This window comes from Meles meles, chromosome X (genome assembly GCF_922984935.1).
Source record: "Meles meles chromosome X, mMelMel3.1 paternal haplotype, whole genome shotgun sequence".
Classification (NCBI taxonomy): domain Eukaryota; kingdom Metazoa; phylum Chordata; class Mammalia; order Carnivora; family Mustelidae; genus Meles; species Meles meles.
Genome location: NC_060087.1, coordinates 65,530,942 through 65,669,828, shown reverse-complemented (window position 1 = coordinate 65,669,828; position 138,887 = coordinate 65,530,942). Strand labels below are relative to the sequence as shown.

General features: G+C 36.8%; 1 protein-coding gene and 1 pseudogene across 1 annotated transcript; both read left to right on the top strand.

Annotated features, from left to right (window-relative positions):
* The first annotated feature begins 26,448 nt into the window (after positions 1-26,448).
* On the top strand, positions 26,449-27,244 carry LOC123934671 (annotated as a pseudogene).
* A 38,841-nt stretch (positions 27,245-66,085) lies between these two features.
* Positions 66,086-124,476, top strand: LOC123934670 (fibronectin type III domain containing protein 3C1-like). The gene is made up of 26 exons (XM_045994782.1): positions 66,086-66,166; positions 67,254-67,376; positions 69,774-69,849; positions 71,246-71,322; positions 72,764-73,253; positions 73,839-74,786; positions 75,512-75,564; positions 75,899-76,041; positions 84,416-84,475; positions 84,825-84,963; positions 85,666-85,719; positions 85,834-85,955; positions 86,040-86,214; positions 87,335-87,421; positions 87,625-87,763; positions 88,551-88,619; positions 89,203-89,321; positions 89,441-89,546; positions 90,516-90,607; positions 90,824-90,937; positions 92,979-93,128; positions 116,512-116,786; positions 117,219-117,431; positions 117,859-118,025; positions 123,307-123,428; positions 124,138-124,476. Exons 1-26 carry the CDS (start codon positions 66,086-66,088, stop codon positions 124,474-124,476), a joined length of 4,533 nt encoding a protein of 1,510 aa, XP_045850738.1.
* Positions 124,477-138,887: the final 14,411 nt, after the last annotated feature.

Sequence of the window (138,887 nt, the reverse complement as noted above, 5' to 3'; positions counted from 1 at the left end):
CAAAGTGGACTTATCACTTTATGGAATTATCAATTCCTTGAGGTTGAAACTATGCCTTTAAATCATGGTACTTAATTAATGACCTTTTATTCTGTTTTAAGTGCTTTATCTATATCATCTCATTTAATGTTTATAATTGCCCTGTGATATATATACTATTCTTACTCCTATTTTTCTTATTTAAAAACTGAGACACAAAGAAATTAAGTAACTTGCCCTTTGTCAGACAGCTAGTAAGGATCAGAACTAGGGTTCAAGTCTAGGCAGTCTGACTCCAGAACTCAGTTTCTTAATTTGCTGTGCTATCCTGCTGGACCATTTTCTACCTTCAAAATAAGGAATAAAAGTGAAGGTTTTTTCAATGATTTATTTATTTTACAAAACAGGTTTAAATAACTATATGCTTGATTTTTTAAATACATGAACACAAGTACCATGAACTAAAGCCTATGATTTTATTTGGAAAAACATCTTAAGAATATTGTATACTATCCTAGAATATTGAATTTGAAGGACTTTAATGTTTATAGTTTCTAATGTCTATATTACCATGCCACAGTCTTTACACACATTCCTTTGGTTTCTAATAGTCCTTTGAAAATACACCAGCTATTCAAGCTCATTTTCATTATAGATTTAGTGTTTTTATTTTGTTCAGCCAATAGAGTTTCAGCATTCAAAAAATAATATCAAATATTAAGGCAATGCTTTGTATTTTATTCTCCAGAATAAACATAAATGGTTTTGCATACTCATATCAGACCATAAACTTGGTTCTCTTGGTTGTCAAAATCTCCTGACTTTCACTTTAATAATATGATTTTTCATTTTTAATTGACTTTTAAATGGTCTTTTGAGATAATTAAATATATACCTTAAAATCTAACTTTACTATCCCTTTAGTAACTACAACAGCAAAAAATCTAGAAGCTTTGAAGGTGATATTGGACTTCAGAGCAATGTAAATTTGTGGGCCTTTTTCAGTAAGCACCACTGCACCAGAAGTAGGAAAAGAAGCACACTTATTTTATTCTTCATGTGCACAACCTGGGTTAGAATGGCTTTGTCTGATACTAAAGGAGCAAAATTGGGAGAGCTTGAGAAGATAGCAGAGTAAGAGGATCCTAAGTTCACATGCTCCCATGAATACAAGTAAATAACAGCCATATCATTGCAATTTACCCAGAAAGCGACCCCAAACTGACAGAACAGATTCTCCACACCTAACTGTAGAGAAAAGGTCACATCAAAAATGGTAATAGAGGCAAAAACCCATTTGGTAACCAAACTTCTGGTGAGACTAACTACAAATGGGAGGTGTACCATAATCTCAAAGAAGGGAGAGGAACATCCCCAAAGCGGGACCCCAGACATGAAGAACCTGTAATGGGAAGACAAGTCCACATAATATTTGGCTTTGTAAACAAGTGGGACTTAACTTCATGAGTTGTTACAATCAGTGGGGCTTGACTTCAGATACTTTAAAAATCACCAGGCAGAGCTCTGGGAAAGCCGGAAGGAAGAAAATGAGTCTCTGCCCTTAAAGAAACAACATAATAAACAACTCTGGCAAGATGGAACATAGAAGCAGCTGGTTGTTGGTTGAAAACACCTGGGTATATGAAAAAGAGATTTATTTACTAAACTGAGAACTTTCACTGGGGGTGAGGACAAGGATCTTTAAGAGATTTATCGAAGAACAAAAAAGCTGGCAGGCACCATTTCTGTAACCCACCCTCCAACCATGATACCCAGATACCTGCACGAACCAGCATAAACAGTTCCCACATAGCTTACTAAAACCAAGATCATCCTACCTATGGTCTCCTACAGACTCGCCCCATCCAACCCAACCCACTTGGCAGGAGTTCCTCCAAAGTAGCTATCGCCAGTTCTCATCCAATAAGCCCCAGAAGTAACTAGCACCACTCCAAAGTGATACTTGTCCTGGAAAAAGAGGAAGATAACATCCCACACCTGTTCAACTACACACCCAGTAGTGGAATAGTGGTCTGAGAAGACATCTGAACTGATTGTTGGCCCTGCCACCAAAAAAAACAAAAAAAACAAAAACAAAAACAAAAAAAAAACAAAAAAAAAAAAACCCAGAAGGAAGCATAAGGAGAGAACACTGTAGTTCAAGGTCACTAAAATCTCAGCAGATCTACTGAGGCAAACATCTGGTCTGACAGCAGGACCTGCCCACCAAGAAAATCCTCTCAGGAGACAACACAGCAATAGCACCCTACAGTTCAATGCAACCTAAGCCTCAGCAAATGGCTGAGGGAAGACTTCTGGTCTGATGCAAATATAAGACCATGGTGCCCCAGACTGGGCCCTTAAAAGCACAGGGGACAAACCATGCTTGCAACAGCACAAAGAGCCATTGCAGCTGAGTGGACTGAAGGCAAACACAACGTAAACAAAGAGTAGTGCACACGCAACACACATAGAAAACAACACTGAGGCACCTGGTTCTGGTGAACAGGGAACATGAAACTACAGGGCACTATAGGACCTCTTCTTCCCAAGGCCAATAGTTTCAAGATCTGAAGACATAGCTGATTTTCCAACCATAGAAACAAACAGAAAGTAGACAAAATGAGGAGATAGAAGACTATGTCCCAAATGAGAGAAAAGGAAAAAAACACAGCCAAAAAGCTAAATGAAACAAGAATAAACAATATACCTGATAGAGAATTCAAAATAATGGTTATAAAGATACTAACTGGACTTGAGAAAAGAGTAGAGGATCTCAGCAAGACATTCAACAGAGATAGAAAATATTAAAAAAGAAACAATCAGAGATGAAGAATAACAGAAATTAACAATATATTAGAGAGAATATATAATGGACTAGAAAATGCACAAGAATGTATCAGTGAGAAGGAAGACAGAATAATGGAAAGCAATAAAACAAAGCAAAAAATAGCAAAAAATAATAATAATAATTAAAATAGGTTAAGGTAAGTCAGCAAAATAAATCATAATAACATTTGCATTATAGACATACCAGAAAAGGAAGAGAGAAAAGGGGGCAGAAAATTTATTTGAAGAAATGATAGCTGAAAACTTCCTTAATCTGAGAAGGAAAACAGACATCCAGATGCAGGAGGCTCAGAGAGCCCCCAACAAAATCAATCTAAAGAGGACCACACGAAGATATATAGTCATTAAAATGGCAAAAAGTAGTGATAAAGAGAGAATTTTAAAAGCAGCAAGAAAAAACAGTTACATACAAAGGAAATCCCATAAGGCTATTAGCTAACTTTTTCAGCAGAAAATTTGCAGGCCAGAAGGGAGTGTCATGATATATTCAAAGCACTGAAAGGAAAAAACCTGCAACCAAGAACACTCTTTCCAACAAAGCTATCATTCAGAATAGAAGAAGAGATAGTTTCCCAGATAAACAAAAATTAAAGGAGTTTATCACCACTAAACTAGTCTTACAAAAAACTTTAAAGATAATTCTTTACATGGAAGATAAAGACCATAATCAAGAGGAAGAAAATTTAAAAAGTAAAAAATTTCACAGGTACATACCAATATAATAAAAATAGTAGATTAATCAATTATAAAACCAGAATAGACATCAAAGCACAAAAGCAGCAAAATAATTATCTGTAAAAATAACTCAAGGGCTTTACAATATAAAAGGATGTAAAGTACATCACTGGGGGGCAGTAAAAACATTTAGTGCTTTTAGAATGGGTTGAAACTTAATTGACCATCAAAATAAAATAAACTACTATATGTATAAGATGTTACATATCAACCTCATGGTCACCACAAATCAAAACTTGTAATAGAAATGCAAAAAAAAAGAGAAAGAAATGTGAAAGAAATCATATCACTAAAGAAAGCCATTAAACCACAAGGGAAGAGAACAAGACATGAGTGGAACAGAGCACTACAAACCAATCATAAAACAAGTAACAAAATGGCAATAAGTACATACCTCTCAATAATTACTTTGAATGTAAATGCCTTAAATGTTCCAATCAAAAGTCATAGGGTGACTGAATAGATAAAAGAAAACATAGGCAATAATCACTTTGACATCAGTCATAGAAACATTTTTTTTCTAGATATGTCTCCTCTGTCAGGGGAATCAAATTCAAGATTAAACTATTGGAACTCTACCAAAATAAAAAGCTTTTCAACAACAAAGAAAACCATTAACAAGGCAAAAACACAATCTGCTGAATAGAAGATGACACATATAAATGATGGATCCAATAACAGGTTACTATCAAAAATATAAAAAGAACCTAAAGAACTCAACACCAAAAAAAAAAAAAAAAAAAGAATCCAATTTTAAAATGGGCAGAAGAATTTGTAATGTCATGGTTGAAGCTAGAGTGTATTATGCTAAGCAAAACAAGCAAGTCAGAAAAAAGACAACATGATTTCATTCTTATGTGGAACTTAAGAAATAAAACTGAGGAACCTAGGGGAAGGGAGGAAAAAAGAGAAGGAGGCAAACCTTAAGAGACTTAACTCTAGAGAACAAACTGAGGGTTGATGGAGAGGAGGTGAGTGGGGGATGAGCTGAGTAGATGATGGGTATTAAGAAAGGAATTTTTGATGAGCACCAGATATTATGTGCACTAAACACTACTTCCAAAACCAATATTATACTACATGTTAACTAACTAGAATTTAAATTAAAACTTTAAACAAAAAAAGAAGGTCCTTCCACTACTTGTCTGAATTATACTTATGAAGAATCTTAGAGAATAAAGAGAATATTTATAAATAAATATAAATAATAAATAAATTTAAATAAATTAATGTTTTTTAATGGGGAAAACTTAAAAAGAATTTTTCTTTTTTAAGGATTTATTTATTCATTTTAGAGAGTGAGTGTGTGCACATGAATTGGGGGAAGGCAGAGGGAAAGAATTTCAAGCAGACTCTCGCTGAGCATGGTGCCCATGCAGTACTCAATACCACAACCCCAAGATCATGAACTGAGCTGAAATCAAGCTCAACCAACTGAGCCACCCACATGCCCCTAAAAAGACATTTTTCTCAAGAGGACTTACAGGTGGCCAACACACATTAAAAGATGCTCAGCATCACTAGCCATCAGAGAAATGCAAATCAAAACCACAATGGGATATCACCTCACACCTTTCAAAGTGGATAAAATCAAAACCATAAGAAATAACAAATGTTGGTGAGGATGTGGAGAAAAGGAAACCCTCATGGACTATTGGTGGCAATGTAAACTGGTGTAGTTCCTATGGAAAATAGTATGGAGGTTCCTCAAAAAATTAAAAATAGAATAACCATATGATCCAGTAATTCCACTACTGGGAATTTACCCAAAGAAGAAAAAAACACTCAAAAAGATGAATGCATACCTATGTTTATTGCAAAAGTATTTATAATAGCCATGATACAGAAGAAATCCAAGTGTCCACCCATAAATGAATGGATGAATAATATTGTACAATATAGTGATTCAACAATTATATGCATTACACAGTGCTCATCAAGAAAAGTGTCCTCTTAAGCTCCATCACTTCATTCATTGCCCCACACAACTCCTCTCTGGTAACCACCTGTTTGCTCTCTACAGTAAAGGGTCTGTTTCTTGACTTGACTTTTTTTTCCTTTGCTCATTTGTTTTGCTTTCATTCTTTATTGTAGATGACTGATATTCCATTAAAAATACACATGATATCTTCTTTATCCATTCATCTATTGATAGATATGGGCTGCTTCCACAATTTTGCTATTGTAAACAATGCTGCAATAAATATAGGGGAACATGTATACTTTCAAATTCATGTTTTGTATTCTTTGGATAAATACCCAGTAGTGCAATTACTGGATCATATGGTAATTCTACTTTTAAATTTTTCAGGAACCTTCATACCATTTTGCATAGTAGCTATACCAGTTTGCATTCCCACCAATAGTACACAAGTGTTCCTTTTTCTCTACATCCTCACCAATAGTTGTTGTTTCTTGTGTTTTTGATTTTAACAATTCTGATATGTGTGAGATGATATATCATTGTAGTTTTGATTTAAATTTCCCTGGTGATAAGTGATGTTGAGCATCTTTTCATGTGTCTATTCACCATCTACATGCTTTCTTTGGAGAAATGTCTGTTCATATCTTCTGCCCATTTTTAAATTTGATTATGTGTGTTGAGTTGTATATGTTCTTTATATGCTTTGGATACTAACTCCTTATTGGATATGTCATTTGAAAATAATTTCTCCAATTCAGTAGATTGTTTTTTAGTTTAATTGTTTATTTTGCTCTCTCAAAACTTTATTTTGATGCATCCCGGATAGCTTATTTTTGCTTTTGTTTCCCTTGCCTCCAGGAAACATATCTAAAAACTTATTGCTACAACCAATGTCAGGGAAATTACTTCCTGTGCTCTCTACTAGAATTCTTATGGTTTCAGATCTTACATTTTATACAATGAAATATTAATCAACCATAACAAAGAATGAAATCTTGTCATTTGCAACAACTTAGATGGATTTAGATGGTATGATGCTAAGTGAAATAAGTCAGTCAAAGAAAGACAAATACCATATGATGTCACTCATTTGTGGAATTTAAGAAACAAAGCAAACAGAAGAGACAAAAAAGACTTAAATATAGAAAACTATTCGTGGTTGGCAGAAAGGAGTTGGATGGAAAGAGGAGTGAAATCAAGGGATGAGACTAAGAGTGCACTTATTGTAATGAGCACAAGTAATATGTAGAATTCTTGAGTCATCACATAGTACAACAAAACTAATATAACATTGTGTGTTGATTATACATGAATGAAAAATTAAAATTTAAAAAATTAATTATTTTAATTTTAAAAATTGCACAATGTTTCTGAGATGCCAAATTCAAGATATTTTCTTCATTGACCTAGAACTCTGCTACCCCAAATAAATTAGAAGACAAATTCTAATTCCTCATTCATCTGTTTATTTCTACTCTTTTCTCTGAACTGTATAAATTCCTTCATATAATCTGTTCCATGAAAACTCTACCACATCACAAGTACATACTTCTACTCTAAATTGCAAAAGCACAATTAACTTTTATCAAAAAGATTTACTAAAACACTTCCTCAATTGACATTTAAATTTGTATCCCCAAGTACCTGATCTTTATTGCTTCTTATGAAGCTAGTTTCTTGACCTAAGAAATGTTTTACATGTCGCTATCACTATATTTTAAATATAACACAACTAAATTATCCAATAGAAAACTGTCCTTTTGGCAAAGAAAGTTATATTATTAACTATCTAAAGCAGAAAAATACCAGTGTCATTGCATTATAGGTAGACAAAAATAACCATTTTAATTCTTCCTGAATACTCACAATACTTTTATTTTGGTGTGCTGGATTTTTTTTTTCTGGTCCTACCTTGAAAGATTAATGGTCTCTTATAATCACAGACAACATTAAAATTAAAGATTAGTGGGAACAGATAAGATGGCAGAGGAATAGGAGGAGGCTGAGCTTGTTTCACCCCCTGGAAGACAGCTAGATAATTATCAGATTATTCTGAACATCCAAGAAGTCAATCAGAGATTTGAGATAACAAAAACTGCAAGTCTATAAGTAGAAAAGCAACCACCTTATGGAAGATAGGAGGTGCACTTGGGGGAGACACAGCTGTGGATGTGGTGGTTGGGAGGGATCCTGTTTATGGAGGCTACTGCAAAGTATTAGAAGCGGTGGAGTGCAAAATCTGAACTTTTCAGTTCACTGATGTGGGGGATGTGCTTGGCATAATGGTGTTCAGGTGGCAAAAAGGGACAGAATCCCAGTAGTAAAACTATGGTCTGAGGATCCCTGAGTCACAGAAGAACAGGTGGTGCCAAAGTGCTGCACTATTCCCAACATAGGAGCTGGGAATCCAGCAGAGAGCAGTTGGTCTTGGTGCTGGCTTTCCATTATGAACTGCAAACTGACTGGTAGTCATGAGACCACTTTCCTGGAATGGGCCTGCAAACAAGGCAAGATTCTCCTGGAAAGGAACAGTGCTGGACCCCACCACAGGCATCCCTGAGATTTACAGTTTTGAAACTAGGTCACATGTCTGAGGTTAAAAGGCTCAGACATGGGCAGGGTTCAGATGGAAACCAGGGACAAAATACAGTGATTGGTTTCTTTTCTGTGAGGCCTCACTGAAGAGTAGGGGGTGTGAACATTCACCTTCCAGGCTAGTGAGCTCAGCACAACCATTTTCATCCCATCCATCAGTGCTGAAAGCCCTCAGGGTACAAAACAGCGCCACCTAGTGAAGGCCAAGTTGCATACACCAAGCCCCATTCACCTGCTCACTGGAGAAGAATTTTCCACTGAAGCAAGTCAGCCTGAAAATCAGCTCAGCAGGCTTCTCCCCCAGAAGACCAGCACAAACAACTAGCTCACACCAAGTTTTTTGATCATAGGGTGCTGCAAAGCTTCAGCTCTAGGGGAAATAGGCTCAAGCTTCCTTTTTAGTTTTGTGTTTATTTATTTTATTATTATTCATTTATTTTCTTATATCTTCTAATTCTTTTTTAAATTTTTCACTATTAATGTTAACATTTATATATAAATTTTCATATTTTTCTCTACATACATTTTATTATATTTCATTTTATTCTTTTTTTTATTTTGGAATCTATACTCTTTTAACAAGTACACAAAAATACACTCAATCGAATTTTTTTTTGTTTTGTGTTCTTGTTTTCCTTGGTTTTTTGTTTGTTTGTTTGTTTTTCTTCATTTTCTTTGCTTTTTGCTTTGTTTTTTGCTTGTTTGTTTTTTGGTGGGCGTTTTTTCTTCTTTCTTCTTTCCTTTTCTGGACAAAACGATGGAGGAATTCACCCTTGAGAAACAGCACAAGACAGAACTCATGAGCAAGGATTCAATCAATACAGATATACATAAGATGTCTGAACTAGAATTTAAAACAAAGATTGTAAGGATGCTATCTGGCTTCAAAAAAAGCATAAAAGACACTAGAAAATCCCTTACTGCAGCGATAAAAGAGCTAAAACCTAGAAGGGTCAAAATTAAAAATGCTATCTTGACATGTAGTCCCAAGTTGAGGCCATAAAAATGAGGATGCATGAAGCAGAGGAGTGAATCAGTGATGTAGAATTTAAAATTATGTACAATAATAAATCTGAAAAGAAGAGGGAAAGAAAGGTAATGGACCATGAAGGTAGACTTAGGGAACACAGAACCTTATTAAAATGTAATAACATCTTGGAGTGCCTGGGTGGCTCAGTGGGTTAGGTCTCTGCCTTCAGCTCAGGTCATGATCTCAGGGTCCTGGGATCGAACCCTGCATCAGGCTCTCTGCTCAGCAGGGAGCCTGCTTCTCCCTCTCTCTCTACCTGCCTCTCTGCCTACTTGTGATTTCTCTCTCTGTCAAATAAATAAATAAAATCTTTTTTAAAATGTAATAACATCTTATCCATAGGCATCCCAGAAGATGAAGAGAGAGGTATAGGGGCAAAAGATTTATTTGACAATTCATAGCTGAAATTTTCCTGAATTTGGGGAAGGACACAGACATCAAAATCCAAGAAGCACAGAAAAGTTCCATTAAATTCAACAAAAGTGGACCATCACCAAGTCATATCATAGTCAAACTCACAACAACACAGCCAAGGAATTAATCCTGAAAACAGCAAGAGGGGAAAGGTCCTTAAACTACAAGGAAGGATGGATTAGATCGAGAGACATGGCAGGTCAGAGACGATGGAAGGAAATAGTCAATGTGCTGAATGGGAAAAATACGCAGCCAAGAATTCTTTATCCAACAAGGGTATCATTCAGAATAGAAGGAGACAGTTTCTCAGGCAAACTAAAACTAAAGGAGTTCATGACCACTAAACTGGACCTGCAAGAAATTTTAAAGGGACACTTTGAAGGCAGAGAAAAAGACCAAAGCAACAAAGACTAGAAAGGATGAGAGAAGGTCACCAGAAACACCAACTTCACAGGTAATAAAATGACACTAAGTTCGTGTCTTTCAATAATCATTTTGAACTTAAATGAACTATGCTCCAATCAAAATACATAGGGTTTTATGCATAGAATGCATAAAAAAACCAAGATCCATCTTTATGCTGCTTACAAGAGACTCATTTTAGACCTAAAGATGCCTTCAGATTGAAAGTGAGGTGATGGAGAATTATCTATCATGCTAAAGGACATCAAAAGAAAGCCAGGGTAGTCATACTTATATCACACAACCTAGATTTAAAACAAAGATTGTGACAAGAGATGATGAAGGACACTATATCATAATTAAGGGGTCTATCAAGATCTAACAATTATAAATATTTAAAGAAGAGTTAATACCTACTCTTCTCAAACTGTTCCAAAAAAAAAAAGAAAATAGAAATGGAAGGAAGACACTGAAACTCATTCATGAAGCCAGCATTACCTTGATTCCAAAACTAGGCAAGTACTCTACTAAAAAAGAGAATTATTGGCCAATATCCCTGCTGAACGTGGAGGCATAAATTCTCAATAAAATATTAGCAAATCAAATTCAACAGTACATTAAAAGAACTATTCACCACAATCAAGCGGGATTTTCCTAGGCTGCAGGGGTGGTCCAGTATTTGGAAATCAATCATTGTGATACACCGTATTAATGAAAGAAAGGATGAGAAACATATGATCCTCTCAATAGATGCAGAAAAAGAATTTGACAAAATATAGCATCATTTCCTGATAAAAACACTCAACAAAGTAGGCCGGAGAGGTTGGATGGAAATGCTATAATGTACTAATGTACAACGAAGGGATAGATGGAACATTCCAGCTAATATCCTCATCAATGGGTAAAAACCTCATGGTCAAGAACAAGATAAAGATGTCCATTCTCACCATTACTATTTAACATAGTACTGGAAGTCTTAGTCTCAGCAATCAGAAAAGAAAAATAAATAAAAGGCATCCAAATTGGCAAGGAAGAAGTCAAAATATTCATTATTTGCAGATGGCCTGATACACTATATGGAAAACCCAAAAAAACTCCACCAAAAAATTGTTAGAACTCATGTATGAATTCAGCAAAGTCACGGGATATAAAATCAATGTGCAGAAATCAGTTGCATTTCTATACACCAATAATGAAACAGCAAAAAAAAAAAGAAATCAAGGGATTAATACCATTTACAATTGCATAAAAATCTTTAGGATACCTAGAAGTAAATCTAACTAATGAAGTAAAAGATTTGTACTCTGCAAACTGTAGAACACACAGGAAAGAAATTGAAGAAGATACCAAAAAATGAAAAGTATTCCATGCTCACAGATTGGAGGAACAAACGTTATTATAATGTCTATACTACCCAAAGCAGTCTACACATTTAATGCAATCCCCATCAAACACCACCAGCAATTTTCACATAGATAGATCAAACAATCCTAAAATTTGTATGGAAACACAAAACACCCCAAATAGCCAAAGTAATTCTAGAAAAGCAAAACAAAACTGGAGGCATCACAATTCTAGATTTCAAGCTATATTATAAAACTGTAGTCATCAAGACAGTATGGTACTTGTATAAATACAGACACATGGATCAATATAACAGAATAGAGAACCCAGAAATGGACCCATAACTCCATGGTCAACTAAACTTTGGCAAAGCAGAAAAGAATATCCAATGGAAAAAAACAGTCTCTTTAGCAAATGGTGCTGGGAAAACTGGACAGCAACATACAGAAGAATAAAATTGGGCCACTTTCTTACACCATATGCAAAAACAAATTCAAAATTGATGAAAGACCTAATGTGAAAAAGGAAACCAATAAAATCTTAGAAAAGAACACAGGCAGCAACCTCTTTGACCTTGGCCATAGCAACTTCTTACTAGACATGTTGCTGGAGTGAAGAGAAATAAAGGCAAACATGAACAATTGGGACTTCATCAAGACAAAAATCTGTGCAGTGAGGGAAACAATCAACAAAGCTAAAAGGTACCTATGAAATCTATAAATAACTAATTAAACTCTCCCACTCAAAAAAATAATCCAGTTAAGAAATGGGCAGAAGACAAGAATAGACAATTTTCCAAAGAAGACATCTTTCCAAAGAAGACAGATGGCTAATAGACACATGCAAAAATGCTCAACATCACTCATCATCAGGGAAATACAAATCAAAACCACAATTAGATACCACCTTGTATCTGCCAGTATGGCTAAAATTAACCACACAGGAAACAACAGGTGTTGGTGAGGAGGCAGAGAAAGGAGAACCCTTTTACACTGTTAGTGGGAATGCAAACTGGTGCAAACACTCTGGAAAATAGAATGGGTTTCCTGAAAAAGTTTAAAAAAAACTAAGGTACGACAGATTAATTGCACTACTAGGTATTTACCCAAATGATACAAAAGTACATATTCAAAGGGGTACATGCACCCCAATGTTTATAGCAACATTATCAACAACAGCCAAACTATGGAAAGAGCATAAAGTGTCCATCAACCGATGAATGGATAAAGAAAATGTGCATATATACAATGGAATATTGCTTAACCATCAAAGAGGATAAAATCTTGCCATTTGCAATGATGTGGTTGGAGCTAGAGCGTATAATGCTAAGTGAAATGTCAGTCAGAGGAAGACAAATACCATATGATTCCACTCATGTGGGGATTTTATGAAACAAATCAGATGTATATAGAGGAAGGGGAAAAAAGAGATGGAAGCAAACTATAAGAGACTCTTATGATAGAGAACAAACTAAGGGTTAATGGATGAAAGTGGTGGAGGAATGGGTTAAATTGGTGATGGGTATTAAGGAGAACACTTCTTAGGGTGAGCACTGGGTGTTATAATTAAGTGAAGAATCACTGAATTCTATTCATGAAACCAATATTACACTATATGTTAACTAACTAGAATGTAACTAAAAATTTGGAAAATAAATAAATAAAAGTGAATTGATGTAAACAGGCATCAGACTCTCCAGGATTGTTTTAAGGGATTTTACTGTGGATAATTATTAAGTAACCAAAGCCAAAAAGGTGTAACACTCTGAATAACCTGAAAAGGGAAAAAAAGAACTTTGGTTTTCAGACTATTTCCTTGTAATGCTATTGCACCTAGATATTGGATTGCTGAGTTTTAGAATTTAAGATGGCAAAATTCAAAGGTTATTTGAGTAATTTTCTATACTGGTCAATACCTTAATTGAGTTAGGCAACTTGTAAATAAGGCTAATTTAATTATCAAATTTGTTATAAATAATAATTAATAATTTCTCAAATGAGTAATTAACATCAAGATTTTCTCATGTACCCTTTAATTTTCTTTTTTTTAAAGATTTTACTTTGTTTATTTGACAGAGAGAGATCACAAGCAGGCAGAGAGGCAGGCAGAGGGAGAGGAGGACGTAGGCTCCCTGCTAAGCAGAGAGCCCGATGCCGGGCTCGATCCCAAGACCCTGAGATCATGACCTGAGTAGAAGGCAGAGGCTCAACCCACTGAGCCACCCAGGTACCCCGCCCTTTAATTTTCAAAGTAAGCTATAATAGAGATAAAATTATTATTTTCTAGGTAAAGGAAATTAGACTTTTATTATCAACTTTGCAAAGCCAATACCGCCAGTAAATGGCAAAGCCAGAATCAAATTTGAACCCATGTCCCTATTACTAAAACCAATGCCTCTGCTCTCTTCTATGGGCATTTGCCTTCAGAAGGCTGCTGCTACCCAAAAGCTTAATAATGCCAAGGTGATAATCTTGACAAATAATGAAAGATAAGGTGAGAAAGCTAGATAGAATAAAAACTAGAATAAAATAGACTTACTAGGCACTTTTATCAGGAGCTACTTGGCATTCTTAAAAGTTATTCCACAACTAAAATAGGAGCTAGAAATAAACAACGTAGAAGTAAGTGAGTCTTGAGTGAAGCAGGTAAGAAGTCCCGAGTCAACTTCCTCACTGGGAATCCACGAAAATCAATTAAAGGAAGTGGATGTGATACCAGCAACTAATTTAAAACGTTATTTTTTATGCCTCTTTGAGATGATATTTCAGTAAAGTTTGTCTCAAATACATTTTATGTGCTAAGTGAAGATTGTATTCCAAGATATTCTATTCAAAGTCTCTAAGAAGATGTAACATAAAATTCATTCATCCAACAGAGGCTTATTGATCACAGCTGTGTGTGTGATACTCTGTGCTTCGTGCTACTGGATATGCAAACATGAAAAAAATATAGTCCTTGCCCTCTAGAAGGGAATGTAGAAAAAATATACAAAATGAAGAATGATAGCATGTAAAAAGTTGTTTATGATATTTACACCAAAGCAGAATATAACTGATGCTATGAGAGAGTAAGAAAAATTCAATACTGTGGTAATGATCCTGACATTTTATTTTTGCTATCCTAAGTATTTTTTCTATTATGCTCAGTTAGCCAACAAATAATACATCATTAATTTCTAATGTAGTGTTCAACGATTCATTAGTTCCATACAGCACCCATATCCTACATATTTTAAAGTATTTTTTGCAATCTAGTTCAACACCAGTAGAAATAATATGTAAAAGAGGAAGTCCAAAAAAACCTTCAGGTTTAAACCTGAACATAAGTGGTAAAAGTTTGACTTAGAGTGACATCACTGAATATAGCAGAGTAGGGAACTCCAGTGCTCTGTCCCCTCCAAAAATAAATACATAAACTGGAAAAAAAAACTCCAAGAATCACACTGAGAACAACCAGGGGGAATTTTAGTGATGAAAGAAGCTACTATTCTGCAGGGAAGCACTGTGGCACTCAAATTTTTTTCTTACCATCCCTACTCCCAAGTCTGGCAGTGGTCTGAAGACAGCACCTTACATTCTAACATTCTAATTATATTTTATATATAGAATATAGAATTACATTATAACATTCTAATTATATTTTTAAATTATAGTTGTGTGAACTATCTGTTGGCTTCTTAATGACTGTTGGAAATTCTTGGTTCTGTTTCCACTGACTTGGAGCTTATCAGAACTTGGATGGCTTCCTAGCCAGCTTTTGTCAAAAAAATTTTAAAGCAAAATTGTTGGACACAACAACCTGGACCAAGAAAAAACAGCTGGGACTAACAATAACAGATCAGAAAGCCTGGCAATGAAGACGTTGGAAAACGCGAATTGTGGAGGAAAGGGCTTTTTACAGATTTGGTGCATACTGGTATACTGGGTATCAAGAATTTCACATGCAGGAGCACCTGGGTGGCTCAGTAGGTTGAGCATCTGCCTTCAACTGAGGTCCTGATCCCAGAGTCCTGCGATCAAGTCCCACATCAGGTTCTCTGGTTAGCTGGGAGTCTGCTTCTCCCTCTGCCCCTCACCCGACTTGTGCACTCTCTCTCTCTCTCAAATAAAAAAATTAAAAATGTTTTTAAAAAAAAATGTCACATCCAAAATCAAAGTGAAAAGAAAACTCATGGGATAGGAAAAAAAATATTTGCAGACTACGTATCTTATAAGGGGTTAATATCCAAAACATAGAAAGAACACATACAACTGAATAGCAACAAAACAAAACACCCAATTTAAATATAGGCAAAGGACCTTAATACACATTTCTCCAAAGAAGATATATGAAGGCAAATAGGAAGATAAAAAGATGCTCAACATCACTAGTCATTAGGACAATGCAAATCAAAACCATAATGAGACATGACCTCATGCCCGTTAGAATACCCATCACCAAAAACACAAGAGATAAACGTGGATGTGGAGAAAAAGAAACACTTGTACACTTTTGGTATGACTATAAATTGGTATAGCCACTATGAAAAACAGTATGGATCATCTTCAAAAATTTAGAAATAGAACTACCATATGATCCAGCAATTCAACTTCTGTGAATATATTCAAAAGTAATAAAAACACTAACTCAAAAAAGATATCTGTACCCCATGTTCATAGCAGCATTGTTTATAATAACCAAGACATGGAAACATCTAAGTATCCATCAGTGGATGAATGGAAAGGCATTATGCTTAGAGAAATAAGTCAGACAGAGAAAGACAAGTACTATATTATCTTACTTACATGTGGAATCTAAAAGAGAAGCTTATAGGAAAAGAAATCAGACTTGTGTTATCAGAGACAGAAAACAAGAATCAGAGGAAGGTAATTTAAAGGTACAAAATTCCAGTTATAAAATAAATACTAGTACAACCAGATGACTATAGATAACACCATTGTATGCTATATGGTTAACCCTTGAACAATGTGGGGGTTAGGAGTGCCACCCTCTTGCAGTGAAAAATCTGCATATAATATTTGACTCCCCAAAATTTTAACTCTTAACAGCCTATTGTTGACTGGAAGCCTTACCAATAACATAAATAATAGATTCACACATAATTTGTATATGTCTTACATACTGTATTCTTACATTAAAGTAAACTAGAGAAAATAAGATATTATTTAAGAAAACCATAAGAAAAAGAAAACACATGTATAGAATTCTACTGTAGTTATCAAAATAAAAATCCACAGGCAAGTGGACCTATGCTGTTCAAACTTATGTTGTTCAAGGGTCAGCTGTATAGGAAAGTTGTTAAGAGAGTAAGTCCTAAAAGTTCTCATCACAAGGAAGACATTTTTCTTTTTTTTTATTCTTTCTTTTCTTTTTATTGTATCTATATGAAAAAATGGATGTTAACTAAAACTACTGTGGTAATAATTTCATAATATATGTAAATCACACCATCATGTTGTATGCCTTAAAATTATTCAGTGAAGTATGTCATTATTTCTCACTAAAGGTGATGTGGAAGAGAATGTGACCTTCATACCTAGGGTTGAATACCTGTTCAGAAAAGACCTAAGAGTCTAAGCTTTCAACTATGGCTCGCCTTTAGACTTGTTGCAAACAGGAAATAAATGCTAAAGCAGAGTTGTAAATATCCTAGCTAAGAATTGAAAGAGTATTCTAATACAGAACCAATCTTCAAAGAATAGCAAGGGTTTTTTATTTCTTTTTCTCTTTTTTTTTTGGCTCCAGACATTTAAAAAAAACTTTAAAAAAAATTTGACCACTGGGGCACCTGGGTGACTCAGTCTGTTAAGTGGCTGACTCTTCATTTCAGCTTAGGTCATGATCTCAAGGTCTTGAGATCAAGCCCTGCTTTAGGCTCTGCACTCAGCAGGGAGTCTGCTTGAGGATTTACTATCTCCCTCTCCCTCTGTTTGTCCCCCCACTCACTCTCTCTCACACTCTCTCTAAAATAAATAAATAAATAAATATTTTTTAAAAAAATAGTTGTCCACTAAGATAATAGAATATTAATTTCAGTGCCTAAACACAACAAAGAATACAGACTTTAAACAAAGAGCTTACAAAAAAAAACACTACATAAACAACACACAACAAGCAGCAACAATAAACCCCACTGAGGGAGGAGAATCTGACTTCTATAATATGATTTCCAGAGTTGCCACATCATAATACTCAAGGTGCCCAGGTTTTACTAATGACAACAAAATAATATATGGAACACAGAGAAACAAGAAAGTATGAACTAGTCATTAAAAAATGAATAAAAATTATCTTTAAGGAAGCCCAGGCATCGACCTCACATGAAAAAGTTTTTAAATCAACTGTCTTCAATATGTTCAAAGAACAAAATGAAGCAAGGAAAATGATGTCTCACCAAATAGAAAATATCAATGAAAAGGTTATAAAAAGGATCTAAATAGAAATTCTGGAACTAAGAAGTAACTAAAATTAAAAAATTGCCAGAAGGGTTCAACAGCAGATTTAAGCAGGCTGAAGAAAGAACCAGAGAACTTAATGATAGGTCAATTGAGACTATCCAATATGAGGGACCAAAAGAGAAAAGAAAACAAAATAAAACAAAACAAAACAAAAACAACTAGAACCTGTGGGATGCCATAAAATATATCAATATACACATAATAGAAGTCCCAGAAGGTGAAGAGAGAGAAAAGGGATTTTTTTAAAAACCTAAAAAAATAATGGCCAAACATCCCAAATCTGATGAAATACAGTAATAAACACATACAAGAAGCTCAACAAACTTCAAGTAGGACAAATGCAAAGAGATCTATATCTAGACACATTATAGTCAAATTGTCAATAGAAAAAGACAAAGAAAGAATCATAAAAGAAATGGGAAAAGAAATTCAATTTGTACAAGGGATGCTCAATAAGATTATGAGCAAATTTCCCTATGGGAACTGTGGGAGCTAGAAGGTAGTGACAAGACATGTATAATGTGCTGAAAGAAAAAAACTGTCAACAGAGAAATTTCTACCTAGCAAATCCATCCTTTAGAAATGATGGAGAGGGGTGCCTGGGTGGCTCGGTGAGTTAAGCCTCTGCTTTCGGCTCAGGTCATGATCTCAGGGTCCTGGGATCGAGCCCCACATCGGGCTCTCTGCTCAGCAGGGAGTCTGCTTCCCCCTCTCTCTCTGCCTGCCTCTCTGCCTACTTGTGATCTCTCTCTCTGTCAGGTGAATAAATAGAATCTTTAAAAAATAATAATAATAAAAAAAATTTTTAAAAAGAAAAGAAATGATGGAGAGATGAGACATTTCCAGAAGTACCAGGTATAACTGTCCCTCAGGACAATGTATTACTTAAAATATAACCCATGGGAAATTTTACTAGTTACCAAGCACATCTAGATATAGCCTTAAGAAAAACACATATTGGGGCACCTGAGTGGCTCAGTGGGTTAAAGCCTCTGCCTTCGGCTCAGGTCATGATCCCAGGGTCCTGGGATCGAGCCCCACATCGGGCTCTCTGCTCTGCGGGCGCCTGCTTCCTCCTCTCTCTCTCTCTGCCTACTTGTGATCTCTGTCTGTCAAATAAATAAAATCTTAAAAAAAAAAGAAAGAAAAACACATATTGGCAACAGGCCTCTGGGGAAGAGGATGATATACGGCCTTAAAGACAAGCAGCTGGGGATGCCTGGCTAGCTCAGGGTGCAACGCTGCCTGCTTCATTTTTCCATTATCTCCCCCACCCCAGAGCACCTGTGGCTAATTAGATAAGTCCTTTGAAAGTGCTTGCTCAACTATAAACTTTATACTGCTTGACCAGACATATTTTGCCTTCCTCCTTGTTTATCTACAAGGCATATGATTAATGTTTGGCCTTCTTCAGCTCTTCTGTTGATTACTGTCTGTGTCTAATAAAAGCGGGACTGAGGAGCTGTTAGGGGCAACAGTCTTTTCTACTGTTGTCCCCTGCTCCCTTTCTCTTGCAGCTGACTTGTTTGTGCCTCATTCTTCTCCCCTGTGCTATTAGGAAGTGGCAACCAGGCCCTGTGAAACAGGAAACAGCACACAATAAGGAACTACAGAGCCTCTAATTCATAAGGCCATTACAGTCAAGAACAGGAGACATAATTGACTTTCCTAACAAACAGAAACAGGCACGGGAACTTAGACAAAATGAGAAAACAGAGAACTTTTTTCCAAATGAAAAAACGGCAAGTCAATGGCTAGAGATCTAAGCAAAACAGACACAGGTAACATGCTTCATGGAGTATTCAAAATAATGGTCATAAGGATATTCACTAGACTTGAGAAAAGAGTGGAAGACATGAGTGAGACATTTAACACATGGATAAGGAATAACATAGCAGAGACAAAGGACTCAATAAATGAAATGAGAAACACGCTTGATGGAATGAAGAGCAGGTTAGAAGGAGCACACGAATAAAATAGTGACCTAGAAGACAGAGTAATGGAAGCAATCAAGTTGAACAAAAAAAGAAAGAAAAAAATTACATGTAATGAGAATAGATGTAAGGAATTCAGTGACTCCATCAAATGAAATAAAATTTGTGTTATAGGACTCAGAGAAGAACAAGTGAGAGAAAAGGGGACAGAAAATTTATCTGAAGAAATAATAGCTCAAAGCTTCCCTAATCTGGGCAAGGAAACATACATCCAGATCCAGGAAGTACAGAGAACTCCCATCAAAATCAACAAAAACAAATTCACACCAAGACAATTGTAATTGTAATTAGATTGTCAAAATAGAGTTAAAAGCAGGAAGACAAAAGAATACAGTGAGTTACAAAAGAAAACCCATAAGGATAAGGGGAGATTTCTCAGCAGAAAGTTTCCAAGCCAGAAAGGAGTAACATGATATATTCAAAGCGCTGAATGGGGAAAAAATTGCCACTAAAAATACTCTATCCAGTAAGGCTACATTCAGAATAAAAGGAAAGATAAAACTTCCCAGGCTAAAAAAAACTAAAGGAGTTCATGACTACTAAACAACCCCTGCAAGAAATATTAAAAGGGACTCTTTGAGTGGAAAGGAGAGACCAAAAGTGACAGTATAAAAGTAGAAAACACAAAAACAGTAAAAATGAGTATTTCTATTAAAAAAATCACCTAAGGAACTCACAAAATAAAAAGATGTACTATATAATAACATATGCCTAAAATTTGGGGAGGAGAGGACTAAAGAATGGTTCCAGCTTAAACCATCAATTTAACATAAAAAGCTATATGCAGAAGAGATTATATACAAACCTAATGGTAACCATATACCAAAAGCCACTAATAAATATGCAAAGAATAAAGAGAAAAATCCAAATATATCACTAAAGAAAGTCAAAAGAGAGAGAGAAAGACAAGAAATGATCAGAGAAAATCTTCAGAAACAACCACAAAATAATAATAAAATAACAATAAATACATATCTATCAATAATTACTCTGACTGTAAATGGACTAAACACTCCAATGAAAAGACAAAGGGTGACAAACTGATTTTTAAAAAAAGACTCACCTATACATTGCCTAAAAGAGAGTCATTTTAGACATACAGTCACCTGCAGTCATACAGAAAGTGAGGGGATGGCAAAATATATATGATATCCATATAGATGGATGTCAAAAGGCTGGAGTAGCAATAATTATATCATACAAAATAGAATTTAAAACAAAGACTGTAACAAGAGACAAAAAGGACAATATATAATAACAATAGGGAATCTAACAAGAAGGTATAATAATTGAAAGTATTTATGCACCCAATGTAAGAATACCTGAATACATAAAATAGTTAAAAACAAATATAAAGGAACTAATCGATAATATTAAAACGTTAATAGAAACTTTAACACCCTGCTTACATCAATTGACAGATCATCTAAACAAAAAATAAATAAGGAAATAATGGCTTGAATGATATACTGGTACAGATGGATTTAACAAATACATTAAAAACAATCTATCCTAAAACAGAAGAATACACATTCATTTCAAAAGCAGATGGAACATTCTCCAGGATGCATCACAAAGTAGGTCACAAAATAATTCTCAACAAACTCAAGAAAATCAAAGGCATACCATACACTTTTTCAGACCATAATGCTATGAAACTAAAAGTCAATTACAGGGGAAAAAATCTAGAAAGATCAAAAATACATGGAGATTAAATAACATGCTACCACACAATGAATGGGTCAACAGGATAAAAGAAGGCATTTTAAAGACTTTTCAAAAAGATTTTATTTATTTATTAGACGCATAGAGAGATCACAAGTAGGCAGAGAAGCAGACAGAGAGCAAGGGGGAAGCAGGCTCCCTGCTGAACAGAGAGCTCAATGCAGGACTAGATCCCAGGAGTCTGAGATCATGACCTGAGCCGAAGGCAGAGGCTTAACCCACTGAGCCACCCAGGCACCCTAAAAGAAGATATTTTAAAAGTACATGGACACAAATGAAAATGAAAATAAAACCGTCCAAATCTACTAGGATAAAACAAAAGCTGATCTATGGAAGTAGTCCATAATAATACACGCCTAATTCCCAAAGCAAGAAAAATCTAAAATAAGCAAACTAACATTTCACCAAAAGGAGCTAGAAAAAGAACAACAAACAAAATACATAACCAGCAAAATGAAGGAAATAATAAGGATTATATCAGAAATAACTGATCAGAAATCAACTGATAAGCTGATTCTTTGGGGAAAAAAGTGAATAAAATCACTGAACCTTTAATCAGAATTATCAAGAAAAAAAAAGAAAAGACTCAAATAAATAAAATGGAAAATGTGAGGAGAAATAACCAACACTGCAGAAATACAAACAATTATAAGAGAATATTATGCAAAACTGCAGGTCAACAAATTGGACAACCAGGATAAAATGGACAAATTCTGAAATACATATAAACTACCAAAACTGAAACAGGAAAATTTAGAAAACTTGAATGGACCAATAACCAGGAAAGAAATTGAATCAATAAATAAAAATTTCCCAAAAAATAAAATTCTAGGGCCAGATGACATCACAGATGAATTCCAGCAAAGGTTTAAAGAGCAGTTATCTATTCTTATTAAACTATTCCAAAAATAGACAAGGAAGGAAAACTTTGAAATTCACTATTTTAGGCCAGCATTACCTTAATACCAAAACCAGACAAAGTCTCCACTATAAAAGAGAACTAGACGTCAATATCCCTGAGGAACATGGATGCAAAAATTCCCAATAAAATACTAGGAAAACAGAATCCAACTTCACATTATAAAAGCATTTACCACAACCAAGTGGGATTTATACCTGGGTTGCCACTGTGGCCCAATATTCACAAATCAACCAAAATGATACATCACAACAATAAGAGAAAGGATAAAAAACATATGATCATTTCAATAGATGGACAGAAAAGATCTGACAAAGTATATCTATTCATGATAAAAAACTTTTAACAATGTATCTTGAGAAGGAACATATCTCAGCATAATAAAGGCCAAATATAAAAACCCACAACTAATATCACCCACAAAGGAGAAAACTGAGAGCTTTTCCTCTATGATCAGGAACAAGATTGGGACATCCACATTCACCACTGTTATTTAACATAGTACTGAAAGATTGAAAGTGAGTGGATGGAGAACAATTTATCATGCAAATGGACATCAAAAGAAAGCTGGAGTAGCAATCATTATATCAGATAAACTGGATTTTAAAACAAAGACTGTAGTAAGATATGAAGAAGGCCACTATATCATAGTAAAAGTGTCTATCCAACAAGAAGATCCAATAATTGTACATATTTATGCCCCAACCTAAGAACTGCCAATTATATAAACCACTTAATTACAAAATTAAAGATTCCTTGATATTAATACAATAATAGTAGGCAACTTTAACATCCTACTCACAACAATGGACAGATCATCTAAGCAGATCAACAAGGAGACAATGGCATGGAATGACACACTGGTCCAGATGGACATAACAGATATATTCAAGCGTTTCATCTTAAAGCAGCAGAATACACATTCCTTTCCAGTGCACATGGAACATTCTCCAGAAGAGATCACATACTGGGTCACAAATCAACCCTCAACTGATATAAAAACTTTGATATTCCATGCATATTTTCAGACCAAAATGCCTTAAAACTTGAAGTCAACTAAAGAAAAAAAAATGGAAGGGCCAAAAATACGTGGAGGTTAAAGAACATCATATTAAAGAAAGAATGGATCAACCAGAAAATTAAAGAACTTAAAAAATATGTGGAAGCAAATGAAAATGACAACAGGAAAGTTCATAACCTTTGAGATGCAGCAAAGATGGTCCTAGGAGGGAATTATATAGAAATATAAGCCTTTCTCGAGAAACAAGAAAGGTCTCAAATACATAATCTAACATTACACCTAAAGGAGCTGGAAAAGGAACAGCAAATAAAGCCTAAATCCAGCAAGAGAAGAGAAATAATAAATATTAGAACAGAAATCAACGGGAGAAATAAATAAAAACAGTAGAACAGATCAATGAAACTAGGAATTGGTTTTTTTTGAAAGAATTAATAAGACTGATAAACCCCTACCCAGACTGACCCAAAAGAAAAGAGAAAGGACCCAAAAAAATAAAATCATGAGTGCTGTGAAGTGTGTAAACCTGGCGATTCACAGACCTGTACCCCTGGGGATAAAAATACATTATATGTTTATTAAAAAAAAAATTTGGAAGGGGAGGCGAACCATAAGAGACTATGGACTCTGAAAAACAACCTGAGGGTTCTTTTTTTTTTAAGATTTTATTTATTTATCTGACAGAGAGAGCTCAAAGTAGACAGAGAGGCAGGCAGAGAGAGAGGGAAGCAGGCTCCCTGCTGAGCAGAGAGCCTGATGTGGGACTCGATCTCAAGACCCTGGAATCATGACCTGAGCCGAAGGCAGCGGCTTAACCCACTGAGCCACCCAGGCACCCCAGTCAGTTGTATTTCTATATACTAACAATGTAACTGAGGAAAGAGAAATCAAGGAATCAATTCCATTTACAGTTGTACCAAAAACCATGATACCTAGGAATGAATCTAACCAAAGAAGCAAAGGCTCTGTACTCAGAAAACTATAGAATACTCATGAAAGAAATTGGAGAAGACACAAAGAAATGGAAAAACATTCTATGCTCTGGATTGGAAGAAAAAATATTGTAAAAATGTCTATGCTACCCAAAGTAATCTACACATTCATGCAATCCCTATCAAAATACCATCAGCATTTTTTACAGAGCTGGAATAAACACCTAATTTTTTTTAAGATTGTATTCATTTATTTGTCAGAGAGAGAGACAGCACATGAGCACACAAGCAGGCAGAGTGGCAGGCAGAGGTGGAGAGAGAAGCAGGCTGCCTGAGGAGCAAGGAGCCTGATATGGGACTCGATCCCAGGACTCTGGGATCATGACCTGAGCCAAAGATGGCAGCTTAACCAACTGAGCCACCCAGGCATCCCAAACACCCTAAAATTTGTATGGAACCAGAAAAGACCCCAAATAACAAAGTAATGTTGAAAAAAACCCAAAGCTAGTGGCATCACAATTCCAAATTTCAACCTCTATTACAAAGCTGTAATTATCCAGACAGTATGGAACTGGCTCCAAAACAGACACAAAATTCAATGGCGCAGAAATGAATCCTCAACTCTCTTGTCAAGCAATCTCTGAAAAAGCTGAAAAGAATATTGAATGGAAAAAAGACTGTCTCTTTAACAAATGATCTTGGGAAAATTGGACAGCCACATGCAGAAGAATGAAACTGAACCTCTTTCTTCCACTAGACACAAAAATAAACTCAAAATGGATGAAAGACAGACATCCATCAATATTATAGAGGGGAATGCAGGCAGCAACCTCTTAGACCTTGGCCACAGCAACTTCTTGCTAGACACGTCTCCAAAGGCAAAAGAAACAAAAGCAAAAATGAACTTTTGGGACTTCATCAAGGTAAAAAGTTTTCACACAGCAAAGGAAATAGTCACCAAAACTGAAAGGCAACCTAAAGAATGGGAGAAGATATTTGCAAATCTCTTAACAAATAAGGGGCTAATGCCAAAAATCTATAAAGAACTTATCAAACTCAATACACACACACATACACACAAACAAAATCCAGTCAAGAAATGGGCAGAAGACATGAACAGACATTTCTCCAAAGAAGACATAAAAATGGCCAACATGGACATGAAAAAAAGATTAACATCATTCGAGAAAAAAAAAAAACAAATCAAAACCACAATGAGATTTGACCTAACACCCATCGGAATGGCTAAAATTAACAAATCGGGAAGAAAGAGATGTTAGCAAGGAGGTAGAGAAAGGAGAATCCCCTCACATTGTTGATGGGAATACAAACTGGAGCATCCATTCTATAAAACAATATGGAGGTTTCTCAAAAAGTTAAAAATAGAGCTACCCTATGACCCAGTCATTGCACTTCTCAGTATTTATCCAAAGGATACAGTGATTCAAAGGATCACATGCACCCCAATGTTTATAGCAACAATGTCCACAATAGCCAAACTATGGATACAACCCAGATATCCATGGACAGATGAATGGATAAGGAAGATAAGGTGTATACATTTATACAATGAAATATTACTCAGCCACCAAAAAGAATGAAATATTGTCATTTGCAATAAGCTAGATGTAAATAGAGAGTATTATGCTAGGTGAAATAAGTCAGTCAGAGAAAGACAAATACCATATGATTTCACTCATATGTGGAATTTAAGAAACAAAACAGATGAGGAAAGGAAAACTAAAATATGAAGAAAAAAAAACAGAGATGGAGGCAAACCGTAAGAGATTGAGGGTTGCTGGAGGGGACGTGGATGGGGGAATGGGGTAGCTGAATGATGAGTATTGAGGAAAGCATTTGACGTAATGAGCACTGGGTTTTATATGCAACTAATTAATCACTAAATTCTACCTCTGAAACTAATAATATGGCATGTGTTCATTAAATTGAGTTTAAATTTTAAAAAGTTTAAAAAAAGTGACAGTATCAACATAAGTGGTAATATATCTATAAAGGTGCAGTTTTGTATACTATTTAACCTAAACTGAAATTAATTCAAACTTTTTGTAAAGTTGAGTTATAAGTTAGTAGTTAAAAGTTAACTTTCATAAAGTTAAGCCTAGCACAGCATGTTCCATGGTCCCAAGAAGCATCTGAACCATGTAGCAGCTCCAAAGCATGTATAGGATAAACTGACCACTGTATTCATCCCTCATCCATCTACTGGTCCCCATAAGCTGAGAGAATGTCTCTCTCTCTCTCTCATGATTTCTCCTAAGGAACAGATTTAAGTGTACCCTAACAAGATCAAGTAAAGATCTGTCTGCAGTATTTTATCAAGAGATTAATGGCAGGGTCAAACCTAATATAACCCACACTGGGGGTTTTATGAATGTTGTCAGCACTGACAAGACTAGGGAGAATTCCCGCCTCATATATGACATCAAGGGTCACTTTGCAGTTCATAATATTACACCTCATGAGACAAAGTGTAAGTTGTACAAAGTGAGAAAGATCTTTCTGGGGACAAAAGGAATCCCTCATCTGGTGACAAATGATGTTCATACCATCTGCTATCCCGATCCCCTCATCAAGGTTAATGACACTGTTCAGATTGATTTGAAGAATGTAAAGATTACTGACTTGATCAATTTTGACACTGGCAATCTCTCTAGAGACACTTACTGGGAAGAATTGATGTGATCACCAACAAAGACACAATCTGGTTCTTCTGATGTAGTTCATATGAAAGATGCCAATGGCAACAGCTTAGCCACCTGGCTCTTAAACATTTTTGTTACTGGCAAAGGAAATAAATCATGGATTTTTCATCTCCATGGAAAGGATATCTACCTCATCATTGCTCAGAAGAGAGCAAAAAAATTTATAGCCAACCAAAGCAATGGTAAAATGGTCTCTGGGTGATATGATTGGAAGTCTTTATATTTAAAGATAATGCAGCTAACTGAACATAAGTAGGAAGAAGAAGAAGAAGAAGAAGAAGAAGAAGAAGAAGAAGAAGAAGAAGAAGAAGAAGAAGATGATGATGATGATGATGATGATGATGGAGGAGGAGGAGGATAATGCAGCAAACAACACAAAAATAAAGTTAAGATGTTAGTTGTAACCCTTAGGATAACCATGAAGAAAAGAGTTTAAGATATACAAAAAAGAAAGAAAGAAAGAAGAAAGAAGTAATAAAAATGTTACACAAGAAAAAAATCATAAAACAAGGTTATAATGAAAAATTGAAAAACATAAAATGTATGGCATATAGAAAACAAATAACAAATGGCAGATGCAAATCCTTACTTATCAGTAATTACTTTAAATTTAATGGATTAAAGACTCCAATTAAAAGTCAGAGATTGGTAGAATGTATGTTAAAAAATGGTTCAACTATATAATGTCTATAAGAGTTTCACCTTAGATCCAAAGATACAAAGAGTTTGAAAAAGAAAGGATGGAAAATATATATCCATGCAAATAGCACAAAGAGATCTGGTTCAAGATATCAGACAAAATGTTGATATCTGGGATCTATAAAGAACTTCTCAAACTCAACACACACAAAACAGATAATCATGTCAAAAAATGGGCAGAAGACATGAACAGACACTTCTCCAATGAAGACATACAAATGGCTATCAGACACATGAAAAAACGTTCATCATCACTAGCCATCAGGGAGATTCAAATTAAAACCACACTGAGATATCACCTTACACCAGTTAGAAGGGCCAAAATTAGCAAGACAGGAAACAATGTGTGTTGGAGAGGATGTGGAGAAAGGGGAACCCTCTTACACTGTTGGTGGGAATGCAAGTTGGTGCAGCCACTTTGGAGGACAGTGTGGAGATTCCTCAAGAAATTAAAAATAGAGCTTCCCTAGGACCCTGTAATTGCACTACTGGGTATTTACCCCAAAGACACAGATGTAGTGAAAAGAAGGGCCATCTGTACCCCAATGTTTATAGCAGCAATGGCAACGGTAGCCAAACTGTGGAAAGAACCAAGATGCCCTTCAATGGATGAATGGATAAGATGTGGTCCATATACACTATGGATTATTATGCCTCCATCAGAAAGGATGAATACCCAACTTTTGTAGCAACAAAGAAGGGACTGAAAGAGATTATGCTGAGTGAAATAAGTCAGAGAGAGTCAAGTATCATATAGTTTCACTTATTTGTGGAGCATAACAAATAACATGGAGGACATGGGGAGATGGAGAGGAGAAGGGAGTTGAGGGAAATTGGAAGGGGAGATGAACCATGAGAGACTATGGACTCTGAAAAACAACCTGAGGATTTCAAAGGGGCCGGGGGTGGGAGGTTGGGGGAGGTGGGAGGTTAGGGAGGGCACATATTGCATGGAGCACTGGGTGTGGTGCAAAAACAATGAATTCTGTTATGCTGAAAAGAAATTTTAAAAAAAGAGAGAAAAAATTTAAAAGAAAAGAGGTTGTATATCAATCATGTTCAATTAGTATATCCTGGAAAAGCAAGGATGATTCAATATACATAAGTTAGTGTAATACCCTACATTGATAGAATTATGGAAAAACACCACATGATCATTTAAACTGATGCAGGAAAAAAAATCTGACAAAATACAACACACATTAATGATAAAGACACACAATAAAATAGGATTAGAAGGGAACTTCTTCAACATGATAAAAGGCATTTATGAAAAACAAATATCTAATACTTTCTCAATGCTGAAAGACTGAAAGCTTTCCCCTTAAGACCAGAAACAAGACAAGTATGTCCACTTTTGCCATTCTATTCAATGTTGTATTGGAAATTCTAGCCAAGGCAATTAGGCAATAAAAAATAAAAGATGACCAAATTGGAAAGAAAGAGTAAAATTATCTCTGTTCACAGATGACATGATCTTATATATAAAAATCCTTTAAAATCCATGAAAGAAAGTATTCAACTAATAATAAATGAATTCGGCAAATTTGCAGGATACAATAACAGCATGCAAAAATCAGTATATTTTTATACACTAGCAATGAATAATTCAAGGAAATTAAGACAACTCCGTTTACAAAAGCATCAAAAAGAATTAAAAATTTAAGAATAAATTTAAGCAGTAATTTGCAAGACATATATACACTGAAAACTAAAAAAAAAAAATTGCTGAAAGAATTTTTCAAAGACCTAAATTAATGGGAAGATGCCCCATGTTGATTGCCTAGGAAGCTTAATATTGTAAAGAAAACAGTAATTCACAAATTGAACTACAGAATCAATGCAATTTCTGTCAAAATTCCAATAGCCAATTTACATAAGTGGAAAAGTTAACCCTAAAATTCATGTGGAAATATAAGGGGACCTCAAATACTCAAAACAATCTTGAAAAAAAATGAAGTTGGAGAGTCCCATTTCTCAATTTCAAAACACACTATAAAACTACAGTAGTCAAAACATTAAATAATGACATAAGGATAGATATAGGAACAAATGTGACAGAATTGAGAGCTCAGAAATAAACCAATAGATCTATAGCCCATTGATACTAATAAGGTTCAAAGAGCATATAATGAGGAAAGAAGACTCTACTCAGTAAATGGTGCTGGCTTAACTTTATATCCATAAACAGAAAAAATAAGTGGACCCTTACCTCACACTATATACAAAAATTAAATCAAAAAAGGATCAAAGATCTAAATGTAAGTTAAAACTAATAAAACTTTTAGAAGAAAACATAGGGGTAAATCTTCATGACATTTGTTTTAGCACTGGAATCATAGCTGGGACACCAAAAGCACAAGAAACAAAAGAAAAACTTGGACTTCATTAAAATAAAAATTATATCCACCAAAGGACACAAACAAGAAATTGATAAGAAATAACAAGTAGAATAAAATATTTCCAAATAATATAAGATGGGATTAATATTCAAAATATATAAAGAACTCTTACAACTCCACCACAAAAACACAAACAACCAATTTAAAAATGGGCAAAGGATTTGAATACACATTTCTCAAAAACTCTGCAAATGACAAAAAAAGTACATGTAAAAATGTCCAATTTTTATTAGACATACAACTCAAAACCACAGTGAGGCAAAACATACACCCACAAAGATAGCTACAATAAAAAAAATTAAATACATTTTGGGAAGGATAAGGAGAAATTAAGACCCTTGTACATTTCTAGTGGAAAGGTAAAATAGTGAAGCAATGTGAAAAACTTTTGTGGTTCCTCAAAAAGGTAAACATAGAATGATGATGTGACCCAGGTATTCCACCCCTCAGTATATACCCAAAAAAATTCAAAACAGATATTCAAGCAATAACTTGCATATAAATGTCCATAGAAGCACTATTATTCTACATTGTAAACTACAAAACATTGCTAAAAAGGTTTTTAAACATCCCATGCCCATGGATTGGAAGACAATCTTAAGGTGTCAAAACTATGCAAAGCAATGGGTAGATTTAATGCAACCCTTATGTAAATGCCAATGGTGTTTTGTGCAGAAATAAAAAAAAAATGCCCTAACATTAATATAGAATCTCAAAGACCCAAATAGCCAAACAATTTTGAAAAATAATAAAGTTGGAGTTTTCACATTTCTTAATTTCAAATCATATTATAAAGCTACAACAGTCAAAACGAAGTGGTAATATTGTAAACATCAAAATACAGAGCAGTGGAATAGAATAAAGCCCAGAAATGATCACATATATGGTCAAATGATTTTCAACAAGAGCACAAAAACCATTCAATGGGGAAAAGATGGTCTTCTCAACAAATGTTGCTAAGAAAACTGGATATCCACATGCAGAAGAATGAAGATGAAACCTTAAGTTACACCATATTTTAAAAATTAACTCAAAATAAATCAAAAACCTAAGTGTAAGAGTCAGAAGTAAAATATTTTCAGGAAGGAAAACTTCTTGACATTGAATTTGGCAATGCCTTCTAGGATATAATACTAAAAACACAGGCAATAAAAGTTGGAAAAAAGAAAAAAGACAGATTGGACAACATCAAAATTAACAAGGTCAACAGAATCAACATACAAAATGAAACAAAGTATTTTCAAATTTTACATCTGTATATCGGTTAATATCTGGAATATATAAGGAACTCCAGAGTTGTGAGAAAGATGGCAGCAGAGTAGGAAGGTCTTAGACCCACCTTGTCTCATGAACACAACATATAACATTCATTTTCTAGAAGTCCCAGAAGAGGAGACAGAATATTTATTTGAGAAAATAATAGCTAAAAAATTTCCAAATCTGAGGAAGGAACCACATCCAGATCCAGGAAGCACATAGAATTCCCACCAAAATCAACAAAAGCAAGCCAACACCAAGACACATTAGAATTAAATTTGAAAATATCATGATAAAGAAAAAGACATAAAAGCAGCAAGAAAAAAAGTCCTTAACTTAGATGTGAAAACCCATAAATACTAGCTGGAAGCATCACAACAGAAACTTGGCAAGCCAGAACATAATGGCATGATATATTCAATGGGCTGAATGGGAAAAATCTGCAGCCAAGAATCTTGTAACTAGCAAGGCTATCATTCAGAATAGGAGGAAAGATAAAAAAAGAGTTTCCCTGAAAAAAAAAATTAAGGAATCTGTGACCATGAAGCCAGCCTTGCAAGAAAAATTAAAGGAGACACTTTGAGTGGAAAGAAAGGAGAGACCAAAAGTGACAAAGACAAGCATCAGAGAAAATCTATAGAAACAATGAAAAACAAGTAATAAAATGGAAATAGATACATATCTATCAATACATATCATGTAAATGGACTAAATGTTCCAATCAAGAGACATAGGGTTTAAGAATGCATGAAATAAAAAGGTCCATCTATATAATACCTAAGGAGACTCATTGTAGACCAAATGATACCTGCAGATAGAAAACAAGGGAGTAAAATATTTATCATGCAAATTGTTGTCAAAAGAAAGCCAGAGTAACAATACTTATCTTTGACAAACTAGATATTAAATCAAAGACTGAAAAACAAAGTACGGCACAATAAAATCATAAAGGGGAAAATCCAACAAGAAGATCTAGCAATTATAAATATTTATGCACTCAACATGGAAGCACCCAAATATATAAAATAAATAACAAATATAAAGTAAATAATTTTTAATAACACAATAATAGTAGGTGACATCAGCTTTTATACATCAATGGAAGTTCATCTAGATAGAAAATCAACAAGGAAACAATGGCTTTCAATGACACACTGGACCAGGTTCTCTTAACAGATATAATCAGACCATTCAATCTTAAAACAACAGAATACACATTCTTTTCAAGTGTACATGGAATATTCTACAGTATACAACACACATAAGGTTGCAAAATAGGCCTCAACAAATACAAAAAGACTGAAGTAATACCACACACCTTTTCTGATCCCAAAAATATAAAACTAGAAGTTAACCACAAGAAAAAAATTTAGGCATCTGCCTTTGGCTCAGGTCATGATCCCAGGGTCCTGGGTTCAAGCCAGCGTCTCCCTGTCCCTCTGCCTGCCACTCCCCCTGCTTGTGCTCTCTTTCTCCCTCTATCTCTCTCTCATATAAATAAATAAAATCTTTTAAAAAAAAAAGAAAAAATCTGGTAAGACCACAAATACAAGGAGGTTAAGCAACATGCTGCTAAACAAAGAAAGGGACAACCAGGAAATCAAAGAAAAAACTTTAAAAATACAAGGAAAAAATGCAAATGAAAAAGATGGTCAAAAACCCTTGGTTTGCAGCAAAAGTGGTCATAAGAGGGAAATATATAGCAATAGAGGCTACCTCAAGAAGTAAGAAAACTCTCAAATACACAACTTAACTCTATACCTCAAGGAGCTTGATAAAGAACAAACACCAAAGCCTAAAAGCACCAGAAAAGTCTTCCTAGGGGAAGTGTGATTGAGAGCCAGAGCAAAACCAGGTCCCTCCTCCAAAAGACCAGCACAAAACACCCTACACGCACCAGGTCTATTGACCATAGAGAGCTTCAAAGCATCAACTTTAGTGGAAATAGACCAGGCACAGGCACTCCAAACACAGAAAAGACAGAAACCTAAAAAAATGACAAGAGAGAGGAATTCACCCCAAAAGAAAGAACAAGAAGAGGTCATGGCCAGGGAGTTAATTAAAAATAGATATAAATAAAGCAAGAAGCAGAGGAGTAGGAGATCTAAATATCATCAGGTCCCAGGAGTTCAGCTAGATAGTTATCAAACAATTCTGAACAGCTACAAACTCGAGAAAAGAGAGAAGAGAAAAGCAGCAATTCTAGGAACAGAAAATTGAGCACTTTCTGGAAGGTAGGATGTGCAGAGAAGTGAATCTGAGGCAACATTCAGGAAGATAGACTATTGGGGGGAGTGTCCAGCTCCCAGCAAGCAGCAGAGCAACAGAGCACAAAACTGGGACTTTTAGAAGTCTGCTCAACTGAGGGACACACTCCAGAGACTAAGCAGGGGGTAAAGCCCTAATAGGGACAGTGTGGTCTCAGAATCTGCAGGGTCACAAAAAGACCAGGGGTGTCTGAGTGTAGCAGAGCTCCCAGGTATTGGTGTGGGGAAGCTGGTTGCAGAGACAAAGACAAGAAGTGTGCTCTCAGCTCACGGTTACCCTAAACTGGGATCTGAGGCATAGTCGGGCCACTGCTCTATGGGCAGTGACCCAACAAAAAGCAGATCCAGGGAGACTCACCTTCCTCCTCTGGGAGGAGCTGAACAAGTGCATGCTGAAGGAATCTGCTGGGTTTGGAGACTCCAAACAGGGCCCTGCACCAGAGATAGAAATGTTCAGTCACAGGCTGGGTGAGCTCAGAGCACAGCCAGAGACCAAGGAGACCAGAGGGATTGACTGCTTTTCTCTGAGGGCACACTGAGGAGTGGGCCCCCATGCTCTCAGCTCCTAAGGGGCCAGAGATTGTGATGCCGCCATCTTCATTCTCCTCCTCCAAAGTTGTATGGAAAGCATTGAGGAAACAAAAGCTCCCAAGACCAAAACTGAGCAGATTACTTAGCCTGGCCCCTGTCAAGGGCAATGCAATTCCACCTCGGGCAAAGACATTTGAGAATCACTGCAGCAGGCCCTCCGCCAGAAGATCAGCAAGAACATCCAGCCAAGACAAAGTTCACTAATCAATGAGAAATGCGGAACTCCAGAGCTAGGGGAAAGCAACGAATTGAATTCATGGCTTTTTCCCCATGATCCTTTAGTCTTTCAAACTTAAATTTTTTAATTTTATTTTTTCTTATTCTAATTTTTAAAATTTTCCAATTTTCACGTTTTTTACCTATTTTTTCTTTTTAATGCCATTTTTAAAATATTTTTTAATTTTCATTGTTATAGTCATATTTTATCCCTTCCTTGTATTTAAACTTGTTTTTGTACACATATAGGGTTTTTTCTTTAAAATTTTGAGATACAATTTCTTCTAATGGATCAAAATATACCCTAAATCTAGCACATAGTTTTGTTCTAGTTTCTAACTTGATCACATTTTCTCCTCTCTTTTTTTCTTTTCTTTGTTAAACCAACTTATCAATTCCTTTTTAAATTTTTTTTAATTTTCATCTTTATAGTCATATTCTATCCCTTCATTGTATTTACCCTTCTTTTTGTGTATATGTATGTTTCTCTTTCTTTAAAATTTTGGAAGGTATTTTCTTCTAATAGACCAAAATACACCCAAAATCAAGTGTGTGGCTCTGTTCTATTCCGAGTCTAATATATATATATATTTTTCTTTTTATCTTCCCTTTCTTATTCCCCCCAGTTTTGGGTCTCTTCTGATTTGGCTAGTGTATATTTTTCTGGGGTCATTGCTACCCTTTTAGTATTTTGTTCTCTCACTCATCTATTATTACCTGGATAAAATGACAAGAAAGAAAAACTCACCACACCAAAAAAAAAAAAAAAAAAAAAAAAAGAGGCAGTACCAACTGCTGGGGACCTAATCAATATGGACATTGGTAATATGTCAGATCTAGAGTTCAGAATGACTATTCTCAAGGTGCTACCTGGGATAGAAAAAAGCATGGAAGATATTAGAGAATCCCTTTCTGGAGAAATAAAATATCTTTCTGGAAAAATAAAAGAACTAAAATCTAATCCAGTTGAAATCAAAAAAGGTATTAATGAGGTGCAATAAAAAATAGAGGCTCTTACTGCTAGGATAAATGAGGCAGAGAGAATTAGTGATATAGAAGACCAAATGATGGAGAATAAAGAACCTGAGCAAAAGGGAGGCAAACAACTACTGGACCATGAGGGGATAAATTGAGAGATAAGTGATACCATAAGATGAAACAATATTAGAATAATTGGGATTCCAGAGGAAGAAGACAGAGAGACAGGTGCAGAAGGTATATTGGAGCAAATTATGGCAGAGAATTTCTCTAATTTGGCAAAGGGAACAAGCACCAAAATACAGTAGGCACAGAGAACCCCCCTCAAAATCAATAAAAATAGGTCCACACCCCATCATCTAGTACTATAACTTACAAGTCTCAGTGATAAGAAGAAAGTCCTAAAAGCAACTCTGGACAAGAGGTCTGTAACATACAATGGTAGAAATATTAGATTGGTATCAACCTATCCAGAGAGACCTGGCAGGCCAGAAAGGACTGGCATGATATATTGAGAGCATTAAATGAGAAAAATATGCAGCCCAGAATACTATATCCAGCTAGGCTGTCATTGAAAATAGAAGGCGAGATAAAAAGCTTTCAGCACAAGCAAAAACTATAAGAGTTTGCAAACACCAAACCAGCCCTACAGGAAATATCAAAAGAGGTCCTCTAAGCAAAGAGAGAGCCTAAAGGTAACAGACCAGAAAGGAACAGAGACAATATACAGTAACAGTCACCTTAGTGGCAATACAATGTCATTAAATTCATATCGTTCAATAGTTATCCTGAATATAAAGGGGCTAAATGCCTCGATCAAAAGACAGAGTATCAGATTGGATTAAAAAAAAACAAGAACCATCGATACACTATCTGCAAGAGACTCGTTTTTTTTTAACTTTTTTGACATCTTAATTGTTTTTTAATTTTTTCAGTTTTCCAAGATTCATTGTTTATGTACACCCACTGCTCCATGAAATACATGCCCTCCTTAATACCCACCACCAGGATCATCCATCCTTTCACTCCCTTCCCTTCCAAAACCTCAGTTTGTTTCACAGAGAAATCTGTTTGCTCTTTTTCATGGTGACACACCGTAGATTGTATACACCATGAAGGTCGGGGACCATTTTTCTAGGACAAAAAGCACTAGTCAGAGCACAGTGAACCTCTAATCCAAAGGGGAGAGAGGATAAGAGTAGTTCTAGCTCCTTTAAGATTTGGAGTTTTGAATCCCAGCCACCCAAAGACAAAATGAAGGAGAACTGGGCACTGGGTGTGCTGATGGCCCTCACGTCACTGTGAGGGGTTCCTGAAGACCAGGGGATGTGAGATCCCCTGTATTGTCTGGGGACAAGAGTGGGTGTCACCATTTCACTCCCACTGCCTGCATGGGCAAATATCAGAGAGCAACACAGCAGCCTCTAACATCTGCCTCCCTGTGCTTGGCAGCTACTTTTTTTAATAGGGCAGGATTGACTCTGATACAGTACATTGGACCTCTGATCCAGAAGAGCAAAAGAGGTAGCACACAGCATGTGCCAAGACTGCTGATCATAGAGTGCTTTAAGGCACAGATCTGGTGGAAATAGAACCAGTTTGTATTTTTTTTCTTATTCTTTTTTTTATTTTTACTTCATAATCAGGATTATAGTTATTTGTTAGTTTTTTCATTTCCATTTCCTTCTTTTGTCTTTTTTTTAGATTTTATTTATTTGTTTGACAGAGAGAGAGAGAGCCCTAGCAGAGGGAGCAGCAGACAAAGGCAGAGGGAGAAGCAGCTCCCTGTTGAGCAGGTATCCCAATGTGGGACTTGGTCCCATGACCCTGGAATCATGACCTGATCCAAAGGCAGACACTCAAGTGACTGAGCCACTCAGGCATCCCGCTTTTCTTTTTCTTTATACTTTCTCTTTCTTTTTCTTTGGAATTGGGCTTATAGTTTTCTTTTTTATTGTTTGTTTTTTCATTCCATTCCCTTTTCTATTTTTTTTTTTTTGGAGTGGGGGGGGAGAAGGCTTTTCTTCTTCTTTTATTTGTTTTTCTTTCTTTACTTTTTCCCCCAGGCTTACTTCCACAAACAAATTAATGCACACGTAGCTAAAGATCCAAACATTCCCCACTAAAAGCAAGGTTGAACTCTGCAGAGGACTGACCATGGAAAGGACCAGCCAAAGCACAACAGCAAAGTTCACACAGCATAGACCAGAAAGACTTCTTGATGTGCCAAACCCTGAACAATGTGTAACCACTTTTTTAAAAAAAAATCACTATGAGGTGCAGGAAATGAAAAAAGCTTTTATAACACATGAAAGACAGAAACTTAGCCAAAATCACAAGATGGATAAATTCTCCTCAAAGTAAAGACCAGGAAGATATCATAGCCAGCAACTTGATAAAAACAGATACAAGCAGTATATCTGTAGAAGAATTTAGAACAAAAGTCATAAAACTACTAGGTGGGCTTGAAAAATCTTAGAAGGCAGCTGAGGAACCTGTGCTGCAGAGATAAAAGACCTGAAAACTAGCCAGGCTGAAATTGTTAAAAATGCTATAGCTGAGATACAAAACAAACTGAAAATAATCATGATGAGGATTGAAGAAGTGGAGGAGAGAGTAGGTGATATAGAAGATAAAATTATGGAAAATAATGAAGCTGAAAAGAAGAGGGAAAGAAAACTGTTAGAACTCAGCGGGACACTTAAGGACCTCAGTGATTCCATAAAGTAAAATAATACCATATCATAGGATTACCAGGAAAAAAGTGGGAAAAGAGGGAAGGTTTATTTGAACAAATTATAGTTGGGAAGGTCCCCAATCTAGGGACAGATATAGGCATTCAAATTCTAGAGGCTCAGAGAATTTCACTGAAAATCAACAAAAACAGGCAACACCATGACATATCATAGTGAAACTTCCAAAATATAAAGGTAGAGAATTCAAAAAACAGCTAGGGAAAGAATGCCCTTAAACTACAAAGGCAGACACATACGTCTAACAGCAAACCTGTCCAAAAAGACTTGATAAGCCAGAAAGTTGTGGCATCATATATGCAATGTGCTAAATGGGGAAAACGTGCAGCCAAGAATATTTTATCCAGCAGGGCTGTCATTCAGAAAAGAGGGAGAGATAAATAGTTTCTAAGACATAGAAAAACTAAAGGAGTTTGTGAACACTAAACCAGCTCTTCAAAAATATTAAAGGGGACCCTTTGAATGGGAAAGAGAGACCACAAGCACTAACTTCATATCTTTCAATAATTACTCTGAATGTAAATAGAGCAAATGTTCCAATAAAAAGACATAGGGTATCAGAGTGGATTAAAAAAAAAAGACCCATCAATATGCTGCTTACAAGAGACTCATTTTAGACACACAGTCACCTTCGGATTTAAAGTGAGGGTGTGAAGAACAATTTATCATGCAAATGGACACCAAAAGAAAGCTGGAATAGCCATGCTTATATCAGACAAACTAGATTTTTAACCCAAATACTACAAGAGATGAAGAAAGTCACAATATCATAATAAAATAATCTGACCAACAAGAAGATCTAACAACTATAAAAATTTATGCCCCTAACATAGGAGCAGCCAATTACATAAATTGATTAATAATAAACTTAAAGATACTCATTGATTAATAATATAGTAATAGTAGGAGACTTTAACATCCCTCTCACTGCAATGGACAGATACTCAAAGCAGAAGATGAACAAGGAAACAAAGCCTTTCAGTGACACTGGACCAGATGAACTTCACAGTTATCATCAGAGCATTTCATCCCAAAGCAATAGAATACAGACTCTTTGTGAGTGCACATGGAACATTCTCCAGAATAGATCACATGCTGGGTCACAAATCACCCCTTGACTGGTACAAAAATACTGAGATCATACCTTGCGTATTTTCAAATCACAATGCTATGAAACTTGAAGTCCACTAGAAGAAAAAATTTGGAAGGACCACAAACACATGGAGGTTAAAGAACATTCTACTAAAGAATGAATAGGTCAACCAGAAAATTAAAGAACTTAAAAAATACATGGAAACAAATGAAAATGAAACATGACAGTCCAAAATCTTTGGGATGAAGCAAAAGCAGTCCTAAGGGGGAAGTGTATTGCAATACAGGCCTTTCTCAAGAGGCAAAAAAAGTCTCAAACACACAACCAACTTTACATCTAAAGGAGCTGGAAAAATAACAGCAAATAAATCCTAAATCCAGCAGCAGGAGGGAAATAATCAAGATTAGAGCAGAAATCAAAGATGTAGAATCAGTAGGAAGACAAGATGGTGGAGAACTAGGAGGAGCTGCCTTTTCAATCTATACCCTAGAGTGAACTGATTACCTACCCAAGAACTCCAATCACCCATGGAATCAGCCTGAGATTAGAATTATACACATCTGGATCTCTACGGGGGCAGAAGACACCAGTGGGCAGGTAAAGCAGAGTGGGAAGGTCGGACTGGTATCAGAAGATAAACAAAAGAGGGAAGGAGCCACCAGAAGTGACCCATTGGAAAGTAATAACCCAATATGAGAGTACCCTGCAACAGGGAACCAGCATTAACTTGGAGTTGGGTTGAAAGCACTCAAAAAGAGCAAAGGAACGTGGGGGCAGAATTGTAGGAATCAGGGTGGTTAGGGACAGGGGCTTAAGTCCCCGGACCGAGGACAGCCACCTCTGGCACTGAGCCAGAGAGAGTGCGGTGAAGAAACAAGGTCTTGGTCCCTGAGCCGCAAGCGAGCACGCTTGAGGGCGCGTGAGGTGCGGCTCCAGTGAGGGGCTGGGAGCCTCACCAGCTGGCAGAAACACAGCCTTTTTGCAGTCCCCATGCATGTGCTGCGCCATGCTATCAGAGCCCGAGTTGAGCCCCACACCCTCCCAAGAGGTGTGCACAGGTGCCAGCCAGAAGCTCTTTGTCCCAGAAAGGCTGAGTACTCCCTGCCTGCCCAGCAGGAAAATCTCAGTGTGCTAACATGCTTGGAACCTCTCTGGAAGTCTGGAGCTGCCCAGAGAGCCACCGCTGTTGTGGTTTTGGATACAAACAGGAGTTCCTGTGTCCCCAGGGACCGCGACTGGGAACATGCTCTGCCAGCAGCCAGGGATGAACTTTTGTACTCTGCATCACCCAGAGGGGAACAGACTGAGGCTTCTCTCTGAGAGAGAGGTCTGGGTGTAGTTTGCTTTCCTCTAAACCTCCAAAATCCATCAAGAGCCGCCAAGGGGAGAGAAAACAAATGAACAAACAAACATAAAAACCTCTAGAGAACAAAAACCTGAAAAATCAGTTTCCTCAGAGCCCACCCCCTTGAGGGGGGCAGGAGGACTTAACTCAGGAAACACTGACTGAAAACCCACGAGGCAGTCCCCTCCCCCAGAAAACCAACCAGAAAAAAAAAAAAAAAGACGACAAGAGAACAACCACCACTACTTCATAGATACAACTTTTATTTTTAATTTGTTCCCACTATATATTCTGGTTCATTTTTTTATTTTTTATATAGGTAATTTTTACCCTATTTACCATCACAGTGAGATGTCCAGTACATCAAATTCCATAATAACCTTTTAACATGAACTTTTTGATACATATACCCATTTTTTTTGCTTTTCTATTTTTTTAATTTTTTTTAAATTTTATTTTAGTTTTCGAAGTAGCAGGCTGAGACGACATCAGGTAGCAGGAGATCAGCTAGATAGCTTATCTAAACATTGCGAACACCTACAAATCCAATGGGAAATCGAAGAAAAGGGCAACAATTCTAGAAACAGAAAATAGACCACTTTCTGAAAGAAAGGACCTGCAGAGAAGTGAGTCCGAACCTACGGGAAGATAGACTGCGGGGGGAGGGGCCAGCTCCCCGCAAGCGGTGGAGCATAGGAGCACTAAATCAGGACTTTTAAAAGTCTGCTCCACTGAGGGACATCACTCCAGAGGCTAAACCGGGGTGAAGCCCATGCAGGGTCAGCGTAACCCCAGGTCCCACGGGATCACAGAAGGACCAGGGGTGTCTGAGTGTTGCAGAGTTCTCAAGTATTAGAGCAGGGAAGCTGGCTACACTGACAAAGCTGAGGAGTGAGCTCTCAGCTCGGGGGTTACCTTGAACTGGTCGCAGACTGGGTGAGCTCAGAGCGCGGACAGAGGCCATGGAGAAGGAAGCGACCTAGTGCTTTTCTCCAGGTGGAGGCGACTGGGTGCTTTTTGCCAGACGTGGGCGACCCGTGCTTTTCTCCAGGCCCAAGCAACCGGGCGCCTTTCTCCAAACCTGACCAGAGGCCAGGGAAATGTGAGCAATTGGGTGATTGTCTCTGAGTGCGCACTGAGAAGTGGGACCCCGAGCTCTCGGCTCCTCTGGGCCAGAGATCGGGAGGCCACCATTGGCATTCCCGTCCTCCAGAACTCTACAAAAGCGTTCAGGGAACAAAAGCTCCCTAAAGCGAACCCGAGTGGATTACATGGCCTGGCTCCTGATAATGGTGGGGCAATTCCGCCTGGGGCAAAGACACGTGAGAATCACTATAACAGGCCCCTCTCCCAGAAGATCAACAAGAAACCCAACCAAGACCAGCTTCACTTACCAAGGAGAACAGCGGAATTCCAGAGGAAAAGAAAGCAAAGCAAGGAATTCATGGCTTTCTCCCCACGATTCTTTAGTCTTGCAGTTAATATTTTTTTTCCTTTTTTTCTTCTACTAATTTTTTTAAAACTTTTACCGTTTCCTCTTTTAACTTTTTTCTTTTTTAGCTAGTTTATCTTAACAATACCTTACAAAAATAATAATAATAATAATCTTTTTTTGAACTTTCATTATTATAGTCATATTTTATCCTCCATTGTATCTAACTATATTTTTTGTATATACATATATTTTCTTTTTAAAATATTTTCCCCTTATTTGTTTTCTTTTCTTATTTTTTTTCTTTCTTTATTTTTTTTTTCTTGTTTATCCCCTTTCTCCCTCCCACAATTTGGGGTCTCTTCTGATTTGGTTAAAGCACATTTCCCTGGGGTCCTTGCCACCCTTTTAACACTTTATTTGCTCCTTTATATATTCTTATCTGGACAAAATGACAAGGCAGAAAAACTCACCACAAAAAGAAGAACAAGAAGCAGTACTGAAGGCCAGGGACCTAATCAATATGGGCATTGGTAATATGACAGATCTAGAGTTCAGAATGACAATTCTCAAGGTTCTAGCTGGGCTCGAAAAAGGCATGGAAGATATTAGAGAAACACTCTCCGGAGAGATAAGAGCCCTTTCTGGAGAAATAAAGGAACTAAAATCTAACCAAATTGAAATAAAAAAAGCTATTAATGAGGTGCAATAAAAAATGGAAGCTCTGACTGCTCAGATAAATGAGGCAGAAAGAATTAGTGACATAGAAGACCAAACAACAGAGAATAAAGAAGCTGAGCAAAAGAGAGACAAACAAATACTGGACCACGAGGAGAGAATTCGAGAGATAAGTGACACCATAAGACGACACAACATTAGAATAATTGGGATTCCAGAAGAAAAAGAAAGAGAGAGAGGAGCAGAAGGTATATTGGAGAGAATTATTGGAGAGAATTACCCTAATATGGCAAAGGGAACACACATCAAAACCCAAGAGATGCAAAGAACGCCCCTCAAAATCAATAAAAATAGGTCCACACCCCATAACCTGATAGTAAAATTTACAAGTCTTAGCAACAAAGAGAAAATCCTGAAAGCAGCCTGGGAAAAGAAGTCTGTAACATACAAGGGTAAAAACATTAGATTGGCAGCAGACTTATCCACAGAGACCTGGCAGGACAGAAAGAACTGGCATGATATATTCAGAGCACTAAACGAGAAAAACATGCAGCCAAGAATACTATATACAGCAAGGCTATCATTGAAAATAGAAGGGGAGATAAAAATCTTCCAGGACAAACAAAAATTGAAAGAATTTGTAAGCACCAAACCAGCTCTACAGGAAATATTGAAGGGGTCCTCTAAGCAAAGAGGGAATCTAAAAGTAATATATCAGAAAGGAACAGAGACAATATACAGTAACAGTCACTTTACAGGCAATACAATGGCACTAAATTCATATGTCTCAATAGTTACCCTGAATGTTAATGGGCTAAATGCCCCAATCAAAAGACACAGGGTATCAGATTGGATAAAAAAACAAAACCCACTAATATGCTGCCTACAAGAAACTCATTTCAGACCCGAAGAAAAGCCCAGATTTAAAGTGAGGGGGTGGAAAACAAAGTACCATGCGAATGGACATCAGAAGAAAGCTGGGGTGGCAATCCTTATATCAGATCAATTAGATTTTGAGCCAAAGACTATAATAAGAGATGAGGAAGGACACTATATCATACTCAAAGGGTCTATCCAACAAGAAGACCTAACAAATTTAAATATCTATGCCCCTAACATGGGTGCAGCCAACTATATAAACCAATTAATAACAAAATCAAAGAAACACATTGACAATAATACAATAATAGTAGGGGACTTTAACACTCCCCACACTGAAATGGACAGATGATACAAGCAAAAGATCAACAGTGAAATAAAGGCCTTGAATGACACACTGGACCAGATGGACATCACAGATATATTCAGAACATTCCATCCCAAGGCAACAGAATACACATTCGTCTCTAGTGCACATGGAACATTCTCCAGACTAGACCACATCTTAGGTCATAAATCGGGTCTCAACCTATATCAAAAGATTGATATCATTCCCTGCATATATCAGACGACAGAGCTCTGCAGCTAGAACTCAATCACAAGAGGAACTTTGGAAAGAACCAAAATACATGGAGACAAAACAGCATCCTTCTACAGAATGAATGGGTCACCCATGAAATTAAAGAAGAATTGAAAAAATTCATGGAAACAAATGATAATGAAAACATAATGGTTCAAAATTTGTGGGACACAACAAAGGCAGTCCTGAGAGGCAAATATATAGCGGTACAAGCCTTTCTCAAGAAACAGGAAAGGTCTCAAGTACACAACCTAACCCTACACCTAAAGGAGTTGGAGAAAGAACAACAAAGAAAGCCTAAACGCAGCAGGAGAAGAGAAATCATAAAGATCAGAGCAGAAATCAATCAAATAGAAACTAAAAAAAAACAATAGAAAAAAATCAATGAAACTAGGAGCTGGTTCTTTGAAAGAATTAATAAGATTGATAAACCCTTGGCCAGACTTATCAAAAAGAAAAGAGAATGGACCCAAATAAATAAAATCATGAATGAAAGAGGAGAGATCACAACCAACACAAAAGAAATACAAACAATTATAAGAACATACTATGAGCAACTCTATGCCAACAAATTTGGCAATCTGGAAGAAATGGATGCATTCCTAGAGACATATAAACTACCACAACTGAACCAGGAAGAAATAGAAAACCTGAACAGGCCCATAACCAGTAAGGAGATTGAAACAGTCATCAAAAATCTCCAAACAAACAAAAGCCCAGGGCCAGATGTCTTCCCAGGGGAATTCTACCAAACATTTAAAGAATTAGTTCCTATTCTCCTGAAACTGTTCCAAAAAATAGAAATGGAAGGAAAACTTCCAAACTCATTTTATGAGGCCAGCATCACCTTGATCCCCAAACCAGACAAGGATCCCACCAAAAAAGAGAATTACAGGCCAATATCCTTGATGAACACAGATGCGAAAATTCTCAGCAAAATATTAGCCAATAGGATCCAAAAGTACATTAAAAGGATAATTCACCATGACCAAGTGGGATTTACTCCAGGGCTGCAAGGTTGGATTAACATCCACAAATCAATCAATGTGATACAATACATTAATAAAAGAAAGAACAAGAACCATATGATACTCTCAATAGATGCTGAAAAAGCATTTGACAAAGTGCAGCATCCCTTCTTGATTAAAAATCGTCAAAGTGTAGGGATAGAGGGCACATATCTTAATATTATCAAAGCAATTTATGAAAAACCCACTGCAAATATCATTCTCAATGGAGAAAAACTGAAAGCTTTTCCGCTAAGGTCAGGAACATGGCAGGGATGTCCATTATCACCACTGCTATTCAACATAGTACTGGAAGTCCTAGCCTCAGCAATCAGACAACAAAAAGAAATTAAAGGCATCCAAATAGGCAAAGAAGAAGTCAAACTATCACTCTTTGCAGATGATATGATACTATATGTGGAAAACCCAAATGTCCCCACTCCAACCCTTCTAGAACTTGTACAGGAATTCAGTAAAGTGTCAGGATATAAAGTTAATGCACAGAAATCAGTTGCATTTCTTTACACCAACAACAAGACAGAAGAAAGAGAAATTAAGGAGTCAATCCTATTTACAATTGCACCCAAAATCATAAGATACCTAGGAATAAACCTAACCAAAGAGGCAAAGAATCTATACTCAAAAAACTATAAAGTACTCATGAAAGAAATTGAGGAAGACACAAAGAAATGGAAAAGTGTTCTATGCTCATGGATTGGAAGAACAAATATTGTGAAAATGTCTATATTACCTAAAGCAATCTACACATTTAATGGAATCCCTACAAAAATCCCATCCATTTTTTCAAAGAAATAGAACAAATAATCTTCAAATTTATATGGAACCAGAGAAGACCTCGAATAGCCAAAGGAGTATTGAAAAAGAAAGCCAAAGTTAGTGGCATCACAATTCCAGACTTCAAGCTCTATTACAAAGCTGTCATCAACAAGACAGTATGGTACTGGCACAAAAACAGACACATAAATGAATGGAAGAGAATAGAGAGCCCAGAAATAAACACTCAACTCCATGGTCAACTAATCTTCAACAAAGCAGGAAAGAATGTCCAATGGTGCTGGGAAAATTGGACAGCCATATGCAGAAAAATGAAACTGGACCACTTCCTTATACCACACATGAAAATAGACTCAAAATGGATGAAGGACCTCAGTGTGGGAAAGGAATTCATCAAAATCCTTGAGGAGAACACAGCAGCAACCTCTTTGACCTTAGCTGCAGCAACTTCTATCTAGGAACATCGCCAAAAGCAAGGGAAGCAAGGTCAAAAATGAACTATTGGGGTTTCATCAAGATTAAAAGCTTTTGCACAGCAAAGGAAACAGTTAACAAACCCAAAAGACAACTGACAGATTGGAAGAAGATATTTGCAAATGACATATCAGATAAAGGGCTAGTGTCCAAAATCTATAAAGAGCTTAACAAACTCAACACCCAAAGAACAAACAATCCAATCAAGAAATGGACAGAGGACATGAACAGACATTTCTGCAAAGAAGACATCCAGATGGCCAACAGACACATGAAAAAGTGCTCCACATCTCTCAGCATCAGGGAAATACAAATCAAAACCACAATGAGATACCACCTCACACCAGTCAGAATGGCTAAAATTAACAAGTCAGGAAATGACAGATGCTGGCGAGGATAACGGAGCTACCCTATGACCCAGCGATTGCACTGCTGGGTATATATCCTAAACACACAAAAGGTGCTCCAAAGGGGCACGTGCACCCAAATGTTTATGGCGTCAATGTCCACAATAGCCAAACTATGGAAAGAACCTAGATGTCCAACAACAGATGAATGGATTAAGAAGATGTGGTATATATATACAACAGAATACTATGCAGCCATCAAAAGAAATGAAATCTTGCCATTTGCGATGACGTGGATGGAACTAGAGGGTATTATGCTTAGCGAAGTGAGTCAGTCAGAGAAAGACCACTATCATATGATCTCCCTGATATGAGGAAGTGGAGATGAAACATGGGGGGTTTGGGGGGGTAGGAAAAGAAAAAATGAAAGAAGATGGGATTGGGAGGGAGACAAACCTTAAAAGATTCAATCTCAAAAAACAGACTGAGGGTTTCTGGGGGGAGTGGGGACGGGATAGGGTGGTGGGGATATGGACATTGGGGAGGGTATGTGCAATGATGAGTACTGTGAAATGTGTAAACCTGGCGAGTCACAGACCTGTACCCCTGGGGATAAAAACACAATATATGTTTATTTAAAAATTTAAAACTTTAAATTAAAAAAATTTATTTTAGTTTAGTTCATTCTTTTTCTTATTTTTATTTTTTAATATTTATATAGAGTTTAGCTTCAAGGTAAACTCCCCTTTCCCCAATCAATGCTACCCCCATAGGTAAACCAATTTTTAATCCCCCGTTATTTTGGGAGAGTTGAGTCCTTTAACAAAGATATCAAGATACATTCAGGAAGAATCAAGCTAACCTTCCTCACCCACACTGAGAATTTATAACCACTCTCCCCTCTTTTTCTTCCGCCAGTGTTTCTGTGTATTTGTGTTTGTCCTGGTAGTATATAAATCTTATACTTGGGGTTCTTTTTGACAAGTCCTTTGTTTGTTTATTTGTTTTGCATTTATATATTTCTCCCTTGTCATATAATTTTATCAGTCTTTTTGTTTGTCTGTTTTTGTTTGTATACATCATAAATCGAACCTTGGGGCCCATTTGGGCTGAGCCTTCACTTTTATCTTTCTTTTTTTTGCTCTCTCTCTCTCTCTTTTTTCTCTCATTCTTTTTTTCTTTCTTTTGAGTGGGGACTCTTGATTGCTCAGAAGCATTCCAGGGTGCACCTTGACTGCACCACAATCGATACATCCAGCTACATCCATTCAGCCATCTCTCACCAAAATGACTAGGAGGAGGAATGTCCAACAGAAGAAAAATTCAGACGATAGGCCTTCTGCAACATAGCTAAAGGGAATTCAGGCTAACAATTATCCAGGCAACAGCTCTGTTGGAGAAAGCCATGGATGACCAAACAGAATTGATTAGGGTAGAACTGAAAGCCACCAGGTATGATGTTCACAATGTTCGGGCAGAACTGAAAGTCACCAGGGATGATGTTCAAAAGGCTCTCAGTGAGTTCCAATCTAACCTAAATTCCTGAAAAGCTAGGGTAACTGACACAGAAAATAGAATGAGTGATCTGAAGGACAAATATAGAGAGAAACGATCAGGAGGAAGCCTGGAACAAACAGCTTAGAAGCCATGAAAACATAATTAGGGAAATAAATGATGCCATGAAACATTCCAACATCAGAATTATTGGAATCCCTGAAGGGGAGGAGAAAGAAAGAAGTCTAAAAGACATAGTGGAACAAGTTCTCAATGAAAATTTTCCCAATCTCATGAATGTTACCAGCTTTCCTGTACTAGAGGTAGAACATTCTCCCCCCAAGATTATAGAATCTAAGAAAACGTCCAGGCACCTGATACTATAATTGTAGACACAATCTCTTGAAAGCCACTAGGACAAAGAGGCTCCTTATGTACAGAGGAAAGCCCATCAGAATAACGTCAGACCTGCCCACAGAGACTTGGCAAGCCTGAAAGGGCTGGCAAGATATATTCAGGGCACTAAATGACAAGAACATGCAGCCAAGAATACTTTATCCAGCAAGACTGACATTCAAAATGGATGGAGAGATAAAGAGTTTCAAGACTGTCAAGGCTTAAAAGAGTATGCGACCACCAAGCTGACACTGCAGGAAATATTAAGGGGGGTTCTATAAAAGGGGAAAAATCCTAAGAATATCATTGAACAGAAATATAGAGACAATCTACAGAAAGAAAGACTTCACAGGTCACACGATGTCAATAAAAACGTATCTCTCAATAATCAATCTCAATGGGAAGGGCCTAAATGCACCCAGAAAATGACACAGGGTTGCAGTTTGGATAAAATGACAGGACACATCCATATGTTGTCTCCAAGAGACCCATTCCAAGCATAAGGATACACCCAGACTGAAAGAGAAGGGATGGAGAAGCATCTCTCATGACAATGGGCCTCAAAAGAAGGCCAGGGAAGCAATTCTCATATCAGATAAATTAGATTTTAAACTAAAGACTGTTGTCAGAGATACAGAATGACACTACATAATTCTTAAAGGGACTATCCACCAAATGATCTAATAATTGTAAATATCTATGCCCCCAATATGGGAGCAGCCAATTACATAGGAAAACTATTAATCAAGATAAAGAGTCATATTGAATGAATACATTATTAGTAGGAGATCTTAACACATCTCTCTCAGTAATAGATCATCGAAGCAGAAAATCAATAAAGAAACAAGAGCATTGAATGACAGATTTGACAAGCTGGACCTCATCGATATATACAGAACATTCCACCCTAAAACAACAGAATACTCATTCTTCTCAAGTGCACATGGAACCGTCTCCAGAATAAACCACATTCTCGGTCACAAAGCAGGACTCAACTGATACGAAAAGAATGAGATAATTCCCTGCATTTTCTCAGATAACAATGCTTTGAAACTGGAACTCAATCACAAGGAAAACCTCGGAAGGAACTCAAACACCTGGAAGCTAAAGATCACCTTGCATAAGAATGCTTGCATCAACCAGGAGATCAAAGAAGAACTTAAACAATTCATGGAAACCAACGAGAATGAACACACTTCGGTCCAAACTTTTGGGATACAGCAAAGGTGGTCCTAAGGGGGAAATACATAGCCATCCAAGCTTCCCTCGAAAAAATTGAAAAATCCAGAATACACCAGCTGTCTCTACACCTTAAAGAGCTGGAGAATCAACATCAAATCAAACCAACGCCACACATAAGAAGGGGAATCATCAAGATTAGAGCAGAGATCAATGAGATAGAAACTAGAGATACAGTAGAACGTATCAATGAAACTAGAAGCTGGTATTTTGAGAGAATCAATAAGATCGATAAACCATTGGCCACACTAATCCAAAAGAAAAGAGAGAAAGCTCAAATTAATAAAATTATGAATGAAAAGGGAGAGATCACAACTAACACCAAGGAAGTAGAAATAATCGTCAGAAGTTATTATCATCAGTTATATGCCAATAAGTTAAGCAACCTAGATGAAATGGATGCATTCCTGGAAATCTATAAACTCCCAAAATTGAACCAGGAAGAAATGGACAACCTGAATAGACCGATATCTAGTAACAAGATTGAAGCAGTGATCCAAACATCCCAAAAAAATAAGAGTCCAGGACCTGATGGATTCCCTGGGGAATTCTACCAAACTTTCAAAGAAGAAATAACACCAATTCTCCTGAAGCTGTTTCAAAAAATTGAAGCAGAAGGAAAACTTCCAGACTCTTTTTATGAAGCCAACATTATCCTGATCCCCAAACCTGGCAAAGACTACACCAAAACAGAGAATTTCAGACCAATATCACTGATGAATATGGATGCTAAGATTCTCAACAAGATCCTAGCAAACAGGATCCAGCAGCACATTAAAAAATTATCCACCATGACCAGGTGGGATTCATCCCTGGATCACAAGAATGGTTCAACATTTGCAAATCAATCAATGTGATAGAGTAAATCAGTAAGAGAAGAGAGAAGAACCACATGGTTCTCTCAATGGATGCAGAAAAAGGATTTGACAAAATCCAGCATCCGTTCCTGATGAAAACACTTCAAAGTATAGGGATAGAGGGAACATTCATGAACTTCCTAGTATCTATCTATGAAAGACCCACAGCAAATATCATCCTCAATGGAAAAAAAACTTTCAGCCTTCCCGCTGTGATCAGGAACACAACAACGATGCCCACTCTCACCACTCTTGTTCAACATAATATTAGAAGTCCTAGAAACAGCAATCAGACAACAAAGAGAAATAAAAGGTATCCAAATTGGCAATGAAGAAGTCAAACTCTCTCTCTTTGCAGATGACATGATTCTTTTTATGGAAAACCCCGAAGACTCCACCCCCAAACTACTAGAACTCATACAGCAATTCAGTAACGTGGCAGGTTACAAAGTCAATGTACAGAAATCAGTGGCTTTCTTATACACCAACAATGAAAATACAGAAAGGGAAATTAGAGAATCAATCCCATTTACTATAGCACAAAGAATCATAAGATACCTGGGAATATACCTAACCAAAGAGGTAAAGGACCTGTATTTGAGGAACTACAGAAAACTCATGAATGAAATTGAAGAAGACACAAAAAGATGGAAGACCATTCCATGCTCTTGGATTGGAAGAATAAACATTGTTAAAATGTCTATACTGCCTAGAGCAATCTATACTTTTAATGCCATTCTGATCAAAATTCCACTGGTATTTTTCAAAGAGCTGGAGCAAATAATCCTAAAATTTGTATGGAATCAGAAGAGACCTCGAATTCCTAAGGAAATGTTGAAAAACAAAAACAAAACTGGCGGCATTACGTTACCTGATTTCAAGCTATACTACAAAGTTGTGATCACCAAGACACCGTGGTACTGGCATAAAAACAGACACATAGACCAGTGGAACAGAGTAGAGAGCCCAGATATGGACCCTCAACATTATGGCCAAATAATCTTCGACAAAACAGGAAAAAATATACAATGGAAAAAAGACAGTCTCTTCAATAAATGGTGCTGGGAAAACTGGACAGCTATATGTAGAAGAATGAAATTCGACCATTCTCTTATTGCGTACACAAAGATAAACTCAAAATGGATAGAAGACCTCAATGTGAGGCAGGAATCCATCAGAATCCTAGAGGAGAACATAGGCAGAAACCTCTTCAATATCCGCCACAGCAACTTATATCAAGATATGTCTCCAAAGGCAAAGGAAACAAAACGAAAATGAACTTTGGGGAGTTCATCTAGATCAAAAGCTTCTGCTCAGCAAAGGAAACAGTCAACAGAACAAAGGGCAACCCACGGAATGGGAGAAGATATTTGCAAATGACAGTACAGACAAAAAGCTGATATCCAGGATCTATAAAGAACTTCTCAAACTCAACACACACAAAACTGGTAATCATATCTAAAAATGGGCAGAAGATATGAACAGACACTTCTCCAATGAAGACATACAAAAATGGCTATCAGACACATGAAAAAATGTTCATCATCACTAGCCATCAGGGAGATTCAAATTAAAACCACATTGAGATACCACCTTACAGTAGTTAGAAGGGCCAAAATTAGAAAAGACAGGAAACAACGTGTGTTGGAGAGGATGTGGAGAAAGGGGAACCCGCTTACACTGTTGGTGGGAATGCAAGTTGGTGCAGCCACTTTGGAGAACAGTGTGGAGATTCCTCAAGGAATTAAAAATAGAGCTTCCCTATGACTCTGCAATTGCACGACTGGGTATTTACCCCAAAGATACAGATGTAGTGAAAAGAAGGGCCATCTGTACCCCAATATTTATAGCAGAAATGGCCACGGTCACCAAACTGTGGAAAGAACCAAGATGCCCTTCAACGGATGAATGGATAAGGAAGATGTGGTCCATATACATGATGGAGTATTATGCCTCCATCAGAAAGGATGAATACCCAACTTTTGTAACAACATGGATGGGACTGGAAGAGATTATTCTGAGTGAAATAAGTCAAGCAGAGAGAGTCAAGTATCATATGGTTTCACTTATTTGTGGAGTATAACAAATAACATGGAGGACATAGGGAGATGGGAAGGAGATGGGAGTTGAGGGAAATTGGAAGAGGAGGTGAACAATGAGAGACTATGGACTCTGAAAAGCATCTGAGGGTTTTGAAGGGGCGGGTGGTGGGAGGTTGTGGGAGCCAGGTTGTAGCTATTAAGGAGGGTACGTATTGCATGGAGCACTGGATATGGTGCAAAAACAATGAATTCTCTTATGCTGAAAAGAAATTTTTAAAAAGTTGTAAAAATACCTCAATTCTATTTAAAAATAAAATTTTTATTTCTTAAAAAGAAATATATTTATTTATTTGAGAGAAAGAGTGTGTGTGAACACACAGGAGAGAGGGATAAGCAGACTTCCCGCTCAGCAGGGAGCCTGACGTGGGGCTCAATCCCTGGATCCCAGGATCATGATCTGAGGCAAAGGCAGATATGTAACCAACTGAGCCACTCAGGCATACCTAGTAAGATGTTCTTTAACCTCCATGTATTCGTGTTCTTTCCAAAATTTTTCTTGTGGTTGACTTCAAGTTTCATAACATTGTGATCTTAAAAATGTTCATGGTTTTGGGATGCCTGGGTGGCTCAGTCAGTTAAGCATCTGCATTCATCTCAAGTCATGATACCAGGGTCCTGGAATCGAGAACCGCATGGGGCTCCTTGCTCAACGGGGAGCCTGTATCTCCCTCTGCCTGCCATTCCCCCTGTTTGTGCACTCTCTCTTTCTCTCTGACAAATAAAGTCCTTAAAAATTGTGAATCAGGGGCGCCTGGGTGGCTTAGTGGGTTAAAGCCTCTGCCTTCAGCTCAGGTCATGATCCCAGAGTCCTGGGATCAATCCCCACATCGGGCTCTCTGCTCCGCAGGGAGCCTGCTTCCTCCTCTCTCTCTGTCTGCCTCTCTGCCTGGTTGTGATTTCTCTCTGTCAAATAAATAAAATATTTGAAAAAAAATTGTGAATCATATTAACTTAATCTTTTTGTACTTGAGTATTGATTTGTGACCCAGTATGTGATCTATTCTGGAGAATGTGCCATGTGCACTTGAAAAGAATGTGTATTCTGGTGCTTTAGGATGAAAAGGTCAGGGGCGCCTGGGTGGCTCAGTGGATTGAGCCGCTGCCTTCGGCTCGGGTCATGATCTCAGGGTCCTGGGATCGAGCCCCGCATCGGGCTCTCTGCTCCGCGGGGAGCCTGCTTCCTCCTCTCTCTCTGCCTGCCTCTCTGCCTACTTGTGACCTCTCTTTCTGTCAAATAAATAAATAAAATCTTTAAAAAAAATATATATATCTGTGAATTCCATCTAATCCAATGTGCCATTCAAAACCATTTTTTCCTTGTTGACTTTTTGCTTAGATAATGTGTCCATTCCTGTAAGAAGGGTGTTAAAGTCCCCTATTTTTAATGTATTGGTGATAATATGTTTATGTTTGTTATGAATTGATTTAAGTATTTGGTTGTTCCCAAGTTGGGGGCATAAATATTTACAATTGGATTTTATTGATGGATAGACCCCTAGGTTATGATATAGTGTCTTTCTTCATCTCTTGTTACAATCCTTGGTTTAAAATCTAGTTTGTGTGATTTAAGTATGGCTACTCTTTCTCTTTTGAAAAAGATTCATTCATTTTAGAGAGAAAGAGCACATGAGCAGGTTGGGGGCAGAGGGAGAGAGAGACAAAGAGGGGACCCTGAGTGGGGACCCTGACTCAGGCTCCTAAGATCATGACCTGAGCCAAAATCACGAGTCAGACACTTAACCAACTGAGCCACCCAGGCACCCCACTCTGGCTTTCTTTTAATGTCTATTAACATGATTGGTGGTCCTCCAGACTCTGACTTTTTATCTTCAGGTGTCTTTAGGTCTAAAATGAGCCTCTTGTAGGCATATAGATGGATCTCATTTTTTTTATCCATTTTGATACCCTATGTCTTTTGATAGGAACATTTAGTCCATTTACATTTAGAGTAATTATTGATATGAATTTGGTACCACTGTGTTAACTCTAGAAGTAGTGTTTCTGCTGATGTTTTCTGTTCCTTTCTAGTCTTTGTTGCTTTTAGTCTTTCCCAAAGAGTGGCCTTTAATATTTGTTGAAAGGCTGGTTTAGTGGTCACAAACTCCTTTAGTTTTTGTCTTGGAAACTCTTTCTCTCTCCTATTTTGAATGACAGCCTTGCTGGATAAAGTATTCGTGGCTGTATATCCCATTCAGCACATCGAATATATCCTGCTGCTTTTCTCTGGCCTGCCAAGTTCTGCAGACAGATCTGCTGCAAACCTGGTCTTTCTTCCCCTGTAGGTTAAGGACAATTTTCCCTTCCTGCTTTCAGGATTCTTTACTCATCTGCGTATTTTGTGAATTTGACTATGCTATGTCTTGTGGTGTGCTGGCTTTTATTGAATTTGATGGGAGTCCTCTATGCCTCCTGGATTTCAGTTGTCTATTTCCTTCCCCAGATTAGGGAAGTTTTCAGTTATAATTTCCTAAAATAAATCTTCTGCCCCCTTTTTCCTCTCTTCTTCTGGGACCCCTGTGATATGAACATCATGCTTTAAGGAGTCACTGAGTTCTCTCTACCTATAATTGTAAAATATTTTTCTTTCCCTCTTCTTTTCAGCTTCACTATTTTCCATAATTTTATCTTCTAAGTCATTGATTCATTCCTCTGCTTCATCCATTTTTATTATCATTGTATCCAGTCAGTTTTGCCCCTCAGTTATAGTATTTTTTTTTATTTTGGACTGACTAAATTTTAGGTTTGTTGTTGTTTTTCTTGCTGTTTTAAGGGATTCCCTAGTGTCTTCTATGCTTCTCTCAAGCCCAGCTAGTGTCCTCATGATTGTTGTTTTGAATTCTCCTTCTGGTATCTTACTTATAGCTGTTTTGATTAAATCCCTGGCCATGACTTCTATCAGTTCTTTCTTTTGGGGTGAATTTCTTGTCATTTTCTCTATGTCACTGTCCTTTTTGTATGATTTTGAGGAAAGCCTGTTGTTTTTCTCCTCCTGAGTATAATGGCTATAATAAGAAAACTTCTTATACTGTCCTGGGCCTAATGCATCAGGAGGTGTTTCAGAGTGTGCACTCTGCTTTTGTGTTTTGGCTGCTCCTTCCCTTCAGGTCAGTCCTGCTGGCCTCATAAAATGAGTTTGGAAGTTTTCCTTCCATTTATATTTTTTGGAACAGTTTCAGGAGAACAGGAATTATTTCTTCTTTAAATGCTTGGTAGAATTTTCCTGCGAAGGCAATTTGGGGCCAGCATCACCTTGATCCCAGAACCAGACAAAGACCCCATCAAAAAAGAGAATTACAGACCAATATCTTTGATGAACACAGATGCAAAAATTCTCACCAAAATAATAGCCAATAGGATTCCACAGTACATTAAAAGGATTATTCACCATGACCAAGTGGGATTTATTCCACGGCTGCAAGGTTGGTTCAACATCCGCCAATCAATCACTGTGATACAATACATTAATAAAAGAAAGGACAAGACAGACACATAGACCAGTGGAACAGAGTGGAGAGCCCAGATATGGACCCTCAACTCTATGGTCAAATAATCTTTGACAAAACAGGAAAAAATATACAAAGGAAAAGACAGTCTCTTCAATAAATGGTGCTGAGAAAACTGCACAGCTATATGTAGAAGAATGAAACTCGGCCATTCTCTTACACCGTGCACAAAGATGAACTCGAAATGGATAAAAGACCTCAACGTGAGACAGGAATCCATCAGAATCCTAGAGGAGAACATAGGCAGTAACCTCTTCGATATCAGCCACAGCAACTTCTTTCAAGATATGTCTCCAAAGGCCAAGGAAACAAAAGCGAAAATGAACTTTTGGGCCTTCATCAAGATCAAAAGCTTCTGCACAGCAAAGGAAACAGTCAACAAAGCAAAAAGGCAACCCACGGAATGGGAGAAGATATTTGCAAATGACAGTACAGACAAAAGGTTGATATCCAGGATCTATAAAGAACTCCTCAAACTCAATTCACACAAAACAGATAATCATATCAAAAAATGGGCAGAAGATATGAACAGACACTTTTCCAATGAAGACATACAAATGGCTATCAGACACATGAAAAAAAATGTTCATTATCACTAGCCATCAGGGAGATTCAAATTAAAACCACATTGAGATACCACCTTACACCAGTTAGAATGGCCAAAATTAGCAGGGCAGGAAACAACGTGTGTTGAAGAGGTTGTGGAGAAAGGGGAACCCTCTTACACTGTTGGTGGGAATGCAAGTTGGTGCAGCCACTTTGGAGGACAGTGTGGAGATTCCTCGAGAAATTAAAAATAGAGCTTCTGTAGGACCCTGCAATTGCACTGCTGGGTATTTACCCCAAAGATACAGATGTAGTGAAATGAAGGGCCATCTGTATCCCAATGTTTATAGCAGCAATGACCATGGTCGCCAAACTGTGGAAAGAAACAAGATGCCCTTCAACGGACGAATGGATAAGGAAGATGTAGTCCATATACACGATGGAGTATTATGCCTCCATCAGAAAGGATGAATACCCAACTTTTGTAGCAACATGGACGGGACTGGAAGAGGTTATGCTGAGTGAAATAAGTCAAGCAGAGAGAGTCAAGTATCATATGGTTTCACTTATTTGTGGAGCATAACAAATAACATGGAGGATATGGGGAGATGGAGAGGAGAAGGGAGTTGTGGGACATTGGAAGGGGAGATGAACCATGAGAGAGTATGGACTCTGAAAAACAACCTGAGGGTTTTGAAGGGGCAGGGGTTAGGAGGTTGGGGAACCAGGTGGAGGGTAATAGAGAGGGCACGTATTGCATGGAGCACTGGGTGTGGTGCAAAAACAATGAGTACTGTTATGCTGAAAATAAACAAATAAATTTTTTTTTAAAAAAAGAAGAAAGGACAAGAACCATATGATACTCTCAATAGATGCTGAAAAAGCATTTGACAAAGTACAGCATCCTTTCTTGATCAAAACTCTTCACAGTGTAGGGATAGAGAGTACATACCTCAATATCATCAAAGCCATCTATGAAAAACCCACAGCAAATATCATTTTCAATGGCGAAAAACAGCTTTTCCACTAAGGTCAGGAACATGGCAGGGATGTCCACTATCACCACTGCTATTCAACATAGTACTAGAAGTCCTAGCCTCAGCAATCGGACAACAAAAGAAATTAAAGGCATTTAAATCGGCAAAGAAGTCAAACTCTCACTCTTTGCAGGTGATATGATACTTTACGTGGAAAACCCAAAAGACTCCACTCCAAAACTGTTAGAACTTGTACAGGAATTCAGTAAAGTGTCAGGATATAAAATCAATGCACAGAAATCTGTTCCATTTCTATACACCAACAGCAAGACAGAAGAAAGAGAAAATGAGGAGTCAGTCCCATTTACAATTGCACCCAAAACCATAAGATACCTAGGAATAAATCTAACCAAAAGAGGGAAAAAATCTCTACTCATAAAACCATAGAATATCTATAAATGAAATTGAGAAAGACACAAAGAAATGGGGAAAATTTCTATGCTCGTGGATGGTAAGAAAAATATTGTGAAAATGTCTATGCTACCTAGAGCAATCTACACATTCAATGCAATTCCTATTAAAATACCGTCAACTTTTCTCAAAGAAATAGAACAAATAATCCTAAAATTTATATGGAACCAGAAAAGTCTCCAAGTAGCCGGAGAAATGTTGAGAGAAAAAAAAAAAAAAAGACAATCACTGGCAGCATCACAATTCAAGTCTTCAAGCTCTGTTACAAAGGTGTAATCATCCAGACAGTATGGTACTGGCACAAAAACAGACATATAGGTCAATGGAACAGAATAGAGATCCTAGAAATGGACCCAAAATTCTATGGTCAACTAATGTTTGACAAAGCAGGAAACAATGTCCAATGGGAAAAAGATAGTCTCTTCAACAAATGGTGCTGGGAAAACTGGACAGTCACATGCAGAAAAATGAAACTGGACCATTTCCTTACACCACACACAAAAATAGACTAAAGATGAGTGAAAGACCTCAATGTAAGACAAGTATCCATCAAAATCCTTGAGGAGAACACAGGCAGCAACCTCTTTCACCTCAGCTACAGCAACTTCTTCCTAGAAAAGTGGCCAACAGCAAGGGAAGCAATGGCAAAGATGAACTATCGGGACTTCATCAGGATGAAAGCTTTTGCACAGCAAAGGAAATAGGCAACAAAACCAAAAGACAACCAACAGAGGGGGAGAAGATATTTGCAAGTGACATATGAGATAAAGAGCTAATATCCAAAGTCTATAAAGAACTTAACAAACTCAACACCCAAAGAAGAAATAATCCAGGGCGCCTGGGTGGCTCGGTGGGTTAAAGCCTCTGCCTTCGGCTCAGGTCATGATCCCAGGGTCCTGGGATCGAGCCCCACATCAGGCTCTCTGCTCCGTGGAGAGCTTGCTTCCTCCTCTCTCTGTCTGCCTCTCTGCCTAGTTGTGATCTCTCTCTGTCAAATAAATAAATAAAATCTTTTAAAAAAAAAAAAAGAAAGAAAGAATCCAATCAAGAAATGGGCAAAAGATGTCCTGAGGTTAGGACTTCCAGTAATACATTGAAAAACACTGATAAGTGTGGACATCTCTGTCAGTTTCCTGACCTTAGGGGAAAAGCTCTATGTTTTTCCCCTTTGAAGGTGATATTCTCTGTGGGTTTTTCATTATATGGCTTTTATGATATCAAGATATATTTCCTCTAGCCCTACAGGGCAGAGAGTCCTTATCGAGAAAGGATGCTATATTTCTCAATTTTTTTTCTGCATCTATTGAGAGGATAATACAGATCTTGTCCTTTCTTCTATTAATGTGGTGTATCACATTGATTTGCAGGTGTTGAACCAGGTTTGTAGCCCAGAAGTTAATCCCCCTTGGTCATGGTGAATAATCCATTTAACGTACTGTTGGGTCCAATTAGCTAGTATTTTGGCGACAATTTTTGCATCCAAGTTCACCAGGGATATTGGTCAGTCATTCTCCTTTTTTGTGGAGCTTTGTCTGCTTTTGGGATCAATGTAATGTTGACCTCATAGAATGATTTGGAAGCTTTCCTTCCATTTCTATTTTTTGGAACATTTTCAGAAGAATAGGTATTAATTCTTCTTTATTTGATGATGATGATGATGATGTTGATGATGTTATGTTAGTCACCATACAGTAAATACAGTACATCTTTAGTTTTTGATGTAGTGTTCCAAGATTCATTGTTTGCATATAACACCCAGTAGTCCATGTAATTCATGCCCTCCTTAATACCCATCACTGGGCCAACCCATTCCGCCCACCCCCTTACCTTCTAAAACCCTCATTTTGTTTTGCAGAATCCACAGTCTCTCATGGTTCATCTTCCCCTCCAATTTCCTCCCTTCATTTTTTCCTAGATGTTTAGTAGGATTCCCCTGGGAGGCCATCTGGCCCTGGACTCTTTTTGGGGGGGGGGAGATTTTTGATTACTGATTCAATTTCCTTCCTGGTTATGGGTCTGTTAAGGTTATCTATTTCTTCCTGGTTCAATTTTGGTAGTTTGTACATCTTTAGGAATGCATCCATTTCTTCCAGATTGTCTAATTTGCTCATAATATGTCCTTATAATTGTTTGTATTTCTTTGGTGGTATTTGTGAGCTCTCCTCTTTCATTTCTTATTTTATTAATTTGCGTCCTTTCATTTTTCTTTTTGATAAGTCTGGCTAGGAGTTTATCAGTATCATTAATTCTTTCAAAGAACCAACTCCTAGTTTCATTGATCTGTTTTACTGCTCTTTTGGTTTCTATTTTATTGATTTCTGTTCTAATCTTTATTCATTCTCTTCTCCTGCTGGATTTAGGCTTCATTTGCTCTTTCTTACCCCCTCCTTAGGTTGTGTATTTGAGACCTTTCTTGTTTCTTGAGAAAGGGTTATATTGTTACATACTTCTCTCTTAGCTTCATCCTAAAGGTTTTGAACAGTTGTGTTTTCACTTTCATTTGTCTCCCTGATTTTTTGTTATTCTTCTTTAGTTTCCTGGTTGATCCATTCATTCTTTAATAGGATGCTCTTTAGCCTTCATGAATTTAAGTTCTTTCCAACTTTCTTCTTGTGATTAACTTCCAGTTTCAAAATATTGTGCTCTGAAAATATGCAAGGAATGATCCCAACGTTTTGGTACTGGCTGAGACCAGATTTCTGACCCAGTATGTGATCTATTTTGAAGAATGTTCCATATGCACTCAAGAAGAACTTGTATTCTGTTGTTTCAGGATGCAATGCTTTGAATGTATCTGTGAAGTCCATCTGGTGCAGTATGTCATTGAAAGCCTTTGTTTTTTGTTGATCTTCTGCTTTTATGATATGTCCATTGCAGTGAAGGGGTGTTAAAGTCCCCTACTATTACTCTTATTATCAATACTTTTCTTTAATTTTGATATTAATTGGTTTATATGATTGGCTGCTCCCATGTTCGGGGCATAAATATTTACAATTGTTAGATCTTCTTGTTGGATAAACCCTTTAATTATGATATAGTGACCTTCCTCATTTCATATTATACTCTTCGGTTTAAAATCTAATTTGCCTGATATAATGATTGCCACCCCAGCTTTCTTTTGATGTGCTTTAGCATGATAAATGATAAATTTGCATCCCCTCACTTTAAACCTGGAGGTGGTTTTTGGTCTAAAATGAATCTCTTGCAGAGAGAGTATCAATGGGTCCTGCCTTTTAATGCGTTCTGATACCCTATATCTTTTGATTGGGACATTTAGCCCAATTACATTCAGAGTAACACCTGAAATATAAGAATTTAGTGCCATTATATTACCTGTAATGTCACTATTACTGTATATTTTCTCTGTTCCTTTCTGGTCTATGTTACTTTTGGGTTATCTCCCTGCTTAAAGGATCCCTTTTTGTGTCTCTTGTAGTGCTCATTTGGTGAACACAAATTCTTTAAGTTTCTGTTTGCCCTGGAAGTTTTCTATCAGTCCTTCTATTTTGAATGATATCTTAGCTGGATAAAGTATTCTTGGTGAATATTCTCCTCATTTATCACCCTGAATATATCAAGCTATGTAGGTTATAGTAACCTACATCATGTAGGTTACAGTTCTGTTATCCTGAGCTGCTTTCAGGATTTTCTCTTTGTCTCTAAGATTTCCAAATTTCACTCTTACATGTCAGATGTTGACCTGTTTATATTGAGTTGGGGGGGGTGTCCCTGTGTCTCGTGTATTTTGATGCCTCTTTCCTTCCCCAAATTAGGGAAGTTCTTTGCTATAATTTGCTCCAATATACCTTCTGCTCTTCTCTCTCTTTCTTCTTTTTCTGGGATTCCAATTATTCTAATATTGTTTCACTTTATGGTATCAATTATCTCTCAAATTTTCCTCTCCGATGCAGTAGTTATCTCTCTTTTTCTAGACTTCTTTATTATCCATCATTTGGGCTTCTGCATCTCTAATTTTCAATTCTGCCTCATTTATCCTAGCAGTTAGAGGCTCCATTTTTTATTGCACCTTATTAATAACATTTTTTACTTCGACTTGGTTAGATTTTATTTCTTCAGAAAGTGATTCTCTAGTGTCTTCCATGCTTTTTTCAAGGCCAGTTAGTATCTTTATAATCATTATTCTGAACTCTAGCTCTGACACCTTATTAATCTCCATCTTGATTAGGTCACTGGCAGACTGTACTGTCTCTTCTTCATTTTGTTTTGTTTTGTTTTTGACGTGAGTTTTTCCATTTCATCATTTTGTCCAGAGATGAATAGATGAGCGAGAAAACAAAATGTTAAAAGGGTAACAACAAGCCCAGAGAAATACACACTAAACCAATCAGAAGAGATCGAAACCAGGGGGAAATGGGGGGAAAAAGAATATGATCAGGCTGGTGAATAGAACAGAGCCACACACTAGAATGTGGGTATATTTTGGTCTGCTAGAAGAAACTGCATCCAAAATTTTAAAGAAAGAAAAATATATATTTACAAAAATAAGGTTAAAAACAATGAAGGGATAGAATAGGACTTTATAAATTAAAATTTTAAAAGAATTTTTAAAGGGCGCCTGGGTGGCTCAGCAGGTTAAGCCTCTGCCTTCAGCTCAGGTCGTGATCCCAGGGTCCTGGGATCAAGCCCCACATCGGGCTCTCTGCTCAGCAGGAGCCTGCTTCCTCCTCTCTCTCTGCCTGCCTCTCTGCCTACTTGTGATCTCTGTCTGTCAAATAAAAAAGGAATTGATAAGAAGCTGGTTGAAAATAGAACGAAGAGAGAAAAATTTTAAAGGAGAGAGAGAAGGTGACCAGGGGGGGTGCATAGAACAGAGCCACACACTAGATTTTGGATGTATTTTGTTCTGTTAGGAGAAACTGCATCCCAAAATTTTAAAGAAAGAAAAACTCATACACATACATACACACACACACACACACACATAAGGGTAAATATGAAGGGATGGAATATGAGTGTAAAGATAAAAATTTAAAAATGTTTTTAAAAAGAAATTGATAAGATAAGATATTGGTTGAAAAAGGACAGAAGAAAAATTCAAAAAAATAGAAAAAGGAAAAAATAAAGAAAATTTTTAAAAGTAACTGAAAAACTGAAGAATCATGGGGGAAAAGCCATGATTTCTATGTGCTGTATTCCCCTAGCTCTGGAGTTTTGCAGTTTTCATTAATCAGTAAACTTGGTCTTGGCTGCATGTTCTTGCTGATCATCTGGGGGAAGGGCCTGTTGCCATGATTCTCAAATGTTTTTGCCCCAGGTGGAATTACACCACCCTTGCCAGCGTCCAGGCTAAGTAATCTGCTCAGGTTTCCTCTCAGTAGCTTTTGCTCCCTGAAAGCTTTCTGTATAGCTTTTGAGCATGAGAATGAAAATTGTGGCCACCCAAGCTCTGGCCCCAGAGGAGCCAAGAACTCAGGGCCCCACTCCTCAGTGAGTCCTCAGAGAAATGCAGTGAATCACTCCTGTCTCCCTGGTCTTTGTCCACACTCCATGCTCAGCCAGCCATGTCTCTGGCACATGGCCCCATTTGGAGACTCCAAACCCATCAGATTCCTGCAGTACACTCCTGTGCTGCTGCTCCTGGGGGAGGAAGGGGACTCTCCCCAGTTCTGCCACTTGTTGGACTGTGGATCACAGTTTATGGTAACTCTGAGCTGAGAGCCCACTCCTCAGCTTCATCTTTGCCACCAGCTTCCCGCTCCAATACCTAGGAGCTCTGCTGTACTCAGACACCCCTGGTCTTTCTGTGACCCTGAGGGTCTTGAGACCACACTGTCCCAGCAAGGGTTCCACACCCTGCTTGGCCACTGGAGCAATGTCCCCTAGCAGAGGAGACTTCTCAAAGTTCCGATTTTGTGCTCCTCTGCTCTATGATTTGCTAGTAGTCGGCTGACGGAGGTTCCCTTCCCCCACCTCCCCATAGTCTATCTTCCCATATATCACCTCAGATTCACTTAATCCACAAGTCCTACCTTGCAGAAAGTGGTCAGTCACTTTTCTGTTCATAGAGTTGCTACTATTCTTTTCTTTGATCTTCCATTGAGTTTGTAAGTGTTCAAAATGGTTTGATAATTACCTGGCTGAATTCCTGGGACCAGTCGAAATTAGTTCTCCTACTCCTCTGCCATCTTGGACCACCATCCCAATGGTAAACTCTAATATGACATATCATGTGCACCAATGATTGGAAGTTCTGATGAAAATTAAGAGGTTAAGAGTTGGGAGGGGATTTACACACACATGTCAAGAGTTTGTTGCCATAATCTCTATTTGTAAAATGTCATTGTGGATTGCTTTAAATCTTGATAAATGCAGTATTTGAAAGAGCTGAAGAACAATTACTTTAGCTGTAAGTGGAGGAAATTCTGTGGTAAAACAAGAGAGATTTAAATTAGTCTAAATTTCTTTTCACTGTTGAGTAGATATTTAAAAAGAACATTAAGTATGTACCTATTTCCTCTATTGTTAACCTAAGAGAACATATACATTTTCGTGCTACATGGGCTCCATGTGTGTTTATAATTCCCAAGTTTTCTTTTTTAAAAAATTTGAGGAGCAATGGGTTGCTTAGTCGTTAAGTGTGTGCCTTTGGCTCAGGTCATGATCCCAGGGTCCTGGGATTGAGACCCACAAGGGGCTCCCTGCTCAATGGGAAGTCTGCTTCTCACTCTCCCTCTCCCAGTCCTCCTGCTTGTGTTCCCTCTCTCACTGTCTCTCTCTCTCTCTCTGTGTCAAACAAATAAATAAAATCTTTTTTAAAAAATTTTAGTCTCTCATTTATGAAAAGTTGTATTTGCAGTAAAAAGCCTCTTAAGACTACATAAAAACCTTGGTAAGGAAATTATGTAAGTAGTGACTAGAATTATGACATAGTGAACATTCTTTTACATCAGTGTTACCAAGGAGTTGTGAAGCACAACAGTACACTTCATTTGGAGGACTTGACTAGCTCCGAAACGTCCTCTCTTGATTATCCTCTTTCTCCACCTTCAAAAGAATCATATTTTTCCTGATTTTTTCCAAGTGTTTATGGAATCAAAGATCTGGGCTAACCTACCATATTTTATCACTTGGTGCCATCTACATATGAGGTATTTGAACCTGGAAAGTATTTTAAGTATAAAGGTTTGGGTTTGAAGCTTTGTGTTATGTTTAAGATATTTAGGTTTAGTATCTGAGTTAAGGTAATTTCTATGTTCTTATCTTTTTAAAGGAATCTAGTTAATTCTTACAGCCTTCTAATCAATATGAAGTCTTATTTGGCAGTTTAAATCATAGATTGGAATTTAATTGGACTTGATCTAAATGAATCAAATTGACCAATGACTTGTTTAACTAAACAATTCTTCACACTGTGAAATGAAGCTATCTTCACTTGTTTTCATGAGTGAAGAGTACTATTCCAATCTTTTGACACCAATTTTCATGTATTTTTATTTATGAAGACCAATGATTATTTTGAAATGTTGCCATAAAACAATTTCAGTTAAGTAACATTTTTGGAGAGAAAAAGTATTTAAAATGGCTTTTCTAGGGAGTAGATCATCGGATTTTGTCATTTAAAATCACTACTTTGACTTCATTTGTTTAATTTATGATTACACTCTTTAGAAACACCACTTACTGTGAAAGCCAATCTTTTTAGACATGGATGAACATGGAGTTGCACCTACTCTTACTGAAATACCTCCCATGGCATCAGTTATCAATGGCAAACCCTTGCGTCAGGTAAGGATACTTTTGGTTTTTCTTTTATCATTATAACTGATAAAATCCTTCTTAAATCCAGTATTGGCTTTTATTTAGAAAAAGCGTATCATTTTTATGATTGGTCACTTAGTTTATTAAGTTTTCAGTCTTTACACAAGCATTGATTTATCTTCCTTGTAGGCTTTTAAAAATCCCACTAGAGACATTTAACATTAGCTTAGGTCACATATAACCTCCTTTTGTGTTACTTTAGCTGTTTTTCCAGACTTCCTTGACCGGATTAAATGTCCTGGTGTTGAAAGTTTATACTATCCACAGATGGTATCTTCTTCTTTTTTTTTTTTTAAAGATTTTATTTATTTATTTGACAGAGAGAGATCACAAGTAGGCAGAGAGGCAGGCAGAGAGAGAGGAGGAAGCAGGCTCCCTGCGGAGCAGAGAGCCCGATGCGGGGCTCGATCCCAGGACTCTGAGATCATGACCTGAGCCGAAGGCAGCGGCTTAATCCACTGAGCCACCCAGGCGCCCCCAGATGGTATCTTCTGATTAATAATCTAAAAATATGACTCTAAAGCAGATTAAACTTCTTTCATAGTCCTTATCTTTGAGTTCAATTTTCTAATATTTAAACATATTATTTTGAGCAGCAATGACCTCTACCTACAGGATTGGTCTCAAGAAAGAACATGGTATAGATTTAGCATTTATTCATTTGAAGAAATCTACTCAAGAAAAGGTTTTTTTTTAAAGGATTCATTTACTTAAAGAGAGAACGCAAGGGAAGGGCAGAGTGAGAGAGACTGAAGCAAATTCCCCACTGTGCACAGAGCCTGATGTGGGGCTCAACCCTAGGATCTTGAGATCATGACCTGAGCTGAAATCATCCATTTAATTGACACTGGGCTACCCAGGCATCCCTGTTCAGGAAAGGTCTTACCTACATATACAGGATGAAAAGATCACTTAACTTTTTTCTTTGGAGTTCAAAAGAAAAAAAAGTAAATATTGTACTTCTGGATTAGAATTTGGTTTGACATCACAATATCAAAAGGAACTGAGATAAAAATGACCTGCCTGAAATTAAATGCCCTTTCTTTTTTACTAGATGGAGAATTATCATCTGGACAGCACTGCTGGAACACAATATACTACTAATTATTCACAAACAGTGACTCATCCCAAAAGATATACCAGATGGACTTCTTGTCCTCAATACTGGATACAACAAGTACATCTGAATTTTACCATCAGACAAGTTTTGTTTTCTGTTTTTCTTTTTTTGCATTTTTTTTTCCTGGAGAGCAGGAATTGGTCTTTCCATGTCAATGAAGCTATTTTCTATGACTTTATTATATTAAATTTTACTTGGTTTGGGGAGGACCCATTACTTAGGGATATTGAATTTCTCCTAAGTGCCCATTGATCCAAATGTACTCTTCTTCTTGAGCATTTCAGATCCCAGTAATTAGTGAGTTTGAATATTTTTCAAAACAAGAATAATGAACCTCCATACTGTTTTCCAGAGTGGATGCACCAGTTTGCATGCCCAACAACAAGAGAGTATGAAGGTTCCCCTCTCTCCAGATCCTCACCAACACATATTATTTCTTGTGTTAATTTTAGTCATTCTGATAGGTGTGAGGTACTATCTTGTTGTAGTTTTGATTTGCATTTCCCTGATGGTCAGTGATGTTGAACATCTTTTCATTTGTCTTTGGCCATCTGGCCATCTGGATGTCTTCTTTGGAAAAATGTCTCTTCATATCCTTTTTTTTTTTTTTTTTTTTTGCAGTTCAGTTCTTTTTTATTTTTTTCATGTTACATTAGTCACCATACAGTACTTCATTGGTTTTTCATGTAGTGTTACATGATTCATTATTTATGTATGTTCTTTTTTAACTGGATTACCTTTTGGGATGCTGAGTTTTATAAGTTCTTTACAGATTTTGGATACAAGCTCTTTTTCTGATAAGTCATTTGCAAATATCCGATTCCATAGGCTGCTTTTTAGTTTTGTTGATTGTTTCCTTCACTGTGCAGATTTTTATCCTGAATGAAATTCCAACAGTCTGTTTTCACTTTTTGTTTCCCTTGCCTCAGGAGACCTATCTAGTAAGATATTGCTACAGCCAATGTCCAAGAGGTTGCTGCCTTTGTTCTCTTCTATGATTTTAATGGTTTCCTGTCTCACACTTAGGTCTTTCATCCATTTTGAGTTTATTTTTGTGCATGGTACAAGAAAGTGGTCCAGTTTCATTTTTCATGTGTCTGTTTTTATGCCAGTTCTATACTATCTTGATGAGCTTAGCTTTAAAGTATAACTTGAAGTCTGGAATTGTGATGCCTCCAGCTTTGCTTTTCTTTTTCAAGATTGCTTTGGTTATTTGGGGTCTTTTGTCGTTCCATACAAAGTTCAGGATTGTTTGTTCTAGCTCTTTGAAAAGATGTTGGCGGTGTTTTGATAGGGATTGCATTAAAGGTGTAGACTGCTTTTGATAATATAGACATTTTAACAATATTTGGTCTAATCCATGAGCATGGAATGGTTGTCCATTTCTTTGTGTCAATTTCAATTTCTTTCATAAGTGTTTTACAGTTTTCAGATCATAGGTTGTTTACTCTTTGGTTAGGTTTATTCCTAGATATCTTATGGTTTTTGTGCAATTGTAAATGGAACTGATTCCTTAATTTCTCTTTCTGTTGCTTCATTATTGGTGTATAGAAATGCAACTGACTTCCAGGCATTGATTTTTATCTTGCAACTTTGCTGAATTCCTGCACCAGTTATAGCAATTTTAGGGTGGGGTCTTTTGGGTTTTCTATATAGAGTATCATGTCATCTGCAAATAGTGAAAGTTTTATTTTTCCTTGCCAGGTTGAATGTCTTTTATTCCTTTTGTTGTCCGATTGCTGTGACTAGGTTTTATGAGACTATGTGAAATAGAAGTGAGAGTGGACATCCCTGCCTTGTTCCTCAAAAAGTTAAAAATAGAACCACCTTATGATCCACAATTGCACTACTAGGTATTTACCGAATGGATACAAAAATACAAATTTGAAGGGGTACATGCACCCCCATGTTTATAGCTGCATTATCTATAATAGCCAGATTATGGAAACAGTACAAATGTGCATTGACTCATGAATGGATAAAGAAGATGTGGTGTATATATATAAAATGGAATATTATTTGGGCATAAAAAAGAATGAATTCTTGACATTTGCAATGACACAGATGGAGCTAGAGAGCATAATGCTAAGGTGAAATGTCAGAGGAAGACAAATACCATATGATTCCACTCAATATGGGGGATTTAAGAAACAAAACAAATGAATGAAGGAAAAAAGAGGAAGCAAGAAGTGGGCCCTTCACAAACTGTTGGTTGCCAGCATGTAGGGATTAGGGGGATGGGTTAAATATATGATGAGGATTAAGGAATGTACTTGTTTTGATGAGCATTGGGTGCTGTATGTAAGTGTTAAATCACTAAATTATACATCTGGTACTAATATTACATTGTATGTTAACTAACTGGAATTCAAATAAAAGTTTTAAAAAATAACAATGATTTTTCTTAGATTAATTAATAGAAAAGTATGTCACCAAAGAATGGTTTATTTCTAGATTATATTGGTTCAAGTTAACCCTGGGGAGACCCTCACCATCAAGTCTGATGACGGGAACATTCAGAATATCCAAGGTCAGTAGAAATATAATTAGATGTGTGTTTCTTGAAAGCAAATAGGGTAAATTTAAATATTAGTATGAAATGACTTTACTAGTAATCTATTCCATTAGTGTCCCTTCCCAACTGAGCCAGATGGAATCCTCTTAAATTTATATGGTCCTCATAGAAGCATAGTATCAATATAATAACTAGGGCTCGTGTTGCTAGTCTTACTAGAGATCCTCATGTAAGTTACTTTTTTAAATTGAAGATTAATTCAGTAATTTCACTTGAAAAAGTTCACATCTGGCATACACTGACAGTGACTGATAGTTTTAGTTCTTTTCTTATAGGAGAGGACTACTGAGGCCTTCAGAGAGCTCATTCACTCAAACAGTCAAGTACTTTTTTAGTGCCTATCATGTTCTAGCACTGTACTAGGTATTCAAGATAGAACACTATACAGGACGGGGATAAATTATTTATATATACATTTTAGTTTGCTGTATATATGTATACAACACATAGCAAATGTATAGCATATAGAATTGATTCCATAGTAATATAAAATTAGCATTTATTCATACAAGATTTAATATTATTTCAAATTGTGATGATTGTTTTTGTTCTTATGACAGTTATTTTATATCCTGAAGTGCTTTAGAGCTATGTCTCAAAAATTTTTCAAAACATTATCATTTTTTTTAAAAATTATCATTTAGCAATGGATTCCATATGGCTGCTATATAAAGTTTATTGCAAGCTCATATTATTTTACCCATTATTAAAAGTAAATACCATTCTAGGACTTGAGAGCCACATGGATTTTTAAAACTAAGCAATAATTATAATTCAGATAAACAAAAGAATGATGACTCATAAAAGTTTCCATTCTGTCTTGGATTTTTAGTTCCCATGCAATTGTATGTTTAAGACAGTAAGGCTATCTAGTGTAAATGTAGGGTATCATGCGTAGCATTGGGTCCTTCTCTATATTATTCTGTTTCCTAAAAGCTATTTCACTTTACTATTATCAATGAAAAGCTTAAAATTAAAGTTTTCTTATGTAACATCACTAAAAAAATCTATTTTATGGTTCAGAGTAAAACTTCTATTACTCAGTATATACATAAGTAAAAGAACACTTTACTGGAAAGCTGATACTTCCTTTTTATTAGTGTTTAAATTTGCCAATGTTTTTATAATATAAACTTTGCCCAGTCCCCATTATGTGCTTTATTTTCCATCAGTTGTGATGAATTTCCATTGATTCATCTACATTCATACCTAGTTTCCCTTGCAAGTAAGCGACACACACTTTGAAAATGGTTGGCTGTTGTCCAAGCTTGGAGCTGGTTTTCACTGTGAAAAGTTAAATGGACTTTGTTTAAAGTTATTAAGGAATTTATTAGTAATAATTCTCTTTTAGGACCCGCTGATGTACCTCTGATGTCACCAAGTGGTACCCTGCCACCAATATATCTTCCTCCTGGTTACATGTCTCAGGTATATGAGTATGGTTTTATTTAGTATTTAGCTCTAAGGCATCATTTAGCAGTTTTTATGTCACTATATGATAGAACTTCTGAAATACTATTTAGTTGTTCATTTTATTATCATCATTGCTAAAAAGAAAATTGCAGTTAAACTTAACCAAATCTCCCTTAGACTGTCTTGTAAATAATTCCTTATTCATCTAATGAATTTACATCTCATCATATTCATTAATCCTCTATTGTTTTTTGTTTCTGAGTACTGTAACCAGTCTTAATTACCTATTACAATTGTTACAGTAATGGCTTTTGATAGTGTGTAAGCTTTAGTCCCTAAAATTACATATTTTCTGTTCAGTAATATTTCATTCTCAGTTGCTGGACAACAAAGGGCACTTTTTTTTATAAATTCTCTAATATTTATCAAGCACTAAAGTGGACAGGGAAGTATGTGTCCTATAGACATTAACAAGAGATTTCGTGGCCTTTAAATTTTATAATTGGGGGGGCACCTGGGTGGCTCAGTGGGTTAAGCCTCTGCCTTCGGCTCAGGTCATGATCCCAGGGTCTTGGGATCGAGCCCCGCATCGGGCTCTCTGCTCAGCAGGGAGCCTGCTTTCCTTCCTCTCTCTCTGCCTTCCTCTCTGCCTGCTTGTGATCTCTGTCAAATAAATAAATAAAATCTTTAAAAAAATTTTATAATTGGGAATATCTCTTTTCCTATTGCACAGCTGTGGAAATCAATAACATGATAAATAAAATTCAAATGCATATACCTTTTCACCTAGTAATTCCACTTTGAAGAATTTATCCTACAGATGTGTTTTTCACAAATTTGGAATAATAAATGTACAAAATTATTCATTACAATATTGTTTGTGATCATGGAAGGCTGCAAACAATGCACACACTTGTCAATGGAGGACTGTGTACAATGGAGGATATACAAATAATGGAGTACTATGCAGCTATGAAAAACAGTGGGGTAGTTCAATGTACTGATGTAATAAGATCTTTAAGATACATTGCTAAGTGTAAAAGGCAAGGTACAGATAGTAATAATGCAAATAATGTTTCTTTTTATGTAATACAGAGGGAAAATAAGAATCTGTATTCTTGCTTGTATAGACAAATTCTGGAAAGATTCATAAGAAACTAAGAACAATAGTAGATATGATTTAGGAGGGAAATTTTACATTTTTTAATACTTTATGGTTTTAAACAATGTCAATATATTATCTATTGTTAAAAAATTACCTTTTTTGAAAGCCATACATATGGAGATGAGGAAGAATTATCTTGTCTTCTGCTTGACATAGTTTCAATTGGTTATTACTTTTTGATCCCTTAGATTTTCTAAATTAAGAGCACAGGATATAATTCTAAAACTTAGTTTTAAAATGACAACTTTTATTAATTCTAATATGTTTATATGGTTCTGTCTTCCAACTTAGGTAGTGGAAGAAAATGGCATTCGCAAAATCATCATTGTGCCTCAGACAATTGACTATCATACAACCATGCCTGCTCCTATACCACAAGTATCACACTTCATTGGACCATCCTCTCCTATGTATCCACAAGGTCCTCAAGTTATGCATCCCCCAGCTCAAGGGGAATTTCCACCGCCTTATATCCAAGATCCTTTGCCACAGCAGTTGCCACCACCACCACAGCTGCCACCACAACCGCTGCCACCACCACCACAGCTGCCACCACAACCGCTGCCACCACCACCAATGCAACCACAACCGCTGCCACCACCACCAATGCTACAACCACAGCTCCCACCAGCACCGGTGCTACCACCACAGCTGCCACAACCACCGATGCCACCACAACTGCTGCCACCACCACCGCTGCCACCACCACCAATGCTACCACCACAGCTGCCACCACCACTGATGCTACCACCAGCAACATTTATATACCAAGAGCAGCACGGTAGTATATAATTTTCTTAAACAGGAAATATTTTGAGTTTGTTAAGATTAAGAGCTTTGGGAAATTATTAAAATGAAAAAAGTAGAAAGTAGTAACATTTCCATGAATTATTTCATTTCATGCATGTATATTAGGATTAATAAAAATGAGTACTGGTTTGTGTTTAAACATAATTTTATATATTTTTGTACTTTGATATGACATTGACTTGTGATATTTATTTTTACTGGTTGGATCTATAAAATCATATTGGAAAATTATAAAAGAGTGTTTTGATTATTAATGCCACACAGTGGGAATATAAATGACACTGAAGGGTCAACAATATAATCATCTTAGGACATTAAAATTTGGAAGTGGAGTTATTCCCTAGGAAAACAATATCTGCTCATGTTTTTCTTTCTGTACATATCAATACATTACAAAAATACAGACCTAATATCTGTTTTAAAGCAAAACAGGAAAAATTTTAAAAATAAAACATTGCTTATCAGTGCTTTTTTTTTGGTTTGAAGAAAATATTAAAAAGACCTTGAAGTATGTAATTATTATAATTATTAAGCAGTACTCCATTGTCTCTTTTAGAAATTTATTCCCATGGAAGAGCAAATTATAACCAGTTTGATGAAAGGGCTGTTAACATGGGAGAACATATGAAGAAAAAAATGAGAGAAGGCCAACTTGGAGGACACAAGACTAGCTATATAGTTAAAAACACCTCTTTGCCTGTGAACAAAACCAATGATTTTTCCAGTATTCCTCCTACTCCAAACACTTACACTGTGGACTATGCTCCAAATACCTACACTGTTGAAAATACTTTGAGCACCTACACTGTGGAGAATGCTCAACACACCTACACTGTTGACAGTGCATCAGGTACCTACACTGTAGACAACACTACAAACACTTACACTGTGGACAATGTTCCATGCACCTACACTGTGGAAAATACTTCGAGCACCAACACTGTTGAAAATACTTTGAGCACTTATACCGTGGACAATGCTCCATGTACCTACACTGTGACCAGTGCTCAGAACATTTACATTGATGACAATACTCCCAGTACTTACACTGTTGACAATTCTCCAAGCACTCATATTGCTGGCAATACTCCCAGCAATTCTTCCACTGACCATATCCTTAGTACTTCCACCACAGACAATACTCTTCCTTCCACCACTGATAGTGTTTCAGGCCCTTCCAGCACTAATTATGTCCCCAATACTTCCATTTCTGACAGTACTCCCAGACCATCACCTATTGACAGCACTCCGAGTTCTTCCATTTCTGACCATGCTCCCATCTCTGAAAGTGCTCTCAGCACTTCTACTATTGATGGTGCTCTCAATGCTGCCAGCAATTCCAACACTGCCAGTGTTCATTTTGAGACTAGTCATGGAAAGAAATGGAGTGCTAAAGAAAAGACTAGTCATGGAAAGAAATGGAGTGCTAAAGAAAGTGGAGACATCAAGCAGAAACCAGGTGGAAAACAAAGCAAGATCGCATCATCAAATGCTGCAGGAAAAGGTAAGGTCAGGAGTTTGGCTGTTGCCAATGAATAAACATCCTAATGTTTGGGAATCTCAGTGTATCTTAAATATTTAAGTACCATTTTGTTTCCATTTCTTCTTACCTCTTTATACCCCTGAATCTAAACTCCTAATGAAACCACAGTTGGGATGCCTTTTTAAATCATGGAGAAATGACCATCCTCATACAAAATGTGTCATGTATCTTTTTTTTAAATTTTTTTAAAAGGTTTTATTTATTTATTTGACAGACAGAGATCACAAGTAGGCAGAGAGGCAGGCAGAGACAGAAGGAAGCAGGCTCCCTGCTGAGCAGAGAGCCTGATGTGGGCCTCAATCCCAGGACCCTGGGATCATGACCTGAGCCGAAGGCAGAGGCTTTAACCCACTGAGCCACCCAGGTGCCCAAAATGTGTCATGTATCTTATGTATACACCACATAATTCTTTTCTAGTTGTCTGCCACTGAAACATTGCAAGTTACTCTACAGTCCTAATGAATTCACATTATTTCATTTAAAGTGTGGACTCTGTCTTTTGTTAGAGTTTGTTTAATAACATACACTTTAGACTGCTCTCTTCTTTTAAAATTTTAATGTAAATTGCTACTAGGTGTTTAGTAGCTCTCCTGATGATGACGTATTTGCAGTGGGATAATAGACATCTAACTCCTTTCTTTTGTCTTTACCAATGTAATATTTTATTTTGGGGTGTTTCCTTTTAGAATGCATAACAGAACATGGGAAGTCATGCTGTTTCACCATTGAGAAACCTGTAGTAAGTAACTAAAGCAAATATTTAAGTATTCCTTTTAATTTACTTTTTCATTTTAAAATATGCAAGTTCACTGATATTTTTCTCTAGTAAAGTTTTAATTTGAAGCCTTTCTTGGTTAAAATTTCATAATCTCCATTAGTTATTCAATACATAAAAGATTCAGAATGGTATTATTAAAGATAATATTAATAGCATTGTTTAATCACAGTATTTAAGCACCTAATATGAGGAGAACAATATATTTAGCATCAAAAAGTCTGAGGGAAATATTATATCATAAATTACAGATTATATTTTTTAAATACCCTACTCAAATTTTTATTATTTATTTTAGGTTTCTGATATTCAAACAAGATCTGCTACTATTTCATGGAAACTACATTGTTCTGAGAAATGTGATCACACCAAATCTCCTGTGACATTTGAACTGGCAATATCTAATAGTGGTAAAAATGGAAAATATAAAAATGTATATGTGTAAGTCTCTTTTTAATCTTTCTCATTTCTCATAATTCAATTCAAATATGCTATCTAAATGTATAGACCTCAGCTTATACCTAAGTTGATTCTAAAGATTTTTTCCGCAATTTTTTCTAAGCTTTGAATGCAATTTTATACTAAAATAGTTTTATGAATGGTGGGTGGTTGCCAGGTCAGTCCATGAAATTCATTGAATCATAAGTGTGTTAGTGCTGAGAAGGATCTTAAATATCAACTGGTCCATTCTCTTCAGTCTACAGCTTTCCTATTTGACAAGTTTAGACTCAGGGAAGAAACTGTTCCCTCTAATTCTGCCTTCTCTTTTTTCACTTTGGTCATTTTAGGGGAAAAAATTTTTCCACTTTATGGTAGGCTACACAAGTGAGGTATTTATATTGCAATTGGATTTAAGACAGACTTTCCTGGAAATTTCATTATAGAAGCTAGTTATAAGGTGGAGCTATGATAGCAGCAGGATGAGCTTAGGTATGTGTTCAGAAGATACAACCAGGAAAAAAAAAGAGAGAGAGAGATACAATCAGGACTAGGAAAGATACAGTGGATGATACGCAAGAGCATACCCAACCACTCTGAACAAACAGCTTTTCGACTGAATGAGGACATGTAATCTAAGAACAAACAGAGGCACAGGATAAAGGAAATCCCAAGTGAGTAAGAACAAACTCCTTTGCCCACCAAACAATTATGCAAGAAATAAGTCAGAAGCCTGGAGCTGTCTCTACAGCATTTTTATAATGATAATGCACTTTAAATCTCATTTACTAGAATTTCTCATCTTTACTCAGAGACTCAAAGTGAAATTTTAAATGTAATTAGTTATTATGTAAAGTTTTATTTCCCTTATAATTAGCAGCTAGAAATTTCAAATTTAAGAATTATAATACACAGTCTTCTATATTGGGTAGAGGGATGGGAAAATGTAAAATGTAAGAAAAGCTACTTATAAAATTAAGTTTTTTTTTCCCATTTTATTTATTTTTTTAGCGTAACAGTATTCATTGTTTTTGCACAACACCCAGTGCTCCATGCAAAACGTGCCCTCCCCATTACCCACCACCTGTTCCACCAACCTCCCACCCCTGACCCTTCAAAACCCTCAGGTTGTTTTCCAGAGTTCATAGTCTCTTATGGTTCGCCTCCCCTTCCAAATTTTTTTTTTAATAAACATATAATGTATTTTTATCCCCAGGGCTACAGGTCTGTGAATCGCCAGGTTTACACACTTCACAGCACTCACGATAGCACATACCCTCCCCAATGTCCATAGCCCCCTCCCCCTCTCCCAATCCCACCTCCCCCCAGCAACCCCCAGTTTGTTTTGTGAGATTAAGAGTCATTTATGGTTTGTCTCCCTCCCAATCCCATCTTGTTTCTTTTATTCTTCTCCTATCCCCCTAACCCCCCATGTTGCTTCTCCATGTCCTCATATCAGGGAGATCATATGATAGTTGTCTTTCACTGATTGACTTATTTCACTAAGCATGATACGCTCTAGGTCCATCCACGTCATCGCAAATGGCAAGATTTCATTTCTTTTGATGGCTGCATAGTATTCCATTGTGTATATATACCACTTCTTCTTTATCCATTCATCTGTTGATGGACATCTAGGTTCTTTCCATAGTTTGGCTATTGTAGACATTGCTGCTATAAACATTCGGGTACACGTGCCCCTTCGGATCACTATGTTTGTATCTTTAGGGTAAATACCCAGTAGTGCAATTGCTGGGTCATAGGGTAGTTCTATTTTCAACATTTTGAGGAACCTCCATGCTGTTTTCCAGAGTGGTTGCACCAGCTTGCATTCCCACCAACAGTGGAGGAGGGTTCCCCTTTCTCCACATCCTCGCCAGCATCTGTCATTTCCTGACTTGTTAATTTTAGCCATTCTGACTGGTGTGAGGTGATATCTCATTGTGGTTTTGATTTGTATTTCCCTGATGCCGAGTGACGTAGAGCACTTTTTCATGAGTCTGTTGGCCATCTGGATGTCTTCTTTGCAGAAATGTCTGTTCATGTCCTCTGCCCATTTCTTGATTGGATTGTTTGTTCTTTGGGTGTTGAGTTTGCTAAGTTCCTTATAGATTTTGGATACTAGCCCTTTATCTGATGTGTCGTTTGCAAATATCTTCTCCCATTCTGTCAGTTGTCTTTTGGTTTTGTTAACTGTTTCCTTTGCTGTGCAAAAGCTTTTGATCTTGATGAAATCCCAATAGTTCATTTTTGCCCTTGCTTCCCTTGCTTTGCCGTTGTTCCTAGGAAGATGTTGCTACGGCTGAGGTCGAAGAGGTTGCTGCCTGCATTCTCCTCAAGGATTTTGATGGATTCCTTTCTCACATTGAGGTCCTTCATCCATTTGGAATCTATTTTCGTGTGTGGTGTAAGGAAGTGGTCCAATTTCATTTTTCTGCATGTGGCTGTCCCGATTTTCCCAGCACCATTTATTGAAGAGGCTGTCTTTTTTCCATTGGACATTCTTTCCTGCTTTGTCGAAGATTAGTTGACCATAGAGTTGAGGGTCGATTTCTGGGCTCTCTATTCTGTTCCACTGATCTATGTGTCTGTTTTTGTGCCAGTACCATGCTGTCTTGATGATGACAGCTTTGTAATAGAGCTTGAAGTCCGGAATTGTGATGCCACCAACTTTGCCTTTCTTTTTCAATATTCCTTTGGCTATTCGAGGCCTTTTCTGGTTCCATATAAATTTGAGGATTATTTGTTCCATTTCTTTGAAAAAAATGGACGGTATTTTGATAGGGATTGCATTAAATGTGTAGATTGCTTTAGGTAGCATGGACATTTTCACAATATTTATTCTTCCAATCCAGGAGCATGGAACATTTTTCCATTTCTTTGTGTCTTCCTCAATTTCTTTCATGAGTACTTTATAATTTTCTGTGTATAGATTCTTAGCCTCTTTGGTTAGGTTTATTCCTAGGTATCTTATAGTTTTGGGTACAATTGTAAATGGGATTGACTCCTTAATTTCTCTTTCTTCAGTCTTGTTGTTGGTGTACAGAAATGCAACTGATTTCTGTGCATTGATTTTATATCCTGACACTTTACTGAATTCCTGTACAATTTCTAGCAGTTTTGGAGTGGAGTCTTTTGGGTTTTCCACATATAGTATCATATCATCTGCGAAGAGTGATAGTTTGACTTCTTCTTTACGAATTTGGATGCCTTTAATTTCTTTTTGTTGTCTGATTGCTGAGGCTAGGACTTCTAGTACTATGTTGAATAGCAGTGGTGATAATGGACATCCCTGCCGTGTTCCTGACCTTAGCAGAAAAGCTTTCAGTTTTTCTCCATTGAGAATGATATTTGCGGTGGGTTTTTCAGAGATGGCTTTGATAATATTGAGGTATGTGCCCTCTATCCCTACACTTTGAAGACTTTTGATCAGGAAGGGATGCTGTATTTTGTCAAATGCTTTTTCAGCATCTATTGAGAGTATCATATGGTTCTTGTTCTTTCTTTTATTAATGTGTTGTATCACATTGATTGATTTGCGGATGTTGAACCAACCCTGCAGCCCTGGAATAAATCCCACTTGATCGTGGTGAATAATCCTTTTAATGTACTGTTGAATCCTATTGGCTAGAATTTTGGCGAGAATTTTTGCATCTGTGTTCATCAAGGATATTGGTCTGTAGTTCTCTTTTTTGGTGGGATCCTTGTCTGGTTTGGGGATCAAGGTGATGCTGGCCTCCTAAAATGAGTTTGGAAGTTTTCCTTCTGTTTCTATTTTTTGGAACAGTTTCAGGAGAATAGGAATTAGTTCTTCTTTAAATGTTTGGTAGAATTCCCCTGGGAAGCCGTCTGGCCCTGGGCTTTTGTTTGTTTGGAGATTTTTGATGACTGTTTCAATCTCCTTACTGGTTATGGGCCTGTTCAGGTTTTCTATTTCTTCCTGGTTCAGTTGTGGTAGTTTATATGTCTCTAGGAATGCATCCATTTCTTCCAGATTGTCCAACTTGTTGGCGTAGAGTTGTTCATAGTATGTTCTTATAATTGTCTGTATTTCTTTGGTGTTAGTTGTGATCTCTCCTCTTTCATTCATGATTTTATTTATTTGGGTCCTTTCTCTTTTCTTTTTGATGAGTCTGGCCAGGGGTTTATCAATCTTATTGATTCGTTCAAAGAACCAGCTCCTAGTTTCATTGATTTTTTCTATTGTTTTTTTTGGTTTCTATTTCATTGATTTCTGCTCTGATCTTTATGATTTCTCTTCTCCTGCTGGGTTTAGGGTTTCTTTCTTGTTCTTTCTCCAGCTCCTTTACGTGTAGGGTTAGGTTGTGTACTTGAGACCTTTCTTGTTTCTTGAGAAAGGCTTCTACCTCTATATATTTTCCTCTCAGGACTGCCTTTGCTGTGTCCCACAGATTTTGAACTGTTGTGTTTTCATTATCATTTGTTTCCATGATTTTTTTCAATTCTTCTTTAATTTCCTGGTTGACCCATTCATTCTTTAGAAGGATGCTGTTTAGTCTCCATGTATTTGGGTTCTTTCCAGCTTTCCTCTTGTGATTGAGTTCTAGCTTCAGAGCATTGTGGTCTGAAAATATGCAGGGAATGATCCTAATCTTTTGATACCGGTTGAGACCTGATTTGTGACCCAGGATGTGATCTATTCTGGAGAAGGTTCCATGTGCACTAGAGAAGAATGTGTATTCTGTTGCTTTGGGATGAAATGTTCTGAATAGATCTGTGATGTCCATCTCGTCCAGTGTGTCATTTAAGGCCTTTATTTCCTTGTTGATCTTTTGCTTGGATGATCTGTCCATTTCAGTGAGGGGAGTGTTAAAGTCTCCTACTATTATTGTATTATTATTGATGTGTTTCTTAGATTTTGTTATTAATTGGTTGATATAGTTGGCTGCTCCCACGTTAGGGGCATAGATATTTAAAATTGTTAGATCTTCTTGTTGGACAGACCCTTTGAGTAGGATATAGTGTCCTTCCTCATCTCTTATTATAGTCTTTGGCTTAAAATCTAATTGATCTGATATAAGGATTGCCACTCCAGCTTTCTTCTGATGCCCATTAGCATGGTAAATTGTTTTCCACCCCCTCACTTTAAATCTGGAGGTGTCTTCACGTCTAAAATGGGTTTCTTGCAGGCAACATACTGACGGGTTTTGTTTTTTTATCCATTCTGATACCCTGTGTCTTTTGATTGGAGCATTTAGCCCATTAACATTCAGGGTAACTATTGAGAGATATGAATTTAGTGCCATTATTAGCCTGTAAGGTGACTGTTACTGTATATTGTCTCTGTACCTTTCTGATCTACTACTTTTAGGCTCTCTCTTTGCTTAGAGGACCCCTTTCAATATTTCCTGTAGAGCTGGTTTGGTGTTTGCAAATTCTTTCAGTTTTTGTTTGTCCTGGAAGCTTTTGATCTCTCCTTCTATTTTCAATGATAGCCTAGCTGGATAGAGTATTCTTGGCTGCATGTTTTTCTCGTTTAGTGCTCTGAATATATCATGCCAGATCTTTCTGGCCTGCCAGGTCTTGTGGATAAGTCTGCTGCCAATCTAATATTTTTACCATTGTATGTTACAGACTTCTTTTCTCGGGCTGCTTTCAGGATTTTCTCTTTGTCACTAAGACTTGTCAATTTTACTATTAGGTGACGGGGTGTGGACCTATTCTTGTTGACTTTGAGGGGGGTTCTCTGCATCTCCTGGATTTTGATGCTTGTTCCCTTTGCCATATTAGGGAAATTCTCTCCAATGATTCTCTCCAATAGACCTTCTGCTCCCCTCTCTCTTTCTTCTTCTTCTGGAATCCCAATTATTCTAATGTTGTTTCGTCTTATGGTGTCACTTATCTCTCAAATTCTCCCCTCATGGTCCAGTAGCTGTTTGTCCCTCTTTTGTTCGGCTTCTTTATTCTCTGTCATTTGGTCTTCTATATCACTAATTCTTTCTTCTGCCTCATTTATCCTAGCAGTGAGAGCCTCCATTTTTGATTGCACCTCATTAATAGCTTTTTTGATTTCAACTTGGTTAGATTTTAGTTCTTTAATTTCTCCAGAAAGGGCTTTAATATCTGCAGAGAGGGTTTCTCTAATATCTTCCATGCCTTTTTCGAGCCCGGCTAGAATGTTCAGAATCGTCATTCTGAACTCTTGATCTGACATATTACCCATGTCTGTGTTGATTAGGTCCCTAGCCTTCGGTAGTGTCTCTTGTTCTTTTGTTTGTGGTGATTTTTTCCGCCTTTTCATTTTGTCCAGATAAGAGGATATGAAGGAGCAAATAAACTACTAAAAGGGTGGCAAAGACCCCAGAAAAATGCGCTGTAACCAAGTCAGAAGAGACCCCTAATTGTGGGGGGGAGAAAGGGGATAAAAACAGGGTCTGAAAAAAAAAAAGAAAAAAATTTAAAAAATTAAACAAAGAAAAAATATAAAAAAGAAAGAAAAAAATATGTATATTTAGATAAACTAGTCAAAAAACTTTAAAAAAGAAAAGGGTGAAAGTTTTAAAAAATTTAGCAGAAGAAGAAAAAAAAAGAAAAAATTGAAAAAAGAGAAAAAAAAATTGAAGTAGCCGCAAGACTAAAGAATCATGGGGAGAAAGCCATGAGTTCCGTGCTTTGCTTTCTCCTCCTCTGGAATTGCGCAGCTGTCTTAGGAAATGAACCTACTTTCCTTGATAGATGAACTTCGTCCTGGCTGGATATTTTGTTGATCTTCTGGGGGAGGGGCCTGTTGTAGTGACTCTCAAGTGTCTTTGCCCGAGGCGGGATTGCACCGCCCTTACCGGCGGCCGGACTAAGTAATCGGCTCGGGTTCGCTTTTGGGAGTTTCTGTTTCCTGAATGCTTTCCGTAGAGTTCCAGAGGACGGGAATGAAAATGGCGGCCTCCTAGTCTCCGGCCTGGAGGAGCCGAGAGCCTGGGGCCCCACTCCTCAGTGCGCCCCCAGAGGACAGCACCCAATCACTCCCGTATCCCCAGCCTCTAGCCGCGCTCCGAGCTCACGCAGCCCGCGACCAGTTCAAGGTAACCCCGAGCTGAGAGTTCAGTCCTCAGCTCTGTCTCTGCAGCCGGCTTCTCCGTTCTAATACCTGCGAGCTCTCCGACTCTCTGACACCCCCGATCCTTCTGTGACCCTGCGGGACCTGGGGCCACGCTGACCCCGCGTGGGCTTCACCCTGGTTTAGCCTCTGGAGCAATGTCCCTCAGTGGAACAGGCTTTTAAAAGTCCTGATTTTGTGCTCCGTTCCTCCGCCGCTTCCCGGGAGCCGGCCCCTCCCCGCGCGGTCTATCTTCCCGTCGTTTTAGATTCACTTCTCCGCCGGTCCTACCTTTCAGAAAGTGGTTGATTTTCTGTTTCTAGAGTTGCTGTTCTTCTTCTCTTCGCTCTCCCGTTGGATTTGTAGGTGTTTGCAATGTTTAGATAAGCTATCGAGCTGATCTCCTGCTACCTGATGTAGTCTCAGGCTGCTACTTCTCCGCCATCTTGACTCCTCCCCCTAAAATTAAGTTTTGCATGAGGTTTCATGGTGGTCTTTTTCTGGTGTTATGTATTTCACAAATATCTTTGTTTTTTATTAAAATACTATAATCACCCTATCACCTTGAGTGGTCTTTGCTTAGAAGTATCAGCCTTTGCTTAAAAATAGTAACTTTTAAATTTTTTGGAGGCTATTTCTGGGGTAGAGCCTGCAAGAACTCTTTTGAGTTGGTAGAGTACACCTCGGCACCTGTGACGGTTTCAGAAAGACATAGATGTGGAAGCCCAGCCACTTGATCCAATGTAGCAAATAGGTGCTCTCCCCAGAACGATTTCCTTTTGTAATTGAATGAACAAATTGCATGATGCACAGTGTCTTTGAGCCTTTTCATATCAACACTAATAAGCTAATTAAAGACAAATCTGTATTATTACAGTGTGAAGAAGTTGCAGTGGGGAAAATTATAAAATTTCACTTCATAAAGCCATAGTAATTTCACATTCAAATGAAGAATGTGGGGTATTTTTTTATAATATTTTAAAAAATTTATTGATTTATTTGAGAGAGAGAATGAGCAGGGGGAAGGGCAGAGAGAGAGGGAGAAGCAGACTCCCCATGGAGCAGGGAACCTGATGCGGGCTTGATCCCAGGAGCCCAGGATCATGACCTGAGCCAAAGGCAGTCACTTAACCAACTGACCCACTCAGGTGCCCCCAAGAATTTGAAGTATTAGTATCACCTTTTGACATTCATGTAAAATGGGCTAAAATTATCTAAATTTCAAGGAAAATTGTGCTTCTTTGTCACTTGAATATGTAAGATTAGGACTGTTAGCTATTAAATACTTGTAATTTCATTTATAAAGAAATATTATGTTCACAGTGGTGATGGAGTTATATTTACTCTGCTTGATCTACAACCATCCATGGCCTATTTCATAAGGTAAGAACTCCATCCTATACAACCCCTACCCACCCTGCAGCCAGGCAGACTCCCCAGTCTGTATCAGTTTACTACTTATGATTTCTACAGTTAGCATTGCTACTTGCCAACAGAATGGCTTATCCTTTATGCTTCAAAACAGCCCAAATCCATCATTAGTTCACTTTCTTTCACTTAGTAGTGGTGAGAGGGCGATTTGGGAGCCATTACATGTAACAATCCAACTTGGCTCTATTAGAAAATTTTTTATAATTAGCTCCTAAGATGTATCGGGGAATTCAAGTATCTAATTTAGTACATGTAAGGATAAATATTTGAAAGTTTACAACAACTGTTATTACATTTTTAGAATTACAACCATAAGAAGCTCAGCACATAGAACTAAGTCTGAAGTGGTTAGCTTCACAACTCCAGGTTGTGAACCAGACCCTCCACTTGCACCCAGACTAATTAACCGATCCAAGAGCAGCCTGAATTTACAGTGGAAAGTAAGTATTTTACTGCCAAAGTCCCCTCAACATGTCTTAATTTAAAAGTGTGCTTCTGCTTTCTCCTAAATTTTAAATATGAAATTATGCATGCCTCATATGATCTATTTCCCTAGCACTTTTCCTTTTTCCATAATCATCTTTATCTTCTATTTATATCAAGCATCAAGTAAACTGAGAAATGTCAATCATAATTTCAATTAGTAAAAGTTGAAGTGACAATTTCTATAACCTAAATTTATTTATAATTGTAGTTCCCAACAAATCTACCTCTTAATTAAGTATTAACTTTATTACATAAAACTTGGAAAACAAAACAAGACATAGAATTTGGGCATGTCTTATAGACTGTAAAAAATGCATTTTAACTTTAAAATCTGGGTTGCTTTAAAAACAAAATGGGGGCGCCTGAGTGGCTCAGTGGGTTAAAGCCTCTGCCTTCGGCTCAGGTCATGATTCCAGGGTCCTGGGATCGAGCCCCGCATCTGGCTCTCTGCTCAGCAGGGAGCCTGCTTCCTCCTCTCTCTCTGCCTGCCTCTCTGCCTACTTGTGATTTCTGTCTGTCAAATTAAAAAAAAAATCTTAAAAAAAATGTAAGCAGATTAATTTTACAATTTTTCAATCACTTTAATTATATAGTATGTATGTACATATACTGTATAAAAACAGAACATCATAATTTTATCTTTCTGACATATTTAGGGTTCCAATGATAACGGTTCCAAAATAAACAGCTTCCTTTTGGAATGGGATGAGGTAAACCATGTTATTTCTTAAAGGCACTTGTTTATAAATGGTTATTAATATTATGATGAATTTTTATATTTGTAGCATTTTATAATATTCTAACATTTTTCATCTATTACTAAGGGCAAAAGTGAAGGCTTCAAAAGTTGCTATATGGGTACCATGAAACAGCACAAGATCCTTAAATTGAATGCTTCTACAAAATATTCATTCAGACTAGCTGCCAAAAATAACTTTGGATTGAGGTACATTGAATTATTGCAATATTCAAAAGTCTATACTTTAATAAGAACCTGAAAATAACTTTTCCATATTAATTTATTTTTCAGTGATTTCAGTGAAATAGCAGTCTTCCATACATCAGGAACTATGCCTCCAACACCTCCACCTCCTAAGCTAAAAGAAGCAGGAATCTGTAATTTGTCACTAGAATGGTGTGCACCACCTAACCCAAACCCAAATGACAGTCTTACTTATGTACTAGAAATGGAAGAAGCAGGATCTGTAAGTTTTCTTTTCATATGCTTTAATCTTCAGTTTCAGTTTTAGGCACATTTTACATGTATCTCACACTAAAAATTTTTAGATTTAATTTCTTTTTTTAAGTTTTTATTTAAATTCCAATTAGTTGGGATACCTGGGTGGCTCAGTTGGTTAAGCATCTGCCTCCTGCTCAGGTCATGATTCCAGGGTCCTGGGATGAAGTCCAGCATCTGGCTCCTGAGCCCACTTCTCCCTCTGCCTGCCACTCTCCCTGCTTGTGCTCTCTCTCTCTTTAACAAATAAATAAAATCCTTTAAATAAATAAAATATTTAATTTCGGTTAGCTAACAGTGTGATATTAGTTTCAGGTGTACAATTTAGTGACTCAACACTTAATCCTTAATTGCCATCACCTATTTCAGCCATCCCCACACCCACCTCCCTTCTGGGAACCATCATTTTGTTCTCTACAGTTAAGAATCTATTTCTCAGACTTCCTCCTTTTCCCCTTATGATTAAGCTAATTTCTACTCAATCAAACTGCATGATCCCCGTCTCTGTGTTCTAGATGGGACCAATGCTGTGCCAAGGTTAGGTAAGCCAGTACAGGAAGTTCTGAAGGTACTTAAATACTAGAAGATTATCTAAAAACAGCAGCAGCCATAACAACACAATAGATACATGGTGAAGTGTGTTAGTTCTTCAACTTTGGGCCTATCCCAGATGACCTTGCCTGGTCACACAGATTCTCTGCACACTGCTAACAGGACAAACCCTTTCCTCATCTCCCTGGATTCCTGATGTGGGTGGGCAAACTGTCTATACTAAAACAAGTCTATACTAAATAGGCTACCCAACTTAAAAGGCAGCTGTACATTTTATGTTATGTATATTTTACCACATTTTATATAAAGCAACTAACATTTAGGAATATTTCTGTATAATTAATATGTTAAGTGCCTTCATCTACATTATCTCATTACATCCTTTAAAAAAAGGAGCCCTCTAAAGTAGAAAGTATCTCCATTTTTTTAAATAGAGAGACTAAGGGACTAGCTCAGGACCACCCAGATGGAAAGTAAGCTGAAGTTGGAACTTGAATCTAAGCCTAATTCCTAAATTCATTGTCTTTCATTTCCAGGGGTTGGGTTTTAAACCTGAATATAATGGAGAAGACCTCTCATGCACTATAAGAAATCTTCAGAGAAGTACTACATACAAGTTTAGGGTATGTGGCTATAATTTATAAATTTGTATCATATTTTTAATATTAAATTATATTCTTCCTGGAGATGAAAAATTATTTTTACATTTAGTTCTCAGAAATCTTCAGATAACTTGCTTTATAATATTATTTGCAAACTATGCATGTTTTCAAATCACATATTTATTCCCAGTGGTCAACCAAGATATTCTCTTTTACTCAAACAGATCTTTGCCTACAATCTGGAAGGAAGGAGTAACCCCAGTGGAGAAGTAAAATATACTACCTATCCAGATAAGCCTGGATCCCCTAAAACACCATATATAAAGGGAAAAATCTATGCAAACAGAGTAAAAATTGGATGGGGTAATGTTTTTGTATTTAAAATGTACTTTTCTGTCTTAATATTAACTGTTGAGAAGAAATCTTCCTCTAATTGCCCTCAGCTTTATAAAATATTCTCTTAAATTACTTGCATTTGAAATATTTCACCATATAAATGAGTTCAGTTGTAAATGGCATTTTTTATAGTTCTCTATTGAGTTCTCTGTTGCTATCTCACTAATTCACACATGAACAAATCACTAAATTTTATATGAGTCCTCAAAAATTATGGTTATTCCAAGTAAGATTATATCTAATATAGAGGTCACAATTTAAAAGACACATCAATGGTAAATGCCAACTTGACAAGAAATTATGTTTTTATAAATCATTTTGCCTCTAAACTTGCAAAATCTACTTCAAGGGATGCCTGGGTGGCTCAGCTGGTTAAGCGGTTGCCTTCAGCTTAGGTCATGATCCTAGCATCCTGGGATAGAGTCCCACATCAGGCTCCTTGCTCGGCAGGGAGCCTGCTTTGCCCTCTGCCTCTGCCTGCCACTCTGCCTGCCTGTGCTCGCTCTCTCTCTCTCTCTCTCTGACTAATAAATAAATAAAATCTTAAAAAAATCTACTTCAAGGTACAAATACTTAACATTTTAGTCTCTTCCAAGAACTTTAAAATCTTACTTGTTTCATGTCTAATATTAATCTCCTATTAAGTTTCATGTTTGTATTTTTCTCCTTAAAAAATTTAATTTATAAGATAACATTTCAGTGAAAGACTTTTAAGTTTATTTAAGAAAAATTTTAATTTTATTTCTCTTTTCAGAACCACCCAAAGATAATGGTGGGACATACATTTCAAGTTACAGTTTAGAAGTTAGTGAAAATTCAGATGGTAAGACATCATGATTTTTTTTCAAAGTTAAATTATAAGGTTTTCAAAAAGTTTTAATTTAAATTCCAGTTAGTTGACATGTAGTGTAACATTAGTTTCAGGTGTACAATATAGTGATTCAACACTTCCATACAACACCTGGTTCTCATCACAACTGTGCATCATGATTTTTTAAAGTTTTTATTTTGAAATAGTTTTAGGCTTATCCAGAGTTGTCAAAAATAGTGTAGAGAATTCCTGTATATAACCTTCACTCAGTTTCTCCTAAAATTAATATCTTACATTACCATAGTACAATTATCAAAACAGGAAATTGGCATTGGTACAATACTATAAACTAATTAAGGACTTACTTGGATTTCTCCATTTTTTAGTAGCATTTTATGTTTATTTACTGATCTTTTATTTTTTATGGCTAGTTCTATAAGGAATACAATTATTTAACTATTGTAAATAGGTAACTGGGCCACAGTTAATTTCCAAAATGCCTATTTCTTAGAATATACATGAGAAAATAATGGGACCCATAAAATTTATAAGCTACCTGTAGATAAATTAGGTAAATTTGCCTTTATCCCTTCAGAGAATTCCTGGAACATAATCTACAATGGAACCACAAAGGAATTTCTGTATGATCACCTGCAACCTGGTACTACATATAAACTGAGAGTCTTTTGTACTTCACCTATAGGTCAAAGCCAGGTGAGGAAACAGAGAGGGAAGTGCTTAAATTGAAGATTGAAATGACCTATATTAGTAAATGTTTTAAAAAACTGAATTTGAATTTAATATAATCATAAGGTATTTTGTATTTCTCTTAGCCTTCAGATATATTGACTATTCAAACACCTGCATTTTCTCCTGCATCTTGCCATCCTCCACGCTTGAATGGTGAAGCGAAGACCAAAGAAACCAACACCAAATGTGGTGAGGCTTCTTGTATGATTTGAAGGACTTCACCTAAATTTCTTGTTTTGTAACCTCTGATTTTAATTAACTAATGTTATTAAGGGAGAGCAAGTGCATTTTTACTATAAAATCAAATAATATTTAGAAAACTCTTATTTGGTAATTGAAATCACAATAATTTTTGAAGTATAATTAACATTCAGTGTTATACTAGTTTCAGGTGAAAAACATATTGATTCAATAATTCTATGCATTAGTCATGCTCATCACAATAGGTATAATCACCATCTATCACCACACAATGTTATTACAATATTACTGATTATAGTCCAATGCTGTACTTTTCATCTCCATGACTTATTTATTTTATACCTAAAAGTTTGTACCTCTTAATTCCCTTTATCTATTCTGCCCATCCCTCCACCCACATCTCCCCTAGCAGCCACCAATTTGTTCTCTGTATTTAAAAGTCTAGTTTGGTTGGCTTTTTTTTTTTTTGGTATTTTGTTTGTTTGGTGTGTTTTTTAGATTCCTCGCGTAAGTGAAATCGTACAGTATTTCTGATTCACAACACTTAGTAAATACCCTCTAGGTCCATCCATATTGTCATAAATGTTTTAAATTTTGAAACAAATTTAAAAGTTAATTGACAGGGGCACCTAGGTGGCTCAGTTGGTTGGACAGCTGCCTTTGGCTCAGGTCATGGTCCTGGGGTCCTGGGATGGAGCCCCGTGTTGGGCTCCCTGCTCAGTGGAGAGCCTGCTTCTCTCCCTCTGCTGCTCTACCTGCTTGTATCTCTCACTCTCTCTGTCAAATAAATAAATAAAATATTTTTTAAAAGTTAATTGACACAAATTAATATGAGTTTTCTGTTACTTTATTAAGTGTTTTGACATTGTGTCTTCTGAAATTATTTTGTATTATTTTAAAAGACCACCCTTAAAATTATTTGCAAATTTTTAAAGTTTATTCTGTACATTTTTGTAGATAATCATCCTAATGAAAGTTCTGAAGCACCTGCATATGTCAAAAAGGCAGAAGATAACCAAGATGACAAACAAGGACACCCTAGTTCCAAAGTGAGATGCATAGTGAGTAAATTAATTTCTGAAGAATCCAGTTTCTGGTTAAAAGTAGTTAATAGTGTTGGGAAAGTTATATTGTTCAGATGATCCATTCATGGTTCATTTCACTTTGGATGAATATATGCTTCTACTTCCTGTCAGGGTGGGGAGTGACCATACCTGCACAGTAGTTTTGTGTTTTCTTATTTATTTGTTTATGTTTATTTGTAGTTGGGATCTCACCCACTGAAGTGTGAAACTGCACCAGTCCCAAGCCCTCCTTCTCAATGTGGTATACCTGTGCTAACCTGCAAGGGTCCATCTTGTGTTGTTATTAGTTGGGGGGTATGTTATCAATTTATTTTTATTAATTTTGTTGATATAAGAGCACAGTAATTGGTTTAGTATTGTTTTTTGAAAGTTTACAACTCCCTAAGGAGTCAGAGTTTAGATTAGGGTTCCATAAATCTTGGACCATGGTTCTAGAACACACATAACACCTGATACTAGTACTATTGGAAAGGGTAAGGCGAGGGACACCTGGGTGGCTCAGTCAGTTAAGTGTCTGCCTTTGGCTCAGGTCATGATCCCAGGGTCCTGGGTTTGCATCCTACATCAAGCTCCTCACTCAGTGGGGAGCCTGCTTCTCCCGCTACCTCTCTCTCTCTGACAAATAAATAAATAAAATATTTAAAGAAAAAAAAGAAAGAAAGGCTAAGACTAGGGGTACCTGAATGGCTCAGTCGATTGAGGGTCTGACTCAGTTTTGGCTCAAGTCATGATCTCAGGTCTTGAGATCAAGTCCTACATCAGTCTCCATCCTCAGCATAGAATCTTGAGATTCCCCATCCACCCCCACCCCTGCTTTTACCTGCTCTCTAAAATAAATAAGTAAATAAAATCTTAAAAAAGAAAAACGAGGGGCGCCTGGGTGGCTCAGTGGTTTAAGCCTCTGCCTTCGGCTCAGGTCATGATCTCAGGGTCCTGGGATCGAGCCCCGCATCGGGCTCTCGGTTCAGTGAGGAGCCTGTTTCTCCCTCCCTCTCTGCCTGCCTCTCTGACTACTTGTGACTTCTCTCTCTCTGTCAAATAAATAAAATATTAAAAAAAAAAAAAGACTATGGACTCTGAAAAACAACCTGAGGGTTTTGAAGGGTCAGGGGTGGGAGGTTGGGGCAACCTGAGGGTTTTGAAGGGTCAGGGGTGGGAGGTTGGGGGAATAGGTGGTGGGTAATGGGGAGGGCACGTTTTGCATGGAGCACTGGGTGTTGTGCAAAAAGAATGAATACTGTTACGCTGAAAAAATAAATAAAATGGGGAAAAAAAAGAAAAAAAAAAAAGAAAAACGAGGGGCACCTGGGTGGCTCAGTTGTTAAGCATCTGCCTTCGGCTCAGGTCATGATCTCAGGGTCCAGGGATCAAGCCCCACATCGGGCTCCCTGCTCGGCGGTAAGCCTGCTTCTCCCTCTCCCTGCCCCTGCTTCTGCTCCCTCTCTTGCTCTCTCTCTCTCTCTGTCAAATAAATAAATAAATATTTTTAAAAATTAATAAATAAATATAAATAAATAAATGGCTAAGACTATGGTAATCCTGCTTTCCAGACTCTTTATTTATAGAGATTAATAAATTTGGAAAACCAAATAAGTGATCATTAGATAACTAATTTAATTTTTAAAATCAAAACAAGAGATAATAAAATTAAATCAATTTATAGAACTTAGTATTTTTTTAAAGCTTCATTGGGAAATATCTGGTACTGTTTGTTTACATGTAACTCTACAATATGACACATTAAAAACGTGACTATGAGATAGTGAAGTTCTAAAAATTGTTTTGCATCCATGTGAATAGCTCCCCATTTAAATACTCTCAAAAAACAAAAACAAAAAAAAGGCCTAGTTATTAAGCCACCTACATATCTTTGAATTTTTCTTCCATTCTTCCCAGAATCTAGCAGAGGGTACTTTAGCATTGACACAAAAGCTTTAGTATGATAATAATAAATGACAAGTCTGATTATAGCACTGTATGAAATCCAGAGAATACTGGAATTCCTGTTTGATCCTACTAATCAATAGTCACATTAAGCAACATTAATATATCTAAGCTTGTTTTTTAAGCAACCTATTTGAGAATAATTTTAACAAATTAAAAATAGGAACTTATCAAATATGTGGGATTAGCCAATCCTTTCTCTTAATTTTATTTGAGCCTTTTAATGTTATAGTGCTCTGTCTTATGTTTAATTATTTCTACACTTGTCTCATACCATTTAATAGATTATGGCTTTTGATATTGAAAAAATTATGTTGTAACTCTCCACAATATCTAGAACAATGACAATTTATAGGAAGAACTCAATTTCTGCGTTTGTTGCATCTTTTAGGTTCCTGTGTGTAATGGTGCTGAAATCACTGAATACAGACTTGAGTGGGGACAAAGTGAAGAATCAATGCACTTGATTTATACTGGCCCTTGTCTAAGCTATGAAGTTAAAGGTCTCATTCCTGCAACTACATATTTTTGCAGAGTTCAGGTAATCCTAACAGTTATTCCAATGTAAATAAGACAACAGTTATTAATCTATACTATCTACATCCATAATACTGGCACCAATTCCAGTGTAGTAAATAGAAGGAAGTCACAGACTTCCAAATGTTAAATATCATGTTCAGCAACATCATTCCGGGCTTCTTCACCTACCATATAAAGCCCCACATACTCAGGAACCTACTTTTTATTCCAACCTGATCTGCCATTATTTTTTCCACAGTTTTGGGATCAAGGTAATACTGGCCTCATAGCACAAGTTTGGAAGTTTTCATTCTATTTCTATTTTTGGAACAGCTTCAGTAGAATAGGTATTATTTCTTTAAATGTTTGGTTAGAATTCCCCTGGGAAGCCATCTGGCCCTGGAGTATGGCTTTTGGGGAGGTCTTTGATTACTGCTTCAATTTTGTTACTGGTTATTGCTCTATTCAGATTGTCTGTTTCTTCCTGTTTCAGTCTTAATAGTTTATAAGTTCCCAGGAAGGCATCCATTTCTTCCAGATTGCTTAATTTGTTGGCATATAGTTGCTGGTAATAATTTCTAATAATTGTTTCTATTTCCTTGGTGTTAGTTATGGAAAAATTTAGGCCCTTTCCCTTTACTTTTGAATAAATCTGGCCAGAGGTTTAATGATCTTTTTAATTCTTAACTATTGAAATATATGAATTTAGTGCTATCATATTGCCTATAAAGTCCCTGTTTCTATAGATTCTCTCTTTAAATTTCTGGTCTATATTGCTTGTGGGGTCTTTCTTCTTTTATAGAATCCCCCTTATTTCTTGCATGGCTGGCTTGGTGGTAACATATTCTTTCAGTTTCTGCCATTCTGAATGACAGCCTTGGTGGATCAAGTATCCTTGGCTGCATGTTCTTCTCATTTAGTATCCTGACTATGTGTTTCCAGCCCTTTCTTGCTTGCCAGGTCTCTGCAGATAGGTCTGATGTTATTCTGATGTTCCTCCCTCCATATGTAAGAAATCTTTTCCTCCTAACTGCTCTCAGGATAGCTTCCCTGGCTATAAGATTTGCAAGTTTCACTATGATATGCCAGAGTGTTCGTCTATTTTTACTGATCTTGGGAGGAGGTCCTCTCTTCTTCTTGGACATGAATGCTTGTTTCCTTCCCCAGATTAGAGAAATTCTCAGCTATGATTTGCTAAAATATATCTTATAGTCCTCTCTCTCTCCACCCCTCAGGAATCCCAATAATTCTGACCTTGGAATGCGACATGGTGTCATTGATCTCTCTAAGTCTGTTCTCATGGGTTTCTAGCTGCCTATCCCTATCCTTCTCAGCTTCCTTCCTTTCTATCAGCTTATCTTCTAGATCACTGATTCATTGTTCTGCCTCATTTACCCTGGCTGTTAAAGAGTATCCAGTTTAGACTTCATCTCATTCATAGCATTTTTAAGTTCAGCCTGATTAGATCTCATTTCTGCCCTTAGGGAGTCTGTATTGTCTCTAGTGCTTTTCTCAAACCTAGCTATTGACTTCATAATTGCTACCCTAAAGTCCGTCTCTGACATCTTGCTTATATCCATTCCATTTAGATCTGTGGCAGAGGACATTGTCTCTGGTTCTTTTCTTTGTTGGGAGTTCCTCCTCCAAGACATTCTGTTGAGGGGTGCTTGAGGGAATATACAGAGTCCAAAATATCAACCATGACCCAAGCCAAATGAACCTATGAAGAAATCCAGTGGTCAAAAGCTGTCACTGATATGCCACCAAAGCCAAGATGATCCAAAACAAGAAAAAGAAACAAGGGCAAAAAAAAGAGCGGGGCAGGGAGAGATATAATCTCTCAGTGTGGACACAGCAGGGTGATCTCCCTTTTCCTGCTTGAGTTTTGGTCTGTGTGTTAGAAGACACTATATCCCACTATATTTATATATATGTGTATGTATATTTCTGATTTCTTTGCAGTTTGATTTAATATATTATATATATTATATATAAGTTTCTGATTTCTTTGCTCTATATATATATACATATATATCTCAAGATAAAACAGGCTAGTATGGGGTAAAAATCTATAAAACATGTATGTGAAAAAGAAAATGAAAGTTAAAAATGACTTTAAAACATAGGTTGGGAAATATGAATCTATTTGAAATAGGAGCAGGGATTTAAAAGAAAAGAAAAGAAAATGAATAAGAAAAGAAACTAAAAAATAAATGTAAAATTTTAGCCTTAAGTATAAGTGAGTCATGAGGGAACACCTAGAGTTGCCTATGTTATTTTCCCCTGGCTCTAGAGTTTTATTGTCCTGTGGGAAAGAAGTTTAAGCTTATTCACCTGTTCTTCCAGTCTGTCTTCTGGGGGAAGGTCCTGCTGCTTTGCTTCTCAGGCACCTTTACCTGGGTAGAGTAGCCCCACATCTTGTAAGGGGGATGGGCTTAATGTGAGCTGCATGGCTTTTGTTCCCTGTCATCTTTATGCTTCTCTTTAGAGGGTCAGAGCTAACATGGCCCTGCAGGAATCTCCAGCCCAGAGCCACAAAGTCGGGGTCCACACCCATCAACAGATCCTCCAGTTCAATCTGTTTCCACCTCTGCCTGTACCAAACTCCACAGACTCCTGCATCTTCTGGGGGAGGGGACTGCTGTGTTGATTCTCAAATGTCTTTGCCCCAGGTGGAATTGCACTACACTTGCCTGGGGCCAGGATAAGTAATCTGCTCCCTGTTCAGGGAGCAAAATCTTGGGCTTTTATGCACTGAAGGGTTTCCGTGCAGCTTCAGAGGATGAGAATGAAAATGGCACCCTCCCAATCTCTGGCCCTGGAGGAGGTGAGAGCTCAAGGCCCCACTCCTCTGTGAGTCAATAGAGAAAAGTAGTCAATCACTCCTCTCACTCCTAGGCTCCCTAGTCTCCAGCACACTGTGCTCACCTGGCCTGTGACTGTGCCTTTCTATCTCTGGCACAATACCCTGTTTGGAGTTCCCAAACCCAGGAGATTCCTGTTGCACACTCCTGCACCACTCCTCCCAGGGGAGGAAGGAGGACTCTCCCCAGTTCTGCCACTTGTGGGATCCCTGCTTGAAGGGCAGTAGCCCAACTGTGCCACAGATCACAGTTTATGGCAACCTGAGCTGAGAGGCCACTGCTGGGTTCACTCTTTTGACATCTTCCCATATATTGCCTCAGATTCACTTCTGCACACCTCCTACCTTGTGGCAAATGGTTGCTTGTCTATTTGTAGAGTTGCAGCTATTCTTTTCTTCAGTCTCCAATTGAGTTCACAAGTGTTCAGAATAATTTGATAGCTATCTACCTGAATTCCTTGGAACCCACAAAATTAAGGTCTCCTCCACTTCTGCCATCTTGGACTCCTCCCACTTCAGTGAGAAGTTTAACCTACATTTTCACCTAAAAGCACTGAGACTGAATGAAGGCATGGGAAACAGGTCTAGGCAATACTCGGGTCCCTCCTTTACTTGCTGTCAGCAGGGTCCACTGAGGAGCTCAGCCTCCATCTCTAATCAGCTTCAAAGAGGAAAATCTAGGTGGTGATAGGCTATGCTACTTGGTACCCTACTCCCTCACTCTGTTCTCCTGGTGTCATTAAGATTCAACTGGGCACTAAGCTTCCACCTCCATCCTGCAGGAACACAGAGATATTAGTCCTCCATTTACCCCTTCATGGTATCATCAGGGACAAATGACAAGCTGAGCTTCGACCCAGAGAGACAGTGATATGGTGAAGATAGCTGGCCTACTTCTGCTGGAAAAGTCTCAAAAGTGTGTAGACAGGAGATAAACTTCTACCCTATCCAATCTTTGCTCTATACCTCTAAGGAATACTGTCACTACAATAATGATTAAATATGACCCATACCCTCATAACATAATATTCAAAATGTCCAAACTAATCATTTGTCATAATGAAGACCATGGAAATCAGAACATGAATGATGAAAACAATCAAAAACAATTCATTTGTAATAAATCATAACTTTCAATTATAAATAATTGATAATAATTTATCATAATTTATAATTTATAAAAATTAATCATAAGTTTCAATTATAAATCAAAGAACAAAATGGAAATTATAGAACTGAAATATATAATAAACAAATATAAACAAAATAACAAAATAAAATAAAATAAAATCCTCCCAGATGGGTTCAATAGTAGAGTGATGACATAAGACAGAATCAGTGAACCTGAAGACAAATTAATAAAATTTTAATACAGATTAAGTAACAGAAATGATTTCAAAAGAAAAAGATGAACAAAGTTTCAGGGACATATGGAATAATAACAGACAAGCTAATATTCATATCATTAAATTCCCAGGAGAGAAGAAAAAGAGTGGAAATGAAAAATTGTCCAAAGAAATGATAAAAACGTCCCAATTTGGGGAAATACATAAACCAAACAATTTAAAGAGCTGAGAAAATATAAAATAGGACAAATCTGAAGAATCTGCACTACCAAAACACATCATAATTAAACTTCTGAAAATAAAAAACAAATTAAAAAATCTTGAAAGCAACCAGAGAGAAATGGTACATTATTTATATAGGTAAAAATCAACTCAAAAGACAAATATATCTCTTTTGAGACCATAGAGGCCAGAAATAAGTGGCATAACATTTTTCAAGTACTGAAAGGAATTGTCAACTGCACATTATATTCAGTAAAATTATTCTTCAGAAATGAAAAGAAAATAAAGACATCCTCAGATAAAGGAAAACTAAGAATTGTTGCCAGTAAAATTCCCAATAAAAACTGGATATAGAAAGCACTCTTTTTTTTCACTTTTTTTTTATTTCTTTTCAGCATAACAGTATTCATTGTTTTTGCACCACACCCAGTGCTCCATGCAATACGTGCCCTCTCTATTACCCACCATCTGGTTCCTCAACCTCCCACCCCCGACCCCTTCAAAACCCTCAGGTTCTTTTTCAGAGTCCATAGTGTCTCATGGTTCATCTCCCCTTCCAATTTCCCTCAATTCCCTTCTCCTCTCCATCTCCCCATGTCCTCCATGTTATTTGTTATGCTCCAAAAATAAGTGAAACCATATGATACTTGACTCTCTCTGCTTGACTTCTTTCGCTCAGCATAATCTCTTCCAGTCCCATCCATGTTGCTACAAAAGTTGGGTATTCATCCTTTCTGATGAAGGCATAATACTCCATCGTGTATATGGACCACATCTTCCTTATCCATTCGTCCATTGAAGGGCATCTTGGTTCTTTCCACAGTTTGGCGGCCGTGGCCATTGCTGCTATAAACATTGGGGTACCGATGGCTCTTCTTTTCACTACATCTGTATCTTTGGGGTAAATACCCAGCAGTGCAATTGCAGGGTCCTAGGGAAGCTCTATTTTTAATTTCTTGAGGAATCTCCACACTGTTCTCCAAAGTGGCTGCACCAACTTATATTCCCACCAACAGTGTAAGAGGGTTCCCCTTTCTCCACATCCTCTCCAACATACGTTATTTCCTGTCTTGCTAATTTTGGCCATAGAAAGCATTCTTTTTAAAAAAGGAAATGATAACAAAAGAAGGCTTAGAACTTCAGAGAAGTGACATTGGGGTTCTGGTCCAAGATGGTGACTCCTGAACTCATCTGCCACAGACACACTGAAAGCACAGTTAAACATGGAACAATTTCCTCTGAAAGGAATCCAGAAATTAGCTGAGGGACTCTCATTTTCACCAGAAAAATGAGAGAAAAACCACATAAAATGGTAAGAAAAGCTGAAATATACTCTCAGTATAATTTCCATATACAGCACAACAGGGAGGAAACATAAATGCAAGTTTTTCTCTGAAGAGTAAGGAATTTGGATCCAACATCTAGCATGCCAAGTTTGAAAACTTCCACCTAATGGGCAGGTCCCTAAAATACCTAGCTCTGAAAGCAAATTAGGTATGCAGCCATAAGACACACAACACTGTACCAAACAAAGAAACAGTTTTAATGGGCTTTCCAGGACTCAGATTGGCTATCCCCTCAGGTCTCAGTGCAGATCCCAGCCTTTCCCTGAAAAAGGCCTATTTGAATATTTTTAAAGCTATAACCTGAGGGCAAGTCTCCTAATTTAGCACACATCTAAATGATAACTATAATCTCCATATGCCATACTCCAGGTCATTAGTATCTCCTTGAAAGGAGCTTGTGCACATGTATGGCAACCTAGCATTATGGTTGCCACCCAGAGGTTGCAACAATTGATTTCCTGCCACTGGTGGCCAGTGAAGCTTGCATTTATAGGTTTCAGAGTACTGTAGCAAACAAAGAAACGGTTTTTGACGGGCTGTAATCCCAGGGCCCAGTACAGAGGCACAAGTCAGAAATGCCCATATCCCAGTCTTTCCCTGAGTATGTTTTGCACATCTTAAAAGCTGCAGCTGAGGGTCCAGCTTTAAATGAGGTGCTGACTGTTATCCTAACCTTTGGGAAACTGACAGATACTGGCATACCTTCAACCACTGGAACCACTAAGAACAAAGAAACTAGCTTGCACACTCACAAGGTTTGAGAGAAAACTAAGAGCTAGGGCCAGGCCAAATGATAATGTTCATCTTCTACACAATGCTACTCCTTCAAGACTGTGAGAGAGGTAGATGTTTTATCTGATGCACAGAAAGGTAAAATAAAGAAACAGAGAACATTTTTCCAAGCAAAAGAATAAGATAAACCTCCAGAAACAGCCTTTAATAAAGTGGAGATAAGAGATTTACCTGATAAGGAGTTCAAAATAGTGGTCATAAAGATACTCATCAGGGTCAGGTGAACAATGCATGAACAAAGTGAAAATTTCAAGAGATAAAAAGTTAAAAATATCAAAGAGAAATCACATAGGCAAAGAATAAAGAATATAACAACTGAACTGAAAAATTCAATTAAAGGGTTGTACAGCAGACAAGATCAAATGGAAGAGAAAGGATCAGCAAACTTGAAGACATGGCAGTTGAACTCATGCAATCATAGGAACAAAAAGAAAAAAATGAAAAGGAGGGGACTTGGGATACTATAAAGGAAACCAATATATGCTTATAGGTGTCCCAGAGGAAGACAGAGAGAAAGGGAAAGACAGCTTATTTAATGAAATAGTGGCTAAAATATTCCCTAAACAAGGGAAGGAAACAGCCATCTAGATCCAGGAAGCCCAGAAAGTCCAACTAAGACAATCCAAAAAGACTCATTACACAGACACATAACTGTCAAATGTTAAAACAAGGAAAGAATCTTAAAAACAGCAAAAGAAAAACAAATTGTTGCATGAAGGAGAACCCCTATAACAATATCAGCAGAGTTTTCAGCAGAAAGTTTGCAAGAAAGAAGACAGTGGCGTGATATATTTAAAGAGCTGAAAGAAAAACTGCCAACAAGGAGTACTCTACCCAGAAAAGTTGTCCTTCGGAATTAAAGGAGAAATCAACCATTTCCCAGACAAGCAAAACCTGAAGCAGTTCATCACCAACACACTGGCCTTACAAAAAATGTTAAAAGGCTGGGGCGCCTGGGTGGCTCAGTGGTTTAAGCCTCTGCCTTCAGCTCAGGTCATGATCTCAGGGTCCTGGGATCAAGCCCCGCATCAGGCTCTCTGCTCAGTGGGGAGCCTGTTTCTCCCTCTCTCTCTGCCTGCCTCTCTGCCTACTTGTGACCTCTCTCTCTGTCAAATAAATAAATAAAATATTTTTTAAAATGTTAAAAGGACTTTTAAAGCTAAATGAAAGGACACTAATTAGTAACAGGAAAACATGAAAGTATAAATCACAGTGGATATAGTAATTATATAGTTAAATTCTGAATACTATAATGTAAGTTTGGTGGGTAAGACACTTGTAGATTTCTACTATGAAGGTTATAAGGAGAAAGTACTAAAACAATTATAGTAATTTAATGCAAACATAAGATAAAAGATGTAAATTGTGCATGCCATTGAAGACATAAAATAGAGGTTAGAGTAAAAATGCAGACCTTTAGTAGACATTCAAACTTAAGTTGGCATCAGCTTAAAATAGACTGTTAAAAATAAGTTTTTTGTAAGCCTCAAGGTATTCTCAAAGCAAGAACCTATAATACACACACAAGAGAGAAAGAGAGAGGAATCTAAGGATACCACTGTAGAAAATTATCAAATCACAAAGAGCAAGAGAAGAAAAAAGAAACAAAATTTCTGTAAAAACAGCCAGAAAACTATTAAAATTGCAGTATTAAGTCCGAATCTATCAAAATTGCTTCAGCTACAAATGGATTCAACTCTACAGTCAAGAGGCAAAGAGTGGCTGATAAAATAACAAGACCCAACTACATATAATGTCTAAATGAGATTCACTTCAGCTCTAAGGACACACACAAGCTGAAAGTCAAGGAATAGTAAAAGATATTCCATGCAAAAGGAAGCCAAAAGAAGGTAGAGGTAGATCTACTTATATTTGATTAAACAGATGTTCAGCCAATGACCAAAATAAGAGACAGACAATGTTACTATATAGTGAAAAATGACCTAATCAAAAGAATGTATCATTTGTAAATACTGATGAACCCAACATAGGAACACCTAAATATATAAGGCAAATACTAACATACCTGAAGGGAGAAACAAACAACAATGCAATAATAGTAGGAAACTCCAATAAGTCACTTAAAACAACAGATATATTGCCTGAACAGAAAATGAAAAAGGAAACATGGTACATTAATTGTATGTTAGACCAGATGGACTTAACAGATTTTTTTAAAGATTTTATTTATTTATTTGACAGAGAGATCACAAACAGGCAGAGAGGCAGGCAGAGAGAGAGGAGGAAGCAGGCTCCCCATCTAGCAGAGAGCCCGATGCAGGGCTAGATCCCAGGACCCCGAGATCATGACCTGAGCCAAAAGCAGAGGCTTAACCCACTGAGCCAACCAAGTGCCCCTTAACACATATTTATAGAACATTCCATCCAACAGCCCATACACATTCTTCCCAAGTGCATATGGAATACTTTCCAGGATATATCATATGTTATGTCACAAAAAAGCCCTGATAAATTTAAGAAGATTCAAATGAAATCAAGCATCTTTCCCAGCCACAATGGCATGAACTAGAAATTAATTATGAAGAAGAAAATTGGAAAATTCACAAATATCTGGAGACACTAAACATTCTAATGAATAGTCAATGGATCAAATAAGAAATCAACAGAGAAATAAAAAAAAAAATCTTGAGACAAATGCAAATACAAATACAATATACCAAAACTTAATGGAATGCAGCAAAAGCAGTTCTAAGAGGCAACTTCATAGTGATAAATCTCTATAATAAGGAAAAAGAAAGTGCTAAAATAAACAAACTAAATTTACACCTTAAAGAACTAGAAAAAGAAAAACAACCTAACCCTAGTAGAATGAAGGAAATAACACAATGAACTAACAAATTAGTTAAATGAAAGAATAAAGATAAGAGTGGAAATAGGGACTAAAAAAATAGAGATCAACAAAACTGAGACATGGATGTCTCAAAATAGACAAACCTTTATCTAGGTCTACAAACAAAATTAAAATGAGGATTCTTTTTTTTTTTTAAAGATTTTATTTATTTTAGAGAAAGAGACTGCATGAGGTAGGGGAGAAGCAGAGGGAGGGAGAGTGGAAGCAGACTCTGAGCAGGGAGCTTGACACAGGGCTTGATCTCAGGACCCCAAGATCATGACTTGAGATTAAATCAAGAGTCAGATGCCTAAATGATGAGCCATCCAGGCACCCCAAGCAATAAGGATTCTAGTAAACAAAATTAGAAATGAAAGAGGAGACTTTCCAACTGATACCCCAGAAATACAAAACACCATAAGAGAATATTATGAAAAATTGTAAATGCCAAGTTGAAAAAGGTAGAAGAAATGAATATATGTCTATTACTATACAAGCTAAAAAGACTGAATCATGAATAAATAGAGAATATGAACATATCCATGATGACTAATGAGTAAAGACATTGAATCAGTAATAAAAAACTTACTAGTAAAGAAAAGTCCAGGGCCTATCAGCTTTACTGGTGAATTATACCAAACATTTAAAGAATTAATAGCAATCCTCAAACACTTTCAAAAAATAGAAGGAAGAGAATACTTCAAAATTCATTTTATGAAACCAACATTACAATACTACACCAGTACAAGAAAAGAAAATTACAGGCCAATATCCCCAAGAAACATAGATGCAAAAAATGCTCAACAAAAAAATTAGCAAACCAAATTCAACAATACATTAAAGGATAATACACTATGATCAAGTGGAATTTATTCCGGGAATGCAAGGATGGTTCAATACCTGCAAATCAGTGTGATATACCACATTGATGAATCGAAGGATAAAAATCATATGATCAAAAATCATATGATCCTCTCAATAGATGTAGGAAAAGCATTTGACAAAATTAAACATCCATTCACAGAAAAAAAAATACTCTCAACAAACTGGTTAGATAGTGAACATGCCCCAACATAATAAAGGTCATACATGACATCCTCACAACCAACACTATTCTCAACAGTAAAAAGCTGCAAGTTCTTCTACTAAGATCAGTTACAAGACAAGGATATCAACTCTTAGCACTTTTAGCCAACATAGTCCATGGAGTACTAGCCAGAGCAATTACAGAAGAAAAAGAAAAGGCATCCAAATCATAAAAAAGTAAAACCATCCCTATTTTCAGATGATAGATTATATGTAGAACATTCTAAAGACTCCACCAAAAATATTGTTAAAAATCATAATTGAGGGGGCCTGGGTGGCTCGGTCAGTTAAGTGTCTGCCTTCAGCCCAGATCATGATCCTAGAGTCCCAGGATCAAGCCCTGCATTGGGCTACCTGCTCAGCAAGGAACCTGCTTCTCCCTCTCCCCCTGCCGGCCACTCCCCTTGCTTGTGCTGTGTGTGTGTGTGTGTGTGTGTGTGTGTGTGTGCATGTGCATCAGTCAAATAAATAAAATCTTTTAAAAAAATAAATCTAATTGAATTCAGTATAGTTACATCATACAAAATCAATACACAAAAATAGGCTGTGAGGGGTACCTGAGTGGCTGAGTTGGTTGAGCATCTGACTCAGGTTTGGCTCAGGTCATGATCTCAGGGTCATGGTATTAAGCCCTGTGTTGGTCTCCATGTTCACTGGGGAGTCTGCTTGGGATTCTTTCTCTCCCTCTCACTCTGCCCCTCCCCCCTCAAATAAATAAATAAATCTTTTTTTAAAGTTGTGTTTCTATACACTAATAACACTCTGAAAGAGGAACTAAGTAGACAATCCCATTTATGACTGCATCAAAAAGAATAAAATACTAAGGAATAAATTTAGCAAAGGTGAAGGATCTGTTTACTGAAACTGTAAGACACTGTTGAAAGAAACTGAGGAAGACACAAATAAATGGAAAAATATTTTGTGCCCATAGATTGGAAGAATTGACATTGTTAAAATACCTGTAACTATCACCGAATCTACAGATTCAATGCAACCCCTATAAAAATTCTAGTAACATTTGTCACATTAATAAAACAAAAAATTCTAAAATTTCTATGGGATGACAGAAGACTCCAAATAGCCAAAGAAACTCTGACAAAGAAAAAATGAGAGGCATAACACTTCCTCCTTTCAAACTGCACTACAATGCTATAGTAATCTAAACACAATGGTATTAGCACAAAAACAAATACTTAAATCAATGGAACAAAATAGGGATCCCAGAAATAAACAGGACATATGGTCAATTAATTTATATTATAGGAGCCAAGAATATATGAGAGGAAATGGATAATCTCTTCTTAATAGCAAACTGGACAGCCATGTGCAAAAGAATGAAACTGAACCACTATCTTACACCATATACAAAAATAAATCAAAAATGAGTTAATGACTTCAACATAACTGAAATCATTAAATCTAGGAGAAAACATAGGGGATAAACCTCTTAACATAGTTGTTGAAATGTTATTTTGGATTTGACACCAACAACAAAGGCACCAAAAGCAAAAATAAATAAATGGGACTACATCAAACTAAAATCCTTCAGCACATTAAATATAAACAAAAAAAGTTAAAAGGTGGGGCGCCTGGGTGGCTCAGTTGGCTAGGCATCTGACTCTTTGTTTCAGATCAGGTCATTATCTTATGGTTGTGGGATTGAGCCCCATGTCAGGCTGTGACACTGTGGAGTCTGCTTCAGATTATCTTATCTCTCCCTCTCATTCTGTCTCTCAAATAAATAAATACAATCTTTTTTGGGCACTCGGGTGGCTCAGCTGGTTAAGCAGCAGCTTCAGCTCAGGTCATGATCCTGGAGTCTCAGGATCAAGTCCCACGTTGGGCTCTCAGCTCCATGGGGAGTCTGCTTCTCCCTCTGACCCTCTCCCCTCTCATGCTCTCTCTCTCTCTAACAAATAAATAAAATCTTTAATAAATTAACAAATAAATAAATACAATCTTTTTTAAAAAGTTAAAAGGAAACCTATGGAATGGGAGAATATGTTGGGAAATCATATATCTGATAAAAGGTTAAAATATATAAGAAACTCATATAATTCAATAACAAAATAGTAATCATTCAATTTAAAAAATGAGCAGAACAACTGAATAGACGTATTTCCAAAGAAAACATACAAATGCCCAAGAGGTATGTAAAAAGATGATCAACATGACTAAACATCAGAGAAATACAAACCAAAATTACATGAGCTATTACCTGAAATATGTCAGAATAGCTATCACCACACTATTTTGTATTTTAATTCCAATATATCTAAAATACAGTGTTATATTAGTTTCAGCTGTACAATACAGTGATTCAACAATTCCATACATCACCCAGTGCTCACTACAAGTGCACTGTTTAATCCCAATCACCTCTTTACCTCATCCCCCCACCCCCTTCCCATTTGATAACCAAAAGTTTGTTTTCTAAATTTAGAGTTTGTTTCTTGGTTTCTTTCTTTTTCCTTTCCTAATTTCTTTTGTTTCTTAAATTCTACAGATGAAAGAAATCATATGGTATTTGTCTTTCTCTAACTGACTTATTTCACTTAGCATTATACTCTCTAGCTCCACCCATGTCATTATAAATAGCAAGATTTCATTCTTTTTTATATATGAATAATATTCTATCATACATATATACCATACCTTTACCTATTCATTTATTGATATATACTTGGGCTGCTTCCATAATTTGGCTATTGTGAATAATGTTGCAATAGTGTGATTAGTGTGATTACTAGACTGTAGGGAAGTCCTATTTTTAACATTATGAGGAACTTCCATACCACTTTCCACAGTGGCACCAGTTTGCATTACCACCAACAGAGCAAGAGGGGTCCTTTATCTCCACAACCTAGCAAATTTTTCTGTTTTTTGTGTTTTTTATTTGAGCCATTCTGACAGGTGTGAGGTGATATCTCATTATACTTTTGATTTGCATTTCCCTCATGACTAGTGATGTTGAGTATCTTTTTGTGTGTCTGTAAATCCATGTGTATGTCTTTCTTGGAGTAATCAACATAAACTTCACATCTTATATAAAAATTAACTCAAAATGGACCAAAAAAACTGAAAATTTAAAATGGACCATAGAAAACAAAATTAAAATATAAAGCCATAGGAGTCAAGATGGCGGGGAAGTAGGAGGAGGCACCTTTTCAACCTGTACCCTAAAGTGAGCTGATTACCTACGAAAGAACTCCGACGACCCATGAAATCAGCCTGAGATCAGAATTATACACGTCTGGATCTCTACAGGAGCAGAAGACGCCAGGGGCAGGTAAAGCAGTCTGGGAGCGCTGGACTGATATCAGAAGAAAAACAAAAGGGGGAGGGAGCCACCAGAGGTGACCGATTGGAAAGTAATACCCCAACACGAGAGTGCTCTGCGTCTGGGGACCAGCATTAACTTGGAGTCTGGTTGAAAGCACTCAAAAAACAAAGAGCAAAGGATCGAGGAGGGTAATAGTGGGAACCTGGGCGGTTAGGGTCAGGGACCTAAGTCCCCCGACCCAGGACAGCCTCCCCTGGCGCTGAGCCAGAGAGAGTGCAGCGGAGAAATCAGGTCTCTGTCCCTGAGCCACCAGTGCACCTGAACTCCAGCACACCCGAGAATGAGTGGGGTCTGGCTCCCGTGAGGGGCTGGGAGCCTGGCCAGAAGGCAATCCTGAAACGTGTGCAACCCACACCCTCCCATGGGATAGGTGCTCATAGGCGCTAGCCTGGAGCTCTGGCATCCAGAAAAACCAGACATTCCCAGCCCGGGACAGCGGGAAAATCTCAGTGTGCGATCTCTGCTCGGAACCTCTCTGTCTGTCTGGAGCTGCCCAGACAGCCACCGCTGCCCTGGTTTTGGGTACAATGAGGAGTTCCTGCATCCCCAGGGACAGTGACTCAGAACCAACTCTGCCAGCAGCTCTTGCAAAACATTCTGAGGCTTCTCTGAGAGGGAGGTTGGGGTGCAGTTTGCTCTCCTCTAAACCTCCAAAAACCATCAAAAGCTGTCAAGGTGAGAGAAAGCAGATGAAAGAACATAAAAACCCCCAGAGAACAAAAGGCTGAAAAAAACAGTTTCCTCAGAGCTCACCCCCTTGAGGGGAGCGGGAGGACCTAACTCAGGGAACATCATTGTCTGAAAACCCACGTGGCAGGCCCCTCCCCCAGAAAACCAACCAGGAAGGAAGAAAAAAAAAAAGACTACAAGAGAAAAACCACCACTACTTCATAAATACAACTTTTATTTTTAACTCGTTACCAATATTCTGGTTCTTTTTTTTATACATACAGATAATTTTTTAACCTATTTACCACCACACTGAGATGTCCAGTACATCAAATTCTTTAATAACCTTCTAACCTGAACTTTTTGATACATACACCTGTGTTTTTCTTTTGCTTTTCTATTTTTTTAATTCTTTTTTAATTTTAACTTAGTTTAGTCTAGTTTATTCTTTTTTAATTTTTATTTTCTACTATACATATAGAGTTAAACTTCAAGGTAATCCCCTTTCCCCAATCAATGCTACCCCGATAGGCAAACCAGTTTCTAATCCCCCTGTAACTTAGGAAAGTTGAGTCCCTTAACAAAAACATCAAGATAACTTCAGGAAGAATAAAAATAACCTTCCTCACCCACACTGAGAATTTATAACCACTCTCCCAATTTTTCCATCTGTCAATGTTTCTGTGAATTTGTGTTTCTCCTGATAATATATAAATCTTATACTTGGGGTTCGTTCTGATGAGGTTCTCCCTTTTTTTTTTTTTTTTTTTTTTTTTGCTTATATATATATTTTTTTTTCTCTTGTCATATACTTTTATCAGTCTTTTTGTTTGTCTGTTCTTGTTTGTATACTTCACAAATCTTACCTTGTGGCCCATTTGGGCTGAGCCTTCTCTTTTATCTTCCCTTTTTTTCCTATCTCTCTCTCTCTCTTTTTTTTTTCCTTTTTACTTTTCCCTTTTTTTTCTTTCTTCTTCTCTATTTCTTTTTCTTTTCTTTTTTCTCTCATTTGGGTGAGGAACCCTGATTTCACAGAAGCGTTCCAGGGTGCACATTGACTGCACCACAATCAATAAGTCCAGCTGCATCTGTTCAGTCATCTCTTTCCAAAATGACTAGGAGGAGGAATACCCAACAGAAGAAAAATACAGAGGATGGGCCTTCTGCAACAGAGCTAATGGCTATCGACATAGACAATATGTCAGAAAAGGAATTCAGACTAACAATTATCCAGGCAATAGCTAGGTTGGAGAAAGCCATGGATGACCAAACAGAATTGATTAGGGCAGAACTGAAAGCCACCAGGGATGATGTTCACAATGTTAGGGCAGAACTGAAAGCCACCAGGGATGATGTTCAAAATGCTCTCAATGAGTTCCAATCTAATCTAAATTCTCTAAAAGCTAGGATAACTGAGACAGAAGATAGAATCAGTGATCTGGAGGACAAACAGATAGAGAGAAAGGATCAGGAGGAAGCCTGGAACAAACAGCTCAGAAGCCACGAAAACAGAATCAGGGAAATAAACGATGCCATGAAATGTTCCAACATCAGAATTATTGGAATCCCTGAAGGGGAGGAAAAAGAAAGAAGTCTAGAAGATATAGTGGAAGAAGTTGTCTATGAAAATTTTCCCAATCTCACGAATGGAAACAACGTTCATGTACTAGAGGCAGAGAGATTTCCTCCCAAGATTTTAGATTCTCGAAAGTCCTCACCACACCTTATAGTTAGAATGGGGAATTATGTTTCAAGAGAGACCCTCTTAAAAGCAGCTAGGACAAAGAGGCTCCTTACATACAGAGGAAAACCCATTAGAATAACGTCAGACCTTTCCACAGAGACCTGGCAAGCCAGGAAGGGCTGGCAAAATATATTCAGAGTACTAAATGAGAAGAACATGTAACCAAGAATACTCTATCCAGCAAGACTGACATTTAAAATGGATGGAGAGATAAAGAGTTTCCAAGACCGGCAAGGCTTAAAAGACTATGCAACCACCAAGCCGACACTGCAGGAAATATTAAGGGGGGGGGTCCTATAAAAGAGAAAAAAATCCTAAGAATATCATTGAACAGAAATATAGAAAAAATCTACAGACAGAAAGACTTCAAAGGCAACACGATGTCAATAAAAACCTATCTCTCAATAATCACTCTCAATGTGAATGGCCTAAATACGACCATAAAATGACACAGGGTTGCAGATTGGATAAAACGACAGGACCCACCCATGTGTTGTCTACAAGAGACCCATTTTGAACCTCCTAAGGATACACCCAGACTGAAAGTGAAGGGATGGAGAAGCATCTTTCATGCCAATGGGCCTCAAATGAAGGCCAGAGTAGCGATTCTCATATCAGATAATTTAGATTTTAAACTAAAGACTGTAGTCAGAGATACAGAAGAACACTACATAATTCTTAAAGGGACTATCCGCCAAGATGATCTAACAATTGTGAATATCTATGCCCCCAATATGGGAGCACCCAATTACGTAAGAAAACTATTAATCAAGATAAAGAGTCACATTGATATGAATACAATAATAGTAGGAGATCTTAATACGCCTCTCTCAGAAATAGACAGATCATCGAAGCAGAAAATTAATCAAGAAATAAGAGTATTGAATGAAACATTGGACCAGATGGACCTCATAGACATATACAGAACATTACAAACTAAAACAACAGAATACTCATTCTTCTCAAGTGCACAGGGAACCTTCTCCAGAATAGACCACATACTGGGTCACAAAGCAGGACTCAACCGATACCAAAAGACTGACATGATTCCCTGCATATTCTCCGATCACAATGCTTTGAAACTGGAACTCAATCACAAGGAAAAGTTCAGAAGGAACTCAAACACCTGGAAGCTAAAGACCACCTTGCTTAAGAATGCTTGGATCAACCAGGAGATCAAAGATGAACTTAAACAATTCATGGAAACCAATGAGAATGAAGACACTTCGGTCCAAAACCTATGGGATACAGCAAAGGCGGTTCTAAGGGGGAAATACATAGCCATCCAAGCCTCCCTCAAAAACATTGAAAAATCCAGAATACACTAGCTGTCTCTACACCTTAAAGAACTGGAGAATCAACAACAAATCAAACCAACTCCACATGCAAGAAGGGAAATAATCAAGATTAGAGCAGAGATCAATGAGGTAGAAACGAGAGATACAGTAGAACGTATCAATGAAACTAGAAGCTGGTTTTTTGAAAGAATCAATAAGATCGATAAACCATTGGCCACACTAATCCAAAAGAAAAGAGAGAAAGCCCAAATTAATAAAATTATGAATGAAAAGGGAGAGATCACAACGAACACCAAGGAAATAGAAACAATCATCAGAAATTATTACCAACAGTTATATGCCAATAAGCTAAGCAACCTAGATGAAATGGATGCATTCCTGCAAAACTACAAACTCCCAAAATTGAACCAGGAAGAAATTGACAACCTGAATAGACCAATATCTAGTAACGAGATTGAAGCAGTGATCAAAAACCTCCCAAAAAACAAGAGCCCAGGACCTGACGGATTCCCTGGGGAATTCTACCAAACTTTCAAAGAAGAAATAACACCAATTCTCCTGAAGCTGTTCCAAAAAATTGAAGCAGAAGGAAAACTTCCAGACTCTTTTTATGAAGCCAGCATTACCCTGATCCCCAAACCAGGCAAAGACCCTACCAAAAAGGAGAATTTCAGACCAATATCACTGATGAATATGGATGCAAAGATTCTCAACAAGATCCTAGCAAACAGGATCCAGCAGCACATTAAAAAGATTATCCACCATGACCAGGTGGGATTCATCCCTGGGTTGCAATGTTGGTTCAACATTCGCAAATCAATCAATGTGATAGAACAAATCAATAAGAGAAGAGAGAAGAACCACATGGTCCTCTCAATTGATGCAGAAAAAGCATTTGACAAAATCCAGCATCCGTTCCTGATGAAAACGCTTCAATGTATAGGTATAGAGGGAACATTCCTGAACTTCATAAAATCTATCTATGAAAGATCCACAGCAAATATCATCCTCAATGGGAAAAAGCTTGCAGCCTTCCCGTTGAGATCGGGAACACAACAAGGATGCCCACTCTCACCACTCTTGTTCAACATAGTATTAGACGTTCTAGCAACGGCAATCAGACAACAAAGAGAAATAAAAGGTATCCAAATTGGCAAGGAAGAAGTCAAACTCTCTCTCTTTGCAGATGACATGATTCTTTATATGGAAAACCCCAAAGACTCCACCCCCAAACTACTAGAACTCATACAGCAATTCAGTAACGTGGTAGGATACAAAATCAATGTACAGAAATCAGTGGCTTTCTTATACACTAACAATGAAAATACAGAAAGGGAAATTAGAGAATGGATTCCATTTACTATAGCACCAAGAACCATAAGATACCTGGGCATAAACCTAACCAAAGAAGTAAAGGACCTGTACTCGAGGAACTACAGAACACTCATGAAAGAAATTGAAGAAGACACAAAAAGATGGAACTGTTCCATGCTCTTGGATTGGAAGAATAAACATTGTTAAAATGTCTATACTGCCTAGAGCAATCTATACTTTTAATGCCATTCCGATCAAAATTCCACCGACATTTTTCAAAGAGCTGGAGCAAATAATCCTAAAATTTGTATGGAATCAGAAGAGACCCCGAATTGCTAAGGAAATGTTGAAAAACAAAAACAAAACTGGCGGCATCATGTTACCCGATTTCAAGCTTTACTACAAAGCTGTGATCACCAAGACAGCGTGGTACTGGCATAAAAACAGACACATAGACCAGTGGAACAGAGTGGAGAGCCCAGATATGGACCCTCAACTCCATGGTGAAATAATCTTTGACAAAACAGGAAAAAATATTCAATGGAAAAAAGACAGTCTCTTCAATAAATGGTGCTGGGAAAACTGGACAGCGATATGTAGAAGAATGAAACTCGAGCATTCTCTTACACCGTACACAAAGATAAACTCGAAATGGATAAAAGAACTCAACGTGAGACAGGAATCTATCAGAATCCTAGAGGAGAACATAGGCAGTAACCTCTTCGATATCAGCCACAGCAACTTCTTTCAAGATATGTCTCCAAAGGCCAAGGAAACAAAAGCAAAAATGAACTTTTGGGACTTCATCAAGATCAAAAGCTTCTGCACAGCAAAGGAAACAGTCAACAAAGCAAAAAGGCAACACACGGAATGGGAGAAGATATTTGCAAATGACAATACAGACAAAAGGTTGATATCCAGGATCTATAAAGAACTTCTCAAACTGAACACACACAAAACAGATAATCATATCAAAAAATGGGCAGAAGATATGAACAGACACTTCTCCAATGAAGACATACAAATGGCTATCAGACACATGAAAAAATGTTCATCATCACTAGCCATCAGGGAGATTCAAATTAAAACCACATTGAGATACCACCTGACACCAGTTAGAATGGCCAAAATTAGCAAGACAGGAAACAACGTGTGCTGGAGAGGATGTGGAGAAAGGGGAACCCTCTTACACTGTTGGTGGGAATGCAAGTTAGTGCAACCACTTTGGAGAACAGTGTGGAGACTCCTGAAGAAATTAAGAATAGAGCTTCCCTATGACCCTGCAATTGCACTGCTGGGTATTTACCCCAAACATACAGATGTAGTGAAAAGAAGGGCCATCTGTACCCCAATGTTTATTGCAGCAATGGCTACGGTCGCCAAACTGTGGAGAGAACCAAGATGCCCTTCAATGGATGAATGGATAAGGAAGATGTGGTACATATACACAATGGAGTATTATGTCTCCATCAGAAAGGATGAATACCCAACTTTTGTAGCAACATGGACGGGACTTGAAGAAATTATGCTGAGCGAAATAATTCAAGCAGAGAGAGTCAAGTATCATATGGTCTCACTTATTTGTGGAGCATAACAAATAACATGGAGGACATGGGGAGATGGAGAGGAGAGGGAGTTGAGGGAAACTGGAAGGGGAGATGAACCATGAGAGACTATGGACTCCGAAAAACAACCAGAGGGTATTGAAGGTGCGGGGGGGGGGGAGGTTGAGGAACCAGGTGGTGGGTAATATGGAGGGCACGTACTGCATGGAGCACTGTGTGTGATGCCAAAACAATGAACCTTGTTATGCTGTAAATAAACAAATAAAAAAAATACTAAAAAAAACCACATTGAGATACCACCATACAAAAAAAAAATATATATATATATATAAAGCCATTAAACTTTTAGAAAAAAAATCACATAAGATTTTTAGGATCTAATATAGGCAATGAGTTCTTAAACTTCATACCAAAAACATATTCCATAAAATGAAAAATTGAAAAATTTGACATTCTAAAACTTTTTTTAGAAGACTGTTATTTATTTGAAAGAGAGTGAGAGAGCACAATCAAGGGGGGTGGTAGAGGTGCTAGAGTGGTAGAGGGAGAGGGAGAAGAGCCTCCCCAGTGAGCAGGGAGCCTGATGTGGGGCTTGATCCCAAGACCCTGGGATCATGACCTGAGCCAAAGGCAGATGCTTAACTGACTGAGCCACCCAGGTGTCTCTGACCTCCTCAATCTCAAAAAGTTTTACTCTGCATAAAACCCTGTGAGGAGGACAAAAAAGACAAGCATAGACTGGAAGAAAATCTTTACAAAATACACAGCTGACAATGAACTAATACCTAGAATATATAAAGAACGCTTGAAAGTCAACAGTTAAAAATCCAAACCACCCAGGGGTTCCCTGCTCAGCAGGGAGTCTGCTTCTCCCACTGACCCTCTCCCTGCTTGTGTTCCCTCTCTCATTGTCTCTCTGCCAAATAAATAAATAAAATCTTTTTTAAAAATCCAAATAACACAATTATAAAACAGGGAAAAGACATGAACAGACCATCCACAGAGGAGGATATACAGATGGCAAATAAACAAATGAAAAGATGTATAACACTATTAGTCATTAGGGAAATGCACAATGAGATAACATGACACATAATCAAAATGGCTAATAAGAAATAGTAATACCACTAAACACTGGCAAAGATGTAAAGAAACTGGACTAATCATACATTTCTGGTGTGAATTTCATCCACTCTGTAAAATAGTATGGGAGTTTCTTACAAGACTAAACATGTACTTACTAATATGCTCAGCACTTTTGGACACTTATCCCAGAGAAAGAAAACTTATGTCCACAATAAAAACCTGTACATGGATATATATAACTCCTTATTTGTAAAAGCCAAAAACTAGAAATGACTCAGATATCCTTCAACATGTAAATAGTTTTAAAAACTGTAGTACATTCATACCATGGTATACTATTTGAGAATAAAAAGAATCAAACTATTAATTCACACAACTTCAATGGATCTCAGGGGAATTATGATGACGTCTTAACCTATCTAAGAAATTTATATCCTGCATTATTCTATTTATAGAATAATTCTATATTCCATTATTCTATTTATATAACGTTCTTGAAATAGCAAAAATATAGGTTAAAGACTAAACTACTAGTTGTCAAGAATTAGAAAAAGAGGGAAGGAAGTTGCTGTGGGTATAAAAGTATAGTACAAGGGATACTTGCAATGGAATATCTTAACTGTTAGTCATCACATTAAGATACACATGTGATAAAACTACATATAACACTATACAAATTAGTGCATGTAAAACTGGTAAAATCTGAATAATGTCAACGGATTTTATCAAAGTCAATTTCCTGACTATATATTGTACTATAGTTATGCAAAATGTTCCTTTTGGGGTAAAGAGTGTAAATTGTACATTTAAGTCCACAGTGTAAAATTTAAAAATTTTACAAAATCAGTAAAACTTAGTGAATTGATGTGAACTTCAGGCTACCACCAACAGAGATAGTAACTAGAAAATAAAGGAAAGGAAGAAACTTTGGTGGACTAAGTGATGAATTCAGTTCGGGTATATTTTTCCTGAAATGTCCATATTAGCATTCTTCACTTACCTTCACATATTCAGACTTTTTCCCTTCTTATATATGCAACCTAAAGATTTTGGCATCATGTGAGTATTTTCAAATAATTTTTTTGGTATTGCAATATATAAATGTATCAAATTAGAGATGTCTGGATGGCTCAGTCAGTTAACCCTCCTATTCCTGATTTCAGCTCAGGTCATGATCTCAGAGTCATGAGATCAAGCCCCATGTTGGGCTTTGTGCTGGGCATGGAGCATGCTTAAGAAGCTCTCTCCCTCTCCCTATGGTCCTCCCCACCACTTGTGTGCTCTCTGTAAAAAAAAATCAAATCAACATGTTATACACTTTTTTTTTTTAATATTTTATTTATTTGACAGAGAGAAATCACAACTAGGCAGAGAGGCAGGCAGAGAGAGAGGAGGAAGCAGGCTCCCTGCGGAGCAGAGAGCCTGATGTGGGGCTCGATCCCAGGACCCTGGGATCATGACTCGAGCCGAAGGCAGAGGCTTTAACCCACTGAGCCACCCAGGTGCCCCTCAACATGTTATACACTTTAAACATTATAAAACAATTCTGTTTGAATTTTTTTTAAAAATCTTTATTAGAATTTGAGGTTAAAATTTTTGTCTTGTTTTTATTTTTTTAAAGGTTTTATTTATTTATTTGATGCAGAGAGAGAGATCACAAATAGGCAGAGAGGCAGGCAGAGAGAGGGGAAGCAGGCTCCCTACTGAGCAGAGAGCCCAATGCAGGGCTCAATCCCAGGACCCTGAGATCATGACCTGAGCTGAGGACAGAGACTTAACCCACTGAGCCACCCAGGTGTCCCTTATCTTTTTTTAAAAAACGAAAAATGGTTTATGCACAAAACAAAATAATGAAGCTCTAACAGAACATACTTTCTCAGGCTGCAAATGTAGTTGGAGTTGGACCATTTGGAGAAACTGGCATAGTAACCACACCAGCAACTGTGCCAGCAGTAGTACCAATGCTACATGAAGTTGAAAACAAAGTTCCTGCCAAACTGGCATCATCTTGCATTGCTATTCAATGGGAGGAACCAGATTGTCATGGCTCTCCAATCACTGGATATAACATTGAATATGGAGACAGAAAAATTTTGTCTGTTGAAAGAGTAACAGAGTGTATTCTGAAAAATCTACAGCCTGATACCACATACAAGTAAGTTGCTTATATCTTACTTTGGATAGATGAAGTTTTTTCAGAATTTTGAACAAATCTACACTTCTTTGTTTTATATAATCTACACATTTTTGAAAGAGAATTTTAGAAAAAAAATGGTTTTAGAAAAAAATTGGCATTACTAAATCTACATTTCTTTGTTTTATATAGTCTACACATTTTTTGAAAGAGAATTTTACTATTTTAGAAATATTTGGCATTACTAAGAGCCAGTTCCTCCTCATCAAAGATCGTCAATACTGATTATGCAAATTCAAGATTTTGGCCTCAAAAATTTGTCTATACTAATCAGTATAATATGATGGTCAATATTCTTTCACAGGATGACTAAGGGCATAGTTTAAATGTAGAAATTTATTTTCCTTTCTAAATCCAAATTAATAGTTTAATTTGTTTTTTTTTAACCACTAGAATCAGAATTCAAGCTATGAATCATTATGGACTAAGCCCTTTTAGCCAATCAATAAGAACCAAAACCAAGCCACTACCACTTGATCCTCCTCATCTTGATTGTGTGGTCTATAGACACCAGAGCCTCAAATTGAAATGGGGTAACTCTTCAAGCAAAGGATTACATTCCAACCTTATAAGCTACAATTTGTTAATAGGAGATCGATCTGGAAGGTAAGATATTTGTACAATTTTACATGATTCTAATAAAAATATTTTAAAATTTCCCTTAAACATATAATCCAAAGTGGTTTCAATGAACTGATAGATGTGAAAGCAGTACATTATCATGTTAGATATACTTTCTTAAATTCCTACTGATAATTTAGCTATTTTTGCTCTCCCAAACACTCCTTCCTTTATATAATACAATTAATACCAAGGAATAGAAGTTACCAAAGGAATATGAAAGTCAGCACCTTGTCATTATGATATTTACAAACTGATTTTTTTCCCTTTTGTCTTGCACCCACCAGGCTTCAAGTTGATTTATTTAGGCTTTATTGACGACCCAGTTTCAAGTCAGTTATGTAGAATTACTTGTACCTAAATGACCTTTGATTAATAATATAGCTTCTCCCATCTTGATTCCCACTCCCAGATTTTCTATCATTTACCATGGACCTTGTCAGACTCACAAAGTGCACAGACTGAGTGAGTATACAGAATACAAATTTAAAATCCAAGCATGTAATGAAGCTGGTGAGGGACCACTGTCTGGTATCTATACTTTCACTACAACCAGAACTCCACCACCCACACTAAAAGGTAAGTATTATAAGCCTGACAATGAAGGTTGCATTAATATGAGCTCTAATAACTCATATATAAAATTCTCCAGTACAGTCTATTTTAAACGTTAAATAGCAAAAGACTCCAATACTTAATTATGCATTCAAAGTTCAATTTAGAATTTAATAAGACTCTGAAAATTTTAATGTTTTACTTTTTAAAAAGTTTTTATTTAAACTCAAAAGTTAATGTACAGTGTACTATTAGTTTCAGGTGTACAATATAGTGAAATACCCAGTACCCATCACAAGTACATTCCTTAATCCCCATGACCTATTTAATTCATCACCCCACCGATCTCCCCTCTGGTAACCATCAGTTTGTTCTCTGTGGTTAAGAGTCTGTTTCTTCATTTAAGTCTCACTCTTCTTTTCCTTTGCTTGTTTTGTTTCTTAAATTCCACATATGAATAAAATATGGTATTTGCCTTTCTCTGACTGACTTATTTCACTTGGCATAATACTCTCTAGCTCCATCCACATCCTTGCAAATGGCAAGATTTTGTTCTTGTTGTAGCTGAATAATATTCCACTGTAAATAATACTGCTTCTTTATCCATTCATCAATTGATGAACACTTAGGTTGTTTCCATAATTAGGCTATTGTAGATAATGCTGCAATCCATATCAGGGTGTATACATCCTTTTGAATTAGTATTTTTGTATTCCACAAGTAAGTACCTACTACTGAAAATGCTGGATCATAATGCAGTTCTCTTTTTTTTTTGCACTTTATTTAAATTTTGTTAGTTAACATACAGTACAATATTAGTTTCTGGAGTAGAGTTCAGTGAATCATTACTTACATACAATGCTCATCACAAGTGATGTCTTTATTTTTTTTAAAGGTTTATTTATTTATTTATTTGACAGAGAGATCACAAGTAGGCAGAGAGGCAGGCAGAGAGACAGGAGGAAGTAGGCTCCCTGCCGAGCAGAGAGCCCGATGTGGGGCTCGATCCCAGGACCCTGAGATTATGACCTAAGCCGAAGGCAGAGGCTTAACCCACTGGGCCACCCAGGTGCCCCAAGTGACGTCTTTTTTTTTTAAAGATTTTATTTATTTATTTGACAGAGAGAAATCACAAGAGAGGCAGGCAGAGAGAGAGGAAGGGAAGCAGGCTCTCCACTGAGCAGAGAGCCAGATGCGGGACTCGATCCCAGGACCCTGAGATCATGACCTGAGCTAAAGGCAGTGGCTTAACCCACTGAGCCACCCAGGCGCCCCGCAAGTAACGTCTTTAATATCCATCACCCATCTAGCCCATCCTCCACCCACATCCTTCCATCCACCCTAAGTTTGTTCTCTAAAATTAAGGGTAACTTACAGTTTGTTTCTCTCTCTTTTTTCTTTCCCCCTTCCCATATGTTCATGTTTTCTGTCTTTAATTCTACATATGAGTGAGATCACATGGTATTTGTCTTTCTCTGGCTGACTTATTTCACTAAGCATAATATACTTTAGCTCCATCTACATCATAGCAAATGACAAGATTTCATTTTTGATGGCAAAATATTCCATTGTATAATATACCACTTCTTATTTATCCATTTATTAGTCAATGGACATTTGGGCTTTCTCCACAGTTTGACTATTGTTGATAATACTGCCATAAACAGTGGGTTGGTTGCACGTATGCCTTCATATCTGTATTTTCATGTGCTTTGGGTAAATACCTACTAGTAAAATTGTTAGATTGTAGGGTAGTTCTACTTTTTAACTTTCTGAGGAACCTCCAAACTGTTCCCTGGAGTAGTTGCACCAGTTTCCATTCCCACCAACACGTAAGAGGGTTCCCCTTTCTTCATATCCTTAGCAACACCTATTGTTTCTTGTGTTAATTTTAGACAATCTAACCAGTTGTTTCTTGTGTCATTGATCTTAGCCATTCTGTCATATGTGGTGTGATATCTCATTATAGTTTTGACTTGAATTTCCCTGATAATCAGTGATGTTGAGCAACCTTTCATATGCCTATTGGCCATCTATATGTCTTCTTTGGAAAAATGTCTACTCATTTCTGTCCATTTTTAATTATTCATTTTTATATGTTGAGTTTTGTAAGACATTTATGTATTTTGGATATTAACCTTTTATCGAATATGTCTTTTGCAGATACTGTCTCCCATTCAATAAGTTGTCTTTTGGTTTTGTTGTTTCTTTTACTGTGCAGGAGCTTTTTATCTTTGATGAAGTCTGAATAGCTTATTTTTAATTTTATTTCACTTGCCTCAGGAGATATATCTAGAAAAAAGTTGCTACAGCTGATGTCAAAGAGTCTACTGATTGTTTCTTCTTCTATGATTTTTATAATTTCCTCTCTCACATTTAAGCCTTTAAACCATTTTGAATTCATTTTTGTGTGTGGTATAAGAAAGTGGCCCAGTTTCATTCTTTTGCATGTTGCTATCCTGTTGTCCCAACACCATCTGTTGAAGAGAAATTTTCCCATTGGATATTCTTTCCTGCTCTGTCAAAGAATAACTGATAAAATTTCATTTGGTCATTGACCAATTTTCATTCTGGGTATTCTATTCTGTTCCATTTATCTATGTGTTTATATTTGTGCTAGTACCATACTGTTTTGATCACTACAGCTTTGTAGTGTAATTTCAAATCTGGGAATGTGATTACTCCAGCATTTATTTTCTTTCTCAAAATTGTTTTGCAATTCAGGGTCTTTTATGGTTCCATATAAATTTTAGGATTGTTTGTTCTAGCTCTGTGAAAAATGTTGGTGGTATTTTGATGGGGGATTGCATTAAATGTATAGATTTCTTTGGTAATATAGACATTTTAACAATATTTGTTATTCCAATCCATGAGCACAGAATGTCTTTCCATTTCTTTGTGTCATCTTCAGTTTGTTTCATTAATGTTTTATAGTTCTCACAGTGCAGGTCTTTCATCTCTTTGGATAGGTTTATTCCTAAGTATCTGACGGTTTTTAGTGTAATTACAAATGGAATGGATTCCTTAATTTCTTTCTCCTGCTTAATTATTGGTGTATAGAAATGCAACAGATTTCTCTACATTGATTTTGTATCCTGTAACTGAATCAGTTCTAGCAATTTTTTGGTGGATTCTTCTCAATTTTACATATAAAATATCATAACATCTGAAAAGAGTAAAAGTTTGATTTTTTCCTTGTTGATTTTGATGACTTATTTCTTTGACTTATTTCTTTTTGTTTTCTGACTGCTGAGGCTGGGACTTTCAGTACTATGTTAAAGAACAGTAGTGAGAGTGGACATTCCTGTCTTGTTCCTGAAAATAGAGGAAAATCTCTCAGTTTTACCCCAGTGAGGAGATTAGCCCTGGATTGTTCATATATAGTCTTTATTATGTTGAGATATGTTCCCTGTAAATCTACTTTATTCAGGGCTTTTATCACAAAGGGATGTATTTTGTCAAATGCTTTTTATACATCCATTGAAATAATTATATGGCTCTTATCCTTTCTTTGAGTTATGTGGTATATCACAGTGATTGATTTGGGAATACGGAACCACACTTGCAACCCAGGAATAAATTCCATTTGATTGTGCTAAATGATTATTTTAATGTATACTCGGACTCAGTTTCCTAGTATTTTTTTAAGATTTTATTTATTTATGTAACAGAGAGAGAGATCACAAGTAGGCAGAGAGGCAGGCAAAGAGAGAGGGAGGGGGAAGCAAGCTCCCTGCCGAGCAGAGAGCCCAATGTGGGGCTCGATTCCAGGACCCTGGGATCATGACCTGAGCCGAAGGCAGAGGCTTTAACCCACTGAACCACCCAGGTACCCCCTAGTATTTTTTTTGAGCACTTTTTGCATCTGTGTTAATCAGGGATGTTGGCCATTTGTTCTCTTTTTTAGTGGAGTCTTTCTCTGGTTTTGGTTATCAGGGTACTGCTGGCTTCAAAGAATGAGTTTGGAAGTTTTCATTCCTTTTTTCTTTTTTTAGAATAGTTTAAGAAGGAGGTGTATTAACTATTCCCTAAATGTTTGATAGAATTCATCTGTGAAGCCATCTTGTCTGGATCTTTGTTTTTTGGGAGTTTTTTTTTATTACAAATTCAATTTTATGGCTGGTTATTGGTCTGGTCAAGTACTCTATTTCTTCCTGTTTTGGTTTTGGTAGTTTATGTTTCTAGGCATTTACCCATTTCATCCAGGTTCTCCAATGTGCTACATCTTACTTGGATTAAAACACAAAAAAATCAGCTGATACATATAATTAAACTGATTAAAGCTAAAAAATATACTTAGTATATAGCACATATTCACACATATTTAGTATAAATTTATAACTTCACATTTGGTAATTTCTGAAACTCTGAATTTAATCTCCCTATTTGAACAGTAAAATAAACTGCTTTCTATAATACATAACAAGGTTAACTTCACAGTCATGAAAACTCAAGCTTTGAGCATTTATTCCTTCTTGTGAAATTCAGTTATTCCAGTCTTTCAATCACCATTATGAAGTAGTTTGTTCTCATTGAAAAGCTAACTGTAACATACTGAAATTAAACATGACTTAGAAAAAAATAGAAAAAAAAATAAAATAAACATGACTTGGACCACAATAATGCCTTGCTCTCTTCTTACATATTTAAGACCCATTTTCCTGAAATGTAGAGACACTAATAACATGAATAAAGATCCTGCCCTCCTTCCTTTCCTCATACAGCTGCTGTGATCCTAAAATAAAATTATTAACACATGTGGGGCACCTGAGTGGTGCAGTCAGTTGAGCATCAGACTCTTGCTTTCAGCTCAGGTCATGATCTCACGGTCATGTGATTGAGCCCCACATAAGGCTCCATGCCCATCCCAGAGTCTGCTTAGGATTCTCTCTCCTCTCCCATTGCCCCTCCTCCCTGCTCTTTCTCTCTAATAAACTAATAAAATCTTTTAAAAAACTGTTAATGTATGTGAAGTGCTTCTAAATGTATCATGCACCATATAAATACAACGCAAAAGATTATACCAGCAGGGATTAAACAATAGTAATAAAACTTAAAATAAGGTCTTACTAACAAACAAACGTGAATTATTGACAGTTTCAAGTTCTTAAAGTTTTTATTACAATTATTCAGATGCCCGATGGTATTGAAAAAGGCTTTATAATGTGAACTATAACTATATATTTCTTAGATTAAGAATGCATGGAATGCCTTTTAATCATCATGGAAAACTGTATCAAAATTCAACATATTCAAGATCATCTAAGAAAAATAAAACCCTCTAAACTGAAATTCTCTTTTCTAGCACCTAAATTACAGCATGTGAATAGCAATATTTGTGAGATCAAATGGGAGTCTTTGGAGCCAATAAAAGGAGATCCCATTGTTTATAATCTACAACTCATCAGTCAAAAAGGAACTGACCTGGTAAATTCTTGTAAATTTAGTCCTTAAAATTTTATAATTTTATATTCTACTGGGAATTGAGCTTTTGCTGAGGACTAAGATAACCTTTCAGAATGTTTAAAGCAATGAAATCTTTTTTTTAAAGATTTTATTTATATATTTGACATACAGAGAGAGATCACAAGTAGGCAGAGAGGCAGGCAGAGAGAGAGAGGAGGAAGCAGGCTTCCTGCTGAGCAGAGAGCCCGAGCGGGACTCGATCCCAGGACCCTGAGATCATGACCTGCGCCGAAGGCAGTGGCTTAACCCACTGAGCCACCCAGGCGCCCCTAAAGCAATGAAATCTTATCCAAAAGTACTACCTCCTCCCTAAAGCTTTATTTACATACTATTTGGGGACATATTTGTTTATTCATTCAATTAACACATTACTATTGAATTATTTAATATTTCTAGGTTTCACTTATCATGTCCACAACTCATTCCAAACCTAATGCAATTAAAGTTTAACAATCAATTATAAGTCTTTTGTTATTTCTTACACTGGAAAATATTACCTGAACAGTACTGGGTTCTCATGATATTAGAGACTGTAAATATAAACTTTTAGTTTTGCTTTGAATATATTTATGAGGTAAATGGGTTAATTCATAAGTTCTTGTCAAAAACGATACCATATTTTTTATTTGGTATGACAATATAATTTTCATTTTGTCTCATATTTCTTTAGATATATAAAGGACCAAACACTTCATTCTCCTTTTCCAACTTTGTGACAAATGCACATTATCGCTTCAAGGTCTGTGCTGGACGCCAATATCAGAATTCTGCTGGGACACAAGAGCTCTGGGGACCATATAGCCCCAGCGTTCTTTTTTCAACACATAAGCAACATCCAGGGCCTGGAAAAAGTGGTGGAGGAAAGGCAGGAAGCAGCACTGGTGAAGAAAAAGATGATAAGCCCAGGATAGAAATGAGTGATGATACATTTGTCCTAATCCTTGTGATAGGATTTGCACTAGTTGCTATTCTGTGTGCTGTTATAATTCAACATTTTCTAATCAACTAATATATTTTTATGCATTTTGCCTGTTTAGGAATTTCTAAAACAAATTATATCAAATATAGAAATTGCTAGATACATCTCAATTCTTACTTTAAATCTCATTTGGTAGACATCCTTGTAAACGTTTATCTGACAGTAAAAGAACTGCCTTAACACTCAAGAAATTCATTGTGACAATAGAAGAGATTTTATAAAGAAATAGTTCTATTTTAAATTTGAAAATGTTAGCAACAAAAATACTTTCACTATAATGTAAAACTATCTAAAACCTCTCATGAAAGCTATTCTCTGTCTTAATTTTTCTAAGTAATATTTTGCAAATTTTTGAGAATTGTGGGAGGATAACATCATTTTGGAATTTTATTCAGAAGAAAGTGGGCAAAGTCAATTCTATATGTCAACTTACATTCATATGAAATAAAAACGTATCTACCAACTGTCTGTATTGTAATTTTTTCAAAGTAGTGTATTCAGCTGTTTAGCTTGTACCCTGATAATTACGTTGATAGTGGGTAGCTTATTGGCACTTTGTGAGTAGACGCTGGAAAGTGGGGAGCCCATTTTATACTATTCTAAACTCTAAAATGCACCCAGTGGTGGTTACTCCATAATCAGAATGATTAAACATACATATAATGACTCATATTTGTACACAGTATATTAAAATGATTTCTTCTGGTGAAAGACAGACTAGCACACAGGGGAGTTGGTGGGGAAAATGAATCCCCCTAGCAACTGGCTTGGATAGTGAGGCCAAATTTTGTGGTTTGTTGCAACCAGCAGGGCTTGAAGCCTAGAGTGTTAAAGGTCAGTGGTCTTGGCTGGGATAGAACCCAGAGGCAGTGTACTGCTCTGGAAAAAAAGGCAGGCAAACAACCTGTAGATACAGTATGAAAACAGTGATCTGAAGAGTGCCTAGGGCACATAGTGGAGAGGTTATTCACTTATCTCAGAGCCCATCCAAGAGAGTGTTCACAGAGAGACTTCTCCAGGAAAAAAAGGGACTGTCAGGCATAATTTTCCTGTACCTTCCCCCTCAGCATAAGTACAGGGTCCCCTGTGGGAACCAGCACAGTACTGATACTTGCTACCTAATTTGCTTATACAGAGCACTGCTCCCCCTCTATGGTCCCATGGAATCCCCCCTCGTGGTCATGCTTGCCTCAGTCCCAGCACAGTAGGCCCCATCCCCCCCAGAAGACCAGCCAAATCTCTCCTCATGCTGCATCTCCCAATATAGGAGTTTTGCAGAGCCAGGTGACCTCTCATTTCACAAACAGACCAGAGCACACCTAGTTAAAATGTGCCACATTCGGGCCAGAGCCCAAACACTGCTCACAACAGGCAAAGAGGGACTCTGCAGATGACTGGCCTGAAGGATAAAGCAACCAAGACAAAACAGCACAGCAAACACAGCACCCGTGGGATACACTCCCAAAACTGCCAGGCCCTGGGGGACAGGGGACACTACACAGCAGGGCAATACAGGACCTCTTCTTCATAAGGCTATTAACTTCCAAGAACAGGAGATACAGCTGACTTTCCTAACACAGAGAAAAGGGTACCAAAACCTAAGTAAAATGAGAAGAGAAATTTATCCCAAACGGAAGAACAGGACAAGGCCAAGGTCAGTGATCTAAATGAAGCAGATATAAGTAACATGTCTGATAGAGAATTTAAATTAGCGATCTTAAGGATACTCACTGGACTTGAGAAAAGAGAAGAAGATGTGAGTGAGACCCTTAACACAGAGATAAGAAATAACATGGCAGTGGTGTCTAGGTGGTTCAGTGGGTTGGGCATCTGCCTTCAGCTCAGGTCACGATGCCAGGGTCCTGGGATTGACCGCCATGGTGGGCTCCCTGCTCAGCAGGGAATCTGCTTCTCCCTCTGCCCCTCCCTGCCCCACTCATACTCTCTAGTGCTCTCTCTCTCTCTCACTCTCACTCTAAAATAAATAAATAAAATCTTTTAAAAAAGAAATAAAATGGCAGAGATAAAGGGTTCAATAAACAAGATGAAAAACACACACTAGACAAACTCTAAGAGACTCTTAATCATAGGAAACACTGAGGGTTCCTACTGGAAAGGAGGGAGTAGGAAGATGGGGTAATTGGATGATGAACATTGAAGAGGGCATGTGATGCAATGAACACTAGATGTTACATAAGACTGATCAATCACTGAACTCTACCTCTGAAATTAATAATATATTCTATAAAATTAACTGAATTTAAATTAAAAAATAAATTAAAAAAAGATGAGAAAAACACTTGATGGAATGAACAGCAGGGTGCAAGAAACAGGAAGAAATTAGTAACCTAGGAGATAGAATAATGGAAAGTAATCAGGCTGAACAAGAGAGAAAAAGCGATTACACAACATGAAAATAGACTGGGAACTCAGTGCTCCAAGAAAAATAACAACACTCATATTTCAGGAGTCCCTGAAGAAAGAGAAAGGGGTACAGAAAATTTATTTGAAGAAACAATAGCTCAAAACTTCCCTCATCTGGGGAAGGTAACATACCCAGATCCAGGAGGCACAAAGGCCTCCCATCATAATCAACAAAAGGAGATACACACCAAGACATATTGTAAAGAATTAGCAAAATGTAGTGATAAAGAAAAAAATTTAAAAGGGGAAGATAAAAGAAGACAGTGAGTTACAAAAGAAAATCCATAAGGTTAGCAAGGGATTTCTCAGCAGAAAATTTCCAAATCAGAAAGAAGTGGCATGATATAGTCAAAGCGCTGAGTGGGAAAATTCTGCAGTGAAGAATATTCTTTCCAGCAAGGCTATCATTCAGAACAGAAAGAGAGATAAAGAGTTTCTCAGACAAACAAAAACTTAAGACAGTCATGACTACTAATACAGCCCTGCAGGAAATATTAAAGGTGATTCTTTGAGTGCAAAGGAGAGAACAAAACTAACGGTATAAAGGTAGGAAACACAAAGGTAGTGAAAATGAATATTTCTTTAAAAAATCAAGGAATTCACAAAATAAAGGATAAAAAATATAACAACATATACCTAAAATGTGAGGAGGAGTAAAGAATGGGTTCAAACTTAAATGACCATCAACTTAAAACAGAGTGCTATATACAGAAGAGACTATATACAAACCTAATGGTAACCATGTAGCAAAACCCACAAATAATTACGTAAAGAAATCCAGAGAAAGAAATCCAAATATATCACCAAAGAAAATCAGCAAACCATAAAAGACAAAAAGAGGGATCAGAGAAAATCTCCAGAAACAAAAATAAAACAGGTAATAAAATGGCAATAGATACATACCTTTGAATGTGAATGGACTAAACACTCCAACCAAAAGACAGAGGGTGTCAGAATGAATTTAAAAACAGGGCCCATCTATATGTTTCCTACAAAAGACTCATTTTAGATGTAAAGACACCTTTAGATTTAGAAACATTTATCATGCATATGGATGTCAAAAATAGCTGGAGTAGCAAAGGTTATGTCTGACAAACTAGATTTTTTTTGTACTTGTGTTATTTTTATCCAACTTAGGTGCCAGGGTAATACTGGCCTCATAGAATGCTTTTGAGTATGTTCCCTCTATTCTACTATTTGTAAGATTTTGATAAAGATTGTAATTATTTTTTGAAATGTCTGCTAGAATTCTCCAATGAAACCATGTAGTCTTGGGCTTTTTTGTGCTGGGAGATTTTTGAATCCTAAGTCAGCTTTCATTCTTGTTATTAGTCAAAGATGATTTCCCATATCTTAGATTCAAGATTTATGACTGAATCCCAGTAACTTGTGCCTTTTTAGGAATTATCTGGGTTTTTTTTTCTAAGTTATCTGATTTGTTAGTATATAAATGTTTATAGTAATCTCATCTCACTATGTATTTCTGTTATATCTGTTGTACTGTTTTCGCTTCCATTTCTCATTTTGGTTTTTGAGTCAACTTTTTTCCTCCATTAATGTAGTTAAAGCACTGTCAAATTTATTTTTTGGAAAAACTGGTCCTTACTTTCAATGTTATGTTATTGTTTACTCTGGTTTCTATTTTATTTATTCCTGATTTTTCTTTGTTATTTCCATCCTTTACTAATTTTTCAGCTACCTTTCTTCTTTTCCTAGTCCCTTATGGCATAATGTTGTTTTTACCTTAATACTAGCATTTAAATACTACATTTTTTAATACTAGCATTAAATTTATATAGCATAAATTTCACTCAAACATCTACTTTTGCTGCATCCCATGGGTTTTGGAAAATTATGTTTTCTTTTTCTTTTGTTTTGAGACATATTTTTATTTGCCATGTGATTTATTTGGCCCACTGCTTGTGTAGGAGTCTGTTTTTAATATTTACTAAATATTTAATATTTTTAAAAAGGGAAAGCTATCATGAAAATTAAAATGATAATGACTGGTCAAAAAAAAGACAGTTTGAGACAGAGTTTCTGTTACTTGAAGCTGAGGACAATCTAACCAATATAATTTCTACACATAGAGGAGGCAATCAGATATTTTAATTTGAATCAAAATGTACCTTTATGAGCTTATCTACACAAATCTTCATCATGCTTCCAAAAGTTAAAAAATACATTATTATCTAGAGATGAGTTAACAGTTTCTGGCAAACCTTGACTTTCATTTGATGTTACAGTCATCTACTTTGAAATGACAAAGGGGTCTAATTTTATTATAAACAAGTTGAATTATGCCCTAGAGAACAAAATCAGGAATTCTGAGTAAAAGAATATATATTTTAACAGTTAAGTTATGAGTTGAGAAGCAACTGCAGAAAAAAGAATAAGAAGTTTGTGCAATCTCATTGGATGCTTGCTTTGTTAGTAATATTCGTCAATGCCAAGATTCAACCTAAATGTTAAATAATCACAAATGATATTAAATTGCTTTGGTGAAGCTCCTTTCTTTTAATGTATTCATAATTTCTTTGAGGGATCATTAGATACTATCTCATTCATCTTTACTCCATTCCTTATGATTATTCTTATTGTACAGATTGATGACCTGATCTGATCTTTGTGTGGTCAATGGTAGTACCTGGTCTAAAACTATTCTTTGGCAAGGAAGAAAAGTAAGCAAGCAAGGTTGTCTATTGCAGAGTGAAAGCAATGATACTAGCTGCCTAAAGTGGAACTAGAATCAACAACGTAAACGTACGAGGAGTCGGTTTCAATTCACAATAGAAAAGTTTTCCTAACAAGTAAAGCTCCAACAACGTTGAGTTGGCTGCTCCAAGGTTCTTGAATTTAACTTCTCATCGTTACAAATTTGAGATTTACATCCGTCAGGAATGCAACAGAAAGGGGGCGCCTGGGTGGCTCATTCATTAAGCATCTGCCTTTGGCTCAGGTCATGATCCCAGGGTTCTGGGATCCAGCCCTGCATTCATCAGGCTCCCTGCTTGGCGGGAAACATGCTTCTTCTCCCACTCCCCCGTTTGCATTCCTTCTCTCACTGTATCTCTCTCTGTCAAATAAATAAATAAAACATTTTAAAAAAAGAAAGTTAATGATTATATATGATTCTACTCTTAAATACTATAACTGAGAGGCATGACACCCTAGCGAATACTAGATGTACAAAAATGGGTAAAATTATTGAATAGCTAGACATTCCAGAAAATAAATTCCTGTCTCCTTAATAATCATGACTGCAGGCCCAAGAGGGTAATCTGGGCACCAATTCTTCTACATATTATTTATCCATTAAGCAAGTAATCCCATGAAAGGACCAGAGATGACCCTCCTACTTTCCTGGAAAATGAGGAGATAGAAAGTTTTAGCACACCCCTTCTGAGTACAGCTGACTGATAAGTAAGTGTAAGGCAGTTATTTTTGAGAGTCTGAAGTCAATACTGATTTATTTTACCATTGGAACCCTATTACACTCATCTCTCTGGACTGCTCACTTACTTTCTCCCACTCTGTCAATCTTCTCAATGTTTAGTATGTACTCACTTATTGTGTTTGGTGGCTGCATCACTGTTTGACTGGACAGCAGGTAAAATCAACCTTGGGTGCCTGACTCCCAAAACGGTATCTACGCATTAGGCCAATAGTTCCTTGTCTCTTTGACTCTGTGGACCTGTTTTCGTGAGGGAAGTTTGGAAGAGGGAGGTTTGGAAGAGGGCTCATATTTACTCACTCATCAATATGGGAATAACTCTTCTCATTAATGTTCTTTACCTATACTATCCCATTTTTTTTTGCTCTATTTGTTTACATTCTACGTCCAATCATATACTCTTCTAATCAAAAGCTATTATAAGGCAGTGAGGGAAATCTTAACATAGTGACATGACAAAGAACTCATTATATTATCCATTGCAGCACTTATCACATTGTGTTTCATTAGTATTCTTTGTTTTTCTCCATTAAACTGTGGGAAAGAATTGTGGCTTTATCTTCATATCCTCACTGCCTCATTCAGTGTTTAGCACAGAGTAAGTTTTCAATGTATAACTCAAATGAACAAAATTACCAAAATGCTCACTATCAATATGTTCAAAGTGAGTATATAATAATCTAGACAATATAATTTTACATTTGATCAAGTCAGTTGACCAACATAATATGCCTGGAAAAACCACAATGCCTTTTTTTTAAAAAAAAAAAAAAAAAAAGAAGAAGGATAAAGCATTGCTCAGTTCTGTTTTACACATTTGCTTCGATATTTTAGTTTGTTTGATCACATTTAAGAGTGAGTTTGTTAAAAATTGGCTAAGTCACACTGAGTTATTTTACTATGAAAAACACGAAGGAGGGACGCCTGGGTGGCTCAGTTGGTTAGCCAGCTGCCTTCGGCTCAGGTCATGATCCCAGTGTCCTGAGATCAAGTCCCACATCGGGCTCCTAGCTTGGCAGGAAGCCTGCTTCTCCCTCTGCCTCTGCCTGCCACTCTGTCTGCCTGTGCTCGCTCTCTTTTAAGATTTTAAAAGTAAAATCTTTTAAAAATTTATAAAAAAAAGAAAAACACAAAGGTTAAGGATTACATAACCATTTATGGTTATAAAATACATGTACTTAGGTAAGTGTGTAAAATTCAACTTCTAAATAATCTCAAACTTTGAAAACAAGAGTGTTTATCGGGCACTGTCTGGAGATAAATTAGGAGTATCAGCAGACTTGAGTGAAGGCTGGAAACGAAAAGTATCAAAAATAATAATATAGATAGAGTAAGTAACATAAAGTTATTCTATGCCTTTTTATTTTTATATTTTATGAGTTTTTAAAAATATCATTGCATTTTATTGTTACATAAGGAATGTGTGTTTATATGAAAAACTTAAATGCACCACTAAAAAACATAAAAATCACTTGTAGAACTATCAAATAAAAATATATAATTAGGGGTACCCAGGTGGCTCAGTCATTTGAGCATCTGCCTTCAGCTCAGGTCATGATCTCAAGGTTCTGGGATGGAGCCCTGCATCAGGCTCCCTGCTCATTGGAGAGTCTACTTCTCCCTCTCCATCTGTCTCTCCGCCCAGACTTATACTCTCTCTTTGTCTCAAATAAGCAAATAAAAATCTTTAAAAATAAAATAAATTAAAATAATTATAATTAGCAATTTGGTGATGGCTTTCTAGTCTTCTTTTATTGAATAATATGAATAATTATAAAAGTAATGGTATAACTAATTTAATTTAATAGCTGCATTAAGGTGAGGAGCTAAGATGGTGGCATAGTAGGAGGACCCTAGGCTCATCTCATCTCTCAAACATGACTTGATAACTACCCAATCATTCTAAATACCCCAGGTATCAACCTGAAGACTGAAAGAATAAATTCCACAATTAAAGGGGGGTGGGGAAGCCACTCTGAAGAAGGCAGGAAGTAGAGATGTGGTTTGGAACTGAAAGGGATAACAGGTGATGTGGAGGGGAGAGAGCCATGGTCATGGAGAAAGGCAAGAGAGAGTAACAAATGGGAATGCATAAGGAGAACACTTCCCCAAAGTCATTGACTGGGAAAATGAGAGGGGCTGATTTTCCTGAGTTCTTACAACCAGGATGGCTTAAAGCCTGGAATTTTAAAGGTCAGTGTACTTGGCTGAGATAAAACCCTGAAGGTGCTGCTAGGTCATAAATCAGGCCTCAACAAGTACAAAAAGACTGAATTGGATTTATTCCTGGGCCACAAGCATAGTTTAATATTCACAAATCAATCAATGTGATATACCACATCAATGAAAGAAAGGATAAGAATCATATGATCCCCTCAATGGATGCAAAAAGAACATTTCACAATGTACAACAGCCATGTCATGATAAAAACCCTCAACAAAGTAAGTGTAGAGAGAACAGGCCTCAACATAATAAAAGCCATATATGAAAGACCCACAGCTAATATCATCCTCCATGCAGAAAAACTGAGAGCTTTTCCTCTACAGTCAGGAACAAGACAGAGATGTCCATTCTCACCACTATTCTTTAACATAACACAGCAATCAGACAACATAAAGAAATAAAAGCCACCTAAATGGGCAAGGGAGAAGTCACTTTCACTATTTGTAGAAGACATACTACTCTCTGTAAAAAACCTGAAAGACTCCACCAAAAAACTGCTAGAACTGATACAAGAATTCAGCAATGTCACAGGAAACAAAATCAATATACAGAAATCTATTGCATTTCTATCATAATTAAGGGGTCCATCCATCAAGAAGAATGAACAATTGTAAAAATTTATGCCCCCAAGTTGGAAGCACCTAAATATATACATCAATAAATAATAAACATAAAGAGGGGCACCTCAGTCATTAAGCATCTGCTTTCAGCTCAGGTCATGATCCCTGGGTCCTGGAATGGAGCCTCCCATCAGGCTCCCTACTCAGCAGGGGGCCTACTTCTCCCTCTCCCACTCCCCCTGCTTGTGTTTCCTCTCTTGCTGTGCCTCTCCCTGTCAAATAAATAAAAATCTTAAAAACAATAATAATAATAAACATACAGAAACTCATTGATATTAATACAATAATAGTAGGGGACTTTAACAGCCCACTCACATCAAAGGACAGATCATCTAAGCAGAAAATTAACAATGAAACAATGGCTTTGAATGACACAGTGGACCAAATGGATTTAACAGATATATTCAGAACATTCTATCCTAAAACAGCAGAATACACATTCTTTTCAAGTATGCATGGAATATTCTCCAGAATAGATCACATAACAGCCACACAAAAAAGCCTAAACAAATTCAAGAAGACTGAAGTACCATGCACCTTTTCTACTACAACACTAGGAAACTAGAAGTCAATCACAAGAAAAAAAAATCCAGAAAGACCACAAATAAATGGAGATTAAACAACATGCTACTAAAGAATGAATGAGTCAAGCAGGAAATAAAAGAAGAAATTTTTAAAAACATGGAAATCAATGCAAAAATAAAAGAAAATGGTCCAAACACAATGGTCCAAAACTTTTGGGATGCAGTAAAAGCAGTCATAAGGAAGTATACAGCATTACAGACCTACCCCAAGAAGCAAGAAAAGTCTCAAATACACAACCTAAAGAGGCTAGAAAAAGAGCAACAAAGATATCCTAAAACCAGCAGAAGGAAGGAAATAATAAAGATTAGAGCAGAAATAAACAACATAGAAACTAAAAGAACAATTTGATCTGTTGATCAAAGAAAACAAGCAGCTGGTTCTCTGAAGAAAAAATCAATAAAATACATAAACCTCTAGACAGATGTATCAAGAAAAAAAAAGAAAGGATTCAAGTAAATCACAAATGAAAGAGAAGAAATAATACAACAGAAACACAATCATAAGAGATTATTATGAAAAACTATATGCCAACAAATTGGACAACCTGGAAGATATGGATAAACTCCTAGAAACATAAACTACCAAAACTGAAACAGGAAGAAACAGAAAATTTGAACAGACCAACAACCAGAAAAGAAATTGAATCAGTAATCAAAAAACCCCAACAAACAAAAAGATGGCTTCACAGGCAAATTCTACCACATTTTCAAGAAGACTTAATACCTATTCTTCTCAAACTATTCCAAAAAATGAAAAAGGAACAAAAACTGCCAAATTCATTCCATGAGGCCAGCATTACCATGATACCAAAACCAAATAAAGACACCACCAAAAAAATGTACAGGCCAATATTCCTGATGAACATGGATGCAAATTTCTCAACAAAATACTAGCAAGATGAATTCAATAGTACATTAAAAAGATCATTCACCACAATCAAATAAGACTTATTTGGGGATTGTGGGTAGGTTCAATATTTGCAAATCCATCAACATGATATATCACATTACTAAAAGAAAGGAGAAGAACCATATGATCATATGATCATCAATAGATGGAGAAAAAGCATTTGACAAAGTACAACATCCATTCCTGATACAAACCCTCAACGAAGTAGGTTTAGAGGGAACTTATTTCAGTATAATAAAGGCCATATATGAAAAACCCACAGCTAGTATCATCCTCAATGGGGAAAAACTGAGAGCCTTTCACTAAGGTCAGGAACCAGACAAGGATATCCACTCTCACCACCTTTATTCAACAAAGTACTGGAAGTCCTAGTCACAGCTATCAGACAGTAAGAAATAAAAGGCATCTAAATCAGTAAGAAAGAAGAAAACTTGCACTATTTGCAGATGACATGATACTATATATAGGAAACCTGGAAGACTCTACCAAAAACCTGCTAGAAGTGATATAAAAATTCAGTAAATTTGCAGAATATGAAATCAATGTACAGAAATCTATTGCATTTCTATACACCAATAATGAAGCTGCAGAACAAGAAATTAAGAGAACAATCCCATGTACAATTGCACCCAAAATAACAAGATACCTAGGAATAAACCTAACCAAAGAGATGAAAGAGGTAAAACATTGATAAAAGAAATTGATGACAATACAAAGAATGCTCATGAACTGGAAGAACCATTATTGTTAAAATGTCTATACTACCCAAAGCAATCTACAGATCTAATGCAATCCCTATCAAAATAACAAGATAATTTTTCACAGAGCTAGAGCAAATCATCCTAATATTTGTAAGGAACCACAAAAAAACCCAAAGAGCCAAAGCAATCTTGACATGGGGTGGGGGGATAAAGCTAGATGTATCAAGCTCCCAGATTTCAAACTATACTACAAAGCTATAGTATTCAAAACAGTATGACACTGTCACAAAAACAGATACGTGGATCAATGAAGTAGAATAGAGAACCCAGGAATAAACCCACTTACGTGGTCAAAATTCAATGACAAAAGAAGCAAGAAATTACTGTAGGGAAAAGACCATCTCTTTTCAATAAATGGTGTTGAGAAAACCAGACAACAACAGGCAAAAGAATGAAAGTAGACCACTTTTTACACCATATACAAATATAAACCAAATAGATTAAAGAACTTGAAACCATAAAACTCATAAAATAAAATACAGGCAGTAAACTCTTGGACATTAGTCTTGGCATTATTTTTCTGGATCTATCTCCTCAGGCAAAGCGAAAAAAAAGCAAAAATAAACAACTGGTACTAGATCAAACTAAAATGTTTTGGCATGGCAAAAGAAGCCATCAATAGAACAAAGGCAATCTGCTAAATGGGAAAAGATACCTGCCAATGACATATCTGATAATGGGTTGATAAACAAAATCTATAAATAATTCATACAACCCAAGACTCCTGGGTGGTGCAGTTGGTTGTGTCCAATTCTTGGTTTCAGCTCAGCTCATGATCTCAACGTCATGAGATTGAGCCCTGCATCAGGCTCTGTACTCAGTGGGGAGTCTGCTTGAGATATTTTCTCTCCATTTCTCTCCCTGAAATAAATAAATCTTTAAAAAGTAACAATTCATACAACTCAGTGGCAAAAAAAATCAGATTAAAAAATATATACCAAGGGGAAAACAGTTTCCTCAAAAATTAAAGATAGAAATATCATATGAGCCACCAATTCCACTTCTGGGTATTTATCCAAAGAAAAGAAAAACACTAATTCAAAAAGATGTATGTGTCCCTATGTTTATTGAAGCATTATTTATGGTAGCCATGATATGGAAGCAATCTAATGTTCATCAATAGATAAACGGACAAAGAAGATGTAGTGTATATATACACAACAAACTATTATTCAGCCATAAATAAGAGCGAAGTCTTGCCATTTGTGACAACATGGATGGACCTAGAGAGTATTATGTTAAGTAAACTAAGACAGAGAAAGACAGTTACCATATAATTTCACTTACATGTGGAATATTAAAAAAAAAAAAAACAGAAACAGACTCATAAATACAGAGGACAAATTGGTGGTTGCCAAAAGGGAGGGGTTGGGAGGGATGAGTAAAATAGGTGAAGAGGATTAAGAGGTACAAACTTCCAGCACAAAATAAATAACTGGGATGTAAATTACAGCATAGGGAATATATCCAATAATATTGTAATAACTATGTATGATAACAGATGGTAACTAGATTTGTCATGTTGATCATTTTATAATGTATAAAAATAACTAATCACTACCTTGTATACCTGAAACTAATACTGTATGTCAACTATACCTTAATTTTTAAAATATTATAAAAAACATAAAAGAATATTTCTAGGGGGGAAGGAACAGAGGAAGAGGGAGAAAGAGAATCTTAAGCAGGCTCCACACCCAATGCAGAGCCCAATGCAGGGCTTGATCTCACAACCCCGAGATCAGGGCAAAAGCTGAACTCAAAAGTCAGATGCTCAACTGACTGAGCCCCCTAGGTGCCCCAAAACAAAATAATATTGATATCTTGTCCAAACACAAACTATATTTTCTCATCTATGTTCATATTCAAGCATAGATGTAAATATAAAGTTTGACATATTCCATTCAATCTATAAACTTTGTACCAAAAAGAAATGAAAAGATCTTATCTGCTAAGTGTACATACATCTTGTACACAATACCATTTAAAAAAAAGGAACATGATTTCTTACCTGGGCTATTGAAGCTTTCATAATGAAGTTTTGTCCACTTTTAAGTTCTCTCAAAATATATAAAAGCGCCTAATGAGACTTTTTTACTGTACTGAAATGGAAGGAATACTCTCCATAAAACATGTGCCTTACATGATGCTTATTATTGTTACTGGCCATAGAAAAGGTATTAAAAATGTTGGCCTGCTGTAAACTTGCTTTCAAAATGCAGGACAAGGAAAATGTCCTTTAATTTGTAAATATACTGAGGATGAGAATGGCGAAATGATTACAGTAAAACAGAGATGTATATGTTGTCTCTCTAAAACTGCTTGGTAATCTTTGAAGAGGCCATATGGAGACTTGAAAAGAATTAACTGTGTCCAAGCTGCCTGATGTTATGTGTAGGCTACAACAAAAACTCATACAGGAAAAAAAAAAAAAAGACTCAGTTTTTGGAAATAAGACTACTTCAGAACAACAACAAAAACTCGCCAGAAAGGCACCCAAGTTAAACAGGACTCTCATTTCTTTACTAAAATTTTAACTTACTTGGATGCCAACTTCCATTTAATAAGTTGAAATTACCTCTGTGCTTTAAAACCTTTTTCCCTGAGGGGGTTAAAAAAAAGGTTTAATTTATGATGACATCTAATGTGCTTTGGAATGTTAAAAAATGATGACCATATTAGTCATGGACAGCCCATAGGATGAATGTATAGATGCAAAGGGCCTAACTGACTGACAAATAGCTGATCTACCAAGACCAGCCTCTAGTACTAAGTGAATAGACATTTCTGGAGAACTGAAAACTAACTCCTACATATCTAAAAACCTGCTATTCCTAGTAAGTAGTCCTGAGGAATATTACATTCTCAAACACTTTTTTTGAAAGATCGTTTAGGTTTATGGCACCACACTGGACTGACACCAAGAATCAGTCTAATGTGGACTCAATAAAACCAGAGATGCATATCAAAGTGAATATTGTGTTAGACTATATGCAGTTTTACCACTACATAAAAGAAAACAAGGATGTCCTAATGGCTGCAGGCAGTTCAGAGAAATATTTTGGAAAAGAAATAGAAAGAGTAAAAATATCCTACTGTACCACAGAGTCAAAAAAAACATTTTGTTGTTATTTTTCACTAAATATGGGCTACAGATATGTCTAAATCATCATAGACATTGTATTTATATTCTCCTTTTTAAAAGTCTTAAATTTATGTATACTAAGAATATATACTACAACTTATAAAATTTAAATATTCAAGAATTAAATCGCTGTGATGGGATAGAAATATGAAAAATGCTGTCAAATTCTCTCACAAAGTACTTAGTCCTACTATTCATACTAATTGTTTAACTGTTAACTAGTCCTACTGTTTTATTTAAATAATAGCATGTAACAGAAAAATAATACAGAAAAACATAATTTTAAGTAAACATTTATTTTCATATTTTTATTTAAAGT

What these genes read in the sequence shown, in the direction of transcription:
- LOC123934670 (XM_045994782.1), top strand. Translation starts at nt 66,086, where the DNA reads ATGGATGAACATGGAGTTGCACCTACTCTTACTGAAATACCTCCCATG. An exon ending in CAGAGTAAAAATTGGATGGG is followed by an intron (nt 87,764 to 88,550) that starts GTAATGTTTTTG and finishes TTCTCTTTTCAG; the next exon opens with AACCACCCAAAGATAATGGT. An exon ending in CATATTTTTGCAGAGTTCAG is followed by an intron (nt 93,129 to 116,511) that starts GTAATCCTAACA and finishes ATACTTTCTCAG; the next exon opens with GCTGCAAATGTAGTTGGAGT.